The sequence below is a fragment of the Myxocyprinus asiaticus genome, chromosome 28 (assembly GCF_019703515.2).
Source record: "Myxocyprinus asiaticus isolate MX2 ecotype Aquarium Trade chromosome 28, UBuf_Myxa_2, whole genome shotgun sequence".
Taxonomy (NCBI): Eukaryota; Metazoa; Chordata; class Actinopteri; order Cypriniformes; family Catostomidae; genus Myxocyprinus; species Myxocyprinus asiaticus.
The window spans coordinates 23110967-23243966 of NC_059371.1; the positions used below are offsets into that span (position 1 = coordinate 23110967).

The following is a 133000-nucleotide window of genomic DNA, read 5'->3' on the forward strand; positions in this document are numbered from 1 at the left end:
TTTTTAGATGGCATTGATAAAGGGAGAAAGGCGGAAACAAACAATCAAAAATAATCCCTCGCTCAACTAGCTCATTTGCTTTGTCTATATTATTTAGAAATATGACATTGGCATTATTCATTTTTGAAACTGATAAAATGCACTCATGGCCCACAGCTTCTCCAATAGCTAAACAACTATCCTCTACACTCACCGCAGACGCCACCTTCACTGCATGACGCCGCGTGAGTGTACTCAAAACCTTCGAATCCGGGGCCGCCATGCTTCCCCAAATACAGGTAGCACACGGCCCGGATCAACACACCAAAAAACTATTCTTAGCAACTAAAACAGACAAACCAAAAGAAAAAAAGAAGAAAAGACAGGAAAAAAAAGCTGAGGGTGAAAGTACTAGTTCTGGGCACAGCAGCCACGAATTTACACTCACACTCAAACAATGCTCAAAACTCGCTCAGCAGAGAGAGAGAGAGAGAGAGAGAGAGAGAGAGAGAGAGAGAGAGAGAGAGAGAGAGAGAGAGAGAGAGAGAGAGAGAGAGAGAGAGAGAGAGAGAGAGAGAGAGAGAGAGAGAGAGAGAGAGAGAGAGAGAGAGAGAGAGAGAGAGAGAGAGAGAGAGAGAGAGAGAGAGAGAGAGAGAGAGAGAGAGCATTTAATCAGTCAGCAGTATAAACGCTACTAGCACAGTTTGTCCTTGAGCTTGGTGTGAGTTATCTTAAGAAAGTTCACTTGATATCCTCCCAAGTATTCAGCTAGTTAATGGATGTCATTGGGCAGCCCTCAAGGGTGTGTAGCCATAAACAATATGAACATTTAAATTGACTTGTAAAAGCTAAAATCATGTATTCACATTCAAATGTAAACATGCATGACTGTTGAGAAGCTCCAGAGAGAGACACAGCATGTATTATTTTACAGTGTGTTTGTGTTGCTCTCAGCTGCTATTCATTACATAATATAGGATTATCATTGTCTCTCAATATGATTGGCTGGTTTTGCAGGATCTGTGAGACAACAAACAAGAGCAACAAACAATGCAGCTCTATATGCACAAAATAGGGATTCAAATTACAGTACCAAAACAAATCATACAATAATAAATTCTGAGATGCTGAGAAAATATAGTCAGGCTGCATTCATACGCACCCTGTTGGCTTATTTGGGCTTTGGCTGTCATGATTCTCTTAAACCAGATCCAGTGTCCAGACCCGTCTGAGAGAAAAGGATGAATATTGACGGGGAAAACGATCAGAATGCAGAATGACAGAGGGTAGCCACTCATCAGTCATGGAGTGAGGCAAGCAATTATTATTGTGACATTTCACACATATTCACCCTTTGATTCAACTACTCTTCATGGGAACTGCAAATTGAGTCTGCAAGAGGGATCAAATAATTCCAAACTTATCAGGGGGTTTCAGATTTTAAATAAACAGCAATTTCACCTTTTGTCATTGTGGTTGTGCTGGAGGGCTGCACAGCTGAATATGGAGTCAGAAAATAGAATCAAGGGGATTGAAGGATATTTTTTAACCTTACAGTTAAGTTTGGGTAAAATTTCATCTGTTTAAGTGTTGAAAAAGTAAAAAAAAATAATCTTAATCTTGTATTTGGTTAAAATACCTTTGGATTCTCCACAATTGGAGTTCTAAATGTAATTTTGGGAGGAGCAGATTCATCTAATCTCTCAATCATCACTAGAGCATGTAAAGGCTCGCATACCTCTCTCCAGTGTCAATTCATCTGGCATCCCTCCTCCACCCCATCTTCACACCATATTACATTGTCTTTGTGTACATTTCCATTTATTCCATTTACATAATCATTACATTCATTATTTCCATGAAGTCCGGGGAAATCTTGGAGTGCGAGTCAAGTCTCACGCTATGGATCCTCCATTGTGGACAGCAAGCCAAACCAGTTCAACCATTTACCATTACCTCAAGATTATATGAACACGCAAACTCGTTACAATGAATAAATGAATATGTATAAAAATGTAGAACCTTTCTATGATATAGCCAGGGTTGGGAGGGTTACTTTTGAAATGTATTCCACTACAGATTACAGAATACATGCTGTAAAATGTAATTTGTAACATATTCCGTTAGATTATTCAAGGTCAGTAACGTATTCTAAATACTTTGGATTACTTCTTCAGCACTGGTAGATTTTTTCACTTGTTTTGACTATAAAAACTCTGCCAGTACAGTAAGACAAAATACACATGTTAAAAATACATTCTCTGAAAAACCTAAATATCTTATGCAGTATTGTTTCTAAAACAAGATAAATCAAATGATCTTATTTTAAGGATTTTTAAATATTTTTACAGGAAAACAATACAAAAATTATTATCAAGAATATGATTTTTGCCCTAATATCAAAGGTCTTACTAGAAAAAAGAAATTATGATCCAACATGAATTTTCTTGATAAAAAAATATGATCGTACCTGGTAACATGTGCATGTAAAATGGCTAGAAATAACATTTAGCTTAGCTTAAAGCTGACAATTTACACAAGGTTTATTTCTATTTCTTCTGCTCCAAATTTACTTCAAACTTACTTCTCTGTCTGCTCGTATGAATGTAACACATCTTGAGAAAGTGTTCCACCGCTGTTCAAATGCACTTTGGATCGCATCATTTATATGTATAAATGTTTTCCATCTGAAAGGACTAAATATTAAATGAAACAAATGACAATAAAATGCAAAGTAATCTCTTCAGTAATCAAAATACCTTTTGAATGTAACTGTATTCTAAATACCAATGATTTAAATTGTAACTGTAGTGGAATACAGTTACTTATATTTTGTATTTTAAATACGTAATCCCGTTACATGTATTTCGTTACTCCCCAACCCTGTATATAGTATAGGTCAGGGGTCGGCAACCTATGGCACGCGTGCCAGCACTGGCACGCGGAGGGGTAATCACTGGCAAGAGGTGAGTAGACTATTTTATTTATATAAATTCCACACCTGCATTCCAATCTACATCTTGATGTAATACTTCCTCATGATCACGCAGTGTGTTTTCATGAGCTGAATGGGAGGCTAAACAAAAAGTTAAAATGTGAGGAGACTGCAGCATACCCAACAGACTCGTGCAGTGTGTGCAAGCCATTCGCGCGTCACAAGCCGGCAGCGCTTCACTTTCAGTTAATCGCGCAAGGCCCGCTTTGCTCCGGTCAGGCTGCATGGATGACAGCCTACATTACGTTTCATTTGTTTTGGTTTTTGCTTTCAGAGCAACATATGATGTAATAAGGAAAACACCACTATTATTCCTTGAGATTTCCAGCCCAGCATACAGGCACACCCTCCTTAAAACATGGTCACACTCAAAATTACACTAAAGAATTAAAAGAGAAAACATAAACCCACACTGTGGGATTATAAAATCTGAGTCTATTCAAAATATACATGAAACCTGGAAATAAAGTTGTAGGATTTTGCAGGTGCGATTCACCCAAAAGGGATAAATATTTGATCGGCTTGTGATGCGCAAATGACTTTCAACCGCAGCACGAGTCTCTCAAGTCTCGGCACATTGACCAGGAAAATAAAAAATGGCACTACATGTCAAAAAGATTGTAGACCCCTGGTATAGGTGGTGCTCTTCCAGGTGAAATGCTTCTATAAAAGCGTATGTTCAGTGGACAAACAAGCCTATGTCAGTGTTCATGTGTATAATTAAAAGGTAGGTGTACTGTACAGGGTCTTACTGAACAGAACAGTTGTTAGGAATTTTCTCTCAAATCAGAAGGGTTAAAATCAAAGGACATGAAATTGTTTTCAGGTCGATATGACAGGGTTATCCATTACTATGTATTATCAAATTGATTTATTCCTGACAAAGAATAAAGGATTTAAAATGCTATTTCACACCCACGATTGCTTCTGTTTGTGGATATCAAGGGCTTCACTAATATGAATAATGCATCATTTGTTAGAAAAGATTAATTAACATCACAGTTTGTGTAGATCTTCGTGCCACTAATATAAATTTCACAGGGCAGGATGTAACAGGGAAGTTAGATGTTGATTATGAGAAATGCAGGACCCAAATAATGGCTTAATGTTTTAATTATCTGTAATAGTTTAAAGCATTTCCAATGGGCAGACTGGCACATAGTGAAAATTACAGTATTAAGTATTTGCACAGTAGCACCATATGATTTTAAAGACTAACTCATTAAAAATGAATGATTGTGTGCGACAAGTGAGTTAAGTGAATGATTCAGTGTGTGTGTGTGTGTGTGTATATATATGCCTGATTGCTTTCACCTTAATGAAAGGTTAATGCAATATGATTCAGTGCTCATACAGGAAAAAATTCAGGGCAATCACATTCTAAAATGTGCAATGGATAACAAAAGCTGGGTACACTTTTTAAAATCATGTTGCTCTTTTCACCTGTAAGAAAATTTAGCCAGGGCTCATTAAAGCATGTGTTATGCATATAGGGTACATTCTAAATGTCAGCTGGTTTTTATCACTTTCTATGACCTGCTTTAGCAGCAAAGATCCATGACGTTTCACAGCTGGTTTAATTAACAACTTAATTCAAAGTTCAGAAAGGCCACAAAGCTGTGTCTGCATGTCTACATTTGCTAGATCAAAAATAATTTCCAAGAAAACAAAAAGGGAAAATTCAATCTCACATTGTTCCAATTCAGTGCATGCCCAGAGGCAAAGCAGGAGAGGACATGCACCATAAATAAGTTAAAGCTTAATTTTCCATCCATGCTATGTCTGGTAATGCTAGGGTGGTGGCAGATTGGGAATTGATACTGACCTCAGCGGTCTTTTATGTGGAATGAGACAACAGGCTGAAAGGTGAGCTCTCTCTAAATTTTATATTTTAGTTTGGTAAAAGTAGTTTGGTAAAAGAACCTTGAAATTTCTTTGAATTGACAAGAAATAATTAACATACATATTAAGAAATAAATATTCCTGTTAATAGTTTGCTTTGTCATTGTATAGAGGTAAGGAAGACATGTAAAATTGAGCGAGCAAGTTGTACATTTTCAGACAATGGACCAGATTTGTGTAGATGTACAGCATCCTGACAAAAATTAAGATAAAAAAGACCCTGATAGCACAGAGGAAAAGATAATCAGCTCTAATGAGCACCCATGGAAACCATGGAAAGATGCACGGTCACAGATCAGAGGTGATATTTAATTAAATCATTTCAGTTGTAATTCCCCTGCTGTGCAGCAGTCACTCTATCAATTGAATCAACTCAAAACATAATCATTGCAAACAACTGTACATATAATATGTGTATTGCAGAGTGTATGCTGTATGTGAAGAAGGCTATGGTCTATTTGGGTGGCATGAAGTGGTATTGCTAAGCCCTTTTAGGGATTCTCACTGCTCTAATGAGCTTCTTCATAGACATGATGTTGGCCAACCTACTCAATGATGAGCGGCTCCACAATGTCACTCAAGAAAAGTTCAGTCTAAAATTAACATAACGAGAAAGAGCTGCTTTACATAAAGATCCAGGTGGGTCATTTAACTGTTTGAGCACTGAAGCGTGCTAGCAGCTGAGTGGGAACAAGGTCTTTCAAAAACAGACTTTACCTTACGTTCACTAGCATTTATTTCACACATTGTTAATCCAAACCTGTGCCCCTTCTTTCCTATTAGCTCACCATTGGCTGTACGGTTGTCTTAAGCGTCACCACCTGCTGCAGTTCCTCTGCTGGACACTTTATCCAGCCTGTCTTTGTGCCCTGTCCACCAGCTTCTCCCACAGCTTCTGCCCATCTTCTGCAGATCAGATAATCAGTCACCAAAGCAGAATCTACTAAAATGCAAGATTGAAAATTGCTGTCAGTGACCATGTTTTATTTTTTTGATTAAAGGAATATTCTGGGTTCAAATCAAGTTGTCAATCGACAGCATTTATGGCTGTGGCTGTGGCAGAGGACCAGGAGGTGTTCCGGTACCTGATTGCCAAAGAGGGGGCTGGCACTGCGATCCCCCCGGAACCTCTCTGATGAGGATGGGGCCAAATGACGACCCAGAGGCCTTCTTAGATTTATTTGAGAAAATGGCCGAGGTATGGAAGTGGCCTCCAGACCAGTGGGCGGCCCGCTTATTGCCCCTGCTTTCCAGGGAGGCGCAGCTAGCGGCTCAACAACTTCCCACTGCCAGACTCCTTAACTATCAACATCTGAGGAAAGCCATCCAGCAACGGGTTGGTCGTAGCCCCGAACAGAGTCGTCAGCTCTTCAGGTCCCTGAGCTTTTGGAGGCACGGCCACCCTTTCGCTTTTGTCCAACAGCTCCGGGATGCCGGCCAGAAATGGTTGCTGGCAGAGGGAACTCGCGGCACCGTGGATGTCGTCGATCTGGTGGTACTGGAGCAGTTTGTCTCCCAGCTTCCTCGAGGAATGTCTGAGTGGGTCCAGTGCCACTGCCCGGCGTCGCTGGAGGAGGCCGTCCAGCTGGCAGAGGACTACATGGCAGCGTTTCCAGGAGGCAGTGATGCAGTGTTTTTTTCTTCTCCCTCTTCTCTCTCTTCTCTCTCTCTACCCTCTGTGTCTCATTCCCACCCCATCCCTCCCAGTTCCACCCTGTTTCGGCTCCCCAGAAGAGGGGAGGAGCCCTGCCCAAACCCCTCCCCTTGTCCATCCCTCCTACTCCCCCTGTCTCCCTCCGCTCTCCTCCCCCTGTTGGCGAGACCGCCCCCATGAGTGTGGTAGGAAAGCCTGGGCTGGTCTGTTGGAGCTGTGGGGAAGCCGGGCACTGCCAGGATCAATGTCTGGTGATGGAGGTGGGGACACTGATCTGGATACCAAATGCTCTGCAGGCCGCCCCCGATCGGGCGGGGGCATATCGGATTCTGGTAAAGGTAAAAGGGGATACACATCAAGCTTTGGTGGATTCGGGTTGTTCCCAAACCTCTATCCACCAATGACTGGTGCAAGGATTGGATACGAATAAATGGGTGAGTGTGAGGTGTGTGCATGGTGACATTCACAAGTATCCAGTGGTTACCATTGAGATACGATTCACGGGAAAAAGGCATAGAGTCGAGGCCGCGGTTAATTCCCGCCTCACCAATCCACTAATTCTGGGAACCAATTGGCCTGGCTTTAAAAATGTATTGAGGGTAATGTGTGTGGATGGGTCCTTCAATGTGGTGTCACAGTGTGTGACGTGCGATGCTATGGCTGGAGAGGTGGTGCCAGGGCGTTGACATCTGCTCCGTGTCATGATGACACAGATGAGGGAATTCCTGTACTCAGGGGCTTCCCTGAGGGGGATTTCCATCTGGAGCAGTCACATGAGGAGTCTCTCAAGCACGCCTTTGACCAAATGAAAGTAATTGATGGTCAACAGCACCAGCCTAATGTTGCACTCATATACCCTTACATTTCTATTATCAAAGAGCGTTTGTATCGAGTGATGCAGGACACTCAGACCAAAGAGAATACAACTCAGCTATTAGTACCAAAGAGCCGTCAGAAACACTATTCCAGGCGGCTCACTATAACCCAATGGCTGGTCACTTAGGTCATGAAAAGACTTTGAACCGTGTAATGGCCCATTTCTTTTGGCCGGGCATTCACGGCGACATACGCAAATGGTGTGTGGCATGCTGTAAATGTCAGCTGGTGAATCCACCGGCCACCCCAAAAGCGCCATTGCGCCCTCTGCCATTGATCGAGGTTCCCTTCGAGAGAATTGGCATGGACCTCGTCAGGCCATTAGAGCAGACTGCACGCAGCAATCGCTTTGTATTAGTTCTGGTGGACTATGCAACGTGGTATCTGGAAGCAGTGCCCCATGCAACATCTCAGCACATAGTGTTGCAGAGGCACTCTTCAAAATTATCTCCCGAGTGGGGATACCAAAGGAAATCCTCACTGATCAAGGCACAACATTCATATAATGTACACTACATGAACTGTATGAATTATTAGGCATTAAATCGATTCGCACCAGCATTTATCACCCGCAAACCGACGGGTTGGTCGGGTGATTTAATAAGACCTTGAAAAACATGATTCATAAGTTCGTACACGAAGACGCTAAGAATTGGGATAAGTGGCTCGAACCCCTGCTGTTTGCGGTACGAGAGGTCCCGCAAGCCTCCACAGGGTTTTCCGCATTTGAGCTACTGTATGGGCGTCGGCCGCATGGCGTGCTCGACGTCATACGGGAAACTTGGGAGGAAGGAAATTCGAATAGCAAAAATCATATTCAATATGTTCTTGACCTTAGAGCAAAACTCCACACTTTGGGGCAGGTAACACAGGAGAATTTGCTCCAAGCGCAAGAACGTCAATGCCGACAGGGGCACTCGACTACGGGAATTCGCACAGGGAGATAAAGTGCTTGTATTGCTGCCCACTTCGAGTTCCAAATTACTCACCAAGTGGTAAGGACCCTTTGAGGTCACACAGCGAGTTGGAGATCTCAATTATGAGGTTAGGTGAATGGATAGGGGAGGGGCACATCAAATCTACCACCTCAACCTCCTCAAACCATGGAGGGAGTCAGTAGTTCCGGAGAGGGTGGATCTCGGGCCGGAGGTGACTCCCAAACCAAATTCATTCACCCCGGTCCCTTATGGAGACCACCTCTCACTGTCGCAGCTTACTGACATTGCCCAGTTGCAAGTGGAATTTGCAGACGTGTTTTCACCCCTTCCCGGTCACACAAACCTTATAGAGCACCATATCGAGACCACCCGGGTGTGGTGGTTCGTAGCCACCCCTATCGTCTTCCTGAACACAAGAAAAATATTGTTCAGGAAGAATTAGAGGCAATGCTTGAAATGGGCGTAATACAGGAGTCGCACAGCGATTGGGCCAGCCCGGCAGTTCTGGTACCGAAGAGCGACGGCTCGGCCCGGTTCTGTGTTGACTACCGGAAAGTGAACACAGTGTCCAAATTTGATGCTTATCCAATGCCACGAATTGACGAATTGCTCAATTGGTTGGGTGCATCTAAATTTTACTCGATGCTGGACTTATCAAAGGGTTATTGGCAGATCCCTTTAACTCCAAAATCCCCAGAAAAAACTGCTTTTTCCACAACATTTGGATTACACCAATTCGTGATGCTTCTATTCGGTTTGTTCAGGGCCCCAGCCATGTTTCAGCGCCTCATGGCCAAGATCCTCAGACCGTATACGGCATATGCTGCCGCATATCTAGACGATATTATCATTTATAGTAATGACTGGCGGTGGCATATGCAACATCTGAGGGCTGTCCTGAGAGTGCTGCGACAGGCGGGACTCATGGCTAACACGAAGAAGAGTGCAGTTGGGCGGGTGGAAGTTCGGTATCTGGGGTTCCGCTTGGATCATGGGCAGGTGCATCCACAGGTTAATAAAACCGCAGCAATTGCAGTTTCCCGACGCCCAAGACCAAAAAGGAGGTAAGGCAGTTTTTGGGGCTGGCAGGCTACTACCGGAGGTTTGTGCCTAGTTATTCTGATGTCATCAGCCCACTGACTGACCTTACTAAAAAGGGGGCTCCCGATCCGGTCCAGTGGATAGAGTCGTGCCGACAGGCTTTCCTTAAGGTAAAGTCCGCACTTTGTGGGGGGCCGCTGTTACATGCACCTGACTTCTCTCTCCCCTTTATTTTACAGACGGATGCATCTGACAGGGGGCTGGGGGCAGTGATCTCACAGGAGGTGGGAGGGGAAGAACTGCCGGTACTGTTTATTAGTCGCAAGCTCTCCTTCAGGGAGACAAAGTACAGCACCATCGAGAAGGAGTGTCTTGCGATTAAGTGGGCTGTTCTTACCCTCCACTACTACCTGCTGGGATGGGCCTTCACCCTCTTTTCCAATCACGCTCCTCTGCAGTGGCTCCACTACATGAAGGATACTAACGTGCGGATCACCCATTGGTATCTGGCTGTTCAGCCCTTTAATTCGAGGTAATCCAAAGACTAGGGGCACAGATGGTTGTGGCTGACTTTCTCTCCAAAAATATGGGGGAGTAGGCAGGCCGGATGTTGAGTCGGCGATGGGGGTATGTGGCATGTGGGGGGGGGGGTAATTTGTCTGTCTGCGTGAGAGGGAAAGCGGTAAGGCTCGTCACCTGGGTCGTAATTACTCTAACACCTGTCTCTCATTATAGTGATGGCAGAGGGAGACCTGATAAGGCTCACCAGAGCATCAGAGAAGGAGGGAGAGAGTGTCTCAGAGCAGTGGTGTCTGAAGGACCAGCAGAAAAACAGAGACTGTTTATACTGAAAGCCCTATTTGAGTTGGCCACTAAGAGCCGTTTCTTTGTTTTATTTTTGGATCTGAAGTGTGTCAATAAACACTCAACTGTTCGCTGTCTCCTGACTCCTCCATTGCCCACGAACTTGGATCTTTCTCAGTGGCATAATGTTGATTACCACAAAAATTATTTTCGACTCATCCCTCCTTTTCTTAAAAAAAGCAAAAATCGAGGTTACAGTGAGACACTTATAATGAAAGTGAATGGGGCCTTTATTTGGAGGGTTTAAAGGCAGAAATGTAAAGCCTCTTATTTTATGAAAATCACTTACGTTAATTCTTCTGTTAAAATGTATTAATTCTCATTTATGTATTTGACAATGACAACAGCACACAAATATGCAATGATTTACAAAATGTAGTTAGTGCTTTCATTCAGTGCTTTTCACTGTTTCTATTAATGTAAGCAAAAATAATAATAATAATAATAATAATAATAATAATAATAATAATAATAATAATTGTCTCCTTGCTACAAAATGTGTCTTTGATATCTGACTTTTTTCAACAGTCTGTACTACAACTGCACTCATTATTACATTTGTAGGGATTTGTGCAGATATAAATGACACATGACACAGAATTATGATATGAATAATACAGGCATTAAAGCTGTCTTATCTGGATTTCTATTTATTGGCTTAATCTGGTTTTGGCAATGTTTACATGACACATACACGATTGAAATATGGCCAAATTTGGATATTACTCAAAGAGCTGGGTATCAATACAGATTTCCAGATTTCGATTTCAATTGACAAGCTCTTGATTTGATTACGATTTAGACACAATTTGATTCTGATTATTTTGGGTATTTTTCAGTTGTAATGTCCATTTTGATTACATATGAAAAAAATTCATACAGGGAACCTTCTAACTTGTTACATTATGACAATATACATTTTTTAAATATAAAAAAGTGCCCAAACAATGCAAGTCAATTGCTATTTATTTAACACATATAATAATCAAAAACACAACTAAAACTAAAGTTAACTTTAAAGTAAAAGATAAAGATCGATCATGGGATTTTAAGAATCAGGACATATAATCTATATTTTTACCCAGTCCTGATTACTTGTAATTTTCATGTGCATGTAAAAATGGTGACAGAGGAGATTGCATTGCATTTACATTTATGTTATAAAACATGGACAAGTGTAATAAGAAATGTTAACTTTGCTTAAGAAGACCTGTTTCCTTCTACTATGACCCCTGAGGTTCTGGTGTTCCTGAGGTTAGGGCTATTCTCCTCGGGATGAACATGCCAGATTACTTGTCCCTCTCTAATCTGTTTGCTGAATTGGTTGGCCTGATATGCACACTAACTTCAGGTAGCACAGTGTTTCTCGGCAAAGTGGTAAGAATCTTTAATGCAAATAAGAGTGTGGAACTGTATGGGTAAATCTGAACATCTGAATATACTGTCAACTCAACAGGCTCCATTTGTCCATTTATCTATCATGGCGGGTGCATTCATGAATTGTCTGCATGTTTCCTGTCATGGTGGAAAGCAGATAACTAAAATGCACTGCAATACTCAAACAATGCTTCCCACTCTATAATTTTGCAATATGGAAACCAGATGGCCATACTGTAGTACTTATGCAAATGACTCTTGTGGCCCAGTGCATTTTTGTCTTGTAGAGAGCAGCTAAAGGAGAAATGCTCATTGTGGCAGCAACAGTGGGCGTCGCAAGCTGTTTTGGCAGTTAGCAGTGAGTTGACGCCAACATGCTGGTGTCCTTTAGTACTAAGAATTACAAAGTAGGCTATATAATTGAAATGCATCTCATCAGTCAATCAGTCTTTCTCTTGCCACATTCACACTGCAGCTAGATAAATTTTTCACTCCTTTTCTGAGTGCTAAATCCCATTTTGTACTCACTCGCCATGTACGCACTGCAGCTAAAGCAAAATACAGTCGTCAGTCCTCTTCTGATTAATCGTGCTCTGTACACACTGAGTTTGCATTTGCATTTGAAATTATTGTAGTACTTTTTTATACTATCCTTAAGAACAATAACAATATTAATGCTAATAGGTCTAATAATTGAATCTGCAATAAGGGAAAGTGCAGGGAGTAGATCCTGTTTGGAGATGAGCAGGACCAGTTGAAGACATGGAGATCCATATTGTTCATTAAAGTTTTTTTTAATGTATTTTTTTTTCAGCAGGCAAAGTTGTGCAGTTTTGTGTATCTGTATACAAACAAAATGTTCATAATTGTTTGAATAAATAAAACAGGCTATTAATACTGAGAAAAATAACTAATAAAAAAATATGAATATTTATGCATGACTCTTTTAATAATAATAAAAAAAAAAACAACAATAGTAATAATAATAATAATAGCAGCAGGCAGCAGCACAAAAACATTTGTCATTACATTGATGGCCGTGGCCCTTGACTTTGCTGACAGAATTTGGCCCTTGGTGAAAACTAATTGGGGAACCCTGCACCTGAACTGAACATTTAGTTGTTAATGAAATAGCGAGTAGATCTTTCTCTGCCTGACTTGTATCTGTATCACTCTTTTTCCTTCATAGGCATTCTGTTCAGTATAGAGTTTTTGGGGACTCATTATTCAGTCAGAGATTACTGTCCCTGCTTCTTTGCAGCAGCTTGTGGAGCAATCACCTTCAGGCTGCTGTCTGTCTGTAGTAGAGATCAAGGTGAGAGCGTTCACACTACCTACAGGGCCCCCTGATGGATGGTACCAGTTTCCTCATAGTAATCTCATATAACGCCCTGACGACCTTATGAGATTTCAATGAATTGAGGCATAATTGAATTAAGATATGAGCACATCACTTTAATGTATTCTAGTTTCATTCAAGAACCAAAAAAAAAAAATAAAATAAAAAATAAAAATAAAATAAAATAAAAAAAAGAGGGATGTTTAAGAGAGATGATTACATATTTCTTTGATCTATGCCCACAGAAACCATCTAGGGCTAGGCCCTGTTTAAAACCAGCTATACTGCTGAGTTGCCTTACCAGCCCTTTGAAGTATTCTTTTTTTTTTTTTTACTATAATTTCTGACCCTGGTCTGGGACCACATTGAAAATCTGAGATTTAAAATAAAATGTAAAAACCTAATAATAAACAGAAACTTTTAGGATTCTTTAAAACAAAGAAATATTATGAAGTAAAATGAAGAAAAAATATTCCTGATTTTGCCGTATTTCAAGGTCATGAATCAAATAAGCAAATTTGTGACATTGACCATGTTAGGTTAAACTACAAAAAATAAGATTTCATAGGTTTCTTTGAAGCACACAAGATGCTCTTTGGAGCTCATGCTGTACCAAATATTGAAATTCATGTACATTTTTCAGTTCAACTTTTCACTCAAATTGCTATGCAGGTAATATTATGTTATAGGAAAATTGCATTTAGAAGAAGCAAAATGTGCAAATAGAAGCATTTTGTCTTGTGGTCTTACTTTGGACCCCACTATGCATAAATACATTTATATATATCTTAAAATATACACATTTAATTTTCATAAAATTCCATCAAATTGAATTATCTTCAATAATACAAAAATTATAATAATAATTTTAAACTTGAAAATTGAAATGTGTAAATCCCAAATTAGGCTAAAATATTTTTTGAGTGCTTGTACAACTACAATTGTGTTTGCTCTACATTATTAGTTTGTCCCTGATCAATAATGATTATGTTTATACTCATTATTAAGCATTGTTTATAATACTTACTAATATCTGTAACCTTATGATTTGTCTCATAATTACTTTTGTATTACCATACACTATGCAGTAATTATCCTCTTGACGTTTCCTTCTTTCTTCCAATTCAGGCTGATCTGCGGGGTTATCAGCTGTGTTTACTTATTCTGTTATCGCTGGCCTCTGCGATTCGCCAAGAAAAACAAACCCATCAGCAGACTTCTGGCAACAGAGTGAGCATCAGAAAGATTTATTCCCACCTGCAGACTGAAATATCATATCATACGATTTGATGCTTTACTTTGTTGTCTAATAATCCAACATAGGGAAATATGTGCTTTGTGATTAGAAGCCTCATAATATGTGTTGTAATCTAACCTCATGCTGTTTAACATTTTTATTTTTATCTTGAAAAGCACTTTATTCAGCCATTGTGGCATTTCTCCTAGACTGCTTTACGTTTTATCACTCAGCAGGACGTTTCATAGCTTCTGAGGTGAGGATTGGTCCTATTCTTGAATATTAACAGTGTACTGAAAAAAAAGTAACAGGTTTTACTCAAGTCAAAAATATTATTTAATGCCACTGAATCTTCACGGAAGGTTACAGCAACTATACATTTTAAGGGTTGGATTATGTAGAAACCACTCCTTATTGCAGGTGACCTCTTTTTATAGTGTAAATTAAACTTAAATGCTATTAGTCTTTACTTTATTTTACTTTGTTTCCTATTAGCTTACAATGAAGCAGCTGCTTACTTCCCTTTTAGACAGCACTTCGTGGTACACAGTTTCCCTGAATGCCACTGGGCTGCCTGAGCCTCAGAAAACATTTTGGCAGGCATGGAACCCACATGGCAGAAGTTACTTCCAAATACTGGGATTTTTTATTCTTACGAAGGTGACATTAAAGGTGTATTAAATAAACTTCCTTACTGGTTGATGAGCATTTAAATGCAAATTAAAATGCAAGGTTTTCAAAACCTGACTTCATAATTTCAAACTACTCTCTGTAAGGTTGAGCTATTGGTTGTGGCTTGTACCTTGCCTTTACCTGCTGGCTACTTCATGCCAGTATTTGTTTATGGTAGGTAAAATTAGCTCATTATAATGTCCAACATTGAGCTTGTTTACATACGCAGCACTACGCTGAAAACTACGACAGCACAAGAAAAACGTGTTTACGTGAGACTTGAACTCATCGGGTTAAGGGGCAGTCAGTCACACAACTTTCAGCATGCAGAATTTTTTCGGACACAGCTATGGACAGGATATGATGTCACACATGAGGGCTTCTGGTTTTAATAAATCACAAATAACAAATAATATTATGTTTAAAAATGTCAAAATATACCATCTACTTCTACTTTCCTGCAACGATAATACACGCAGCTTTGAAATATGTATTGTAATGAGCTAAGATGTGAGAGTGTGATGTGTCAATCTTCCATTGGTCAAAAGTCTTCTCATCATACGAATTCACAGGTCAGAGTCTGCCATATTTTAACTTTTGTACGCAGCAGAATGCAACATTTCTTTGCATGAGCTTGCGTTTCTGGTCTTCTGCTTTCAGATGAGACTGAACGGGAGTGAATGGAGCACGAAGTGTATTGTGACTGGGGATGACATTGTCGGCATATTAAGCATAATCGGTGTAAGATTGTGTATTTTTATTCATAGATTATGACATATCAACATCTATAATTGGCTAATAAAAATATTAACAAATTTTTTTTCTTCTATCTTGTCTTCAGATATCCACAACCAAATGTAGTTGTACAAATGGCAAAATATAGTTAGATAGTTCACCCAAAAATGAATATTCTCTCATCACATACTCACCCTCATGCCATCTCAGATATGTATGACTTTCTTTCTTCTTCAGAACACAAATGAAGATTTTTAGAAGAATATTTCAGCTCTGTAGGTCCATAAAATGCAAGTGAATGGGTGCCAAATTTTTGAAGCTCCAAAAAAGCACATATAGCCATCATAAAAGTTATCCATTCTACACCAGTGGGTTAATTAATGTCTTCCGAAGCAAAACGCTAGGTGTGTGTGTGTAAGATATGGATCAATTTTCAAAGCTTCAAAATTTTGGTGCCCGTTCACTTACATTTTATGGACCTACAGAGCTGAAATATTCTTCTAAAAATCTTCATTTGTGCTCTTCTAAAGAAAGACAGTCATACACACCTTAGATGGCATGAGGATGAATGATGAGAGAATTTTCATTTTTGGGTGAACTATTCCTTTAATTTAACCATATGCAGTTTTTTTAATTAACCCAATGAACCAAAAGATGTTTGAATGTCTTTCAGCCCCATTGAAAAACCAATTGTCTGTGATTTAGGTGCTACTGTGGGGCGTTTTGTGGGAGAGGGCTCTGCCTATATGTTCTCAGATGGAATCACAGCAAATAGTTTGATAAACACGGGAGGCTACGCTTTAGAAAGTAAACAAACTTATCAACCCGTCAATTTACTGACAGAGGATTATCAATACTGCAGGCTGACTCAGATGAAAAGGCTTCTCTCAATGTATTGATGGGGCTGTATTCTCAAGTGTGTGTTTGTGTGTGTGTGTGTGTGTGTGTGTATAAGAGCAGCAGCCTACTCTGGGGCTGTAACACACACACTATCTCCTGCCCTATTGGCTCTTGAAATGACCAGCCAGTGTACTCATGCAGTCCCCACCCTGGTTGCTACGCTGGTGTCCTACGCAGTTGCTCGTGCAAAGCATCGTCCATCCTTCTACAATGGCATATAGCTTATTAAAAAGCTCCCGCACTTGCCATCATTCATCCGGGCTTGTCCAAAGTGAGTAAACTGTTTGCTTGCTGCCTTCAGGTTATTCTGTGCTATGACTGGAAATTTAAAGGGATAATTCACCCCAAAATGAAAACCAAAACCTGTAATTTACTCACCCTCGTGTTCTAAACCATATTACTTTTTTTTCTTCTTATGAGCACAAAAGGCTAGGCAGAATGTTAGGGACTGACAGCCTCAGTCATCATTCACTTTCATTGCATTTTACTTTTTCAACAATGAAAGTAAATGGTGACTGAGGGTGTTATTCTGCCGAGCATCTCCTTTTGTGTTTCACGGAAGACAGACAGCCATACGGGTTTGAAACAACATCAGGATGAGTTACTGATGACAGAATTTTCATTTTTGGGTGAACTGTCCCTTTAATTGTATTTTTTTATTTTTTGTAGATGACACAGTCTCACTGCTTTTTTGTTCCAAATCAAGAACTTGATGGTTGCTCATGGTCAGTAGGTTAAATTGTTTTCATCATGAACGCTGTCCCACGGGTTGGCCCATGTTCAGATCAAGCAGTTCATGATCCCAGCAGGATTAGTGCTAGAGAGAGCTGAGAGATCAACAAGTGTACAGCAAATCCTAAACACTAGCACAGAGACTGAATTCCCTGTAATGGACTCTCATGGTGAGTCTAATTATGATATTACATGCTACAGTCAAATTAGGGTTTTGGAGAATATCTTTTTGAGGCATTACTGTATGCATATATTTCCTAGGAAACACACAAAATCATATATTTTTTTTTAAATACAAATATTTACAGATAATATACATACATACCCTAAGAACCCTAACTTGCATATATGTAACTTTGGCCTTGTGGAGTCTATTTTTGGTGCAAGCTGTCTTGAGATAAAAATCTGCATTGTAAAAAGTGGTAACCTGCAATTGTTATCTTCAAAAGCTATTTCTTTTCAGCGTTGGGTAAGTTACTTTTTTTTTTAAGTAATCCTATACAAATTACAAATTACTTCTTTAAATTGTAATCTGATTACTCTACCGATAACTTCATTGGAAAAGTAATCACATTACTTATTACTTTACTTCTAAGTTACTTTGTAAAGCACTTTTTGGCTCAGCTAATTCAAAATAATGTCTTCCTTGTTCATTGATTTGTTACCTTCATCTGGAACAGAAATGCAATCAAATGTACATATTTACAGAATTTATATTATAAATGAATTCTACATAAATAATATATGGATGAACATACATGCTGCACAAATAGACAAACATAATAATCCCAATGTAGCAGAACAAGACATGAGGGCTGGGGTGGAGGTGGGTTTCAGAGTACATGTTAATATGGGTAAAATTGATTTGATATTGGTTTTGGTGGACTAGATCTGCTGTGCTGCTGCTGCTGCAGAGCAAGTACAAAGACTTGCTACTGCTAGAAAATACACAGATCTTAATCTTTTTTGAGCGAGTGTGCTAACTAAATGTGTGAATTGGATCAAACAAAAACTGGACTAGAGCATACACATACGAAATTGAATGGACAGACAAATTGCCAATCATTTTATTCTTCTTTGAATCAAAGGCTCCCACTGAATTCCAATTTAACCCCTGCTTACATGTCACCAACTCAATGACACACTCTCTCTAAGCTCAATAGCAATCTCAGCTCTTCACTTTAATAATACACCTCAGAACTTGACAAAGAAAGGTGAAAGCCAGTGAAATATGCGTGACAAGGGCCAAAGGCCAAAGGCCAAATGATTTAGCGATGATGGCTATAGAAATAACAGAGAAAGCACTTTCAAGATAATGTTCCAATGCAGTAGTACAATGAAAGCACTATTGAATGGAATGAGACTAATTCTGAGTCTAATTTCCCGTCTCCCATACTTTCCTGGGCACGGTCAACAAATCACAGCTATGGGACTTTCTCCTGTGTTAGTTGTCCCAAGGTGTGGAGTTTTGCTCTAAGATCAAGAACGTACTGAATTTCATTCTTGCTATCTGAAGGTCCCTCCACCCCACACGGGCGCCGCCCATACAGCAGCTCGAACGGGGAAAACCCAGTGGAGGCTTGCGGGTTCTCTCGTACTGCAAATAACAGGGGGTTGAGCCATTTATCCCAATTCTTAGCATCCTCGTGCACGAACTTACGAATCATGCTCTTAGGGGTTTTATTAAAACGATCCACCAGGCCATCTGTCTGTGGGTGGTAGACACTGGTGCGTATCGCCTTAGTGCCCAATAATTCATAAAGCTCGCGTAGTGCCCGTGACATAAAAGTTGTGCCCTGGTCAGTGAGGATTTCTTTCGGAATCCCCACCCGGGAGATTATCTTGAAGAGTGCCTCCACAACACTGCGTGCTGAGATGTTGCACAGAGGCACTGCTTCCGGATATCACGTTGCATAATCCACTAGGACTAATACAAAGCGATGTCCACATGCTGACCGCTCTAATGGCCTGAAAAGGTCCATGGCAATTCTCTCGAAGGGGACCTCAATCAATGGAAGGGGGCGCAATGGCGCTTTTGGGGTGGCCGGTGGATTCACCAGCTGACATTCACGGCACGCCGCACACCACCTGCGGACATCGCCGCCAATGCCCGGCCAATAAAAACAGCTATTAAGTGGTTCAGTGTCTTCCTTTCCCCTAGGTGTCCCGCCATCGGATTACAGTGAGCCGCCTGGAATAGCATTTCCCGCCGGCTCCGCGGTATTAAGAGCTGGGTATTGTTTTGTTTGAGTGTCCTGCGTCACTCAATACAACCGCTCATTTATAATCATAAAATAGGAATGTGAAAGTGTGACACTCGGCCAGAGTGGTTGACCATCAATTACTCTCACTTGGTCAAAGGCGTGCTTGAGGGTCTCGTCACATCTGCTCCAGAGGGAAATACCCTGAGGATGGGAGGAGCGGCAGCCTCCCCCCCCCCACGTCATCTTGACGTGGAGCTGACGAAGACGGCCCTGGCACTGCCTCCCCCTCCAGAGCATCGCACACTTCACATCTTCACACTTTCGTGCAGGACCCATCCACGCATATTTCCTTTAATACGTTTCTGAATACAGGCTAATTAGTCCCCAAAATCAGCAGATGGGTGAGGCGGGAACTAACCGCGGCCTCCACTCTATGCTTTGTTCCCTGAAATTTAATCACCAGGGTCACCATAGGGTATTTGTGAATATCCCCATGCACATACCTCACCCTCACCGTTTTAGTGGTGCCCAATGCCTCGCGTTGAACCAAGCATTGGTGGACTGTGGTTTGATTACAACCTGTGTCCACCAATGCTTGGTGAGTACCCCCCTTGATTCTTACCAGTATCCGGTACGCTCTGGCTCGGTCGGGGGCAGCCTGCAGGGTGTCGGGGATCCGGACCACCATCCCCAGCTCCATCACCGGGCATTTATCCCGGAAGTGCCCCCAGATCCCCGCAACCCCAGCAGACCGGCCCAGACGCCACACCCGCACCTGCGTCAGTGGGCACTTCCACCTGAGGGGGAGAGCGACAGGGCTCTGTAGAGGTAGGGGGCGGTGTCCACCTCCTCAGGCGAGGAACTGGCCTTGGTAGCGGAGCTCCGCGCCTCCGCGGGGCAGGAACGGGCTCTGGGGAGAGAGCAGAGTGAGAGGGATGGGGGGAACACACAGAGGGAGGGGGAAGAGAAGGAGAGAGGGAGGAGGGCTATTCTGCCCTCGGGTATGCCACCAAGTCGTCCTCCGCAAGCTGGACGGCTTCCTCCAGCGATGCCGGGCGGTGGCACTGGACCCACTCTGCTGTCCCCTGTGGCAGTCGATGAATCAGCTGTTCCAGTACCACCTGGTCGACCACTCCCCCGACATCACGATTCCCCGCCAGCAGCCATTTCCGGCACACATCTCGGAGCCGTTGGGAAAAGGCAAACAGGCAGTCGGTCTTCCAGCTTCAAGGTCTGGATACTGTTCCGGGCTATGACCCACCTGCTGCAGGACAGACTTTTTTAGGTTGTCATAGGCCAAGAGATTAGCCACTGGCAACTGTTGGGCCGCAAGCTGGGCTTCCCCGGACAGTAGTGGGAGGAGCCTGGCTGCCCACTGGTCACGCGGCCAGCCCCAGATCTCCGCGGTCCTCTCAAATAAATCGAGGAAGGCCTCGGCATCATCCTCCACACCCATCTTCAGGAGTGTGGGGGGAGGCAGTTGGCTGCGATGGTCCGGGGTCGCCGCTTGCTCTCTCTCCTGGCCGAGGAGGCTCTGGATCGCAAGCCGGTCCTCTGCTTGAGCTCGCAGGATCTCAAAAAAACGTCGTTCCTGGTCTTGGCGTAGCTCAAGCAGGGATTGCTGGTTAGACTGATGCAGGCTGGCGAGGGACTGGAGGATCCCGGTCACCTGGGAGGACTCCATGGGGCGTACTTCGATTCCCGGGTTTCGGCACCAGTATGAGACAGTTCAAGGGAAGGAGGGCCCGGAACACAGGTCTTCTCCATCAGGTTCGTTTTATTCAAACAAAACACGTGCTCCACGGCCACACCGCACAAACAAACTCAAATAATAATCAGGCCTCATGGCCACACAGTGAGACAGTCGTTCCACTTTTTAGCAGCAGACACACCCAGCTTGTGTTCTGTCTCGCTCTCTCTCACTCTTTTGGTGGTGGTGTGGCTGTTTATATGCCGCTCTCCCCAAGCTCACTGGAATTAGAGACAGGTGTTAGACATAATTCAGGTGTAAGCACCCTTACCGCTTTCTCTCTCTCCGGATGGGCGCTTGACCATGCCCCCACTGCCACAATATGTTAGCTAACTAGTCAGTAGAAAAATTAACTTTAATTGCAGATTATTTGTAATACATGCATTAATATTGTAATGCAGTGTTGATCTCATTGCTAGGCCGATTTTCAACTAGATTTCTATGTTATAATGAACTATTTTTAGCAGAAGCTTTAGGCTAAACTTAAAATAATATTTAATATTGTCTATATTTTTTTGGGGGGGGGGGGGGGGTTAGCCTTGTAATAAGTGGGCTGTTCATTATCGCAACATAAACCCCTTGTTACAAGATCCTGATCACACTGATCGGGTTTATTTGGCGTTATTGACTGGTTGGCTGTACATGGCCTTACTTAGGTTTCCTTCATACAATGTATATGATTTTGTACAGTGCATGTTTGTTAATGTTCTTTTAGGCCCATTGTATCATGAGTGTGACGGGCGAGCACCGATTGTTTGTGACAAAGAGTGGTCACACACTGCACATTCACACTCTACACAGCACACAGACCAGCCAGATCTCAAGGACAAACATATACACACACTCATACATACAATATATACACAAACCATATACTGAGGAATACACTGGTCACAAGGACCAAATACATAAAGCAAAAAGCCTGTCCTGATATAACACTTCATTTTCCTCCAGATGAAGAAAATAATTGAAGAGATGGCAAAGGAAGTCTGATTCACGGAAAACAAGATCAGATGGCAATTGGGAACAGACATAACGTTATACTTTCCACTTAGAATCTCATAATTTTAATAAGCATACTTAATATTTCCTCATGTGGTAATTTTGCTAGGATTATGACTTGGAGATCAAGTAATAATTATTCATAGAAAGTGATGAGGACATGAGGAGAAATCTTATGAAATGAAGCAGCAATTTAGTATGGTACAACGAGGTTAAAGGCTCCTCAGGGTAAAGTCCTGTGCAGTGACAGAAGCTTAATAAAAAAAAAAAATTAAATCATCTTTACCCTAAATTTTACTCCAAGTTTGGGCTAAAAGCCCCAAATCCCATGTCACCTTTGTATTTTATGGATTTTATTCTAAACATTTAATTATTATTTAAATATATTATTATTTTACTTTATATATATATTACAAATTGTGTCAGGGTATATATCCCATATATATATATATATATATATATATATATATATATATATATATATATATATATATATATATATATATATATATATATATATATATATATATATGGGATATATACCCTGACACAATTTGTAATATATATATATATATATATATATATATATACATTCTTACAAATTATGTTGCTTTATAAATATATATAAAAATATATTCTTTAAATTATGTTCCTTAAAAGAATAGTTCACTCATTTACTCACCCTCATGCCATCTCAGATGTGTATGACTTTCTTTCTTCTGCTGAACACAAACTAATATTTTCAGAAGAATATTTCAGCTCTGTTGGTCTTCACAAAGCAAATGAATGGGTACCAAACATTTTTAGCTCCAAAAGCACATAAAGGCAGCACAAAAGTAATCCATAAAAGTGATCCATACGACTTCAGTGGTTAAATCCATATTTTCAGAAGTGATATGATAGGTGTGGGTGAAAAACAGATCAATACTTAAGTCCTTTTTTGCTATCTCCACTTTCACGTTCTACTTTTGTTTTTGGCCATTCACATTTTCCGTATGGGCCACCTACTGGGCAGGGAGGAGAATTTATAGTTAAAATTCTGTCATCATTTCCTCACCCTCATGTATTTCTAAACCCATATGACTTTCTTTCTTTTGAAAAACACAAAAGGAGAAACACAATAGGCAGAATGTTCAGTCTCAGTCACCATTCACTTTCATTGTTTGGAAAAAAAGATGCAATGAAAGTAAATGGTGACTAAGGCTGACAATTCTTTCTATAATCTCCTTTTGTGTTCCACTCAAGAAAAAGAGTACTGGTAATTCAGGCTTGGAACAACATGAGGGTGAGTGAACACAACAGTGACATAATCTAAATTTTTTTGGTAAACAATTCCTTTAAAGGAAGCTTTTAACCCTGTTCTACCCTACTGTTATCTGTCCCTATATACTCTGGGAAAAAGGGCTGTCGCTGGGAGTGGTACCCTCAAGGCGAACTTTTCTGTAAATCTAATATTTATAAATCATTTTGGGTACATAAATGCACACTAAGGGCCTATTGTGTACCTTTCAATGTATATTTATATGTTTAGTTCCTTTTGGGAACAAAATATACCTTTTTGTCTCCATAAGGGTGCAATATGTTCCCCAAAACAAGGGTACCACCCCAATGACAGCATTGTACCTAAAACAGTACTATTTTGTCTGATAGTGCATGAGCAGTAGGGACAGAACCAAAGATGTTGACTGACTATGAAACTGACCCTGCATCATACTGAAGATAATTTACATATATTGTGTTCAAATGAAATTCAATATCGTTTTGTAAATTTTGCAGCTTTTAAGCACTGGGATAAAAGTGCTGAGTGCTGAACAAAGGCTTCAGTAATAAAAGACCTATCTTTGATTTCTCAGCCATCCCAAATCCTTTCTCCATCTCTGTATTTCTGCAATTATTCCTTGTTTGCTTTGAACACCCACTGCTTTTTTTTTCACAGAAAAGTAAAAAATAAAAATAAAATAAGAATGCATTTAAATTCTCACTGTATTCTTCTTTAAATATTTAGCTGACATTGAATTCCAATTACAAACATCATTTCAATTCGACTCACCACCCCGGAGTCTTTATCTACACAAATAAATCCTACTCCAAACCTCCCCTGGACCACAAAAGCAGCCACACACATTATCTGACGCCGCACACAAGGATCACACTGTATAAACTTCTATTAAAAGACCCTGAAGCATGATAACACTTGACCATACCACCTCCCAACACACAGTTTTCCAACCCTCCATCTTCTCTTTCTCTCTCTCCTGCCTCTGCATTTACTATAATCCCCACCATCTCTTATTCCTCCTCTGCCTCTATAACTATCTCGTTCTCTCTCCATAACCTCTTTTTATCAGTGGAGTGTGAATAGAGCTAATTACGGAGACAAGGCAGACGATTGTTATTCCACCTCTTTTGTCTCTAGCAGAACCCTTGCACGGTCACACAAGAATTCTCTTGTTAGCTAGCTTTTTACTTCTTTTTTTTTTCTGCAGCAATGTACTGTGTATTTGAGATCTTTTGAGGATTACATTTGATTTTTTTCACCTTAAAAGGACCTTGCACAAATAGAACAAGTTTAACACAATATGGAGGCAAATTACTTGAAGGTAGCTGAGGTAACACTTTTGAAGAAGTGTAAAAGTCTGTGGCAACTGTAACTCTTTTTTTAAAGCTGTGTTTAAAGTGTGTATTTTTTTCAATGTTAAAATACTTCCTATCACATCTTACAGTTTTTCTCAATCACTTTGGCTCAATTCTCGAATGAGTATAATTTTTTTTTTTCAAAACAATAAGTTCAAATCTCTGAACAATTAGTTTCTTGTTCACACCAGATTTGAATTTCTTATTCATTTAAGCAAACTGCACATGTTTTGGCACATGTGTGCAAAAGAGTAAGTACAATTGTCTACATTTTGCACAATAACTAAATGCACATGGCTTGCTGATCAAAACTGATGAGTTGATACGCTTCATAATTTCTAAACATTCTTTCATCGTGTGAGCCATCACATGCAAAATTATCTATTCATTTATCAAAATCTGTCAGACATACATGTATATTCCATAAATATCTATGACATGGAATGTATGTGATGTCTGCTAAATCTCTGGCCAGACCAACAAGAGCAACAGGATGTCCACCATGAAGATGGGAACTTGTAGTGTTACGTACTGTGAGGAGTTTTACAGAACTACCGCAGGTTTTTTAATTGTTTATTATTATTTTTTAAATTTTTTTTCTGCATGGATGTCATTTTGTGGCAATTTTCTGTTCACTATATATGACTTTACATGTAAGAAATGTGTAAAAATGGACAAGCAAATGTGAATTTTCTGTTTACATGTAACACATTGCTACAAAAATAAATTTACTGTATACAAATGTGCATATCCTTTTTCTGTGTACTACAGATTTGTACAATATTGACTTTTACCTACAGTTGACATCAGTATCTAAAAAGCTCAGTGTGATATACAATAGCATTCAGCAAGACAAAACTGACATTCTTGTATAGTACAGTAAGCAGTCAGTGTCAACAAAAATGTAGAATAAAAATGAAATTTGTCTATAACAAACATTTCCAGAGTTGACTGCCATGGTGAAAAAACATCTAAACATTTTGACCAGTACGGCTCACACGATGACAACATTTTCTTTTTTTTTTCATTTTGGTGGCACTGGCCAATTTATTGACACAATAACTAGGTTTTGAAGCATGAATTAAATGTTTTGGGTGAGTTACTACATTTTGCAGGCATGCAGTAGAGTTGTGATGTCCCATAAAACGGTTGTGACAATAGCACTTACAGTTTAAAGAATTTTAAGACTGTTTAGAAAAATTAGTCAAAGTGATTGAGAAAAACTGTAATATGCAGAAACAACTATAAGTAAGCCATTTGTAAGTTGATTCCCTGCCAAAGTGCAAAATGGCTCTGTGGCACTATCAAAAGTTTGCTCTGATTATTTGAGCATCCTGACCAGCCTGACATAGCAAAATGGCTCAACAAGTGGCGTGAGTTTAAAGCGGCTGGGAGTCCAACCAATGGCAGATAGGGGGAGCGTTCAGCTTAAAAACAATCATTCATTTTACAATTCTGTTTGGTGACGTTAGTGGCGCAAAAACTATAAAACTTCAGGATACATCCAGTCATTTGGTGTGTTAGACATTTTTACACTTAAAATCTCCATGGAAACATTTAGTAACATCAAAAATCTTTAAAAATTTCCATCTCACTGTCCAAATTAATGTTTGCACTTCAAAGGCATAAGTCACTTTCAATCTCTGCTCTAGAGAGTCCTCACACCGTGTAATCTCATTGAACTGTTATTGGGGGAAATGCACCAGGAAAATGTCTGTGCCATATCTGGGAGATGAAAGCACATATTATTTTGTCTCTCTTCTTCAGTATGTAGTGCTAATATGTTTCTTTTTGATGGGAGCAGTCTAAACGTTGCTGTAAAAAGGTATTTACAAGCACTTCGTTCAAGGTGAAAGGGCATTGTGGTCTTGATCACCCTTCTGTCAAGCAGGGTGTAATTTTAGATGCATTCATGAGCCTGTTGGCCCTGGATGGGCAATGAACTTGTTCCTTCTCCTAGATGTACTGTAATTGGTGTGACCCTGTTAAATTATGATCGTCATTACCGAAAACGGAGATGCTTTCATTTGCAAAAAGGCTATGTGATATGGAAATAACATGTCTGCGTGTACATCGATCCCTGCATTCATTGCTTGTTGAAGAGGCTCGGTAGTGCCTATTACGTACTTTAACAGTAAAACGATAACCCCTTCACACGTAACTTCACACTGGCTTTCTCACATCAGCAAACACAATAGACAACAATGCTGCCCATTATTGTCCTCGGTTGTGTCACCAACAGTCAATATTTCAGTTGTAAAAAACCTCATCCTCCGACAACGAAATGCTGTCTGCATGTCGCGCTGACCCTTCCGATGGGGAGATTCTCTGCTCCGGTTGAGGATGCTGTATGTCCAGTGGAGAGTGAGAATGACTGGGGAAATGAGACGGAGGAGGCTGAGATGGCACCAGGGAACTGGTGTCATCTTTAGCTTCCATGTGCATTCTGAGTAGCTGCTGAGGAACACCCAGACTGCCTCCATCCAAGAGGAACTGAGAGAGATAGAGGCCCTCAGGATCTGTGAAGACATCAACATCATCATCATTGCGAGAGCGGAATTTAAAAAGACCAGGAGCACAAAAAGACATTTTTCACTGATAGAATGAGAATTGAACTGCAAGTTAATAAGCCCATTAGTCCAAACTCAATATAGATCTCTGATGTGCTCGAACTAGTGAGTCATCCTATCCCCAACATGTCAACAGAAAGATTTATTTTTTTTTTCCAGTCATTTATTCATGCGCCCAGACCTAAGACTCATCAGTACCAGGTTACAATGTTATGATTGATTTTCACCTGGCTCATCTGCTTAAAGCCATTTGTCATTATTCTCTAGTTATTTCACCACAAGAGCTATCATCCCCTTCATAAAGGAACAACAGTATATTTGTATAAACTGGGACAGATTTTGATGAGCCAGTAAGACATTTTTCAAAAAGACATTATTGTGGCTGTACTCCCCCTCTCTGTCAGGATATTATGATTAAGAGCATTTTGATAGGTACTGAAGGTTAGTCCAGCATCAGTTTCCATTCTGGCTGGTTTATACTGGTTAGTGTTGATGTTGCAAGTGAACCAGGATAGCAATAGCCATAGCTGACTCTTGCTGGTTACAATGGCCAACTAATGTGGTCTTGTTGGTTTAGAAGTTTCAGGATAGTTGCCAATGTTAAACCGGCTGGTCACAGAAAAATAAAATAAAAAACTGTTTAAACCAGTTCAACCAGGTGGTTAGCTGGTATCCTAGACTCTACATTATGGTTAGTCTGGTCTGTTTTGCTTAATTAAAAGGGTTTTCGTCAGCTGATCAGGTTGGGAGACCAGTTGGACTAACTGAAGACCACCTTAACAAGTCTGGTAGGCTGGCTAAACCAACTTTATCAAGCTAAAACCAGCATATCAACGTCCCCAAAATCATAGACTGGTGAACAACAGAGCTAATCATTTAAGCACAGTTAGATCTGTCAGAGACTTGCAATTTCGAGTTGATGCTGTTTTGTGGATATAATGGTAGAGGTATCATTACCTTGTAATGGGATTGTGCTGGCTGTGGCTTGATTTTCAATGTCCTGGGTGGACCAGGCATTCATTGCTGCCTCAGCCAGTGCAAACTGCTCTGCTACTCCTGTGAGAGGCAGCAAGAAATTAATGGTCACAGATGGAGTACCAGAGAAAATCTGTTATTGCCTCTAAGAAATGTGCACTGCATTTCCACCATCTCTATTTTTCTCATTCATATCTTTTTAAAAAGGTGAAACATTTAAATGAACATTGAAGACAATTAAATGATAAAATGTCTGCTCTCCTCACAACAGACATTTATTGTTCACACACTGGCTTCAACGTCAGATAATTCCCAATTATTTACATTGATGCATTTGGCAGGAACATTCTCAATATAAAGTTGGATGGACAGATAGATAGATAGATCAAATCAATAAATAATAAATCAATAGATTATTTTGTCTACTTAACACCTCTCTTTAATGAATGCTTTATGCTTTTTAAGGCAAACAACACTATTTCTATTGCTCATACTGAAGGTTACTCTGGCAAGCACCACGAATTACATACTATTACAGCTAACACTGTATTACATACTGTTGCATGTTTGTTCAGCTGTTGCACTGGATTGAGACCTTGTGCTTTTTTCATGCCAAATTTGTACTAGCATTGTCAGTGACAGTATATGTAAAATAATCAAATGGTGTCTCACCCGCAGCAAACCGTGCTTCTTTGATTTCATCAGTGAGGTGGGAGTAGAACTGCTCATCCTCCTGCAGTGCTGCTCCCACCCCTCCCCAGCCCCCTCCATCTCGAGTCCAGCCACACCAGCCCTGTCCAGATGTCGCCTCCCCTCCCCAACTCTTCCATTCAATCAGGTGGGCGACCCGGCCCTGGGCCATGGCAGTGGGTTTAGTGATGTGGTCTTTAATCGTGGCCAGCAGTCCTGTGGAGATTGGAGGGATTAGAATAAATGCAAATCAAATGAAATTAAAGTAAAGTAAAAGTAAAGAGAGGAAAGGAAATGAAGAGGTGAGGCTAAAGAAGGGAAAAACTGAGAACACTGAAGACTGGATAAATTGTCAGGGAATAAAAGGGACGTGGAGCTTATTCTCTCTTAATTATTAAAAACTGCACAGCCTTTTAAGATTAGCATCAAAGCAAAAAGGACTTCTGGAGAGAAGGATTTCTCCATGGACACATTAAAGGGATAGTTCACCCAAAAACGATTTTGTTCCAAATCTGACATTCTTTCTTTTGTGGAACATAAAAGGAGATGTTAGGTAGAATATTATCCTCAGTCACCATTTACTTTCATCACGTATTTTTTCCAAACAATGAAAGTGAATCGTGATTGACACTAGCATTCTGCCCAATATCTCATTTAGTGCTCCACAGAAGAAAGGAATTAATTCGGGGTCATACATGTTTGGAACAAAACAAGGGTGAGTAAATCATGACCGAATATAAATTTTTTGGGTGAACTATCCCTTTAATTGCATGCTGTCTGCAAGCAAAATTATTGTTAAAAAAGGTTAGTTCATTCAAAAATGAATATTATATTATAGTTTACTCAGTCCCAAACATTCTGCCTAACATCTCCTTTCCTGTTAGACACCAAAAATATTTGGCTTTTAAAGGGATAGTTCACCCAAAATTTAAAATTCTCTCATCATTTACTTACCCTCATGCCATCCCAGATGTGTTAGACTATCTTTCTTAAGCCAAACACAAACCATTTTTTTAGAAAAATATCTCAGCTCTGTAGGTCCATATAATGAAAGTGAATGGTGATCAGATCTTTGTAGCTCCAAAAATCACATAAAGGAAACCTACAAGTATTCCATATGACTCCAGTGTTTAAATCCAAATCTTCAGAAGCGATATGATAGGTGTGGGTGTGAAACAGAACAATATTTATGTCCTTTTTTATTCTAAATCTCCACTTTAACTTACACTTTCAAATGTGAAAGTGAAACTAAACAGGCACCATATGTGACTTTCAGATGTGAAAATGAAAGTGGAGATTTAGAGTAAAAAAGGACTTTCATTTTGATCTGTTTCTCACCCACACCTATTACAACCCCAATTCCGAAAAGGTTGGGACAGTATGAAAAATGCTAATAAAAACAAAAAGGAGTGATTTGTAAATTATATTCACCCTTTGCTATATTGAAAGCTCTACAACTACACATTATATGATGTTTTACCCTGTGAATTTCATTGTTTTTTTAATTTGTTTTTTTTTTTTATGTACAGTCATTTCAAATCAGATGATTGCAACACGCTCCAAAAAAGTTGAGACGGGCAATTTAAGACAAATAACAATTTGATGAGTTGAAATAACAAGGCAATGTGAAACAGGAGATGTTAAACAGGTGAGGAAATCATGTCATAGTATAAAAGGAGCCACCAAAAACAGTCTAGTCCTTCGAGAGCAAGAATCGGTCAAGTCTTGTCAATTTGCCAACAGATGCTTCAGCAAATAATCCAGCACTTTGAGAACAATGTTCCCCAAAGACAAATTGGAAGGATTTTGGGCATTTCACCCTGTACAGTGCACAATATAGTTAAAAGATTCAAGGAATATGGTCAAATCTTGGTTCGTAAAGGGCAAGACGACATTTCTGAATGCGCATGATCTCTGATCCCTCAGACATCACAGTCTTAAAAAACATCATTCATCTGTAATGGATATCATGAACATGGGCTTGGGATTACTTTAGTAAACCTTTGTTAGTCAACACCATTCGCCGCTGCATCCACAGATGCAAGTTAAGACTTTACTATGCAAAGCAGAAGCCATACATCAACACTGTCTCATCTTAGATGGAAAGTAGAACAGTGGAACTGTGTTTTTTGGTCTGAAGAGTCCACATTTCAAAAAGTTTTTGAAAAACAAAGCCGTCATGTTCTCCAGGCCAAAGAGGAAAAGGGCCATCCAAGCTATTATCAGCGTCAGGTCCAAAAGCCAGTGTCTGTATGGGCCAGGGGTGTGTCAGCGCCCATGGCATGGGTAAATTGCACATCTGTGAGAACACTATGAATGCAGACAGATATGTACAAATTTTGGAGCAACATTTACTTCCATCCAGCACCGTCTTTTCCAGGGACGACCTGGAATTTTCAGCAGGACAACTTCAAATCACATACTGCTACTACATAATTGCATGGCCGTGTAAGCAGAGAGTGTGGGGCTAGATTGGCCTGCCTGCAGTCCTGACCTGTCTCCAATTAAGAATGTGTGGTGCATTATGAAGCACACCACATGGCAATTGTGCAGCTAAAGAGCTACATAATGGATGATTGGGGGAAAATTCCACTTTTTAAACTTAACAAACTTGTGTATTCAGTGCCCAAATGCTTAATAAGTGTTATTAGAAGAAATGGTGATGTTTCACAGTGGAAAACATTCGACTGTCCAAACTTTTTTGGAGTGTGTTGCAATCATCTGATTTGAAATTACTGTACATTTAAAAAAAAAAAAAAAAATTCACAAGGTAAAACATCATATAATGTTTAGTTATAGTGCTTTCAATATAGCAAAGGGTGAAAATAATTTACAAATCACTCCTTTTTGTTTTTATTAGCATTTTTCATACTGTCCCAATTTTTTTGGAACTGGGGTTGTATATTGCTTTTGAAGATATGGATTTAAACACTGGAGTCTTATGGATTACTTTTATATTTACTTTTATATTTATATGTGATTTTTGGAGCTACATTACAAATGTTTCACTTGCATTGCATGGACCTACAGAGATGAGAGATTCTTCTAAAAATATTAATTTGTGTTATGCTGAAGAAAGAAAGTCATACACATCTGGAATGTTGTAAATTATGAGAAAATTTTCATTTTTGGGTGAACTATCCCTTTAAGGCCTTACACTAACCTAATACTGGATGTGGCAACGCTTTACTTTCATCATGAAACATGTAAAAATGAATCTCTCTAAAAATAGCACTTTCCCCCCATGCACTTAATTCTTTCAAATATATTTGTCTTATTTTATTAAAAATGAACATTTCGGTCAATCAGAGATTTGTCAGTCCTTTGCAATATACATATTCATTGGCTGGTGACTGCATTTATAATTATACTGAAACGATAAAATAGAATAGAAATAGAATAGAACATTTCTTTGGAAAAAGCTTAGCAAGCCATAACACATTATGAGTCTCTGTAATTAACTTCCTAAAGAGGGTGGGCCTGAATATGTCAAGCAAATAAAAAGAAAAGAAAACAGGTGGCTAAGAGGCACTTGTGGCTAAGAGGCAGAGAGAGAGAGAGAGAGAGAGAGAGAGAGAGAGAGAGAGAGAGAGAGAGAGTGCTGTTCATAAATGAGATATGCAGGCAGAGGGAAATTACATTAGCAGGCTGTAGAGGTCAACTGCTCTTCTGATTCAGATGAATGATTCTGAATGATAACAAAACATAGCAAACATAACACACTGTGTCTGACATGCACTATGTTTTTCCTCACCCAGCAGGGAGGATGTAGCCAGTTCTCCAATGTCATACCCACTGCTGCTCCTTTTATCTGACATGCTCCCATTGTTGGCCTGATGGTTACCCTGAATGACAAGAGAAGCAATTCATGTGACAAACCTTTAAAGTGATCACATTTCCAAGCAAGAGAGTGAATCATAGGTGCTAATTACACCTAACAAGATGCTTTTCATAGATCTTACACATCCAGTTTGGGTGTGAAAGCACTCTCATGTATAATTTGAAATGTATTTATCTTCATAGACTGTCGCAGGGTGAATACTGAATGAAAGGGAGTTTTTTGAATTATTGAAATGATTATAAACTGGCCTATTCATTTGGTGTCATGTTACAAGGTCTGTGTTGTAACTCTCCTACTTTTGACTTTGGCTTTGTGAGGAAAAACATGCACACACCTTAAAAATGGGCTGTCCCTCAGCATAGATCTGAAGCTCTTCCATGGGGTGTTGCTGGCCATTCTGAAGCTCTGTAAGGACACAAATATACTGCTGCTATTTACCTGTAAATCACTGAATTTATAAATTCGGTGGGATTGAAATGTCCATTTGTGAAACTGTTTCTATTTTGAATTTTATTACAGTTTTTCCATTACAAATTAAAGTATCAGCAGAACAATTGTGTTCACAAAAGTTAACATAAATTTGCAAATTTCTTAGTATTTGGTTTGTCCATTGGTTTGTGGCATTTTAGTTTTTATGTGAATAAACATTATTTGTACTTCAGACCTTTGTTTTGTTGGACAGGAATACCTAGCTTTAAAGCACGTGACCCATATTTGGCTTTTGTCCATTGAAAATGTGTAAAATTTAACAATATTCGCATTAAGCCACGTAACCATACAGGGTCATACGTTGCCCCCTTGGGACCCCACCCCCACCCCAGAACAGCCCCTGGTTGGTTGCAAGGCTGCTCTGGATGGTTGCTAGGGCAAGACTAGGAAGTTTCCAAGGGGATATTGGAAGACTGCTTGCTTTCAATTGAGTCAGAAGAGTCCACACCCATATCTCTATGACTTTCTGAACTGGAGATATGATACCACCGATTCCCTGTCAATGTTAAGTCTATGGGATTTTTCGCCTGATGAACAGGTGAACATTATTTGCCCGATTGCTTATAAAATTATTGCACAGTCTTTAACGAGCCGGTTAATTTGACAACTCATTCACGGGTATACCACAAACGGTACAATAATACAATTTATCATTTTTAGACTCACACCACTGACAAATAATACAAGGGGTGCTGAAGTCATGTGATTTTAAAAGTAGATTTACTTATTACTGTGTACAAATAAAATAATGAGGCTAAGATTATTATTTTTTTAGCTTTAGTTTTGCTCCATAATCATAGGCGAAAATTTTTATTTTTACCTCCCTCTACAAAACAAACTTTATTCACTAAATATTGATCCATGGCATTTCATATTTTGGCTTTCATCATAATTTATGTTTACCTTTTTAAAGAAAAAGTATTAACAAAATCAAACATTTCAGCTGGGGACATTTCTGAAATTAGTTTGACATGGAATAACCTATATACTTTCATGTCCATACATGTATGTAGTGTGTGAGCAAGTGTGCGTCTGCATGTTGCAGTGTGCCTCTCTGAGTTTGAACTGAAGTGGATGGACAAGGACTCACTCCTGTTGCTCTAATGTTTCCATGGCAACAAGAGATTGTCTTGACAACACCTCCCTGAGGATCCCTAGTGCGCGAGAGCACATGTTCGTCACCGGCTGCATCTCACTGAGGCGTGACCTCAAAGAGGACAGCTAATCTCGACCTGTGGAGCCTCTGGACCCTGCCAGTGTGTTATTGAATGGATAATTTGTTAATAGGTATCAACTGACAATGTGTGACCTTTACAATGCCACTCGTCGTGCCGGTTTGCCCCACTAAAACCCACCTCCCATTTACCAGTGTGAAACTCCATCCATGTCACAAATGTATTATACATCAGTTTTGACCCTGGCATTTGGCACGCAGTGCTCCGCCTTAGCTACGGTGTCCCTGAACTTTGTACGCTCCCACGGAGCTCAGACAAACAAACACTGTCCCCACTTCCTGGGATTTACAAATCATACATTTCATAGCAACCCTGCTGCTTGCCATTTCCTTGGAGGACATCTTGAACTAATTTGTAAAATCTGTGACTACATCTTTTTTGCACCTAGATTGAACTGACTCTCAGAGCCTTAAAATCCACAATATAACATAATAATCTCCCTAAATCCCTACCTCAGCCATTATTCACTTTCATTCTATCTTTTATCTTTACAATAAAAATGAATTGTGACTGAGGCTATTATTCTGCTTAACATGTCCTTTTGTGTTCCTCTGAAGAAAAGGCCATTAAATGACATGAGGGTGAGTAAATGATGATATAGTCTTAATTTTTGGTGAACTACTCCTTTAAGTATAGGGCCGGGCGCTCTAAGAAACGTAATTTATGTCTGAGCTTTTCAGAATCTGGTCTGCTACTTAAGCACCAACATTCACTGCTCTTAACTGAAATCTAAAGGTGTAATATTTTTGTGCTGAATAAGTGATAAAAGCTAATTAAATCAATCAGTGTAGGAGGACAGTCATTATACAATCAGGTGTGCAGTACACACAAACAAGCAGCAAAATTGTAGCTGTAATTTGCTGTTACTACCCAGAAATAAACACTTTTTCAATCTAATCAGTATCATACAACACAAAGGCTGCACATATGCACTGTACTTTTTTTCAGTCACCTCAACATAAACATACAGTATACAGTATGCTGATTTTGTATATCTAAGCAACATATGTGAATATTTAATTGTGACTAGTGCATGCACTATGGGGGCTATTATGGTAATGCTATCCTTGATGTAAACGGACAAACAGGTGGATAAAGAGATAGAGTGAGGGCTGGATGGACCAACAGGTAGGCTGATGGACACAGGACGGACAGAGAACATCACTCAGACAAGATTGAGAGACAGATAAACTCAGAGACAACCAGGAAGAAACTGACCTTGGTGACCTTTGCAGAGGCAGGAGCCCATGTTCAACAGCTTAGCAGTTATCTGTTCACCATGCTGAGCTGACTGAGAGTGGGGTGGTGGGGAAAAATGAGCAAAACAGAGAGAGAGAGTTAGTGTGTGCTAGAAAAAGGGGATATGGAGCAGGCAGAGGGAGCCAAGTAAATGATAGATGTGGGAAAAGAGAGAAGGAACAAGACTGGTCCAGGAAAAGGAGAAACAAGATCGGGTGTCTATCCGGAACACTGAAGCACTGTTTCACTTGTGGGTATGGAAGTGAGGACAGGGAAAGAGAGAGAGAGAGAGAGAGAGAGAGAGAGAGAGAGAGAGAGAGAGAGAGAGAGAGTAAATGGGGAAAACAGTACAGTGATGCCTGCATAGTGTCCCTCCCCTAAACTCCTCTCTTCTCCTCCCCATTTTCTACCTCAGCTCCACACTTCCACACTCTCTGCATACTGAAATTGCAACCTTTTATTGAAGTTATAAAGCCGAAAATTAGTGTGTAATTGTCAGAGTAGGAATAAGGGAGCGTAAAATAAAGATTGATGGATAGATAATAGATATAGAGCGATAAAGGGAAGATAAATGTGCATGAGTGTGATTAGATTTGTTCAGGTGGCTGAAATTTCCAGAGCATCATTAAACATTTTCCTTAAAGGGAAAGTTCACCCAAAGATGAAAGTTCTGTCATCATTTTGCTCACCTTTATGTCGTTGCAAAGGCATTTGACATAATTTCTTCCGTGGAACACTTAAGGAGTGATTAAACATAATCTTAGCGATTCGGCCACTATTCAGGAAGAAATAGTTGTTATTGTATAGAACAAAGGTGCAATGAAAGCAAATGGTGTCTCCGGCCAACATTCTGCCTGACATCTCCTTTTGGGTTCCACGGAAGAAGAAAAAAAGCTATAAGTTTGGAACAACAAAAGGGTGAGTAAATGATGACAGAGCCTTAATTTTGTGGGTAAACCATATGTGCAACAATAGTTTACTTGTAATGCTTATGCAAATGTGTTTGAACTATTAACTTCAATGTGGCCTATGTTTATTCTTTAATATTGTCTATTTATTGCAAGGTATGTACAGTGTCTATTTTGTAAATGTGTATCTATCTACTACCTCAAAACAAACTAAAACAAAACACATATATGCCAGGCTTGCCAGCACTGTCATGAAAACAAGGATAGTTGTAAAAGAGCTCGTGACTAGTTTGAATGAAGCTTTGTGCTGCCCTCCAGTGCCACAAAGAAAAAGGTGCAAGCAAAAGCACGCTTAATGTAAAAGGAATAGTTCACCCAAAAATTAAAATTCTCTCATCGTTTACTCACCCTCATGCCATCCCAAATGTGTATGACATTCTTTCTTCTGTAGAACACAAACAAAGATTTTTTTTAAAGAATATCTAGGCTCTGAAGGTCCATTCAATGCAAGTGAATGGTGACCAAAACTTTAAAGCTCCTCTCGTGAACATGCATAGGATGGCTGGTGAAAGTGTAGATATAGAGTAAAAAAAGGACTTAAATATTTATCTGTTTCTCACCCACACCTATCATATCACTTCAGAAGACATGGAATTAACCACTGGAGTTGTAAAGTTCTGGTCACCATTCACTTGCATTGTATGGACACAGAGCTGAGATATCCTTGTAGAAATCTTCGTTTGTGTTCTGTAGAAGAAAGAAAGTCATACACATCTGGGATGGCATGTGAGTAAATGATGAGACAATTTTCATTTTTGGGTGAACTATCCCTTTAAAGATAACCTTCTTTATAGCTTTTGCTAGTTGCTTTAAACTCTATATTTACAGCGGAGTATTAAAAAATATTTGTTATAAAATGTGAATTTTGGGGTCATTGATTTGTACAGTGCATCTTGAGCAGATGGAGAGTAAGAGTATTCCTTAAGGGCACAACAGAAGAGGGCTGAGAAAGTGCTGAGAATTATCTGAGCATGGGTCTTCCAGAAATTATGGTGCTGAGCTCCCAAAAGTAATAAATTATAAAATTGCTTATAATCTTATCAAATCTTAAAACTGAAATGTAGTAATATGTGAATATTACTATTATCTTTTACATTTACATCTGAATCATATTATTTTTGTCTCCGTTAAACTCTAACGAGCAAGCGAGCATGCGCATCCACGTCAATCAAACCGACCGCAATGGAGAAAGGGAGCGTAATCACTTACATCATACCACGATTTCAGTTTCAATGTAATCAATTGTGCAGCTTTCATGGATATCAGACTGAAGTCTCAGCAGTCAAGGTGTGCCGGTTTTTAAAGTGTTTTCTCCTGTTCATGTAAACGCATAATACAGTGAGCACCGGGATGAGTCTTTTCAGGACGAGAGTGAAATCAGTGAAAAAACTATTTTAAAAACTATAATATTAAAATACTTAAATGTATATAATCAGTGACAGTGTACAAGCTACTGTATCTAACATAATTATGTATTTTTCAGCTGGGCAGAATTATTAACATTTCTATTCTCGTGTCACTATTGCCCTCTGCTGGGCTGATTTTTTTGTCCCACTCCATCCCCTATGGATCATTTTACTCTTTAATGATGAGCATTTTTCGTTAAGTTTTACAAGTAAAGGAACTGTTTCACATATGTCCTGAAAGTAATAATAATAATAATAATACATTTAAACTTAACTTCTGATGATTCAGGCTTTGTTCAAAGTTTTGTGAGAGTAAAGAATCGTTGTAAAGCAAACCAAATCCTTACGCCCTTTGTCATTTAATTTTTCTGAAAAACATATTTTAATAAAATGCAGGAAATAAGATTACATTGTTATCCGATTAATCGATTAATCGTAGAAATAATCGAAGATTAATCGATTATCAAAATAATCGTTAGTTGTAGCCCTAGTCACAACCTGATTGGACAGCATATATTTTGCAACGGAACTTGCCAAACATCCAAAACAATGCTGGCTGCTGGGCGAAATGCGCTTGTTAGATTTATATATGTGTATATATGGTGGTATTTTTACCAGCTGAGAACAAACGAAGGGCTAATAAAATGTGTAAAGGAGTCAAAACAGTGCCAGGAATTCCTCCGTTGCACACACAAACGAAGATATGCTGTACGGACGGCTGACGGCAGTTCCGACGCCTGTCCCGAACTGTAATGGGCAACATAGCTCCTATGATGAGAAGAACCAGGTATGCTTGAGGTCAGTATTAGGCAAATTACTTCCTGTTTTTGGTCTGTTTAGATGTCTTTGGTCCATGTTGCATTCATATATCAGTCGAACCGAACCAGAGTTCATTTGGAAGCGGACCGAGACCCATTATTCAGGGAGTCTCGGTCCGCTTGTTTGGTGCGCACCAAGGTTCGGATGGCAGCGTTCATACTTGTTCAAATGAACCGCACTAACAGAGCAATCGCACCAGAGTTCATTTTAATCGAACCAAACCTGCCAAGTGTGAACACACCCTTACTGGTTACTTTGTTCACGCCAGTTTTGCCATTAAGAACTGAACTGGACCAGGGAACAAGCGCAATTGAAAAGAATCATCATCGTTATCAGCTTCGAGGTGAGGCACATACTAGCTATGTTATAAAGAAGTTATATTGTTATGTAACTATAAAATTAATGCATTTAAAATAAGAATACAATATTAATAACATGGAAAAATAAATTAAATGTATAATAAAGTATCTGCAAAAAACAACAACAAATGTAAGCCAGCACATTCCCAGCCTTGCTGGGAAACTAGTGACTAAAAAGAAGCATCATACTGCATAAGTGTTGATCAAAATAAAAGGTATAATTAAGAAAACCAGATCTATAGGAGATACCATATGAGATAACTGATAGAAACAGTTAGGTGAAATAGTGTAATAATAAATAATTATTATTCTTACACAATATTCAATATATTTGTGTCATGACTACAAAGTGGAAAAAAATCCCCAACAATATGAGGATCTAAGGGGAAATCCCCCCTTCAGAAATTAATTGCAGGCCCTTATATAATACATAGTGCATTTCATATGATTTCAGTTGTAATGCTGAGGGAAATGGTAGTCAAGTGAGATCAATTCCTCTGCCGGTTTGCCAGCAAGCAAGTTAGTACCCCACCATCTTACTTTTAGGAGAGTGCCAGGCAAAAGTGAAAGAAAAGAGTAGAAGAGAAGAATTTTAGAAGAGAGTAAGAAGAGTGATGTAAAGAGTATGACTAAGGGCAGGTAGCAATAGTTCCAATATTCAGTCATTGTTTGTATATGTTTTAGTTCACTTTTATGCCACAATGTCATCTACTGTATACAGTGTAGAAAAGAATAAACTCATATGCAACAGAAGACAATTAAATATGATCAACTTTACTTGTGTATCAGAATTTTATTGAGACATATTCAACAGAGTATGATATACCATGATAGTTCACAACATTCACCATGGTCAAAATACATAACATCTAGATTGTCCCTGTTTTCTAATTCATAGTTAAGTAATATGTGAAATTTCAATGACATTTTTACCACTGTCCCCGTTTTTCATTTCAGAAATCTGGTCACCTTACCCTATTAGAGCTTAAAAGCATATTTACTTAAGTGGTAACATTTCTTGGGCAATGGATGGTACTGTTTCAGTGTAACTGAGGGGTCAAAATACAAGTTTTATTGTAACAAAGATTTTGTTTATTGTAGCAAAAAATAATAATTCAAAGCATTCACAGATTTAGCTGTACAGTACATTGCCTCAGTTATTAAGTATCATAAAAGAAAATGTCTCAGACAACAAATACTTTTTTTAAGCACTCACTTTGTTTCACATGTCTCAGAGCATATAGAACAGACATGGACACATGTCTGAACTTGTGGCCTCAAAAAGAAAATCTTTTCACTCTCTTTGTCTCTTGTTAACCTGTAATTCAGTAAGCAAATTGTTTTTTACTGACATCACCTCAGTCATGTTCTTGCACATGGGAAAACTCTGTTATAATGACCCAGCAAGAAGAGTGTCCTGATGCTTGTCCATTTGAACGTTACTTTTGTCTAAACTTCTCTTACTTCAGATAAAAAGCAAATACACGTAAATAATATAGCTTTTAACATTAGCAAAGGCAATGGAGGTAATGATACTTTAGCTTGGGGAAAGCCTGAGACCCTGTGGTGATATAATGCACCTACACTGTGTGCTCATTTGACTTCATCTGTTTTGACCACGAGGTTCCTCAAACACTAAATGTGGGACTTGATTTACGTGGATTTTGGTCACAACTGTTCTATGTGAAGAAGTTACAATTTACACAAACTATACCATGTCAAAAAAAAAAAAAAAAAAAAAAGTGGATTTTTCTGTTCCTTTTTGAGGGTGTACTTGTGTGTCTGACTTTTGTAGGAACATACATTTCCATTTTGCATTGAACAAGCCATTCATTTTTCCACTTACACCTTCACAATGGCTGTGTCTATTTCTCAACTTTCTCACAGCATTGACATCACAACATATTACTTCCATCTAAGAGAAAAAATTTAGAACTGAAGTATTATGTGCACTTAACAATACAGGAAGATGACTGGCAGAACATGAAAGGAAATTAAAGAAACAGTTCACCCGAACAATGTAAATTCTGTCATAAATTACTTGCATTAATGTTGTTCCAAACCTGTAAAAAATTCTGTCTTCCCCTCCAGTGAGTTGTTACAATAACTTGATTATCACTGTGACTGGATCATTCAGTCACTGATTATTTGTGGTTTGTGAATAAACCTGTGGCACGCAGAGCCTGTTTTTTTCCAATCGTACCCAAACCTGTTTTCACTCTTTACACTTTAAAGAGTTGTAAACACATATCCTCAGCTGCTAGTGGTTCTGACGCTGCCTTTCTCTGTAGCCAACATGAAATTCATCATCAGTGCAGCCTTAAAGGAACAGAAACATGAACATTTGCTGATAATTTACTCACCCACAGGCCATCCAAGATGTATCTGAGTTTCTTTCTTCATCAAAACATAATTTAAGATTTTTAGGATTTCATTTCAGGCCTCCTCCTCTAAACAATTCAAGTGAATGTACTCCATTTTTTGACGGTCCAAAATGCATATTTAGGGTGCATCAAAGTAATCCACACGACTCCAGTCGACAAATAAAGTTCTTCTGAACTCAAACGATTGATTATTTTTAGAAACAAAATAATACTTATATAATTTTTAACTACAAATGTTTGCTTCCGTACATCTCTGTGACGTGCGCTCATGAGAGGGATGATGTAAGCTCGTTGGTAAGGTCACGTGTCACGTGGAGGAGGAGGCAGGAAGCGTGTGAAATTGTCGTAGGCTAATGATTCAAAGGCACAGTTTCAGTCTTCCTCTTTTACAGTTTATGAGTGTGGAAGACATTCCAGCCATTGTTGTTGTTCCTTTAAAAGCTAGTCAAAAAACCAAGAACTACCTGGTGTTTTGAGGTTCAGCGAGTATCTCATGTAAACACACAAACACCCGTTATTATATTTATTCCATGGATAATGTCGACCGTACAATTAATTGTTTTCTACAAAGAAGGTTAGATGGATGGATAATTGGCAGGAAAATGTCTCTGTCTCTCTGTCCGTTTGTCCGTCTGTCCATCTCTCTCTGTCTGTTTGTCCATCTGTCCATCCATCCTTCTATCCATCTATCCATCTATCTCTCTGTCTGTCTGTCCATCCGTCTATCTGTCTGTCTGTCTGTCTGTCTGTCTGTCCATCTCTCTGTCTGTCTGTCTGCCCGTCCACCTATCAATCAATCTATCTATCTATCTATCTATCTACTGTCTACCTGTCTGTCCGTCCATCCTTCTATCCATCTATCTGTCTGTCTGTCCATCTATCCGTCTATCTATCTACTGTCTGTTCACTTTGGTTCTCAAAAAAAAAAAAAAAAAAAAAAAACTTGCATTTGGATCCCCAGTCACTCACTTCTTCAACATTTCCACAAGCTGAAGCTCCATAGAGAAAAACATAACTCTACTGTGATTTTATTTTTGGTTGCTGACTTTGGAGGTCTTTGGCTTAGTGTTCTCCTCTTTGTCTCTATTCAGTTTACATATTTCTGTCACCATAAATAACATAACTAAAGCAATTATCCATTTTATGAGTGTGTCAGTGGTAATTACCTTGGAGAGGCTGGATTGAACACATTACTATGTGAAAAACAAAAGGTTTACTCCTTTAAGAAAAATTAATAATAACTTTTTTTAAATGAAAAGGTTTTAAAAATAAGAAAAATATTAATTTAGAGTAGTAAAAAAACGTTAAAAAAACGTAAAACAAAAAACAAAAAAAAACTTGCACCCCTGTAAGACATGTAACAGATGACATGGATGGAATTGGTATGAAAAATTATTTGAAATGAGAATAGCCACGATAAAAGTCTTCTGGACTTTTGAGGCAACTGCAGATAATAATATAGAGGTAACACTTTACAATAATGTTCCATTTGTTTACATTATAAATGTACCCGGACATACGGGTATGAAAGGAGCTGGTATGCAACCACTCATTCAGATTTTCTCTTAGGAGCCGAACGGTCATGCTCACTGAGCTGAATTCCCACGACTGTTCATTCACCTCTGCTGGATCTGACGGCGCATTTCAGCGGCATCTCCCTCCTCTGCACTGGTGCACTGCAGAGAATGCCCCTGGGTGCTACGGCAGAAATAAAAAGAGTATATTTCTTTAAAAGAGTATATTTCTCTAAAAGAGTATATATCTCTAAAAGAGCTGCACACACGGAACGTCTTTTTAAAGACACGTCTTTTTAAAGATGCCTTTCCTTTGTGTGTTATTCCTGGTTGCGCTCGTTATCTCTCGCCTTCTGACGGTCACAATCACTGTCTTTTGTGTCTGGGCACTGCTCACGCGGAGACAGCGTTCGTGGATGGGTCATATACTCATTGCGAGAACATGTCCATGGCAACGATGCGGTCGCGGCTTACCTTCGTAAGAAAGTAAGCCACCCCAGAGGCTCTCCGCCTCGGTCCTTCTACCCACGGGTATGAGGCCAGCGCAGCTAGCACTGGGGGCGATTTGGGGACCCCAATGGGACCGCCTCCGCCGGGTATCCCCCCACGGACCTCCCATTCCCCAGCACGCTCGTCTGCCCCGATCGGGCTTCTGGATGAGTCCGCTGGCTCATCTCACGGCGAGTTCGACCTCTTATTCAGAGCCCGTGAAAGTGATGAGCTCCCGAGCGCAGCATCGGAAGCGGGCTCGTCCAGTCGGACGCGGAAGCCTCAGCTGGGCTCCTCCCTTCAGGTGCGGTCGCCCAGTCACAGGCTGATGCGGAGATGACGACATGCTTTCCCGGGCAGCCACGAGTGTCGGGCTAGAGTGGAACCCTCCGCCCTCCCCTGAACCCTCGCAGCTCTATGATTGGTTCCTGGGCTTGCGGCACTGCTCAAAGCCACACCCTGCCCCCATTCCTTTCTTCCCGGAAGTGCATGAAGAGCTGACAATGTCGTGGGAGGCACTTTTTACTGCCCGGTCCCGATCTTTCAGCTTCCCCGCCCTCACTACCCTCGATGGTGGGGCGGCCAAGGGCTATTCGGCAATCCCCCAGTGGATAAAGGCGTGGCGCCCAAAGCTCCCGTCCAAGGCCTGTAGGTTTATGTCATCTCTGACGGCCAAGGCCTACGGTGCCGCTGGACAAGCCGCCTCCGCCCTGCACACCATGGCTCTCCTGCAAGTCTGCCAAGGCGCTAAAGGAACTGCACGAGGGTAGTTCCACCCTGGGATTGATGCAGGAGCTGCGCTCAGCGACCGACCTCGCTCTCCGGGCGACGAAGGTCACGGTGCAGTCTCTCGGGCAGGCGATGTCCACCTTGGTGGTCCAGGAGCGCCACCTTTGGCTCAACCTGGTTGAGATGGGAGAGGCCGACAAGGCACGGTTCCTTGCTGCCCCCATTTCCCAAGTTGGCCAGTCCAGCAACACTGAGGACTTTGCCCAGCAGTTCTCAGTGGTGAAGCAGCAGACCGAGGTTATCTGGCACATCCTGCCCCAGCGCGGCTCAAGATGCCGCACCCCGTCTGCTCATCGCTAAGGGCGTCCCCCTGTGGTGACTGCACCGGCTCCGCCGCAGCCCGCCCCTGCGGCCCGGCCCCAGCGTGGAGCCCACTGCAGGAAGCAGACCCACCTGTCTCGCGGCCACCAAGAACCCGCGAAAGGCTTCAAAGCGCCCCTGAGACGGGCGACCCAGGGACGACGAAACCCGCTGCTCTGGAGCTGGTAAGCAGACCACTCCATCCCCCGGTCAAGGGCCGGGAGGAGAATCTTTTGTTACCTTTGCATTTAATTGCGTTGCATGCCCAAGTGGCTGCAGTACCCAAGAGTTCAGCAAGAGTGGTTTCCTTGTTCCCTGGATCACATATCCGGTGTGCACGGCCGTCATCACGACCACCATCCACCTCTCTATTTGGCAGGTTTGGCACTCCAGCGGCGGTCTCCCCACCCCTGAGCGCCCAGCTGTGGCACAAATCCGTCCCCGATGTGACAGTCTCCATGGGTCACGAGGACAGCCTCTTCCTCCCCCGTCCCAGGCTGTTCTGGGGGTGGTCACAAGGAGCCAGGTAAGTACTTGGATGTCCCTGAACTCAGCACGGCCATGACACGGTGTGGCACCTCAGGCTCCGCCCCGCTGCGAGGCCCCACCTGCCGGTACGTCTGACAAGTTTGTCCCTCCGGCCGAGATGAAGAAGGGGTTTTACAGCCCCTACTTCATTGTACCGAAAAAAGGCAGTGGGTTGCGGCCAATCTTGGACCTGCAAGTACTGAACCGGGCTTTACACAGACTCCCATCCTAGATGCTGATGCAAAGACGCACTCTAGCGAGCGTCCGGCATCAAGATTGGTTCGCGGCGGTAGACCTGAAGGACGTGTACTTCCACGTCTCGATTCTACCTCGATACACACCCTTCCTGCAGTTTGCATTCGAGGGTCTGGCTTATCAGTATAAGGTCCTCCCTTCCGGTCTGTCCTTGTCCCCTCGCGTCTTCATGAAGGTCGCAGAGGCAGCCCTTGCCCCGCTAAGGGAATTGGGCATTCGCATCCTCAACTATCCCGATGGCTGGCTAATCCTAGCTCGCTCTCTGGATGTGTGGTGTGCACACAGGGACTTGGTACTCTCACACCTCAGCCGACTAGGGCTTCGGGTCAACTGGGAAAAGAGCAAGCTCCTCCCAGTTCAGAGCATCTCTTTTCTCAGTTTGGTGTTGGACTCAGTCTAGTTGACGGCGTGCCTCACGAACGAGTGCGCACAGTCAGTGGTTCCACTGAAACTCTTTCAGAGGTTCCTGGGGCATATGGCATCCTCAGCGGTGGCCACCCCGCTCGGGTTGATGCATATGAGACCGCTCCAGCACTGGCTTCAGACTCGAGTCCTGAGATGGGCATGGTGCCGCGGGACACATCGCGTGGTCATCATGCCGGTCTGTCACCGTCTCCTCAGCCCTTGGACCGACCTCACATTTCTACGGGCAGGTGTTCCCCTAGAGCAGGTCTCCAGACATGTTGTGGTCATGACAGACGCCTTCAAAACGGGCTGGGGCACTGTTTGCAACGAGCATGCAGCCGCCGGCTTATGGACGGGCCCGCGGCTGCGTTGGCACATCAACTGCCTCGAGTTGCTGGCAATTCTGCTCGCCCTGCGGAGGTTCCAGCCGTTGATCCAGGGCAAGCACATGTTAGTTCAGACAGACAACACGGCAACGGTAGCATATGTCAACCGCCAAGGTTGTCTGCGCTCTCGTTGTATGTCACAACTCGCCCGCCATCTCCTCCTCTGGAGTCAGCAGCACCTCAAGTCGCTGCGAGCCACTCACATCCCGGGCGACCTCAACACTGCAGTGGATGTGCTGTCATGGCAGGTTACCCTCAGGGGAGAGTGGAGACTCCACCCTCAGGTGTTCCAGCTGATCTGGAGTCGATTCGGCACAGGTAGACCTGTTCGCCTCCCAAGAATCCTCCCACTGCTTGCTCTGGTACGCCCTGACCGTACGCTCGGCATAGACACGCTGGCACACAGCTGGCCCCCTGGCCTGTGCAAATATGCGTTTCCCCCAGTGAGCCTACTTGCACAGACTCTGTGCAAGGTCAGGGAGGACGAGGAGCAGGTCATACTGGTAGCACCCTACTGGCCCACCCAGACATGGTTCTCGAACCTCACGCTCCTCGTGACAGCCCCCCCCCCCCCCAGCGAATTCTCCTGAGGAAGGACCTTCTTTCTCAGGGAAGGGGCACCATCTGGCACCCGCGACCAGACCTCTGGAATCTCCATGTCTGGCCCCTGGACGGGACGTGGAAGACCTAAGTGGTCACGATCACTCAGGCTAGGGCCCCCTCTACGAGGCGCCTGTATGCCTTTAAGTGGCGTCTGTTCGCTAAGTGGTGTTCTTCCTGGCAGGAAGACCCCCAGAGATGAGCAGTCGGATCGGTGCTTTCCTTCCTGCAGGAGAGGTTGGAATTGTGGCTGTCCCCTTCCACCTTGAAGGTGTACGTTGCTGCTATAGCAGCACACCACGACACAGTGGACGGTAAGTCCTTAGGGAAGCACGATCTGATCATCAGGTTCCTGAGAGGTGCCAGGAGGCTGAACCCCTCCAGAACGTGCCTTGTTCCCTCATGGGACCTCTCTGTAGTTCTTCAGGGTCTACAGAGAGCACCCTTTGAGCCTTTGCAGCCAGCTGAGCTTTAGGCACTCTCCTTGAAGACTGCTTTCCTGACTGCGCTCACTTCCATCAAGTGGGTAGGAGACCTGCAAGCGTTCTCTGTCAGCGAAACGTGCCTGGAGTTCATTCCGGGCAACTCTCACATGATCTTGAGACTCCGACCGGGCTATGTGCCCAAGGTTCCCACGACCCCTTTTAGGGACCAGGTGGTGAACCTGTGAGCGCTGCCCCAGGAGGAGGCAAACCCAGCCCTGTCATTGCTGTGTCCGGTGCGTGCTTTACGCATCTATTTGGTTCGCACACAAAGCTTTAGGATCTCTGAGCAGCTCTTTGTCTGCTTTGGTGCACAGCGGAATGGAAGTGCTGTCTCCAAGCAGAGGATCACCCACTGGCTCATTGACACCATAGCTATGGCATATCACGCCCAGTATATGCTGCCCCCGGTAGGGCTACGAGCCCATTCTACCAGGGGTGTAGTGGCCACCTGGGCCCTGGCCAGGGGTGCCTCTCTAACAGACATTTGCAGAGCAGCGGGCTGGGCAACACCCAACACCTTGCAAGGTTCTACAACCTCCGGGTGGAACCTGTTTCGTCCCGGGTAGTGGCACGCAATACAAGCGGATAAGCCCGGGATAGCCGGCTGGGTGTATCGCTTGCACATAGCACCTTTCACCTCCACTGAGTTGAAGACGTGCACCATTAATTCCCAGTAGTGTTCAAAAACTATGTTCCCTGGTTGACTGACTTCCTCCGAGCCCTGTGGCAGTCGAGTTTTCGGAGAGACTCGCTGCCGGCCCAGTTCACGTGCTAACTAAGAGCCCTGTTCTGGGGTATGTGCTCCACATGTGGCGGTTCCCTGTAAGGTAACCCCATGCGATGTATATCTTCCACTAATTCGTTTCCCTGTTGGCAAACTGCGTCTTCCTTGGGCAGGGCCCCCCTCCATGTTTGTAGTAACTCCTCCCCCGTTGGGTAGGATCTACCATGAGACTTCTCCACATGATCGGCAAGACCATGTGACATATTTTCCACTTAAATATCCTCCCCTCTCTCTGGGCAAGGTGTGGTCTCCGCGGTGTCCTCCCCTTGGGAGGGACACCCCCCGACTAGACCTGGTCGGCCCAGTCGGATAATCCCCCTTTTTTTTAGGGAGTGAAAAAAAAGAAGGGGAAAAGAGGCCATGACTGGGCTAGCATGTCTCTATCTTTTGGGTAGTCGACTTGTCCCCAAAGGGCCGTTCGACACTCATAACTATGTTGGGGGAGGTTACGAGTCGGCCTTGTGCACTGGCTACGAGGCACACAGTTGTCTGCCCATCACACACCGCCATTTCACATAACACAGTTCAGCCAGTTGCGGCGTTTTGTATAGGGACCCCTAGTGTCACTACATCGACACAACGTCGAGTGAGTGACAGATAGGGAATGTCATGGTTACTTGCGTAACCTCCGTTCCCTGATGGAGGGAATGAGACGTCGTGTCCCTCCTGCCACAACGCTGAACTACCCGCTGAAATGGCTGGACCTTGTCTCTGCTCCTCAGCATAAAACCTGAATGAGTGGTTGCATACCAGCTCCTTTTATACCCGTATGTCCGGGGGAGTGGCATGCAAATACCACTTGCCAATTTTCATTGGCCTTTAATCAAAGACCAGAGGTGTCTTGGGCTCCCAAGAGTGACCCCTAGTGTCACTACATCGACACAACGTCTCGTTCCCTCCATCAGGGAACAGAGGTTACGCAAGTAACCATGATGTTTATTGTTAGTTCATGTTAACTAATGTAGCCCTAAAAAGGTTTTTGTATCCTGGGGGATACAAACATTTACAGTAAGAGGCTGGGGAGAGGAGCAAAAAATGTCAAAGTCATTCAAATTATTGTTAAAAATATTGAAAAGGGGGGTCCCTGCAAATACTGAGGACATGCAACTTTGTATATAAGTCTAGCATCCACTCACAATCTTTATCTTAAAATTAAAAAAGGCAGCATTTTTTTGAGAAGGCAGCTGACAGCAAGGCAAAAGCTTATATCTTTTCAATGTTATTTTCATGACTTCTACAAGCTATAAAAGCTCAAATAAAAGCATTATTTTAGAAAAAAAAAACATGGAAATGTATTTTTTTTTGGGCCCCTAATGTGTTGAAAAATATATATTAATTAATTTTCAGAGGTACCTTTACTTGCTTGCCATTTTTAGGGGAGGTTATAATGTTAAAAAATTTAACCTTATTGTAAAGTGTTACTGAAATGGAGACTGAACCAGTGGTCTACCAAATAATGCTTAGGGTGACTAGACAAGAGGCCTTTAGACAAGCTCTCTTTTTTATTGTTTTGTGGGGCATGTTAAAACAGGAATAATACATGTCACTCAAATTCATCATTCAGCCTTGTAGAATGACAGGTGGGGATTTTCCTTTTTGTCCCACATTCTTAAAACATTACCAAAAACCCATAAATTCCATTTCCTTTATTCACAGTTTTATAATTCACATGCCAAAAGTCATTATTGATAAAGACCTAATTTTATTTACAGTTTTAAAACACCACTGCCCTAAGAAACCTGATCTGCTTTTCCTGTCCACTGTTTTCCTGCAGCAAAGACCCATCCCTGCTCCATAACACCAGCTCAGCAGGTTCCCAATTCTGTTTACTCCCTCCCACTGTCTGCTGTTCTCACACCTCTACAGACCAAGCTAATCTCACATCTCACCTGCTGCGAGCAAATCCTCCACGACCCCCCACTTGTTGCTGTCAAAAAGAGATCTTTTCACATTCTTTCACTGCTCCAAAGAAAATGCTGAAAGACAGATCCGTATGATCTGCATGAGCCATTGCTTATCATTTCTAGTGATGTTGAATACCTTTTGCTAGAGGTTTGGTCCAGTGCTTGCAAATGCCTGCCAGGAAGAGAAGAAGACGAGGAGGAGGTTAGGATCTAGTTTTCTGTCCATTCCTGTTTCTGGTTAGCACTGTTAAACTGTTTATATCTTTTTACCACAGTAAATCTTTTACCGTAGGCTAACACAAGAAAACTTAAACTTGACAAATCTCACTGGCTTGGATGAATGCTTCAGGACAAATGTGTTAAAGCACTGTGGCAATTTCACTCACAAGGCCTAAACATGCAAGACTCACCTTAGAAATCAGGACATGCACAAGATCATCTGAAAAGTCTCATTGTGTTGATAAGTGTTATTACACTGTACATTATTCAAGCAGAAACATAAAGGGAAGATGGGGGCACCAGTTGTGTTTTATGAATTACTGAGCTCCAAAGCTCTTAGTGTGCAATTAGTGTACTTACAAACTTACCAAGCATTTAACCTACAGTACATGAAATTCAGAGCACATTATTAAAAGCCTTTTGTTAGGGCAGAACAATATCCATTTATTACAACACCTTCAGCTTATTTAATGTTAAATATTTAAGTTAAGAACATAAGAATAAACATGTATCTGAATATGGACTATAAACAAAATATCTTGATAGAAAAAAATATAATGACAGTACAGCCTTACAATAAGGTTCTATGTTAACAATAATTAAAGGAATATTCCGGGTTCAATACAAATGAATCTCAATCGACAACATTAGTGGCATAATGTTGATCACAACAACAACAAAAAATAGAATCGTCCCTCCTTTTCTTTAAAAAGAAATATATATATATATATATATATATATATATATATATATATATATATATATATATATATATATATATATGTTACAGTGAGAGACTAACAAATACAATGGAAGTGAATGTGGCCCATTTTTTAGTGGGTTTATTAAAGGCTAAAATGTGAATTTATAATTTATAAAATAACTTACATTACTTCTCTTAAAACTTGTGTATTATTTGAGCTGTAAAGTTGTTTAAATTGTCAGTTACCAGGACAACACTGTTTGTGGCATTATGTCATGGCAAAAATTTTTTTTTTTTTAAATTTGACAACTTTACACGTTGTTAGTGTAAAGAATATGTTAGTAAGCGATTTTATCACACTAAAATCACGTTTTCACGCATATTGTTTAAGTCTTGTGGCTATACTTTTGAAACAGTGAGTATTTTAATGTTTACGGATTGGCACCATTCACTTAATTTTACGTGCCTCACAGATTTTTTCTTTTTTCTTTTTTTTTTTTTTAAAGGGGGAACAAGTTGAAATAGTTTTGTGGCATCAAATTTATGTCACGAATGCTGATGATTGAGCTTAACTTGTACTGAACCCGAAATATTCATTTAACGCATTGGGCAGTATGAGCTAACAATGAAAATGTACTTTTACGGCATTTATTCATCTTAATTTTAATTTATTAAAATAAATATATTTTTATTATTTTATTCATTTATTAATCAATTTATAAATATACAGAACTTTGTTCATGTTAGTTCATAATACATAAAGAAATGTAAAATTTTACATTTAATTTAAATCTTTTACAGCTAAACATGAATTAGTAGATGTACAGTACTGTATATTTAACTGTAAAAGTAGGTTACTGTTCATTGTTAATTCATGTAAACTATCGCATTAACTAATGGTAATATGTACGACCATATTTATTGTACAGTTTACAATAAACACAAGGCATTACAAATAAAATATAATTCCAGTTTACGATAACAGATTTAAGGTGCCATTCCACTCTGTATCAAAATCACTTCTTTTCAATCATATTTACATTTTCCACTTTTGTTTAAAGTCTTACAGCAGGGTGAGCACCCAGAGGCCAGCAGCACACATGTAAATGACCCGCTGCCTGCAAAATGGCATTCTAGGCTCAGCTTAAAGGAAATTGCTTTAATCCAAAATTGGGTTGAAGGAATTTCTCTGGCTCCTTCCTTAAACAGTGCCAGATAGGGATACCACCTCAGCAACCGCTAATGTGGGGGATGAATAGCAGACCTCAGTGTCCTCGGGGCATGCAAACTCTCTTTCCATATGCTGCCTAATTGGTTTAATTACGTTGATTATCTGCTGGGGTTCACATAGTGCAGGCAGGAACGATTAATAGCTTCGAGAACACATGCAGACAGGAGTAAAAGGAGAGAAATGCTGAAGACTGCCAGTAGAAAGGAAGTCGATAAAGTTTGAAAGGCCTGTCCTGGCCACTCAACGACAAGGAAAAACAGAGCTAATTGAAAGAATACAACAGAGAATAGAAAACAGAGCTTGTGTTGTTGAACAAGTTATTATTTTACCTAAATAACCTACAACAACACTGTGAAACTTCAGGCAAAGCAGTCAAGTTTTGGTAACATTTGAAGGCTGTCTTCTTTAAAGGGGACATATTATGCTAAATCCCCTTTTTCAATTTTTTTGAACATAATTATGTGTCCTTAGTGTGTGTAGACAACCACAAAATATGGTAAAAGAACATCCCCTCGTTTCTTTCCTTTCCCCATCAATAAAACACAGTGTCTCCGAATGAGCCGTTCAGGTTTGCAGCCCTTTATGACGTCAAAAGGGGAAAGGTACCACCCACGGCTGGGGAAGAGATCCGCCCATGTAGCTTACATCCGCCCTCATTAAAACCTGAGCGAGCAGCGCACAGTCCGCCATATGTATCTCCTTGCTAGAGCCGCTTGTGCTAACTCGGACTGCTTCATCAACGATGGTCAACAGAACGCTGGATTTGCTTCAAAGCTAAGGATCAAGGATGGCTCGATACCAACTCTCTGTGACCCAACTTCAGATCTGCAAGTCGTAAGTTTCGCACTTTATACTTTTTTAATGTTTGCAATTTGGCTTTCTGAATTTACTTGTTTGCACGTTGTGCGAAAAACGCTTGTTGTGAAAACATTGTGCTATGTGTAACGTAGCAACTAGTCCCTAACTACCTTATTCCATAACAATGAAGCTGAAGCTCTGTTTCGGTTATAATATAAACTGATTGGCATCCTCCACAGTCCCACTTGAGTGGTCATGCAATGAAGATTTTCCATGTAATAAAACCGGTTATTATTTTTTAAAATGATTATGAAATGATAGTGGTATTTTCGACAACTATAGCTGTTTTTCATATTTCATAACTCGACCTTTGTTATGCACAATACAGTAAGATGACTGACTTAGTGTGTTCTCCATGTTATTTATAATTTTTTAAATGTTTAAGTTCTGTTTAAGCCCACTTCCAGAAAGGGGTGTGGAGAGCAGCAGCTCTTTGCATTTAAACCTACAGACACTAAAACAGCCCGTTTGGAACAGGGCTACAAAACGGGTATAAAGGCATGGTATAATAAACGATCTGTAAGGTATTTTGAGCTGAAACTTGACAGACACATTCTGGGGACACCTGAGACTTACATTACATCGTGTAAAAAGGGGCATAATATGTCCCCTTTAAGGCACATATTACTTTTTCTCCAGAATATGCAGAAATGGAGTGCATTTTCAAGATGATCCATTTTAGGAGGAAAACATCGTTGCAGTGTGGATGTGAGCTATAAACGTTGCAAAATCAATGTATTTTGCAAACGAAAAGGTAACAATTTACAATAAGGTTCCATTTGTTAACATTAGTTAATGCATTAGGTATCATGAACTAACAATTAACAATATATTTGTTACACAATTTATGAATCTTTGTTAATGTTAGTTAATAAAAATACAATTGTTCATTGTTAGTTCATGTTAGTTCATGGTGCATTAAGTAATGTTAACAAATACAACTTTTGATTTTAAAAATGTATTAGTAAATGTTGAAATTAACATTAAGTAAGATTAATAAATGCTTAAGTATTGTTTATTGTTAGATCATGTTAACTAATGTTGTTAAATAATGTTAACAAATGGAACCTTATTGTAAAGTGTTACCAACAAAAATGTGTTAGTGTCGATGTGGCATCGAATTTTAAGGCAGCATTTAAACTTAGTTTTCAATATTAGTAAGATACATTTTAATGAGGAATAGCCTAATTTATTCTGATTGGCCAGATGTGTCATTCTGTGGTCAAATATTTTTGAATAATGATGAATCTCTATAATTGAATGTTGTGCAAGACAAACCCTTTCCTACTGTGCTGGTCTATCTCTAGCACATCACTCCGTGGTCTCTTTCATTTCACATTATAAAACAGTTTTAAATTAAATCAATATGTCATGTCCATGTATTTATTTATTTGGTAAGTAGCCATGTAATAAACAGGATAATGAACTGTGAGACGATCATTATCATAAAATAAACCCCTTCAGCATGATACCAAACCCCGGATCACCATGAAGGGGTTTATTTTTCACTAATAACCGGCTGACTGTATATTATCATTTACAATATATATTATACACATTCTTAAGTGTCTGTATTTGTGTTGAGCTCAAACATGGTGGCCTTTGCTCACAGCTACATTTGAAAGACATGCCAACCTTTTTGCAGTCCACATTCACATGTTAAGACTGTGCTGAAAATAACCTACATAAACACTGGATTGTAACAAGCAAAAAGAAGCACATAAGTTAAAAAAGTAGCTGAAAACACTAGTAATGAAGTGACAAAAAGCTGGTGAGTGTGAAAAAGTCCCATGAGGACAAACAGAACAGCCTGTACAGAAGGAGAAAGAGAGCTAGAAGTATAAGTGAGGAGAGAGTGAGAAACAGAGAGAGAAAACTGAGGGTGGAAGACCAATATATAGCCCCAAATTGGAGGATGTGTTTTTTTGGTCAGAAACCCATCTCTAAAATTAGCCAGGGATGTAAATTCCACAACATTTCTGGTTTTGTGTGTGCAGATGAAAAAGAGGGTGATGGAAAAGACAAGAAATACATATAAAGAGAAAGTCGTGCTTGAACAGTATAATGATGATTTTAAAATGGGAGTTCTTTAAAGAGTGGGTGCATTTTCAAAGCCACTCAAAAGGAGGAAACCTAAATATGAAAGTCACAGGCCCATTCAGACCATTCAACCACTGGGTTAAACTATGTGTACAATGCATAAAGCACAACAGCCTATGCCTTCAACACAGACCTCACCTACACTATTGTAGCCTGTAATTTAACTTGGAAAAGACAAACACATACATACATTATTATATGCACTGGCGGCCAAAAGTTTGGAATAATGTACAGATTTTGCTCTTATGGAAAGAAATTGGTACTTTTATTCACCAAAGTGGCATTCAGCTGATCACAATGTATAGTCAGGACATTAATAATGTGAAAAATTACTATTACAATTTGGAAACAAAAATTCAGAACTTCTTAAACTACTTCAAAGAGATCTCATCAAAAAATCCTCCACGTGCAGCAATGGATTTTTGCAGATCTTTGGCATTTTAGCTGCCAGTTTGTCCAGATACTCAGGTGACATTTCACCCCACGCTTCCTGTAGCACTTGCCATAGATGTGGCTGTCTTGTCGGGCACTTCTCACGCACCTTACAGTCTAGCTGATCCTACAAAAGCTTAATAAGTTTAAGATCCATAACACTCTTTTCCAAGTATACGTTGTCCAATGTCTGTGTTTCTTTGCCAACTCTAACCTTTTCTTTTTGTTTTTCTGTTTCAAAAGTGGCTTTTCTTTGCAATTCTTTCCATAAGGCCTGCAGCCTGAGTCTCTTGTTTAGTTGTACATCTGGCCTTCCACATCTCTTTCTGTCCTTGTTAGAGCCAGTTGTCATTTGTCTTTGAAGACTGTAGTGTACACCTTTGTATGAAATCTTCAGTTTTTTGGCAATTTCAAGCATTGTATAGCCTTTATTCCTCAAATCCATGATTGACTGATGAGTTTCTAGAGGAAGCGGTTTCTTTTTTGCCATTTTTGACCTAATATCGATCTTAACACATGCCAGTCTATTGCATACTGTGGCAACACAAAAACAAACACAAAGACAATGTTAAGCTTCATTTAACGAACCAAATAGCTTTCAGCTGTGTTTGATATAATGGTATGTGATTTCTACTACCAAATTACCAATTTAGCATGATTACTCAAGGATAAGGTGTTGGAGTGATGGCTACTGGAAATGGGACCTGTCTAAATTTGATAAAAAATGACTTTTTTTCAAATAGTGATGGTGCTGTTTTTTACATCAGTAATGTCCTGACTATACTTTATGATCAGCTGAATGCCACTTTGTTGAATTAAAGTACCAATTTCTTTCCGAAACAGCAAAATCTGTACATTATTCCAAACTTTTGGCTTCCAGTTTATATATGCTTTGAAATTTACTGATAACCTCCATGACCACCAATTATGTATATGTAAAACTTTTAACAAAAATGGAGAAATGGGGGCCTGGGTAGCTTAGCGAGTATTGACGCTGACTACCACCCCTGGAGTCGTGAGTTCAGGTCTCCTAAGCAACCAAATTAGCCCTGTTGCTAGGGAGGGTAGAGTCACATGGGGTAATCTCATGGTCATGATTAGGGGATCTCGCTCTCAATGGGGCGCGTGTTAAGTTGTGCGTGGATCGCGGAGAGTAGTGTGAGCCTCCCCTGCTGTGAGTCTCTGCGGTGTCATGCACAGTAAGCCACGTGATAAGATGCGCGGATTGACTGTCTCAGAAGTGGAGGCAACTGAGACTTGTCCTCCGCCACCTGGATTGAGGTGAGTAACCACGCCACCATGAGGACCTACTAAGTAGTGGGAATTGGGCATACCAAATTGGGAGAAAAGGGGATAATTGTTTTATTTTTTAAAATGAAGAAATGGAAGCGTAAACGGTAGTAGTTCTGTCAGGGAGACTAGCGCGGTACAAGTCATCGTTTCATTCATAATTTCCTTTAATCAGTCATTGTTCACCTCTCGCTTTAAAGGTCTGCCAGCAGCCAACCACTCTGCTGCCTCCAGGTGCCAACGTGGCAATTCTTTCTACAACTTACTATGTCCGACATCGAGTTAGCTTCGCTCCCTGACAAGCTAATATGGATTTAATCACTGCTCCTTACCTTATATCCAGGATCAGCAGCTTCTCGCCGCAATTCCGGAGTCTCAGTGGGATCGCGGCCCTCTTGGAATAATAATAGATTTGTGTAGGGAGGAAACGACAAGCAGCTTTCCTGGTTCAGGTAAGGATTTATTTTTCTCTTGCAATATACACTTTAATCACACACCGCTTCACCAACATAAAACTCTCATCATAAAACTCTTGCTTCTGTTCGGTTCTGTGGTGCCCAGGCTCTCTCTCCTTCTACTTGCGGTGTGGCTCTATTTATCCGCTCTCCCCATGCTTACTGAAATTAGAGACAGGTGTTAGACATAATTTGGCTCAGGTGTAAGCGCCCTTACCGCTTTCTCTCTCTCCGGAGAGATGCTTGACCACGCCCCCGCTGCCACATATCCCCACCGCCCGACTCAGGCCGGGGCGGTATCCGGCCTGCCTACCACTCCCCCCCCATTCCTGGAAAGGAAGTCGGCGACAGCCATCTGCGCCCCCGGTCTGTGGACCACCTTGAACTTAAACGGCTGAAGAGCCAGATACCAACGGGTGATCCGGGCATTAGTATCTTTCATGCGATGGAGCCACTGGAGTGGGGCGTGATCCGAGCAGAGGGTGAAGGCCTGCCCCAGCAGGTAGTATCGGAGAGTGAGGACCGCCCACTTGATGGCGAGACACTCCTTTTCCACGGTGCTGTACTTAGTTTCCCTTAACGAGAGCTTACGGCTAATGTACAGCACCGGGCGTTCCTCCCCCTCCACCACCTGCGAGAGTACGGCCCCCAGCCCTCTGTCTGAAGCATCTGTCTGTAAAACAAAAGGGAGAGAGAAGTCAGGTGAATGTAAAAGCGGCCCCCCGCAAAGTGCAGCTTTAACTTGCGTGAACGCCTGTTGACACTGCTCCGTCCACTGGACCGGATCTGGAGCTCCCTTTTGAGTGAGATCAGTCAGGGGGCTGGTGACGTCCGAATAATTAGGTACGAACCTTCTATAATAGCCAGCTAGCCCCAGGAACTGTCTCACCCCCTTTTTGGTCTTGGGTCTCGGGCAGGTCGCAATCGCCGCTTGTCAATTTGGGGACGCACCTGCCCGTGGTCCAAGTGGAACCCCAGATACTGTACCTCGACCCGTCCAATCGCGCACTTTTTCGGATTCGCTGTGAGTCCCGCTCGGCGCAGCGATCTCAGAACCGCCCTCAGATGTTGCATATGCCGCTGCCAATCATTGCTATAAATAATGATGTCATCTAAATAGGCAGCAGTGTAAGCTGAATGCGGTCTGAGGATTCGGTCCATGAGACGCTGAAACGTAGCCGGGGCTCCAAACAAACCGAACGGAAGTGTCACAAATTGGTGTAATCCAAACGGTGTGGAGAAGGCGGTTTTCTCACGGGAAATTGGTGTCAAGGGGATCTGCCAATAACCCTTCGTCAAATCCAATGTCAAATAAAAACGAGCAGTGCCCAACCGATCGAGCAACTCATCAACGCGAGGCATTGGATATGCATCAAATTTAGACACCGCGTTAACTTTTCTATAATCCACACAGAATTGCACAGACCCGTCGCTCTTAGGCACTAGAACAACAGGGCTGGACCACTCACTGTGGGATTCTTCTATTACCCCCATATCAAGCATCGCATCCAATTCTTCCCGAACAATTTTCTTCTTGTGTTCGGGTAGTCGATAGGGGCGGCTACGTACCACGACCCCCGGCTCAGTCTCGATGTGGTGATGGATGAGGTTTGTACGTCCCAGTAGAGGGGAGAACACATCTGCAAACTCCTGTTGCAACCTAGCAACCTCCGCGAGTTGGCTCGGTGACTGGGGTGAACTGATTATGTTTTGAACTCACCTCCGGTCCGAGCTCCGCCTTCTCGGGAACTACCGTAGCCAACATCACGGGAACCGCCTCTCTCCATAATTTCAGGAGATTGAGGTGGTTATTTGACGTGCGCCCCTCTATCGGTTCGTTTAACCTCATAATCAAGATCTCCCACTCGTCGTGTGACCTCAAAGGGTCCTTGCCACTTGGCGAGTAATTTAGAGCTCGATGTGGGCAGCAATACAAGCACTTTATCTCCCGGTGCAAATTCCCTTAGCTGAGTTCCCCTGTCATACAGTCGGCGATGTCGTTCTTGAGCTTGGAGCAAATTCTGCTGTGTTAGTTGCCCCAAGATGTGGAGTTTTGCTCTAAGATCAAGAACGTACTGAATTTCATTTTAACTGTTTGAAGGTCCCTCCTCCCAGGCCTCTCGCAATATATCAAGCACGCCGCGTGGGCGTCACCCATACAGCAGCTCGAATGGGGAGAAGCCAGTGGAGGCTTGCGGGACCTCTCGTACTGCGAATAACAGGGGGTCGAGCCATTTATCCCAATTTCTAGCATCATCGTGCACGAACTTACGAATCATGTTTTTGAGGGTTTTATTAAATCGTTCCACTAGGCCATCCGTTTTAGGATGGTATACACTGGTGCGAATCGATTTAATATTTAACAACTCGTACAGTTCGCGTAGTGTCCGTGACATAAATGTTGAACCCTGATCGGTGAGGATTTCTTTTGGAATCCCCACTCGGGAGATTATTTTGAAGAGTGCCTCCGCAACACTGCGTGCTGAGATGTTGCGAAGAGGCACGGCTTCCGGATATCGCGTTGCATAGTCCACTAGGACCAATACAAAGCGATGTCCGCGTGCTGACCGTTCTAATGGCCCGACGAGGTCCATTCCAATTCTCTCAAAGGGGACCTTGATCAGAGGGAGAGGGCGCAATGGCGCTTTTGGGGTGGCCGGTGGGTTAACCAGCTGGCATTCGCAGCATGCCGCACACCACCTGCGGACATCGCCGCCAATGCCCGGCCAGTAGAAACAGGCTATTAGACGGTTCAGTGTTTTCCTTTCTCCTAGGTGACCCGTCACTCTATACAACCGCTCATTTATAATTGCAAAATAAGGGTATGAGAGGGCGATGTCCGGCTGGAGTCGTTGACCATCGATAACTCTCACTTGGTCAAAGGCGTGTTTGAGGGTTTCGTCTCGCGACTGCTCCAAAGGGAAATCCCCGCCAGGGAATTCCCTGAGAAGGGGAGGGGCTGCAGCCTCTCCCCCTCTCTCGTCATTATGACGTGGAGCTGTCGAGGACGGCCCCGGCTCCGCCTCCCCTGCCAGAGCATCACACATCACACATCTCCCTATTTTCGTACAGGACCCATCCACACAAATTCCCTTTAATAAAACTCTAAAATCAGGCCAATCAGTCCCCAAAATCAGCGGATGGGTGAGGCGGGAACTAACTGCGGCCTCCACTCTATGCTTTTTCCCCCGAAATTTAATCGTCAGGGTCACCACCGGATACTTGTGAATATCCCCGTATACACATTTCACCTTCACCGTTTTAGTGGTGACCAGTGCCTCGGGTTGAACCAAGCGTTGGTGGATAGTGGTTTGATTACACCCTGTGTCCACCAACGCTTGGTGAGTACCCCCTTTGACACTTACCGGTATCCGGTACACTCTGGCCCGGTCGGGGGCAGCCTGTGGGGGGTCAGAGACCTGCACCACCGTCCCCAGCTCCATCAGAGGGCACTGATCTCGGAAGTGGCTCGGGTCTCCGCACCTCCAGCAGGCCGGCCCAGGCGCTATGCCCGCACTTGCGTCAGCGGGCGCCCCCCCCCTGAGGGGGAGAGCGGCGGGGCATAGGGATAGGGGTAGGTGTCGCCTCCCACACCCGGGGAACTGGTCTCAGGGGCTGAAGTCCTCCTCATCTGCGTGGGGCAGGAACAGGACCTGGAGAGAGAGCAGAATGAGAGGAGAGAGGGGAGGGGGAAGAAACAGAGGGGGGAGAAAAAATGTAGGAGGGGTCTTCCACCCTCAGGATTGCCGCCATGTGGTCCTCCGCAAGCCGGACAGCTTCCTCCAACGATGCCGGGCGGTGGCACTGGACCCACTCCGTCGTCCCTTTTGGCAGTCGATGTGTGAATTGCTCCAGTACCACCTGGTCGATAACTCCATCGACGTCGCGGTCCCCTGCTAGCAGCCATCATCGGCAGGCGTCACGGAGGGCGAAGGCAAACGGGCGGTCGGAGCTCTCCAACTTCAAGCTCCGGAAGAGTTGACGACTTTCCTCCGGAGTGCGACCAACCCGTTGCAAGATGGCTCTCTTCAAATCTCCGTAGGCCAGGAGGCTCGTTGCTGGCAGTTGTTGAGCCGCGAGCTGGGCTTCCCTGGACAATAGTGGGATCAGTCGGGCCACCCATTGGCCGAGCGGCAAACCCCAGATCTCGGCGGTCCGCTCAAACAAATCCAGGAAGGCCTCGGGGTCGTCCGCCGCCCCCATTTTCTGTAAAGCTGGCGGGGGTAACGGCGTGGGAGCGTCCGGGGTCGCGGCTGAGGACGCCTCCTGGCTGAGGAGGCTCTGGATCGCCTGCCGGTCCTCGGCTTGAGCGTGCAGGAGTTCGACAAACCGGAGATCTTGGTCTTGTCGGAGCTCCAGCAGTGTCTGTTGGTGGCTCTGATGTAAGCTAGCGAGGGCTTGGAGGATCTCTGCCAACTGGGAGGACTCTACGGGACGACTTCCATCCATTTTCAACCCAAACTTCATTCCCGGGTTTCAGCACCAGTGTAGGGAGGAAACGACAAGCAGCTCTCCTGGTTCAGGTAAGGATTTATTTTTCTCTTGCAATATACACTTTAATCACACACCGCTTCACCAACATAAAACTCTCATCATAAAACTCTTGCTTCTGTTCGGTTCTGTGGTGCCCAGGCTCTCTCTCCTTCTACTTGCGGTGTGGCTCTATTTATCCGCTCTCCCCATGCTTACTGAAATTAGAGACAGGTGTTAGACATAATTTGGCTCAGGTGTAAGCGCCCTTACCGCTTTCTCTCTCTCCGGAGAGATGCTTGACCACGCCCCCACTGCCACAATTTGTTAACGAGGCATCTCCGTTAGCCCTGATTTCTCCAGACTACAGGTGAACCAGCTCACATAACATCTTGGGAAGCCGCCTTCCATCCCCGACGATGCCGCCACTTCATCTCAACTTTTATCAAACCTACGGGGCGTAAACGATCAGCAAATCTGGATCTTCATCCAGATTTCAGTCATGTAGGAGACCTCCCTCAGTCGAGCCAGTGCATTTACCGCAACCGTAATGCACGACCCAGAGCTGGAAGGCAGTCAAAAGCATCGCATCAAGGCAGCAGCTGATCCCCATCAGAAATACGCTAAGTTCTCTATCATATTCATCAGTTTGCATTTAGAGAATGGTTTAAGGGTCTTAGGCTTTCTGCTGCCAATGTTGTCTGTTCATCACAACCCTCATCTGCAACAATATCACATTCAATCGGCAATATTTCATTTCTATAGAGTATTCGGCTCTCATAGTTCATGGATGGCGAATATGCATTTCACAGTGTGATGGCTGTGCTATGGCGGGTAACTTGGTTAAGGTTCACAATGCATGATTCAGTCACCATGTTGCATGCCTGAGTGTACCCCTATCAAGAAATCAAGATCTATTATTCATGCATGTCGTGATGCACAAGTACATATCGTACGGGGTCTATTACTCCATTCAGTTAAGATGATGCATTGTTTTGTTGGTCGCTCCTATCGCACATAAATCATGAAGTGTTTCTTACTTCATATGTCTACTTCCGCGTTCTCCAAATAAGAAAGCACCACTTGTTGCTCTGCTCATTACATTTCCATTTTTCAACAGCTCATTTCATTACCAGCGCAATGCATTTTGCTGCCTTATATGATCAAGTCAAACAGGGGTATGATTCTTATTCTACAGTCATGTTTATGTTTCATTACTCATTCAGGCATCATTACAGTGCAGAAATTTATATTATATGGCTCTCCATAAATCATTTATTCTTTTATCTCTATTCGGACCATGTTTCAATCAATGGGGACTTTCTAAGCATTGGGGCTTTATCAATGTTCCAAATTTCAAAGCTCATTACGAGTTTAACAACTATGTTAGCCTAACTACATTACATTCTATTTTAAGTATCAATGCATTTAATTCTTTGCTCCGTTCACTTTTAATGTACTCGTGGTTGGGGCAGCTACATTTAGTAGCAGGTAAGGTTTTGTTTACTCATTGGTTAAACCTGTGCCAGATTAGTTTATTTACAGTTTTCGAAATTTCAAAAGCTCATTATTTAAATTCAATTACAGTTAATTTTCTTTATTTGCTGGCAAGAAAAGCTTCCTCATAATGCTTTCTACGTTATTTCTACAATTATGTTTGCCAAAACACATTATTTATTTTTTAAAGTTACAATGCATATTGCTCACCGCTCTTTTCACTGTTAATATATTTGCGGTCAGGGCAGCATACACTTAGCAGCAGGTAAGTACGATTTGTTCACTCTTGATAAAACCATGCCGGATTGGCATTTATTGCAAAGCAGATACTGAATATTCAGTTGACTTAAGCTTTACATGTCATGGACCATGCGTCGTGTTGCTGGTTTACGGGCTTTATCAGGAGCTTCAACTTCAAACATCACATCTTTCACTCCACATATTTTAACCCCACCCAAGGCTGGACATGGCACCCTCCTCACCAAAGCAAACCTCAAGACGCTTCCAAAACATATACCCTCTCACCCTGCTGACTGGCCCATTTCGGCATCATGTTGCAAATTTTATTCACTGTCCGGCTTGCAACTGAGTGTAGAAGCAGTCCCCACATTTAATTCCCTGTTGGCAGGCTTATCTGGATCCTTCCAATATTTTAAGCTCCCATCCATACGCACCCACTCCGATTCTCTGCTCCTCTATTCTTGTGCCACTCAGTGCTCCACTCTGGATGTTTAAACCCTTTTGCCCCTGCTAGATTCCACTAAAGATTTGATACGGCATGGTATTGCACCCTCTACGCTCAAAGCTTGATTTCAATATTCTTTATTTTTGTAAATCTCACAAGACCCCTTTATTCCCAGTGTTAGTGTCAACTGTCTGTGCTTTCATTGCTTTCTGTTTTAAAGTCAGATTATTGAAACCTTCCTCCATTAATGGAATGGTGGCGGGCTTTCATTTTCACGCTAGATGTTATTCACCTGGCTAAATCTAAGAGGTATCAGAAAAATCTCCCCTACCATTCCAGATAATGGCCTCCTATCACTCTAGACCTTCTACACCTCCTTATTTCCACTCTCAGAGCAGGTTGTTTTTTTTTAAATTCGATGATATTCTTTAGAAGCAGTTTTTCTTATGGCATTTTACAGCTTTTTGAGGTGTGGGGAATTCACGTCATATTCTCTAGTTTTCTTGCCTCCCCACATTTAACTTTTTCTGTTATTTATTTTTTTCCATAAAATTATTTTTTATTTCTTAAACATTCTAAAACAGATAGTTTAGATAGTGCCCCCCTTCCCTTCATGTGCCATAAGCTTTGGTTATCCTTTTCAAGGATATTGTACAATCAAATGTTTTTCTCAGGGCTAAATACAGCATTGGTTACTCTTTTAAAGGGTATTGCACAACCAATTCCCCTTCCCTTTCATGTGTTATACACATTGGTTACTCTTTTCAAGGGTATTGCACAACCAAAATGTTCACCCAATTCAGGGTTCAAAAGCATTGCAAGCATTGGTTACTCTTTTCAAGGGTATTGCACAACCAGTGCCTCCCTTCCCTTCATGTGTTATAAGCTTTGGTTATCCTTTTCAAGGCTATTGCACAACCAATGCCCCCTCCCTTTCATGTGTTATAAACATTGGTTACTCTTGTCAAGAGTATTGCACAACCAAATGCTCACCCAGGTCAGGGCTCTAATGCATCAAACATCACCCAGCATGGCAAAAAAATTCTAATTGCTCTGTAATCTTTTACAGATTGTTTCCTGCCAACATGAAGACCCAGTCAGTATTCCTTATTTTTTCTCTCTTTTGGGGGTCCTAGGCTCCTTGCCCCTGCCATCTTCCCTGGCAGGATTTTATGGTTCACTAAAAATTTCACCAGACCGTCAGATGGGGCTACTGCCAAAAGAATTTACTTTATTATTTTATTGTTCATCAATAATTTGTCATTTCCTTTATGCTATGCTGTTCCGAGTCTTTCTGATAGAAACATAACTATTTAAATGAAACAATCAAATATGATGTGTCACATATGGATGTCTGGGAACATCCTTGAACTGTTTTTCTCTGTAAATTGTAAGGCTACACAAACTTTTTACTTACAAAAAAAAACAAACAAAAAAAAAAAAACAACAATTTTAACAATATTTTACATTATATATTTATTTACAAAATTTTCACAAATATTTTTCATACTCTAATCTTCCAACAACACCTTTTACAGTCCTTTACAGTATAATTACAGGCATGGTCTTGTCAAACCAATATAATGCTTCACCCTATATGGTAACTTGTATGTTTTTTCCTGTAGAGTTTAACATTCTTTTCCCTTCAAAATATATTTACAGTGAGTGTACGTAGTGAGACGTACATGAGGCATATATTCCGTAAAATTACAAAAGATGTGGAAAAAATCTCATGGTCGTTCATGTTTTTTATCTGTCTGCACAAAACTCTTTCAGGCCACTGATGCAGGTACAGCTTAACAAAAGATGATGTTACTGCATAGACAAAGATAGGCATGTAGACATAATGGTCAATGAAACGCACGCAGGACACTGTTACCGGGCCCAACCTGCTTGATTTCTATGATGGTATTGCATTCTGCCAGCTTCCCCTGTCTGATTATTTTAGTGTATAAATATTTTCATTCCAGCCCTGACATTTACACCTTATCAAAAGGGTACATTAGTGGCATTGTTACCTGCATCACTCAACAGCAGCTGATAAATTCAATACTCTGGGCGCCAAACAAATCCTCTCTTTAATTTGCGTTCAGTGAGGCTGTGGTTATGGACAGCACTGAGAACAAAGTAAATCATCCTCCAAGGGTTATAAGGTTCATTGATTTCTGTCATAGTTTACAGATGGACTGCAAACCAGCAACTAATTAAATGGCGGCTTCTTCGACCAATTAGATAATGCAGTCATGCAAAGCTTTTGGCTTCCTTGAGTACATTATAACTGTCTTGCCTAGATCAGTACAGCACAGCTTAATGCCCTACAATGAAGCAGCGATTTGGAGCACCAGTGTGATTATGCCTTTTTATTTCTTTTGGCTCTAGTTACTGAAGAAACAAATGGGGGATTCAAAAGAGACATTCAATTTAAAGGTTACAAAGATTTTATTGTGACTGAAAGACAAACTTCAATTACAAATAAATCCCAGTTCAGTGTTGTTAAGTCAATAAATAGAAGTAAAAAATAAATAAAATATTAAATAAGGTACAAAACAATTGGCCCAATCAAACTTGTTTGTGTGGAAATATGTCCATGAGTGGAGTCTGTATGCTGTGCTGAGCTTTTCAAATCTCATAAATGTTTGAAAAAAAAAACAACATTTAGCAGCGTAAAACATACATCAACAGTCAAAACTAAACAGGGCATCATATTTTTAAGATTTCACTTTTAAAGTGTGGGTGCCCAGCATCAGTTATCTGATTGTATCCTTTGTAAATACAACTACTCCTTATCTTTTTTAACATTAAATCATTAACAGATCTTTCCATACAAGAGGGGCTCATATCTCCACTTCCATTTTAAACCATATTGAGGTTGATCCTGTAAATCACAGGAAATAATCAAGGAAGGTCAATATATAGCATGGCATTTCATCCCATATCTTGTATCAGTTAAGACATTCTACAAAATTTGCAGCTCCAGGCAACTATGCTTTAATTTGCTGATACGGAATGAATAACAGATCATGGTGTGTCAACCACACATCACGGTTAACATAACAGTGTGTAGATTTCTTCTGATCATTTCCTTATTTTGGAAGGATTGTAGCTCGGTGCAAATATCTCAAAGTCAGAACCGTGCATTTGTTTGCAGAATGCTGCCAAATCATATATTCCCATTTGCCTGCCAAAATCTGTCCCAGAACTTTTATTTTTTTACAAAATTCCACTTTGTCATTTTGCGTGCTCCGTGTTCCCTTCCATCCTGAATGACATCATCGCTGTAATCTTCCTTAATGATAAGAGATGAGACAGCCCACATTTAAACTGTGTCAATGCAGCTGATGAGATTTCGGATTTAAGTGCTATTTCATGGTGGTGCCTCCTCTCCTCATGTTTGTAGAGACATTTTTGAATTTAAGGAATGACTGGCTGCTCCATTACATTTAAACCAGAGACTTTAGACTTGATGGTTCGAAGCATATAGCACTGAGAGTGTAATTGCAAAGAAAGCATCATCAATCATGGCCAGCTCAAGCCTTGATAGAAACCAGAGAGCATTACACTCACCTTGATCTAAGTGGAGCATCTCTAAGTCTAAGTTCAACCCATAACCACCAGCTTTGATTCTACATTTCAAATGGTATTGAAAGGCCTGTTTGTGTATGTTTTCCACAGCACCAAACTAATGCTAAAGAGTTCAGTCAAGTACAAGGCACCTCTGAAAGGGACCATGCAATGCCAATTCCCCTACAACACCACTGGATGTAAAACTATAAGACCATTGTCTGGGAAAATTAAGCATGCACATGAAACTAAACAAAAATTAAAAAACAAAACTAAAGAAACTGCAATACTTTTTTTTCTAAAAAATAAACATATGCACATGGTAAAAATATATCAAATGTACATGGTTTGATTTATCCATCAATAGCTTCTTGATTGTTTTACACATTCTCAATTCTCCCCCTCCATTTTTGATAAGTACATCATATCTGCTACAAGTTTCCATGGCTCTGAGAGTCCATCTTGAAAGGCTAGAGGGTTATGATCAGGACAAGGGCTGTCCCTGCAGTACAATCCCAAGGCGGTTTAGAGTTCATTCAGTCCACAGCCAGAGGGTTTGGTCCCTTTGGTGTATTTCAAAGACAGTTCACACTGCAAACACACTCAGGGTGCTGGTTTGGTCCTTAAGCCCCAAGATGCTGTAGGCAATCCTCTTTAAATGCCCAGGCAAATGTACTCCAATGTTGCGGATATCCCTGAGAAGTAAAGAGTGAAAAGGCGTGTGAGAATGGGTGGGAGCTAGAAAATTACACATAATCTCATCTCTCAAAAGATAATTTAGAGGGAGGCCAAGCATGCAAGCAACACTCGGCAGATAGCATGTTATCCAGATCCTAATTGCATTTTTAATAAGTGCCTTGATGATTTAACGAGGATTCCCAACACCCACCATGAATCAGATCTGGCAGCCACAGCCAGTGGAGGACTTGTAAATAGTTTCTGGTTTGAAAGAGAGCTACCAGATGACACCAGATGGAACACTCAGCCATAAAATAAAACAAAAACGAAAAAAGTACAAACACATCAAAGGCATTTCTGGTGCTCCACACAAAGTTCACCAAAGCCTCCATCCAAGCTAAAAACACCCACAGGAGCTGAGCCAGAGGTCTCAGGGCTTGAAGCTACTCTGTTTCCACGGAGTCACCCACTCTATTCATCTATCCAAACCCCTTCATCAGTCAAACTGCCTCCTCCGTGAGGTCCGGAGAATGTGAAGAATGTCTTTACCTCCACATTCCCTGCTGGAAAATCCAGCTTAAGCTGGTTTTAGAACATGGTTGCTGGTTTCTAGCTGGTCAAAACTGGTCATTGGTTGGTTGCTTAGTGGGCAGACCATCTTGGCCCAACAATAAACCAGCTTAAAGGGATAGTTAACCCCCCCCCCCCAAAAAAAATTTCTGTCATTATTTACTCACCCTCATGTTGTTCCAGTGTATGTTATTCTCAGTCACCATTCACTTTCATAGCATCTTTTTTCCATACAATGAAAGTGAATGGTGACTGAGACCCCTATTTGTGTTCCAGGGAATAAAGTAATATGAGTTTGGAACAACATGAGGGAGAGTCAGTGATGACAGAATTTTCATTTTGGAATGAACTATCCCTTTAAAGTGGTCAGGCTGGTTTTTAAAACAAGAAAACTGGTTTCTAGTTGGTCTAAACTGGCATAGCTGGACCAAGCTGGTCAAAACTGGTCATTGGCTGGATCAAGTAGTGTGTAGACCATCTTGGAACAGCAATAAACCAGCTACCAGTTGGTCTTACCAGCTTTTTGTCATTATTTACTCAACCTCATGTTGTTTCAATGTATGTTAGTCTCAGTCACTATTAACTTTCATTGCATCTTTTTTCATAAAATGAACATGAATGATTACTAAGACCATCTTTCTGCCAAACATTTCCTTTTTGTGTTACACATAAGAAAGAAAGTCATATAGGTTTGGAACAACATGAGGGTGAATTTTCATTTTTGGGATGAACTATCCCTTTATGGTGGTCAAGTTTTTGGAACATGGTAGCTGGTCAACTAACAATTGTGCAGCTTGGACTTGCTAGAAACCAGTTAAAATTTTCCAAAACAGCTACCAGCTTAATTTAGATTTTTCAGGAGGGTCTGCTACATTAACTGTCTGTGCCCTCTCGTCTACCATTCCTTCTCTCTTTCATCTCTCAAGTCCTGTCTTTTAAGTCCAATCCAGTTGATTTAAGAGGGAGTAGCCACATAGTCTTATGAGCCCAGCAGGCAGAAACAGTGGTTACTGGCGGCAGTGGAAGCACAGGCCTCAACTAGTTCTGTTGGAAAAGGAAGGGATGAGAGAGTCTGCCATTGGAGGAAGGGAGGGATAGCAGAACAGAGGAGGGGAAGAGCTTGCCATTATCCACCACATCCAGGCCACTAAAAAATAAGCCTATTCTTTCTTTCTAGCCACAGTATTTTCCATTCAAGCTTGCCTCAGCTAACAGAATTTTAAGGTGTTAAAAGTTGTAGTATATGAAAATGTCATTAGAGTCTTAAATAGTTCACTTAAAAAAATTATTGTAAGATGGTTAAATAGTTACTACTATTTTTACGTGGTTTCCACATTGGCCAGATGCAGTAAATCATAAATGGTCTGTGGCCGTACAAGCTTATCCTTGTAACCAGAGCATAAATTTAAGCCTCATTCAATTACTGGATTCCTAAAGCAAGACATGGAAAATATTTGTATGTTCTTTAAGAATTATTAAAAGTTATAGATACAATCTTATTTAAATATGATCTTGTCCTGGCCAATAAGTCTCAGCATTGGCTGTTTCTGATTGCATGCCAGGGGGAAAAAAGTTCTCCAAATGCACAAAATTCTTTCACAAACACCCATAACTCTCAGTTACAAATTATGTTCATCTGGGAGCATTTTGTTCAAAGGACAATTTGAATCCTCAGAATCCTCACAAGTTGTGTACTATACACTATATGTGCTGAAAAAGACAGCAAAATATAATTTTGCAAATTAAACATTGATACATGAAATGCACCAAAGCGAAATGTTCCTTTTTGTTTTTAACAGGGCTGCCAAACTTAGTGTTAACTTATAATATTAAATATATGTATAGCTCTTTACTATATTAATTTGTTTACTTTCTCACAGCTTGTCTCTTGTTTATCAGTAAAGGATGAAAAAAAGCCTTCTTAATGGCTGATTTATTTATGAATTCAAGTCCATGAAATCAAATAAGATGTTTAACAAAAGTAAAGTCATCTGCAATCTATGTGTAAATGTACTTATCACTGAAGCCCAATAAATGTGAATCTTTATTTACAGGTGAAACGCACTGCTGATGGCACTATCTCTACGGCATCAATAAAAAATATTTGTCACATCTTTTGTTTTCTTTCCTTAAAAGAGCAACTGAATGCTTTGAAATGGAAAATAGCTATATATTTAGCAAATTTTTAGCATATTTAAATTTTAATAAAAAAACTGTTTATACTGGCCTAAGATAGTTTTCTGGTCTTAGCTGGTTTAAGCTGGTCTCCTAGGCTGGCTAAGCTAAGTCTAGGTGATCTCAGCTGATTTGTGCCCAAAACCCCTCTAAAACCAATCAACTGCAAACCTGACCAGGCTTGGAGACCAGCTAAGACCAACCAACCAACTGGTTTTAGCTGTTTTAGTTTCAGTAAGTTAACTAAAAAATAAAAAAATAAATAAAATAAGTTTTAATATATTAACAACCATAGTTTCAAATGGATTCCAGTAAAGTCCAATAAAGTCAAACATAACATTCCATATCTGGAACACCATGACATGTCATGCCAATGAAAAAAGAAAGCAAATGTGTAAAATGCACTTTGGACTGTCTTTGATCTAATCTGATTGTTCACGGGAACTCTTCCCATTTATTAGATGCCAAAGTCCCGGAATGATGTGAATTCTGTTACTCACTCGCTCTTCATCTGCAGCACCTGCTCCATGCTGACGATGCCAGCTATGCTGAAGTTCTCATTGTACTGGCTCATCTTGATGGAGTCCAGCCACTCCACCACAGACCTGAAGGGAGAACCATCTGAACCACTGGTGCTGGGAAGCCGAATGGAAACTCTGACAAGGACAGAACACAAATACATTCAGCAAACCACACACTGAGACTTTTTATAGGCTTTCCCTTGTTGTAATTGTTGGGTGGGAGAAGTACACTTCAAGAGAAAACCTGTCTGTTCAGTTTCAGAATCTGATAAAGATATGAAACTGTCCGATTGGGAAAAATCCGGCACTTGCACGCATACAGTGTGATAAACATCAGAAGATACCAAATCATTCTGAGGTCCCATTGGTACATGGTGCATGTCTTAACTTTACCAAGGAATGACACTGTTTGAAGTACCATTTGACTTTCTTTAACTAATCCAAAATTGTGTAATAGATGGTGCATGCCTCGACTTCTCTCTGTTCATGTGTCGTAAAGCTTCATACAAGCCATTTTAAGAATTCAGAGTGGCTCCAAAATGTATCTGGACACCTAAGGCATGCTTAAAAATGTAGGAATGTCATTGCATTCGAAAAACAAAACATCAAAGCAACTGACATGTACAGTTCTGTGTAAAAGTTTTAGGCAGTCGCGAAAAATGTTGCATTGTGAGGCTGTTTTAAAAAATAAAGCCATAAAAAATTTTATTCATCAATTAACTTTATACAAAGTGCAGTAAAAAAAAAATAAATAAATAAATAAATAAATAAAAAAACGAAATCAATATTTGTTTTGGTGTGGACCACCCTATGCCTTTAAAACAGCACTAATTCTCCAAAATACACTTGCGCAGAGTTTTTCAAAGTTCTTGGCAGATAGGCTGTTCCAAACATCATGAGAACTTGCCACAGTTCTATGTATTTAGGGTGTCTCAATCACTTCCATCACTTTATGTAGTCCCACACTGACTCAATGACCACGATTACATGAACTTTATTCTAGGGTTTTAGCAGAAAGCGACGTTCTGAAACGTCATGTAAACAGGAACACTGATTTCCTTACGCCATTTAAGGGATTAAGAGAAAGAGTTTTAACACACCTAGGTTTCTCTCGGAGAACAAGGCTTAATGTGGTCATGTAAACATATAAGCGCCGTTCTGATAGGTGTTTGAAGAGTGCGCATGCGTGGAACAGACTGGATAACAAACGTCAAAGGATGGAGCCCAACAACAACTCAAAACAGCGGAAAGAATTGAACATAATATGGAAAATATTTTAAACAATTTTATATGGTGGAACAGGCATCCAAGGCTTCGTTTAACCCTGTTGTATCTTCCATATGACAGAGGAGGTCTTCGACTACCAAACCTGTTATGGTGTTATTGGTCGACCCAATTGACAGCTGCCTCCTTCTGGTTCTCCTTACAGCCACGTGAGTTAAAATAGAATCTGAAGCTACAAGTGGGCTAAGCTTGGACATTTATATGTATTCTGACTCCTGTAGGAATCTGAGTAAGATTACTAAGAATCCTTTTGTTAAAAATACACTTTTAATATGGAATGAAGCACAACATGCGTTAGGAGAAGTTCCAGCCCTCTCTTGCTATGCAAATTTTAAATCATGAAAAATTACATGGGGTTTAAACAATGGTCTCAAAAAGGCATTTGCATGATCTCAGATCTATATGATGACTACACGCTTCTATCTTTTAGTGATCTCAAAAGGAAAAATGACATTCCTGTCTCAGTTTTTCAAATATTTACAGGGTCGTAGCTTTATTAGCGCTAAACAGAATTGTTCATTAAATCGACCTCCGTTAACAGAATTGGAATTTATCACGTCTCAGTCGCCATGCAACATAAGCATGATATCTGTTATATACAGTAAATTCCTAACTTGCTCCAAAGAGTCATCTGAATCAAAGAGAGAAGCATGGAGTGTAGGTCTGCAGCATGAACTTTCAGATCTGGAATTGAATCAAATATGCAGCAGGGCCCAGTGTATATCAATCAACACTAGATTTAAAATGATTCAGTATAATTGGATAATGAGAATGTATATCACTCCAGTAAAGATTAATACATTTAACTCTAATATTCCAGATCTTTGTAATAAATGTCAAATCCATAGGGGAACTCTCTTCCACTGTATCTGGGAATATGAAGAGATCAAAATATTCTGGAAAGAAGTACCAGGATTTATCTCCGAAATCACCTCCAAACTTATTCCACTTACTCCCGAGCTCTGTGTCTTGGGCTTACTGCCTGAATGCATATCTTTGTCCAGTTATGAAACTAAAACTACTGATATTTGCTTAGTCCATGCAAGACGGTTAATCGCAATCTACTGGAAGAATAGTACATGCCCTTCCAATAGCCAATGAATGAAAGATCTTTCACACTGCCTTGCATTAGAAAAAAGAACATATAGTATCAAGCATAAGCTCAAAGACTTTTATAAAATTTGTGGTCTTTTCCAAAATATTCTGGAAAATACTAATCTACAAATACAGAAGACATAGGACCCCTCTCACACCACTTGCTAATTACTTTATGCAACAATTTTGTATTCGAGTTACACTGGTGGCCAAAAGTTTGGAATAATATACAGATTTTGCTCTTATGGAAAGAAATTGGCACTTTTATTCACCAAAGTGGCATTCAACTGATCACAATGTATAGTCAGGACATTAATGAAATGAAAAATTACTATTTGGAAAAATTTCTACTACTTAAACTACTTCAAAGAATTCTCATCAAAAAAATCCTCCACGTGCAGCAATGACAGCTTTGCAGATCCTTGGCATTCTAGCTGTCAGTTTGTCCAGATACTCAGGTGACATTTCACCCCACGCTTCCTGTAGCACTTGCCATAGATGTGGCTGTCTTGTCGGACACTTCTCACGCACCTTACAGTCTAACTGATCCCACAAAAGCTCAATGGGGTTAAGATCCATAACACTCTTTTCCAATTATCTGTTGTCCAATATCTGTGTTTCTTTGCCCACTCTAACCTTTTCTTTTTGTTTTTCTGTTTCAAAAGTGGCTTTTTCTTTGCAATTCTTCCCATAAGGCCTGCACCCCTGAGTCTTCTCTTTACTGTTGTACATGAAACTGGAGTTGAGCGGGTAGAATTCAATGAAGCTGTCAGCTGAGGACATGTGAGGCGTCTATTTCTCAAACTAGAGACTCTGATGTACTTATCCTCTTGTTTAGTTGTACATCTGGCCTTCCACATCTCTTTCTGTCCTTGTTAGAGCCAGTTGTCCTTTGTCTTTGAAGAGTGTAGTGTACACATTTGTATGAAATCTTCAGTTTTTTGGCAATTTCAAGCATTGTATAGCCTTCATTCCTCAAAACAATGACTGACTGATGAGTTTCTAGAGAAAGCTGTTTCTTTTTTGCCATTTTTGACCTAATATTGACCTTAAGACATGCCAGTCTATTGCATACTGTGGCAACTCAACAACAAACACAAAGACAATGTTAAGCTTCATTTAATGAACAAATAGCTTTCAACTGTGTTTGATATAATGGCAAGTGATTTTTTAGTACCAAATTAGCAATATAGCATGATTACTCAAGGATAAGGTGTTGGAGTGATGGCTGCTGGAAATGGGGCCTGTCTAGATTTGATCAAAAATGAATTTTTTCAAATAGTGATGGTGTTGTTTTTTACATCAGTAATGTCCTGACTATACTTTATGATCAGCTGAATGCCACTTTGGTGAACTAAAGTAACAATTTCCTTCCGAAACAGCAAAATGTGTACATTATTCCAATCTTCTTGCCGCCAGTGTAGATCATTCCTATGTGTGTATTGACGAACTTTAGAGTTGTCATTCACCTCTACATACCTTCAATTGTATGCCCAATGCTCTGAATGTAATATATTTCTATTATTATACTTGTGGATTGTAAAATGAGATGCTAGGGGAGGGAGGAGGGATATACACTAATACGTCTTGATGTTAATGTTGTTTGCATGGATGTCTTGTCTATAAAATTACAATAAAGACATAAAAAAAAAGAATTCAACATTTCACAGTGGGAAAATCACATATACTATAAACTATACCCATTTATACACACACCAATGTAAAATATCTACTGTCCCTCACATTCGCATATATGCGCTCGTTCATTGGGGAAATCCAAGCTCATGTAAACGCATACACCGATTTTGAGCCTTAAACAGCTTTCTCGCAATAAACGGCTTTCTGGTGTCCATGTAAACGTAGTCACTGAGTTGGGTAAAAGTGAGTTTTGGGTATGTGCTGGGCTCTTACCGAGGGTCAAAGTCTGCAATGGCCTTGAGGGAATCTGGGCTCTTGAGGAGTTTGTCCAGTAGACTGACAATGTCAACGAAGCGAGGCCGCTTGGAGCGATCTTGGTGCCAGCACTGTAACATCAGCTGATACACAGCAGAGGGGCAGTCCATCGGAGCAGGGAGACGGAAAGCCTCATTAATGGCCTTCATCACCTAGCACAGGACAGAACAAATGCTCAGATTTAAGAAATTTTTCTCAAATGATGAAGATCTGTCAGCAGATACACTAAGTTATTGTTCAAAGTTGGTGTGGTGTGGCCTGGATGTACCTCATGGTTATTCATGTCCCAGTAGGGCCTCTCTCCAAAGGCCATGACTTCCCACATGACAATGCCAAAACTCCACACATCACTGGCTGATGTGAATTTCCTGTAAGCAATGGCCTCAGGAGCAGTCCAGCGAATAGGAATTTTACCTCCCTATTGGAAATCCATACAAAAAATTCAGGACAACTCTTGTAATTTCTGAAAATCCAGAAATAATAAACAGGTTTTAACCAAATAAAGACATCTGGAGGTAAGCACAGCTTCAGAGAACATTCTAACCACAAATTTATTGAACTTGTACATGAACATACACTGGTGGTGTAGGTTCCTTCAGGGTCATCCTCCAAAACACGTGACAAACCGAAGTCAGACACCTTGCACTCCAGGTTGCAGTTGACCAAGATGTTGCGGGCAGCCAGATCCCTGTGTACATAGCTCATGTCTGAGAGATATTTCATTCCGGCTGCAATACCATGAAGCATGCCGACCAACTGAAAGGACGACATCTCGCCATCATGGTCCTTAAAAAAAAGTTTCATTTATTCTATTTTTCATGTGGAACTGACACAAGGAAATTCTGACTAACATATCTGATTTATTAAATCACTTGAGATGACATGCTATTATCATCTGTCATAATTTTGCTGTCTCCAGCAATGAATATGACAAACGTACCCTCAGGTATTTGTCAAGAGCACCATTTTCCATGTACTCAGTCACAATCATGGCATGCTTGACTGCAAAAAAGAAACAGAAAAAGATACATATTTGTTTTACAACATAAAAAGGAAAACTAGTTCCCCTGAAAAACATTTAGAAGTAACAACCAAAAACTAATATTTTTTGTAATATACCTATTATCATTAAACATATTTTTAAATAATTAAATTATCTTAGTAAATTATTTATTTTTTTGTAATAATTAAAATGTATTTATTAAAATATTTAAATAGTTACTATACAAATATTATAATACTGTAATTGTTTAATTATTTAAAATTCTAAAAATACGAATTCTTTAAAATAACATATAAAATGATAAAAAAAATCTGATAATTATTATTAATTAAAATAATACATTTATAAAATGTATGTATACATTTATTAATACAAAATATACATATAATTTATTTATAAAGTTTATAATTATACATTATATAATGTTAATAATATATAATTAATACAATTATATTTATTTACATTAATTAAGAGTATTTATTTTGGTTAAAATATTATTATATAATTATAATAAAATATTGTAATTGTTTTAATTATTTTTAATTATAAAATTACAAATTATTTTTAAATAATTTAGATTTTTTTTTAATAATTAAAATTATATAGTTATACGATTAATTATTGTAGTAATTAAAAATGTATATTCAATATTTATAATAAATATTTATATATTTTATTTACATAATTTATAATTATCTATATTACAGTGTTTAATTATAATAATTCAAATAAAATATTAAAGAACATTTTTTTAAATAATTGTAATACAATTTTAATAAAATATAATTGTTTTAATTATTTTCAAATACAATTAATTAATTAATTAAAATACAATTTATTTATCAAAAACTTTTATTATAAAATTAGGTGTAGACTACACTTTTAAAGGGCACTTACATTTGGTGACCACCCCCTCCAGTCGGATGATGTTTTGATGTGAGAACTGTCCCATGATGCTGGCCTCACTAAGGAAGTCTTGCCTTTGTTTCTCTGTGTAGCCTGGCTTTAGCGTCTTTATTGCTACTGGCACTTCCTTGCGACCTGGAGCTTTCATAATTCCCCGATAGACCTCTCCAAACTCACCTACAGTACAGCAACACAAACCACCAAAGGGAAAGGCATACAGGCATCAGATAAGCAACATACCAAACTACAACTCCTTAATCTTGTCTGATGAAATACAGGGGTGATTTCAAAACACAGAGGAGACTCTTTGAAATGATATTCAGCAACAGAAAGGGTGAGAAAAAAACAAAGGCATGTGGATGACCCATGTGCACCTGGGGTTAAGGCCATGGAAAGGCCTATGAATGGACAGTGATTGGATACATGGGGATTCATGGGAGGGAGGGTCATTAAGGGCATGAGAATCTGTGTACAACAAGCAGACACAAAGTGGACAAGGTCCATGTCCTGTAGGTGGCTTAACAGGGGAAACATGACCACGCTGCACTGATCTTCTCATTTCAAGGCTAGGGAGGGATGATGTTTGAGGACCTGATTTATCAGTTGTTTGTTTTATTTTTTAAGTCATGATTAATTAACTTAGTGTTTTTTTAATAGCACTAATCTACTCCATGTGGGATATGAAAAAGCTCCAGAGCGGGTTAAGAAAACTACACTGATTCAATTTGAGTGACATTGGGAGGGGAAAAACGGTCTCCGGAGGGGAAGAATTGCTACAGTAAAAATATTCCAGCTCTAACATGTAGAACTCGAATCAGATAATTTCTGGTTTGATCCTTGTTAAAGCTGTCACTCCAATGAACTGTAAAAAATCTGTCACTTTCAATGAACTGTAACATAACTTCAAATAAATATGAGTGAAGTGCAACAAGGGGGGAAAAAACCCTCTCTTCCCCAAAAATGCATTCAAGTTGGTTGTCAAACTGCCACAAATGTTCTAACCTGCTCCGATGACTTTCTGCTTGGTGATGTGACTGGGATGGATCTCGCTGGCAAATTTGAGCACTGCTGTGTTGGGGTCTTCATATGTGTGAGGATCCACATAAGTCTTCAACGGCTTCAGTTGGTCTGGATTTGACAGTGAGATCAGAGAACATTTAACAAGACCAAGGAAAAGCAAGCATGCTGGTTATTTTCAACAGGGAGAAAGGGGATTCTAAAAGAGGAAAGCCACCAAATGAAATTCAATGCCACTAACCTGGGCTGGAGAAGTAGGTGTCCTCTGGCCCTTGCCTGGTGTGAGAGTTTCTTCGGCTGTTGAAGAAAAACAACTCAATGAGAGCTCTATTTTTCAGCAAAACGATTTCTTTTCAGACTTGAGTTTGAAGAGTGGCTAGTGCTGGACCGGCTTCATTCAGCTGAGGAGTGCTTACATAAAAGGCCGGCTGTGTTTGTCAAGTGGTGACAGAGGTCCGGGTTATCATAGGCACCTTCACAGAACTGCTACACCCTCAAACCCATAAAGAACCAACCGCCTCTTATCTCACACAATATCTCTCTCTGATTCATCTCCTTTGAAACAAGCCTCTTATTAAGGTACACTTATTGAGCAGTCAACGGACAAGTTGTATTCAACGCTGATTCTTCCCTCAAAGTGGCGAGGAGCAATTCCCGTAAAAAGGAACATTGAGTGGACATTTAAGAAGGAAAAAAAGAAACGCCTGGAAAGAGTGAGAGGAAGACAAAGCTCTGGTGTGTGCGCTGAGTTCTTGTTTCTTACCGTTTTCGCAAAAGCAGTACCACTACCACGATGAAAAGCATGACGCTTCCCCCAACTGCTGCCCCGAGGATCACTGCTGTGTTTCCCGCTTTTTGAAGAGCTGAGAAAACAACAACAAAGTGGTCTGGGAAATAAGTCACTAAAGAATGGAAACACACACTGTGACATATCAAAGGGCTCATCCATTTTTTATTTTAAATATCCAACAGGCTTTAGTTATATCACAGCCATGAACCAAGATTTGCTACTTGTTAGTCATTTACAGGTGGTATTAGGGAGAGGGACATTCTCATTCTAAAGAGAATCTGACTGGATGAAAATCTGTGGTGCAAGATGAATCATCAATGTTTTTGGTTTGTTTTCACGGAAGAGAAAGACTGTGAATTTGAAATGCATATATCCACTCAATATTGTCAATATTTAGAAGTAAGTACCATATACTGTATGTTCCAAAATTAAAACACATTGACTAACTAGCCATAAAACTTTCATTTTGATTTCATGGGGTATTTAAATACCCACACACAATTCATACAAAATCGAAGAAAGAACGAAGGTGTTTTTGAGTTTGTTTTGGTGGTTCGTAACAGCTTGCCAGAACAAACTTTGAAGAAAACTTCATATCGGCTGCTAAACATCTTCTTACTGCCATTGGTCCATGTCACTGGTAAGTGTGACTTGAAGCTCCACCTACTTTGTGACTGACAGCTAATTCCCGTTCAGTCAGTTAAGATCAGTCAACATGAACACACCGGCGTGCAAAGTTATTAGCGAGCTGGTGCAAATTTACCTACATCTGTACGATCGTTCACGTAGAGTCATTTTCCAAGAACATGTCATGATTTGTTTTTTTTCATTAGTCTACAAAAGGAATAAAATCTTCTCAAATGATCTTCAGTGCCAGTTCACTGGTTTTTTATTTTTATGCTGCTTCACTCATGTGCCATTCTGCAGTGAAAGCCATACACACATCTGACCAAAGTAAGATATGCCTCTATCATCATACTTTTGTCTGTATTCTACCCATTAACACTCTTTTATACACCCATCAGTTGTATCAGTGTCATCATAAATTACAATAACAGAGTGTAATCGTGCATATTATGGCCGTGTACAGCTTTAGCATATAAGCTCCGTGAATGCAAAAGGTAAACATCACAAATGACACATTATCTACAGTATATATTACTTTAAATCATTATCGAGTAGTTAAAACAGCTTCTTTTACTGATCTTGTGTGAATTCTACTCATAGAATGAGGCATGAAGTCATTGATGACATATTTCAATGTCATATTAATTGATGTTTTGCATGTAGTCTTGAGCGTCATCATAATTAAATGTACCTCTAAACCCCTCCCACAGCGGCTTGGCCAGTGTCTGAATGTCTGCAAACAGTATGCCGTTGCTCAGCTATTTTGAACTTCTTTTTGGCTCTGAGCAAATAACAAAGATGCGATTAACTGTGAGTGTGCAGGGGCCTTAATTATACCGTATGCATTTTTACTTGGTTTACCTTGTGGAAGTGTTGAAAACTCCTGTTCCATGCTGTAGATGCCCGGATTGCCCTCTGGGCTAAGAGCTTGTACTTTAAACAAGTAGACAGTTGAAGGAGCCAAATCATTGATCTGGACTGAGTTCTTTTCCAGTACCAGCACAGTGTAGGTAGTCACCTTTCCACTGGCCTTCTCCTCATCATTCTCCTTTGGAAATGACAATGAAAGGAGCATAAGCAAATTAAGATTAACAATGCCAATATCAAACATCAGAAGATGAGAATTTGCAATGAAGTACTTGAGCTTAAGACGAACATTGTGCCTGACCTTCTTGCGATACATCAGTTCGTAACGGGTTGCGACTGGCTTGGCGCGGTGAGAAACAGACCACTGCAGTGACAGGCTGGTGGGTCCACTTTCCACTAGGTGCACTGCGGTCACTTTTGGGGGATCTGGGGTAAAACAACCAAGTCAAAGATTCAATGAAGTTCAAGTGAAAGTCCTTTAGGATAGTTTAGCCCTCACCCTCATGTAGTTCCAAACATGTATGACTTTCTTTCTTCTGTACTACTTAAAGGATTGTTCCAGGTTCAATACAAGTTAAGCTCAATCGACAGCATTTGGGGCATAATGTTGAGTACCACAAACAATTAATTTTGACTCGTCCCTTCTTTTCTTTAAAAAAGCTAAATTCTTGGTTCAGTGAGGCACTTACATTGGAAGTGAATGGGGGCCAATTTTTGAACATTAAAATACACACTTTTTCAAAAGTATAGCCACAAGAGATAAACAATATGTGTGTAAACATGATTTTAGTGTGATAAAATCCCTTACTAACCTTTTCTGTGCAAAGTTATTTTACTAATTTTAGAATTTTACAACTTTGTTACCATGACGATGTAATTTTAACAAACCCTAAAACCTTAAAATGATTGTAAAAATGACAATTTAAACAACTTTACAGCTCAAATAATACACAAGTTTTAACAGAAGAATTAATGAAAGTGCTTTTATAAAATTATAAGCTTCACATTTCTGCCTTTTAACCCTCCAAAAATTGTCCCCATTCACTTCCATTGTAAGTGCATCACTGTAACCTCAATTTTTGCTTTTTTTTTTTTAAAGAAAAGGAGTCGAAATTCATTTTTGTGGTAATCAACATTCTGCCACAAATGCTGTCGAGTGAGCTTAACTTGTATTGAACCCGGAATATTCCTTTAATGAGAGATGTTAGGCAGAATGTAAGCCTCTGTCACCATTCATTTTCATTGCATCGTTTTGCCATAAAATGAAAGTGAATGGTGACTGAGGCTAACATTTGGCCTAACATCTCTCTTTGTGTAACACAGAAGAAAGAAAGTCATACATGTTTGGAAGAGAGTGAGTAAATTATGACAGAATTTCCATTAATTTAGAGTTTCCATACCTTTTGACCAATGAATTTCAAAGATTGTACTCATAAAGAGCAATTACTAGCTGATGAAATGTTACATGATGCATAACACAAATTTACATAGCAGACACACTTATAACTATTAACAGATATAACACTATTATGAAATATAACTAGAAAATCTTACAGTCACAATAGAAATGTTCATGACTTTTGAAAGCTTTTACAAATTTCTATGACTGTCCCAGGCCTAGAAATCACAATTTTTAAATTATCTGATATTTCCAGGCTTTCCATGACCGTGCTGGAAATCCTGTTAATTAATAAAAGCACTGACCTGTATAATGTAATGCCGTGTTAATACTGTTGATGGCTCTCTTCTTGCTGAACTGTGACACTCTGCTCCTAGCCTCCACGGAGAAAGTATAGTTCAGATGGGGCTCCAGTTCACTCACAGTGACTCTGGTCTCCTTCAGGTCCGTACTGCTTGGGTCAAAACGCACTTTCTCACCACAAGACTGACACGCTCTCCCGGTGCACTGTTCACACACCACAGTGTATGTGATATCACTGCGCCCACCAGTATTTACAGGGGGCCTCCATGACAATTGAAGTTTGCCTATTGACATCTGAGCTGTGGTGGCCACCAGACTTTGAGGAGCGGAGGGTAAACCTGAGTAGACAAAGAGCAGAAGCCTTTTATTTACCTGTTCCCCTGTTCAAAGGGGCTCTTGAGGGTTTAGTTAACCCCTAAAGAAAAGAGTGACATGGGTAAAGATCTGTAAAGGTAGACAAGGAAGGATACTGATGTATGATATTGTAAGTGATGGGGGCTAACAAGGTTACGTCACCAATGGATGGATGTGCAAATCAGAATGACGGTTTGACCGTGGAAATTTCTTACCAGAGCAAGCGTCTGTCTCAGCATCCTCAGGTGCCCGATAAAAGCCCTCCGTACAGGAGCAGCTGGTGGCCCCAGGACCCGAGGGCTGGGTGTTTTCTGGACAAGGTTTACAGGCTTCACTGGACACCGAAGATTTGAAGAAACCTGGCTGACATTCTATAAAAAACCACATGTATGACAACTTGGATGAGGATGAGAGGACATTGCAATGAAACAGCTCTCGGCATATAATAAGTGATTATCTATGAACACAATAAATGAACCTCCTTTGAAGTGATGTTTTTTTTTTCTCTACTTTTTTTTTAAAGCTCTGTGCAAGAGTGTGCAAAATTGACAGAGCAAGACTAAGCACACTCCTACTCATCCTGTGTGAACCATCCCCCCATTCTCTGCAAACAGGACCAGTCATCCCACATTCCAGCCCGGTACCTTCGCTCTCAAAAATCCACCATGAGAAAAAATAGAACAAAACACATAAAACCAACAGACAGTTAGAATGCTGCACCTAAGGAGACTAAACACTTTTTAAAAAGGCAAACATTGTTTTTCAACTAAGTTCATTGCCTGGATATGTTTTGTATAACATATTGTATAACATAGCCTACTGTATATGGGCATACACAGAGGTTTTCAAGTTTTCAATGAAAAGCATGTTGGTTTCAGGTTATAAACCACAGTCTATAATACATCTACTATAAAAACCAAATAATATATGGCAGACTAAGGCCAGATATGGGGAAGTTGTCTCAAGGGCTATATGTTAATAACTTAAGGATTTAATCAAATGTCAAATGATTTCACTACCAGTGGTTTTGTATATTGGTTTCAAACACCTTGTTTAAAACCCTCTTAAATCAGAATTATTTATTTGAATTCTATCCTCCGAATTAAATTTCCACCATATATCATTAAATATCATATTTTTACTACAGTTCTTAGGTACTAAGTACATTGGTACTATTTTGTAAGGACAAAAGTATTTTTCATTATCATAATCTTGCCCCGACACGTCAGGTCAGCCCAAGTTATCACATTTTTATTGGGGCAAGTTGTCAGATGTGTTTAAATGTTACATATTTATAGCATGTATTAATTAAATTTTATTAATAAAGTTTCTGGAGATATTAAATAATAAACTAAATATATATATATATATATATATATATATATATATATATATATATATATATATATATACACACACACACAGTAAGTATATACAGTACTGTGCAAAAGTTTTAGGTACTTGTGAAAAATGTTGCATAGTGAGGATGTCTTCAAAAATAATGACATAAATAGTTTTCATTTATCACTTAATGTCATTCAAAGTCCAGTAAACATAAAATCAATATTCGGTGTGACCACCTTTGCCTTTAACACAGCACCAATTCTCCTAGATACACCTGGACACAGTTTTTCTTGGTTGTTGGCAGATAGGATGTTCCAAGCTTCTTGAAGAATTCGCCACAGTTCTTCTATCTATTTAGGCTGTCTCAGTTGCTTCTGTCTCTTTATGTAATCTCAGACTGACACGATGTTCAGTGGGGGGCTCTGTGGGGGACATGACATCTGTTGCAGGGCTCCCTGTTCTTCTGTTCAAATTTTTTTCTATTTGCAAAAGTAATGTTTGGGAGTCTAACATTTATATTTCCTATTGACACACTAAAGCTGGAGATATAAATAACCATCTTAAGACAAATGCTTTTGTGAAACATCTTATGTGCCTAAAACTTTTGCACAGTACTGTATATATATATATATAACTATGATACACAATATGTGTATATGTATATTATATATATATATACACACACACACATACATATGTGTGTGTGTGTGTGTTTATATGTATGTTTTATACAGTATTTTTATTAAAGTATATACATATTTTTATTAATATAAATGGAAGGCAAAGAGCAGGATTTGCAAACATTCATGCATTTAGTCAATCGGACGTTGATATATACAAACAGTACAAAAAGAAAGAATCTCGGAATCTTTCTAGAAACATTCCAACATGCCCAGCTCATGTCCTTCCGCTGTCTACTTCTATATCCCCACCACCCCACAGTCTGCTTCCTTTCTAAATCTGCTATGCTATATTCGTTTCAAGGATTAGCCACATACAATATTATTTACATTTACACTAAACCCCCGATATCTGGTTTTCAGTTTCATGTAGGGGTTTTATTAGCCAAGGGACAAGCTGGGACACAACACAGCATAGATTACTGGTTGCATTATTACACAATAATGTACACTAACACCATGTGTCAGATCAGGTGAGATATGTGTATTTGTATGTGTTGAAATATCGCCAGAGGCACAGTCAGTGTAAGACTAAATAGATAAGTAAATATTTGGGCAATAGTTTCAGGGTAAAGATGCTTCAAGGACATGATAGAGTGCAAAGTTACACCTACGGTGAGGAACACTTCTATCCAAAGTATACAACAGCATGTACTGTAGTATTGCATTAGATACAAAATACCAAACCAAGTGCATTCTGCACATAAATCTTTTCTCAAAACAATGGTTTGATATTTTTGTTAACTTGACATTTTTGCTGTTTCAATAATCGTTTTGTAGACTGCAAAATATTATTTTCAAGACAAGTAATTTTGTCTTGTTTTCCTGTAAAATTATCTAAACATTCTTAAAACATGATTTATTTACTTGTCAAGCAAAATGGCATAAGATATTAATTCTTGTTTTAAGAGAAAATCTGACAAAATTTAGTGAACTTGTTAAAACAAGAAAAAAAAATCTGCCAATGAAAAATAAACTTGTTTTCCCTTCGAATTAAGTTTATTTCCTTACCCCATTGGCAAACAGTTTTTTTTTTTAAAGCATAAATCTCACTAAATTCTGTTAGAACAAGAATTCATATCTTATGCCAGTTTTCTTGTCAAGTAAATCAATCACGTTTTAAGAATGTTTAGATATTTTACTGGAAAACGAGACAAAATAATTTTTTGCAGTGTATTTACATTTTACTGAAACTTTAAAATAACAAAAAAAAAAATCTTTTAAATATTCTATATGAAGGAAAGTATTATGTAGAATATATAATCATTATAATAAAATATAATACAACATTTTTTATATAAATGAAAGCATAAGATTTGCAAACATGCATAATACATAAATTTTTTCTCAGAAATAACTTGACTACTTTTTACCAATTACCAACATGTCCTAAAACAACTTTGAGCAGTTGTATAAAGTTAATTACTCGAAAGTGCACACAAGTATTCTAGCAGTGTAATTCTTCACATAAACTATGAACATTTTCCACTACGTTTGACAACCAGAAAATATTTAATTTTACAATAAAATTATTTTAAATTATATATTTTATTTTATTATTTAAACAAAACCTAACAAAAATCTTTCTGAGAAATGTTTTTATGAAAAGTGGGTTTGTGCAGTCTTTCTTTAAAATAAATTGTTTGAATTTTGTTATCATGCATTTTCAAGTTTGGCTAGAAAATGTCCAAATACTTTGTGTTTCTGCGGCCACTGTGTTTCTGTAACACAATAGCCACAAGCCAAATCATTGTTTCCATTTTCTAATGCTTTGTTACCTAAAGATTTGCCAAACAGTTATAATTAAAGAGTCGGGTGCTTCCTCCTTCCTGAATGCTTTGTATCAATTGAGGCCTTGTTTTGGGTTGAGCCACTTGCTCTCTCTCACAGGAAGGGGGTTAACGGCGGTATACATTACCTCTAATATTTGAGAGCACGCATTCTCTTATTTCAAAAGAAAACTCTCAGCATGAAAAGAATTCAATGTGGCAGCAAAGATCGAGTCAATGTGTTATTTATTCCTCCTTTCAAGTCAGCTCCTCATCCCGTTTCGGTGCCAGCTGTTGTGGAGACTTTACTGCAACTCATTAACTCGCCTCTCTGCGGAGGTGGGGATGTTGTGGGAGACAGGGGGACTGAGGGACAGACAGAGTGAGGGATAACGAGTCCTGCAGGGATTTGAAAGGAAAGGGGGGAGCAGGAGAAGAAAAAGAATTGTCCTATTCACCGAGTACGGGGGCTAAACAGCTGCGGCTGCGTACCCCGTTTCATATGCCTACTGCCCCCCACTCCGGCAATCCACTCGTAATCTCCAAATTGTTAAGTCTACTTGCTTGCCTCATGGACACATGTGAGGGTCTAGCAAAACATTCAGCAGCCCATTCACTCTGGACAACAGGCACAGAATGCCACTCAGTGCAGAGAGAGGGAAAACACTTGTTTCGAATAGTGTAGATACCACATGACGCGATAATACACTGGCTGGCTTCTTAACAGCCGAGGACAAAAAGCTGCTGGCATTTTGGAGGGCTGTGTATGCTGGACTTGAAGTTTTTATTTAATCCGCTTATACATTGGCATTCAAAAAGTTTACAAAAGAATTTATCAAGTATCCACACAATGCCCCTGAGACAAATTTTTTTTTTATTACTTTTTTCGAAACACTTTTTGTGTATCAAAAAAGTGGATTTGTGCAGTATTTTGATTTCGATAGAGTTTCGATTTAATCATATTAAAGGGATAGTTCACCCAAAAATGAAAATTCTGTCATTATTTACTCACCCTCATGTTGTTCCAAACTAATATTATGTAAGTACATGTTAGGCAGAATGACACCCTAAGATAAATAAAGGCATACATTTTATTTTTAAGTGAATCATTACTTAATATTTAAATTTTTATATACATAATATTTTTGGACAACTTTAAGTTACCGGACAAAATTTTTTTTACAGTTTGTCGAATCAGTTCACTTACTCTTCAAGGTATAGTCTGTTGCATTTGAAAACTAATGTGGAATTTTAAGTGAACTTTTCACTTTTCAAGTGAAACAGCAGTAATGTGGTTTCAGCACGAGGGGCTTTATATGGGTGTACATGAAGGTTTTTATGTTTTCAATGTAAGAATGTTGCTTTCTAATTACATACTGCATACTTTAATAATAAGAATAAGAATAAGAATATACAAGCTATAACAGTGGCGATTTCTCAGGGCCAGCACAGCCTTCTCTGCTGGCGTAACATGCCTAATAAATAAATATTTTTTCATCCTTTCATTCTCATTGATCTTTTTGCCTATGAATTTTCAGACACGTTCCACTCCTAATTCATCTACAAACAAATAGCAAAGAACAAATAGTTTATCCAATCAGAATTTATTCCTCAATGCTTACAAGCAAAGTGACAACTGTTTCACAAATCGCATGCACCTTAGCTGAAGCAGCGCATGAATCTGAGCTCCATCCCGTCAGGCCTTAAGAATTTCCACAGAATCCCTCAACAGTGCAAATGAATGGGCATCTAAAGTCAGATTATCAGATTCATCAGCCAATCAGATTGATTTATTTGTTCTTGGTGGGTGTGGTCTTTAGGATATGTCCCAGTCCAGGCCTTCTAGCTGGCCTTGAGTGATGCAATCACACTTTAAGTGATGTACATAATTTGAAAGCGAAGAGCTGTCATCACTGCTGTTATTGCCGTTGAGAAAGAGATCCTTATGGATTTAAAAACCTGAGATGTTCTGCATGATCGTGCGATTTAATAATTAAACAGGAAAGGAGGACTGATTTTCACTTCAAGTAAATTGGTAAGTGCTTTTTGCATTGTTAAAGCAACATCAGGAGTTTTCTAAGTGTAAATTAGGCTGATTAAGCATTCAGTGTCGGATCAAGTTTTGAAAAGTAACTGCGTACCCTGACGAAACTAAATTTATTGCAAGCAAAATTTAAATCGCAAATATAATTAGAGAGCTTTTTCTTGGTATTAGACCTCCTTGGTTCTGGCTTTCATGTGTGGACGTGTTTTTAAAATGTCAATTGGTATTATTAGTTGACTGCCACGTAATGTATGATAGACATACATTGTCTTATTCATTATGAAACTGTGTTTTCTTAATGGCATGAATCACACTGAAGGCCTAGACTTAAAATGCACAGGCAGTGGCTGAGCTATATTACAGATACACTACCGGTCAAAAGTTTTAAAACACTTACTCATTCTTTATTATTATTATTTTTCACATTTTAGAATAAGAGTAAAGTCAGCACAGCTATGGAATACCATAAATGAAACTATGGGAATTGTGTTGTGACTAATCAAAATCCAAAATAAATCAAAACTGTGTTATATTTTAGCATCTTCAAAGTAGTCACCCTTTGCCTAGAATTTGCAGACATGTACTCTTGACATTTTCTCAACCAACTTCTTGAGGTATCACCCTGGGATGCTTTTTAAACAGTATTGAAGGAGTTCCCATCTATGTTGGGCACTTATTGGCTGCTTTTCTTTATTATTTGGTCCAAGTCATCAATTTCAAAAACTTTTTTTTTGTATATTACATTTTAGTTTTATAATGAAATAAATTAATATGGTGGCACAATTATATTTTTGTCCACAAAACTAATTTCAAACATTTAAGCATACGCCTTCAGATCAAAAGATTTTTAAGATCATGAGAAACATTTCAGTCAAGTGTTTCAAAACTTTTGACCGGTAGTGTATATGAATAGTGAAATAGTGCAGTTAAGTTCTCACAAGGGCTAACAGTAAGGTTTTGAGTCAAATTACACAAATGTGCAGTTTTTCTTGCACTGCTTTTATACATTAGATTCAAACACCTACTTTAAAACCCCCTTAAACTACAATAACTTTTGTAAATTCTATCCTTCAAAACTATATTCCTATATCATCATATTTTAACTGTAGATATAAGTGAACACGATAAATCCATGGTCTGTTGCATTATATAACTAATGTGGCATTTTAAGTTAACTTTTCACTTTCCAAAATACAGTAGGACTGCAGTTTAGGGCAACAGGCTTTGTCTTAGCATTTCGGACACAACAGGAAGCAGGAAGCATGCGTTGCTTCCTTCCTAAGGCAGCCAATGAAACCATAGTGACAGAGAAGGCAAATGTTGGTCGGACTCTGGAAGGAAGAAAGGAAAACTGGCCCATTCGCAAAAATGGTAAAGCAAGGTCATAGGTTGGAATGGACTTATAGCTTTTGAGGAACGTTGATTACATTAATGTAATACAAACTTACCAGCAGAGAGATGGGAGCATGTCTGTTTCGCTCGAATCTCATGGGCTCCGTCTCGCTATTTGGCACCACAGGCTTAGACCTTAAGAGGCTCTGAGTGACTGTTTGTTTATTGTGAGAGTAGCTGGATCCTGCTCGCCGGTGACCTACTGGGGTCTGTGAGCTGTGTGGGTTGGGAGGAATGGTCAAGACGGATGAGAGGCTGACATTAATGGACGGATGTATGGATGGATGGGGAACGAGGGTTGAATGAATTAGTGTTTACATGGTGGCGGGACAGCTCGAAGCCCTCCAGGACAAGAGTTTGACGAATAAGAAAAAGGAAAGAAAAACAAAAGGTCTAGTCATTTAAAGCTAGGCGCAGAGGGGCTTATATGTAGCCTCAGGCAGAGTTGAGTTAAAGTGCGCTGCTCCACCAGGTGTTGATGGCCAAGTAAAACAAACTGTGCAGCGGAGTGAGTGCGGACAGCGGCCAGGGGCTCGTTTCACAGGGAAGGAGGTTAAATTTAGAAGGGGAGCCATTGTAAAAATAAAACATGTGCACTGAAGAATATGAAGATTAAGACAACATAGAGCAATCATAAGAAACCATTTTCTGTGGCTTGTCATGAGGTGAAGACAAGTTCACAACGCAGCTATATATGCTCTCAGCTAACTAGTCTCTCATTTCCCCTAATTTTTCTCCTAATCCCCCCTCCCAAAAAATGCACATTCTGTCATCATTTATTCCCCCACATGTTGTTCCAAAACTGTATGACTTTCTTTCTTCTGTGGAACACAAACTGTGAATTTTGAAGAATTTTACTGGTAATTTTTTACCAAAAGTGGGGGACTAAAACTTTCAAGCTTTAAAAAGGATGCAAAACCACCATTAAAGTATCCTAAAAGTTAAATTCCGTCTTCTGAAGTCAGTCAATATGAGCGTGTTTACATGCAAAGCAATACGCTGATAACTATAAAAAAAAATTAGTGTATTCAAAACAACAAAGTAAGAAACGTGCGTTTACGTGAGATTTGAAATCATTCGATTATTCTCTGCTTTTGACATCAAAATATAAACAGGCAAACACACAACACCAGTAAGAATGCTGGTAAAGGTTTTAACATGTATAGCAAAATCAGGGTAATCAGCTAAAATCTATCGAATCGTGTGCTGATTGGTTTATGCTGAAACCATCCACGACCTAACCCCGAGAAAGGAAAACAATAATGCATTTACATGACCTTACACGTTGTCGGCTTATCAAGCATAATCTGTGTAAAGTCGTGCATGTAAATGCTCTCCTTGTGTAAGGAAAAGACAGAAATGCAAGTTTTTTTAAGAGTAACTAAATGACATAATTTTTGGGTGTCCTATTACTTTAAAGAGTGTCACTTTTTGTCTGAGAAAAAAAGTTAAATTACAATTTTTAATTTGACCGTAAATAAATAGTGTGTATAAGAGTTTGAGTTTAGAAGAAAGATAAAAATGTTAAAAAGTACATTTTACCAAAATTATAGGTTAACACTGACTATTCACAGACATTGTTTTTACCGTTACTGAATGGTCAGTGGAGTGGTTCTTAAGGCCAGACTGAACAAAGCCAGAGCTGTGAGTGTGTGTGTTTGTATGTGTAGGGGGGGATGCAGTAGTAACAAGAAGCCAGCAGGGATGGAATGGTCTCTAGGTGTGGTGGGAGCATTAGTGCAAAGGATTATCAGCCCATTGGAACTGTTGTAAGAGAATTACATCTACGCTTTACAATTCCACGAGCTCTTTCATCTAGTCGTTAACAGACACAATAACTGCTCTAATCCCTCTCTTTTCACACTTTTCACTTATTCTAAAGGAAAGAGGGCAAGAGGAAGAGATGATGACAGAGCACAAAAGGAGACAAACACTGAGACCCATCCAGAAGATTTGTTAATTAAGAAAGGAGTTAACTAAGAAACCAGAGGCACAACTGAAAACACTACAAAAAAGCTGTGAGATCCTCAACACCTGAATGAGCATAACACTAGTTCATTATATGGGTGGGAATCAGCTGGGACCTGACACTTTGTTATTATTTCCATATTTGGGTTGTGATTTGATTCAATTATTTATGTTTAGTGTATTGCAATTGTAATATTTTACTCACTTGTTTCACATTCATCTTCATTGGACTTTGGTGCTTTGTACAACACATCCTGAGCTTTCTCCTATACTTGAGAGCATACGCATTTCAGTGTTAGTAAACAAATCAATGTGAGGGAATATTGCACTTTTGTTCCAGTGTGTTTATCATTACACAAAAACCTTGTAGTCTAGCTGTACGTACCATCAGTACAGACCTCGTTACAAACGAAACAAGTTATAGGCGTCATTCTTAGCCTGTTCGGAGTTTGCATTTTGTTCGAACAGAAATAATGGAGAGTTCATGACATAATAATGTCACAGTATGTTTTGTCTTTTCACACTATGAGTGGTTAAAGGGATAGTTCACCCAAAAATGAAAATTCTCTCATAATTTACTCACCCTCATACCATCCCAGATGTGTATGACTTTCTGTCTTCTGCAGAAAGCAAATCAAGATTTTTAGAAGAATATCTTTGCTTTGTGTCTGTAAAATGCAAGTGAATCCATGTCTTCTGAAACAATCCAATCGTTTTTGGGTGAGAATAGACCAAAATGCAACTTCTTCTTTCCCTGTACATTTTGCTACTGCAGTCTCTAGGCACGATCATGATTTCAAGCTCGATTACACTTCCTAGTGCTTGACGCATGCAAAGAGAGCAAGATGGCGCTAGGAAGTGTAATCAATCTTGAAATCATAATCGCCAAGGATATTGCTGATGTCAAGATTTACAGTGAAAAAATAGTTACGTTTTGGTCTGTTCTCCCACAAAATCAATTGGATCCCTTCTGAGGATATGGATTTAACCACTGGAGTCTTATGGATAAATGTTATGCTGCTTTTATGTGCTTTTTAGAGCTTCAAATATTTGGTCAACATTCACTTGCATTGTATGGACCAACAGAGCTTAAATATTCTTCTAAAAATCTTTGTTTGAGTCCTGCACAAAAAAGATGCAGTGATGCAGTTTTGTAAGGCAAAATATTGCAATACTCGGAAATATTAATTTTTACCCCCTCCTCTGTTTATTATTGCACTGATAATAAAAAATAAAAAAAAAATTTCCCTTTAGTTCTTTATCTGATTTTGTTTCCTAACAGCATTGTTTTCCAAAGTATGCAGTACTGGAGAACGTTTTTGAAATGCTCATTTTCGATTGAGGGAAATGCTGTTTCAGTGAGGATTAGATGAGATGACAACAAAGATGGGAAGAGTCAGGTTTAAGCCAAAAAAGAGAAGCAAAGTAATAAACAAAATTCCTTAATAAGTGGGAAAAGAATAAGTGAATGAAGCTAGTGACTGAGGGTGACAATAGAAATCCCTGAGCTGACGAGTTGGAGGGTCACAGAGGATTAGTAGGCCTCCGGTTTCCACTATAGCTTGTCCTGTTTCAGGGCACACAGAGCTAACACGGGCCAGGAAACTTGGTCTCACACACTAGCAGCACACTACACTCAGCACATGCACACAATCCTGAAATCAACTCCTCTCATGTGAGACCTTCAATATACTGTATACAGAACATCTAGTTGTGGGAAAAAGCGTGTGAGCCCTAGAATTTACCGTCGATATCTACATATATTGGTCATAAATTAGTCTTATCTTCTACTAAGTCACAACAATAGACAAACACAGTCTTGAATAACACATACAATGATGCGTTATATATACTGATGAGATTGTCTTTCTTAAACGCATTGTGTAAACATTCACAGTGGAAAAATTATGTGAACTCTTGGAATTAATAAATGGTTGACCCTTCTTTTGGCAGCAATAACTTCAACCAAATGTTTTCAGTAACTGCGGATCAGACCTGCTCAATGATCAGGAGGAATTCTGCCCCATTCCTCTTTACAAAAGTGATTAAATCCAGCAATATTCTTAGGATGTGTGGTGTGAATCACTCTCTTGAGGTCATGTCAAAGCATCTTGATCGGGATGAGGTCAAACTGAGCCTCTCCAGAAGGCATATTTTCCATGGTAAGAAATCCATTGTAAATTATTTCTCACATTACTAAGGTGGAAAAATCCACACAATTCCCTCCTTCTGATGAGTCACTTCATGATAGGCGAGCTCTCCAACACCCCTCTGACATTTCAAAGAAAACTGTGAGTAACTGACTTCCAGTAAGTCTACAGTAGTTTCATTTAATTTGTTAATTTGTATAAAAAAAAGCCATTATATTAAAATTAACAAACATTTATAATATCTACTCTTACTGTAATTTGATATTAGATATTGGTATTAGGAACAAAGATGACAAACAAACCCATTTCCATGAAAGAATTCTTCATTATCTAAACTACTCCAAGCAGATGGCACTGCCAAGAATTAGGCCAAAATTGTGTAAATAAATTAAGATTAATGTCAATGCCAAACTGTTTCTGTGGGTAAGTAAATGTGATCGATGGAAAAAAAAGTTAAGAGAAGAAATAATTCGAATCAAACAAAGCAGAGGATAATTACACCACAGGTGAAATAACCTAGAATTAGCTGGATTACAGATCATGACGATGTTAAACATATTCACACAGCTTTCATCAACACACCATTTACTGTGAATGCTGGCATTACACACTAGAGTGGTATGTTAGATGACTACAATACAATTTTTTACTGTAATCTTGCACAAAAGCTCAGACAGCACTTTAGCTGAATAACTTGCTTATTTTCCTTTATGTTTATCTCAGCTTTAACCTACAGTTAGACTTTCTGCGGTAAGCTGATTTATTTATCCTCATTTTTTGCTGTTGATCTACCTGTCACCACATGGTTCAACATATTTGAGGACTCTACTGTTTCTCAAGCAAGGAATTCCAAAATTCCACAACCTTTTACCATACACAGTATGTATATTGCACATAAGAGTCGAAGTTTATCTTAAATGTGGTGCATGTAAACTAAAGTTAGTCTAAAAGCATACATTTGTCTGTGTGAGACAGGTAGGGGATAAGCAAAGCTGTTTATTCACAGGACACCATCAAAAATCTCCCAGAAGAAACTAAACAGTGTTTGCAGGGCCGTGTGAAACTGGATGTTTAAACTTTCAATACATGTCACTTCCAAGACCTGGTCAAGGCCAAAAATTACACATTGTCATCAGAGCAGCCAATAACAATAATGCATGCTGCCTATTTGGTTTAATTTAGGAAAACTAAAAAGGGATCTGTATCACAGCCACTCAAGTTTAGAAGAGGGTATAAATGTGGTCCAAACTAAAAGAAAGAAAGAAACGAAGAGCAACTGGATAGGAAGAAGATATATCCAAAACCAGTACTTATGGCTCCTGAGAACACACACCCAAGTCAATTACTACCCAGCCAGTCACTCACCACACATAATACATACACATCTCTAACTTGGTCACCCACTCTCGGCTTAAGCATGTTCCAGTGAGGGAAAATCTTCTTTACAGTACAGCACAGGCCTTCTTTAGACAGAAATAAGTTACTATAAAAGATTCAATGCCTAATCAGTCTCTATTTTTCCTATAGACCAACAATAAGGAGGCCAATAGCCTTTGAAATATTCCAGACACTAGCTATTTTTTCAGCTCTGGAAACCTTGGAAGGGTTTACTGCTAATGACAGGGTGTGGGCATGAATTTCTTCAGCAATCTAACATAAGTCAGCAGAGGTGGGTAGTAACGCACTACATTTACCCTACTTTTAGAGTACGTTTAAAAGTGGGTACTTTTTACTCTCACTCAAGTAAATTTCTAATGAAATAAATTTACTTTTACTTCATTAAAATGGGCAGTGTTCCTGTAATTACATTACTGGGTTTAATATTAGTTAACGTGTAAATTATTGAGAGATTATTTAATGGGACTTTTACGACAGCGTAAGTTAACAGCTGCACACACTGTCACAAACTATCACTCAAGCAGAGTCCATCACTGCTGCAGCATCAAGCTCTTCAAAGTGAAACACTTTCTTCGCTCCGCACAGTGAAAAAAAGAATAGTTTCGTCATGCACTGCCTTCATTTAACACCAAGTCAAGCAGATATTTCAAGATTAAAATTGCAGCTCCAGGCTTTATATACAGGCTTTGTCCCGCATGTCATGAGCAGTATTTACACATTTACCCTGCGCCATCGCAACTATCGCAACTACTTCGGGCTGATTAACTGTATAAATCTATGTAAACATACAAGTTAAATGTAAATGCCTTTTGCTCTGCCGTTCACGTGATTGATAACTGAAGCACGAACAGACAGCATTTCTGTACATGCACAGCGAGGGGCGCGAGGCGCGCGCGAGAGATGTGCGGGCGTGAGGCGATCATATGGCGAATAATATACATGTTAATATAAAGAGTAAACACATTTTATCTAATGTACATTATTGTATTTATTTGTTATATTTTAGTATTTTTAAACTCCAATACAAGTTAGGTAGCGTTTCTGGGTGCATAGCGCCCTCATCCGACCAAATTATCATAACCTACATGTTATAACAGAATATTTAAATCATTCACAGAACTATCATTTCTACTGTGTGCAGAGTTAAAATAATATCAAATAATATTTATTTAGTAAATAAAGAATTCTTCAGCCTAATTGCAAAATTCTGTATAAATATAAATAAAGAGTACATTTTAAAATGCATCTGTATGTTTTGCCTCTCTATATGTTATTATGTTATTTTAATCAAGTAATGATTTGTCAATACATTCAGCATGAAATAAAACATTGCAGGAGTGAAGGAAGCAGTAAACTCCCAGCTCGTACATCTTCCCTGTAGTGAATTATGGGCAATTAACCGTCATAGAGTGCACATCAAATGTACACTCGAAATTAGAGTACAATGTGGGTAAGAATGAGTGAACAAAAGTAGGGAACGAGTGGCTCACTCAGACACTCCTACAAAATGGTGAACACCCAAAATAGTGCACTATATAGTGTATAGGGGGCGGTTTCAGACACAGGGAGTGTTCCGCGACCGGGGTTGGTGCCCTATGCAGGCTGTGTACTCTGTGTTTAGAGAGCAGCGTTACTGCTGTACAGAGCTAATGATCTAAATTCTTTCAACACTGAAAAATGTAACTACACTGAAATAAGAATCCACGCAGGACTTTAAAAGCTATGAAATAGCGAAAGTAGGCATTAATAAAGCATGATCTTGCTTTGGTTTATATTTCAGCATATATATATAATGTCCCTGTGGGACATTTTCAAGTTTTCACTGTAATAATTACAAGAAATGTTTCCAAACCTCTCTTCTTATTGAAAAATTCATCCAGATCTGACAAGAGCCCTTAAAGGAATATTTCACCCAAAAATGAAAAATCTATCATCATTTACTCACCCTCATGCCATCACAGATGTGTATGACTTTCTTTCATCTGCTGAACACAAATTAAGATTTTTAGAAGAATTTCTCAGCTCTTTTGGTCCATACAATGCAAGTGAATGGGTGCCAACATTTTAAAACTAAAAAAAAATCACATAAATCAGCATAAAAGTAATCCATAAGACTCCAGTTAAATCAATAGCTGTGTCTCGTTTGGAAGGATGCGTCCTCCGGAGGTTGCATTTCTTGGCCGCATACGTCATCGAGGCTGTCTCGTTTCATAAAAGTGAGTAGGACACTTCGAATGCAGCCTTCGAATGAGACCTTCTTTCATGGGAATTTGGAGGATGCATGAGGTGTATCCTTCGTGGGCACTCATAACCCACAATTCTTTGCTTCAACAGAAATGTCTAAAAAAAATAACGCCAATTCGTCCATAAATATGATGTTCAAACGCAAGTAATGTTAATTCCCAAGTTGAAGTACCTCAGTAGATGGGTGCAGAGTATATAATATGTATAATTATATTAATATATAATTAAAATAAAGTATTAGACTAAAACTACACCTGTAAAATCTATTTACTTTTCTGTCTACATCATTATAACTCTCCTAAACTGTACCTCATACATTCCCAGGGACTTTGTTCCCTTCTCACTCAAAGCGCTCGAGCTTGTTAAAGAGTGGCGTGCTGTCATAGCAACCATGTCACGTTACGTTTCCATTTGTCCTACGAAGGCCGTCTCGTTTAAACGAGATTTGTTTAAAGGAGGACGCTCGGTATACTGCAGCCTTCAAAGGACGCGTCCTACCTAGCATGCAGCCTTCCAAACAAGACACAGCCAATATCTTCAGAAGCGATGTGATAGCTGTGGATGAGAAACAGATCACTTTCACATTCTTCTTCTTGTGTTTTTGGTGATTCACATTCTTCTCTACATATCGCCTCCTGCTGGGCAGGGAGAAGAATGTCTAGCAAATAATTACAAATATTGATCTGTTTCTCACCCACACCTATCATATCACTTCTGAACATATGGATTTAACTACTGGAGTCTTATGGATTACTTTAATGCTCCCTTTATGTGCTTTTTGGAGCATAAAAATGTTGGCACCCATTCATTGTACTGACCTACAGAGCTGAGATATTCTTCTAAAAATCTTCATTTGTGTTCTGCAGAAGAAAGGAAGTCATACATATCTGGGATGGCATGAGGGTGAGTAAATGATGAGAGAATTTTCATTTTTGGGTGAACTATCCCTTTAAAGTGATAGCTCAGCCATAATTTAATATGCTGTCATAATTTCCCAACCCTCATGTTGTTCCAAACCTGTGTGACCTTCTGTATTCTGTGGAACACAAAAGATGTTATATAGAATGTCACAGACTGACTCTGGTCTCGGTCACCATTCACTTTCAAAATATATGAGAAAGTCATAAGGGTTTGGAACAACATGATGGTGAATGATGACAGAATTTCCATTAATAATAATAATTCTGTAATACATGTTAAATGTGTATTATGTAATGGAATATAGAGGAGTTAACTTCTATTATGCCATTTGTGAAAGTAACGAGTCACTACTTCAGTACTCTTTTAATTGGATACTTTCTTACTCTTACTCAAGTAATTATGTTAGTACTTTTACTTCTACATGAGTAATAATTTTTTTTAAAGTAATTGTACTTTTACTTGAGTACAGTTTTTGGCTACTCTTCACACCTCTGCAGGTCAGGCATCGTGTCTTTGTGCGGTCAGCTAAGATAAGCAAACGTTATGATTGTGAAAGGGTGTGTTTTATTAGTGGCAAACTTGAATGCAATATTGTGTGTATTTTTAAGTAATCTCACCACAGACAGTTTGCCATCCTCTTTGAGAACAAAGTTAGCCTCACCCCACCCTTGCATTTACCCTGTTCTGTTTTGGAGTTCCCTGATCCAACAATGATTGCCTTTAATCAACAGTTCATCCATCAATGTAATAGTCAGCTCTGGCCTGGAGCTCTCCCCAGGGAATTCTTCAGGCCTGCAGTAGTTGAGAAGGCTCCTTAATAAACCTAGCAGGAATGTATCAGTGGAGTGTGTGTGTGTGTGGGGGGGGGGGGTGCAGGTTATGTCTCTAGCTGAACACAGCACTACATTGTTCTGCTACCTTTACATTCCATTCTCCACCTTTCCAATACAATTCCCCCCCCCCCCCAGAGTCTAAGGTTTTATCTCTATTCCAATTCTAAAGCACGCACACACCTGTTCCCACAATCTTTAGTCTATAAATCAAGGAATGTATGCAAACGAAAAAATGATGCATATGTGCTCATCAATGAAACGAATCTGTAACCGCTCAAATCAAGAAACTGTAATGCAGACGCCCCGTTTTAAAGGAATTATTGCTCATTGTGTAAATTTGGCTGCATTTTACCTGTTACTGCAAACTGTAGAATTGTGGGGAATATGTTAAAGTTTTGAGGTTAGAGGACGTTTAAAATGGAATAATTCTAACATGTTTCTGCATGCTAGTATTCTCGTGCACATTTCTGTCATCACAAAACACTTTAGGACTGTCACATGGCTGATGTCTCTCTGGTGTGGTGAGGAAAAGAAAAGACAGGAGGGGAAAAACAGGTGGCCAATAGAATGACATTGTCACACCCTCAAAAAGCGTGTTTCAAACCTCTCTTTGAAATGTTCTACCTAAAGCTAATAGTCTGCCACAGTCACTGACTTTTATTGTATTTTAAAGAATGCTGGGGGTCATGGGAGTCAAGTCCACTGCCAGGACGAGCAAACACATTTCAAAGCACATGAGTAACAGCATGCACAAAATGGGTGATGAGTGCAACATTTTAAAATGTGAAAATATAGTATGTGAAAATGTGTCTGCTTGAAACATGCAGGGCCGTTTCTGAGCATATAGGGGCCCTAAGCGAAATCCTACTTGGAGGACCCCTGCGATCCAACAACAATATTATACATATTATACTGTATATATAAAAGCAGTTTAACACAAAACATAAAAATAAAAGGCATTCTCTTGTGGCATCATCTTAGCCCTACATATGAAACAAAACATTGACCAAAAAACTATTTAAACTAATTTCCCCACAGTATAAAGAAAAAAAAAATACTTCTAAAATAATACATATCATGATATACTACAAATGAGATGCTAATTATAATCTCAATCCATGTAGAAGTCTAGTCAATATTCAAATTCTTGACCAAAGCCAGGCCTAACATGAAATTAGATTTCAGAATGGACTCTGAGTTTCCAAGAGATGACGGAAACTATGGAAGCCAGACAAAGGAATTAATATCTTACCTTGGCATGCATCTTTCATGGCTTCAAACCCGGGTCGGCATTGGCACTGGCTCACTGGTACCACCCACTCCCCATCCATGGTGCAATAAATGCGAGGTTGGTCCTCACTCAAAGCATTCTCCACGCAACTTCCAGCCACCTCCCGCAGTGCCTGGTTCTCTGTCCCTGCCACTGTCTCAGGAAATGTTGCCAAGCTCTTCACAGTTGCTGGACATGTTTTATAGTAAACCCTGACAGAGTAGATGGCTACACAGGCCCCAATGTCCTGGAAGGCCAGGTAAAAGCCCTTATGAGAAAGATTATCCACTACTTTTGTCTCAACGTTCATCTTCATTGCCCCAAGGTTGGATATTTCATCTGGAGCGATGGTGGCCACCTTGCGGAACTGGCCTTTGCGGAAAGCAGTGCCGATGTCAGCATCAGCCTCGGAGGCGTACAAGTTAAAGGTCTCCTTGCAGATAAGCGAGTCTGCTTTGAAAGAGTTGCAGTCACGAACGACAAATCGCAGCTCCACAAAGACCCGAGAGGTGGTGGGGTGGCGCTGGATGAATGTCGTACGAAGCCAGTTGTCTTGCTCTCGTTCCTCCACGTTACATATATAATAGTTATACAGCAGAGAGCCGTTCACAGCTCGCTGGCCTATCTCCCACTGCAACAGGAATTAAAAATGGGATGTTAGCAGTAAAGTCAAAACCAAGGTTGTGGAAAATAAATTTTGAAGATGCCAGTGAATGGTGAGGACAAAAATAACACAAAATGTCCTAACCGTGGAATTTTAAATAGTAGTGAGGATGATGGGCAATTACCCACCAACTTCTGGCAAGAACCAATAGAGCAGTCTTTCTACTGCATCTAACTGATGTAACATGCTGTAACACATATCGTTTCAAATGCAGTGTGTACGTGTATGTTTTTAATGTAATTTCATGTTGCCACTGTGCTATTAATTCCAGGAGTTTTTTATAGTGTGTGGCATGCCTATAAAACTGCAACAAATGCTTCCATATAAAAGAAACTTGTGGTTTAAAGCATTTAATAAGTTTTAAAGTAGCTGAAGTATTTAAATAAACAGCCACTCGTTAAAAGTGCAATTAACTTACTATATAAATTATAACATGCTGGCACCATATTCACATTCTTGAATTGTCAGCTTTTTCCATAACACCCTTAAGAAAAACAACTACTATACAGATTTATTTGTTGATAACACACTTTTTCCCACCGCTTCTAAGTAGATAAAAACAGACTGGTTATTGATTGGACAAACATGTAACAAGTCAGTATTTGCAATCTCTGACCATTATCATATGAAGAAGGACTGAAAGAATGGTTTTAAAACCAATTATGCTTTAACATTCTAGTTAACATTATAACTGCCGCTCTCGTCACAAAAAGCACCATATGTGCCAACCTTAAAATGTTAATTACACCCTTAGTTTTACAATCCTTAGCACAAGGCTTTAAACTCATGTGAGGCTACAAGTGTTCCGCAGGCAACAAAGTATCTGCAGTTTTCTGAACTTTCCCAGGAGTGTTTTCCCAAAGTATGTAATAAAGACCCCTTTTCAGTAATGAACAACTTATACTAATATATAAGAAAAAAACAACAACTTTTAGACCCGTTGTAATGAGCTTGGTACATAGTAATGCAGCAAAATGGAGAATTTAATCATTGTACGGTAGTAGTAATATACTCACCCCATGCTCAACAGGCGATGTCAACCAACCCAACTCTGCTCCCGATGCCACCATATCCAACAGCACCTCTGCAATAATTTTGCAAAAATATTAGCTAGGCCTATATATAATAAAATATTTTTGGCAGGATAGATTTATCATTTAAAAGGTCACATTAAAGAAAATATAAGAGCTTATATTTTTGTTTGTTTTTCAATGGCAAAAACTGGAAAATTACACACACACGGTGTTACCAAATGGTCAGGATAATTATTTTTCGTCGCTAATAGCATGCAATTTACGCATTTCGTTCATGGTCAGATTTCCATTAAAACCAGACAGTTCGTTTTATATTTGTTTGAAAAACCTTTATAATCCTTAGCAACTTGTCAGACATAAATTAACCTACTTTTATACACTAACGTTTTAAAAATCTCCTTTTAAATATCAAACATTAAAATGTTTTCAAATTCGCACCGAATTTTATGCACAGATTTGCAATGGATTACCAAAACCAATGTAAGAAGTCCCATGTTTGTTCGCGCACAGAATTTGATTTAACTATATGCCAGTCATTGGCAAATCATTTTCCAAAACGCAAGTAATTGCCACAGAAACATGGCATAGAACAGAGAGCTTTTAAATAGTTTAATCCATGTGAGTGAACCTGACTGAGAAGTTTTAGAAAACGTCTCAAAGAGTTGCGTACCTTCCTTTTTTTGAAGAGAAATAAACACTAAATTCATAAATACATTCACAAATAAAATCCGCTTAATCCGTCGGTAATCCATGTTCTCTGTGGAGTGTACAGTGATCTAGGCTGCTCCACGCTGAAGTCAGTGGCTGTTCCAGTTGCGCTCTCGGAAGACTCATTGAGAAATGCCGAGCGTCATGAACTCCGCCCTCTGGAATGTAATCGACGAAAGGAAGAGTGCTCAGCTGCATATTTTCACATGTATCAGTTCCGTCTTGTGACCCCGCCCCTCACTTCTCAATTTACCTGTAAAATTTACAGTGGACCGTCCTTATTCCTTAAAGGAACAGTTCACCCAAAAATGAAATTTCTCTCATTATTTACTCACCCTCAGGCCTTCCCAGATGTGTATGACTTTCTTACGTCTGTAGAACACAAATTACGATTTTTCAGAAGAATATCTCAGCTCTGTAGGTCCACACAGTGCAAGTGAATTGTGAACAGAACTTTGAAGGTCCATAAAGCACATAAAGGCAGCATAAAAGTAATCCATATGACTCCTGTGGTTTAATCCATGTCTTCAGAAGTGATATGATAAGTGTGAGTGAGAAACAGATCAATATGTAAGTCCTTTTTGCTATAAATCTCCACTTTCACTTCAATATTCTTCTTCTTTTGTTTTTTTGGCAATTCATATTATTTGTGCATATCGCCACCTACTGGTCAGGGCTGGTCAAAGGTGGAGATTTATAGTAAAAAAAAAATAATAAAAAAAAGGACCTAAATATTTAACAATGTAGTCTTTTTTTATTTTATTTTATTGTTAAACAAGCGTAAATGTTTTCTTTTTCATAATGTTTAATACGCTGTTACAGTAAATGTATATAGACAATTTATCTCCAGAATTATTCAAAAGAGGAAACAACAAAGGCACTGTGTAAATAAGGCAACAGCAAATTTCAGGGAGGAGCAGGTACAACTGGAGTTTCTGTGACTACACAGATCCTCACACAGACCCATCATCTACTATTATTTTGACTAATTTTATTCAAAACTTTCAGAAGCACAAGTGTGTAGTGGACAGGACCATCTCATATCAGCAGGAGAAGCTCAAGGAGAACAGAAGCATCCATAGAACAGAACGCTCTTGGTGGGATTGTGATGTATGAAGAAGAGGAAGGGGTGATCTGCATTAAAGCGCTCTGGACGCATCGCGCAACGCATCATCATTATGGCTCCGGTCGCTGCTGCAGCCTCCGTCTCCTCTTCATTCACTTCAACAAAGGATTTATGGATCACCTTAGACAGCACCAGATCGTTGTTGGGTGACATGCCTGAGAAGTTAGCCTTCTGCAGGTCAAATGCGTCCACCATTCCCAGGCTGACCTGTAAACCTCATAGGTTTCCTCCATCTTGAATCTGGACAGAGATACTTGAACTTCCAGAACATCCATCATGTCTGAAGGCCAGTGTTGTCATTCTCCATCTCATTTGGAAGCATGATCAACATACAGAGATCTTTCCGAACATACGGCAGCTCCAGAATCTGACAGTTCACGTCCGGGATGAAGGCCAGAGGAAATTTTGCCTTCTGATGCATCATCTGAACTGGCTTCATTTTATTCTTGTTCAACTTGAACTGCTCCTCCTTGGTGCTTTCTACTCTGAATTTTCTCTCCCAGTTTCCCTTGAAGTAGATAGCGTTCACCAGCACGAGTCTTGTCAATGAATCAACGTCTCCTTCAGCCAGCAGATTCTTGATTTTTTCTTGTGTTTGTTTCTCCACCCAGCTGTTGATGTCCACATGTGCTGCTTCTGCATTCTGGATAAAGTCAACGGTCTCCAGTCCGGCCTCATACAGGCTTTTTGTATCACTAAGGAATTTCTCAACAAACTGGTAGGACTGATCTCCATAGAGGCGACTAGCGAGACTCAAAGCGTATGGAGCTTCTGCTTTGTTCAGCTCGCTGAGAAACTTGTTGAAACCAACGTGGATTTCACCCTCTGCATCTGCAAAATGCAAAGTCTGACACATCTGAACCGTTGTATTTCCTGATGCTCCGAGTGACAGCATCGTCAGAGCAGCAGAAATACTGACAGGAGAATAAAATACATTTTCTGCGGCGTTTCCTGCGCTGATCTGCTGGAACAGACTGAGACAGAACTGAGTGTTTGCTGTAGAGAGAGACTCCATTATGTTGTTGCGTCACCTCTGCTGGACAAGATCAGACAGAATGAATGAATGAGTCGCTTCTCTGATCCAGAAGTGTCTCCGTATCTCACACAGAAATGGACCAAAAAGCTTCAGTTGGAAACATTCGTGTCTCTGTGGTCTTACAGCAGATTTCCCACTCCTGGTTTTCAAGTCTCATCATCATCATACACTTTCATTGCATCTTTTTCCCCCAAACATCTCGATATGTGTTCCACATATTTATAATTTAAATTAACTAGATGCTGCTAATGAGTCTTTACTGGATTTCAAGAGTTTTGTGTTATTTCAACCAGTAACCGTGATGAGTCGAACATCTTTACATTTCTACTTTATTATTATTTTTTCCAGTGTAGTCTTAAGGATTACTTTTATGCTGCCTTTTTGTGCTTTTTGGAGCTTCAAATATCTGCCCACCATTCACTTGCATTGTATGGACAGACAGAGCTGATATATTCTTTTGAAAATCTACATTTGTGTTCAGCAGAAGAAAGCAAGTCATACACATCTAGGATAGCATGAGTAAATGATGAGAGAATTTTCAGTTTTGATTAAATTAATTTTCCTTCTGTTGCACTGAAACTTGATTCATCATCATGAATGATTATCTAAAATTATTGTACTAATTAGGTTCACAGATGCTGTATGGTTAAAAAATGCATCCAAACATGAATGCTTAAAGAGCTGGTGAGAGCTTAGATACAAGACTTAAATTATGGCAAAAGTGTCCCCTCTTAGGAATTTTGGAGTCAAGCTCCCTGTGTTTTGAGACTCCTACTTAGCTGTCTCGGTGGAGTCACAGACAAAAAGTGCATAAGTAAAAGAATATTATCACACTCAAATCTCTCTAAGTACCAGTCAGACTGTTAAATAGATGTTTTACAAAAAAGATAAAGATCTTTATTTATTTGTTTTATTTTCAAAAATGTAAATCAATTCTATATTTATGGGGGTCATTAAATATGGTGAGGTTTATTTTGGTCCCTTTTTGTTTGTGTTACACCTGTGGAACTGATCTGAGATCATTGCATGCTGTCATTGCACTACACTTCTCAAAATGTATATTTTCCACACCTCTGATGCTACTGTATCCAAAAATTCCTTCACACCAAGGGCTGTTCCCAGTGTTCCGGATTCTTTTGGTTAACAATGCCATGTTTCCCACCCCACTATTCTCACCTCACACCCTTTTTTTCACACATGTATATGAACTCAAGTGATTGATTTGAGAGAAAACAAAGCACATAAAAATAGAGAACTAGTTGCTCTTGGACAGAAAATTATGATAGATTTTGAAATTTAAAGTATATAGTTATTTTGACAAAACTCTACATCTACAAAATACATTTAAAGGACAGTTCACCCCAAAAGCCTTAGTCACCATTCACTTTCATTATATGGACAAACGTGCAATAAATGTGAATGGTGACTGAGGCTAACAAATTGCCTAACATCTCTTTTGGTGTTCCACAGAAGAAAGTCATACAAGTTAAGAACATGAGGGTGAGTGAATGATGACAGAATTTTCATTTTTGAGCGAAATATCCCTTTAATGTCATTTATGGAGATGTGAAGCAATTTCCTATTTCTCCCAGTAACCCTAGAAGCAATACATTTCATATTCTTATACAACAGCAATCTGAGATTATACAATGTAAAGCAGTTGCAAGAACATGCATTACCAAGGTGCCAGCTACATATGGTAATAATCACATACCATAAATCTTGAAACTTAAGAATCATGAATAGATGGAGAAAAGGGTGACTTAAAACTGTGTGGAGGGGGGGGGGGGGGGTTGTGAAGGCAGTGCTGTCAGAGGACAGGTGGTGGTGCACTCATCAGCAGAGTAGCAAACAGCAGGTCCATTGTTACTAGCCTATCAACATACAGCAGCAAGTGTTGCTTAAAGACGCATGTGTGAGCTAATATATATCTCAATGAATCACCTAGTAACACAGGGACTTCCTGCTCTTAAAGCCTGGCATGTTGTTATACTGTATAGGCTGTATAAAAGAAAACAATGTTTTGCTATTCACCTTCTTAGAATAAAAATCTGACATTTGTTGTTTCAAATGTGTGGCTATTTACTTGTACATGTTTTACTGTGTAATACCATTGTTTGTATATTATGTAGATATGTGTTTTACTGTATACTAATATACTGTGCATAACGAGGGGAAAACCTTAGGGAAATCCTTTAAAGAATTTTCCGGGTTCAATACAAGTTAAGCTCAATCGACAGCGTTTGTGGCATAACATTTATTTCCACAAAAAATTATTTGACTCATCCCTCCTTTTCTTTTAAAAAAGCAAAAATCTTGGTTCCAGTGAGGCACTTAAAATGGAAGTGAATGATGCCAATTTTTGAATGTTAAAATACTCACTGTTTCAAAAGTGTAGCCACAAGATATTACGGATATGCATATAAACATGATTTTAGTGTGATAAAATCTCTTACTAACCTTTTCTGTGTAATGTTATAGCCAGTTTTACAACTTTTAACCCTAAAACCCTAAAATGACTGTAAAAATGACAAATTAAACAACTGTTTAAACCCCTCCAAAATTGCCCACATTAACTTTCATTGTCTCCATTCACTTTCACTGTAAGTGCCTCACTGTAACCTCGATTTTTGCTTGTTTTAAAGAAAAGGAGGGACGAGTCTAAATACATTTTTGTGGTAATCAACATTATGCCACAAATGCTGTCGAATGAGCTTAACTTGTATTGAACTTGGAATACTCCTTTAATGAATATTCCTTTAATGAATATTCCTTTTTGTATTGAAACTGAGAGTGAATAAGGATTTCATTTTATATGTTTTTCAGTTTGTTATGATAACAGTCGAATCAGTATCAACTCACATTATCAGAGCCATTATCAGGTTAATTCACATACCAGGTCAAATGTTCAAGAAGGTGATTTGTTATTGTGACATGAAGTGCTGGTAGAATATTTACTTTGAATGTGTTCAGAGTTCATTTTATTGTAAGATGACAGACTATGGCCACAATTCTGAAACACACTCAGAGCATCAGGCCACACACACTTGGGGAGGTTGAGCCATATAAAGGGGCTAAAAGAGAGGTTTCAGTTGAGAGCCATCACCACAGTTTGTAAATCAACTGATGACTTACAGTAGGGTTCAAAAGTCAGAGTACACAGTAAAAATCTGTGATTCTAGGAAATAAATCTGTGAAATAAACACAATTTTGGGATTTAAAAAAAAAAGCAAATAAACATTATAATGGCAAATGAATAAGAAATATTTAAGACTAAGTAAGCAAATTTGTGACATTGTTAAGTTCTTTGTACAAAAAGAAGATTTCCTTTCTTCCATTGAGGCACAAGATGGAAACATTTTCACAAGAGTTCTCGGACATTTAAACTCCACAGTACGTAAAATGACAGTAAATTTAAACTACAGTATAAGGGCACCAAACATTAGGTGTGGTAAATACTACCCTTAACGACAGTGTTTAAGATTTTTGCTGATGTTTGTTTGGTTGAATTGGAGTGAAAGCCATCAATAGTATCTACAATATGAGCACATACAGCCAACTCTTTGCTTACGATGGTTGCGGGTTAAAAGTAGTTTCAGCATCTGGGTTGAGCTGCAGTTCAGACTCTATGCGGTTGCAGATGAAGATAATGATGGGAATGGGGGAGATGCCACTGTGGTCCTAATCCTAAAATGACTGCAAGACCGTGTGGTCGGTAGAAAGAGACATAAAGAGAAATTCCATTCCACTAGCCGATTTTCCAACTCCTCAGCATCCCTAAAAAATGCAGTCCATGTCCAACTGTTGATTTGGATGAAGAGATCTGGAGATGGGTTCCTCACTCTCCTTCATAACACAAATTTGTTGTGAGGTTTTCTTTATTATTATAAATACTTAATGGATCAAGCTTATTTTCATTATCAAATCATTTACTCACCCTTATGCTGTCTTAAACATTCTTTCTTCCACAGAACACAAACAAAAATATTTTGATGGAGATATGAGGTGGATATATCCATACAATGCATCATGATTTGAAACTCAATTACACTTTTTTTGAACTTCAAATCATGATCGGGCCTAAGAGACTGCAATGGCAAGATGTCTGTTTCTCACACTGAGTTGTATAAATTTATTTTTTGCTGCATTTATGCATTTATTTCCTTTGTAGAGCTTGAAAATTTGGACCCTATTGACTTGCGTTGTCTGAATATTTACACATCTCCATAATCTTCATTTGTGTACCGCGGAAGAAAAAGTAATACGAGTTTGAGATGAAATAAGGATGAGTAAATGATGAGAAAATAACATTTTTTGGGTGAACTATTCCTTTAATTATGTGTATGGTGAGTCACAGTTGAGTAATCATGAAAATGAAATCTAAAAATCTATGTGCAGAAAGTGGCACATTTAACAAATGATGTTGCAATTCAGATTCTAAAATGGATAGCTCCTGTTCTGGAACCCGATTAGTCAATACAATGTTTCAGTCATGTAATTCACAAGAGAGCGCAATAGGGCCCGCCCACATTTCAGCCATCTTGGTCCTGGAAGTGAAGAGATTTCATAAAAGTATTCATAAAACCATGAACCAATCCAACCAGCTCCAAGTTGAATAACAGGTTTACAAGCTTTGATTTATTTGAAAATTGGACAACAAGACAAAGGGACAAGACCATATACGTAAAGGTGCACTCAGTAATTTTTTTAACTCATTAAAAAAGTTGTACTCCTTAAGAAATTAATAGTCATTTTGAAACTTATGTTTAAAATCATGAGCACTTGCATAAGATGAAGACTCCCGTCATATCAGTAACTTTAAAAAAGTTGTTTTATTCTACATGGAGAGGGTCTCCTCATGGGGCGGCCATGTTGGAATCACATGACCAGGTAAATACTTCTCACTTAATCTCAGTAACCGCCCTGTAATTGGACACTTTCACTAATGGATTAAATTATTCCTGCCTAACAGTCAATAGTGACTTCATATAATTGCATCTTTAACTGGAAACTATTGTGTTTAAATGATGCTGCACCCACGCCACTCAGTGTAAGTACAACACAGCATGCATTAAAAATTACTGAGTGCACCTTTAAGACTTTAATGAATAAACTGCCATATGGGGTTTGCTGGAGAAAAATTGGAACATTGTTAGCTGACCACTAACATATCTTTTGGGCCTGTCCTGTGGTACAGTTATTCTGGGGAGAAATCCATGTAACTAAATGATCCTTGGAATAGAGGTTGATTATCCAGGTTATATTTTATATTTTGGACAAATACCTGAATTAGTTAGAAGCAGTGGCAGATATCTATTAAGGATATTATTGGTTGCTGCTAAAAAGCAATTACTCGTCATTGGCTTCAACAGGATGCTCCCAACTAGAACTCATTGGGAAGAAGCTGTTACAGAAATGTATAACATGTAAAAAAAGACTTACATTCAAATTGAGATTGCAAGCAGGGACTTTTGAAAAACACTGGGAGAAATGGATTAGGTATGTATCTAATTACATTGTGAGGAGGAAAATGGCCTATATGACTAGCGACCCAGGCTTTTTATTTGTTTTATTTTTTAATTTTTTAAAGAGTGTACTTGATGTTACCGATGTGCGATGTGTTCTAATGTTACACCCATACCTAATGTCTTGCTAATGCAAATCCATGGAAGATCTGTACCCAACTGGCCCTGGCTATGTTTGTTTCTGTGTTTTTGTATATTTGTTTGTTTTTCTTTATATGCTACAATTATTGAATAAAAATAAAGTAAAACAAATCTAAATAAATTGTCATACAATCCCATTCAGCATTGCGAATGCCGGAACTGGATTAAAAGTGATAATGGAAATACTAATAGTTTTAACTTGATGATTGTAAGTATAGAAACAACTTATTTTAAGTTTATTGCAAAATATTCAGATATATACAAATAGATAAGTCATTCGCAGTGCGTTATTATGGTTAAAAATGAATTCTATATAGTAACAGCTGTGATGTGGAACACTTTTTTTTTTTACCATATCACTGAACAGCACCCATAGCGGATCATTAGTTTTAGAAATCTGTTATATCATAACTATTAGATAAAAAATTTCACTAATTAATAAAAAATATGTAATAACTGTTTAATAAATGCAATTAGAGCATAGCGAAGTCCTTCATTTGGAATGGTAAACGTCCCAGGTTACATTTCAGTAAGTTACGTAGGTCGACTGACCAAGATGGGCTAGGCCTAGCCAAGATTTTATTTAATTATTATGCATTTGGTCTCAGACATTTGGCTCATTGGTAACTTCTACCTGAGAGAGCCCCTCCCTGGTTTTGTATTGAACAGGAAGTTCTTGCCCCTATTTTGCCATTGCAAAGCCTTTCTATCAAACTAACCGGAGAAGTTAAGTTCCACCCCGTTATCTTGCATTTGCACTCGGTATGGACAAAAGTGTCCAGAGTGTTTAATTTATTTAAATGTTGCCTTGAGCATATGTCTGAACCCAAAATTATGAATTGTAATAATTAAAAATTTAAAAAAAATGTATTAATAAGTCACCTTTCTGCTGGTCAGAGTGGATTATGAGGGAGGTTAATACACTCGGTGACCTTTATGAGAGTGGAGTGTTGAGATCCTTTGAAAATTTGGTTCAACATTTTGGGATTCCCAGATCTCATAGTGGGGGTTAAATGTTGATTCTATGAATATACTGTATGTTTTGCTTTTCTTTGTTGTATGAATCAATAAAACTGTTAATCAGAAATAAAAGCAATTAGGCCATTAAGGCCGTGGTGTGACTGCTAATAGTCATGGCTGAAAGGGTTGCAGGAACTCTATGTGTCATGCCTAAAAATCACCCTTTAGCCAAGACTATAACCACAACATAGCACAGCCTCTTGACCCTTATTGCTTAAATACAGTATAGTTACACTGATAAACTGATAATCTAATGCAATGTTCCTGCAGATTTCAGCTATTTTAATTCTTGTTTTTGCTGGCACAGATTGAATCTCATTTTTCATTTCACTGGCACATCCCAACACAAAAAGAGTCCACAAAGAGTCTTGCCGAGACTGGCAGAAAAATGAGCAGCAATTGATAGCTGGGCATTCATGTGATTGCACTACATAAAGCAGTGCACATATTCACTTGAATGAATAAATGCTCTGTGGGTAGTGAGGGCCTTTATAACAACATTCCAATGCTCTGACTTGGAATGCACCAATATACCTCCTGTTCAATTAGATATGCTCAAGGCTCAGTTAACACATGACCAGCAAAGGGGATGCTCTCGATGTTCATTGGAGGTGAATGACCTTGTCACTGGGGAATTCATCCACTGACAAAACTATCTTTAAGGGGAAACATTAAAACTTGTGTGTAGGAGAGAGAGATCAAGAGAGATCAGATACAAACATTCAACGCTCTGAAATTACTTTATTCTAATGAAGTTGGCATAGATCACATCAAGACTTACTTGTACAGTATAAATGAGAATTTTGTTGAATGGCCACCTGTTGATTCAGTGCTCACGACCCACCCAATATTGAATGTGTGCAGTCATGCATCATATCAGATGAGTCTGACAGTAGGAAGGGAAGGGATAAAGTAGCAAATAATATGCACAGGTTTGTGTGTGGTGTGCTAACATATGACTGCATGACTGAAGTTTCTTGCCATGTTTGTGTGGACTTAAAGGGACAGTTCACACAAAAATGAAAATTCTTTCATCATTTACTCACCCTCATGTTGTTCCAAGCCTGTATGACTTTTTTTTTCTGTGGAACACAAAAGGAAATCTTAAGCAGAATGACAGCCTCAAGTCGCTTTCACACATACAGCCCTTTCCAGAAAATTAACTGCAATTTTCAGTTTAGAGATCATGTGTGAGAATGACCAGTTCGAAAATATTGGTAAATAATTTTGCACTGGCCTGAATTAGAAGTTGTAACATTACCTGAAAAGTTCAGTTTTGATGCTATGTGTGAACAGAGTCATCAGATTACCAGTTTGAGCACTTACAAGGTCAGGGGAAGCTGACATAAGATGGAGATGATTCAGTTACTCTGGAGTCCAAAACATTTCTTAAAATTGGACAGATAGTTAAATTATTCCATTTTGTGGGAGGATATAAAAATATTTGATATTTTAGAGCCGACAATGGAAGAAATCTCATTGGGATGCTCCACGACTCTGAAGACATATGGTGAGTAGCCAATAAAAATCGATCGCGCATGGCCACGACAATGGACCATGAAGAAATGGAAATGGCTAACAAGTGAGCATAGTAAAGAAAACTTTCAACTCCACTCACCTCCAACTCGCATCACATTCTCCGTCTTTCCACCCAAATGCGCCTCTACTGAGACCCGAAACAGAGTAGCAGCAACATTAATGGCAGCCCTCCCGTACATCCATGTTTGTTTACATCTGTCATGTGTCTCATAGAATGGGTGTGTGTGTTTTCACATGAGTTTGTGATGGATTGACTTGACAACCAAAGTGATCTTCAGTCGTTTAGTGTGTGATGCCCAGTTTTTGTCTGTACCCATTTACATAGTCGGTAAATTTGTGATACCCAGTTTTTTTTTAATTTTGTTCATATTTTAAAAGTGGTGTAGTGTAATCCAGCCTAAAAGTGCTTCTCTTCATTCGAGCAGATAAAGAAATTTGTCGACTGATAAAATTACTATCCGCATCTCAGAGTTTAATGGCATTTTGGTGCTGATGTGTGAATGGTCGCAAAATGGGAAAAAAGACAGAAACTGTTGCATGTGTGAATAGCAGATGTGGAACATTTACCAGTTAAGGCAATTCAGCAATTTAACTGCAATTTACCAGGTTGCATGTGTGAAAGGAGCTTCAGTCACCATTCACTGAGAATAAAATACTGCTTAACATCTCATTTTATTGTTTTAATCAGCAGTATCTGCTGTTTTATATTCTCTTTCATAAGTTTCATAAATTTACAAGTGAAAACGTGACAAAAAGACACATCTGTTTACAACATATGAAGTCTTTAATTTTTTTTCTCTGGGTTTTACTCAAAATCTATTTGGTATGTCAGTGACACAATATTTCTTGTATTCTACACCAGAACTTTCTGATCTGTAAGATATTTGACCATATGTTTGACAGTGTGGTGTACAGTAAATAATCATAATTCATGAGTTAATAAAAAGGAACACTTCTAATTCGTCAGTCAGTTAAAAAGCACCTGTTAAGAGCTGGTTATGCCTATATGCATTGTAAAGTCCAGCTTTTAAGCTTTAAAATGACACCCATTTTTTGTTGGTAAAGCTAGTAGTTATTAATTTGATGATTTTTATTTTCAGCACAGCGCACCAAAAGTATGCCAAAAATATTTATTTATTATTGGGTAAGTAATGATGAGTAAATGATGACAGACTTTTCATTTTTGTGTGAACGATCCCTTAAAATGTATAGTTAAGTGTTGGAACACTTTACAGTTTCATTCAGCTGTACTGAGCAAGCAGACAGCAATAAAGCACCTGTTCCAGCACTCTCAGCCCCAGGAGGTTGACACTGGTTTATTGATGTATGCATTAGGAACGTCAGGCATGTCAGCCCCACAACCAGCTGACTGGCCCTTCCTTCCTCCCTCACTCACTGTTTAAAGGGTGGTTTGGGGGCAATGTCAAGAGAAAGTGGAAGACAGCTGTGTAAATTATTGCAAGAGGGGGAAACTCATAATGTAGTGGAACCACATGAGGAAAAGGAGGAAAGGGAGAGGATGATCAAAGCGGAGATTAGTCAAAAACGAGATAAAAAGGATAACAACAGATGGAAATACGTTAAGAACAAGGGATCCTAAGTTTTCAAAGAAACAGCTAAGAGGTGAGGTGTTGTACAGTTATGTAGGTCACTGAATCTTCATAAACACTGTGTAAATAACAATAAAAACCAATGGCAGATAATTTGCACGCATCATAATGTAGTAAGTTTTTCATGAGGGAATAAACTACAACAGGAAAAATTGTCAAGTAGGTGTGAACATCCAAAATCCAAGTTGGGCTCAGGTGCAGGACAAAAATGTTAACGAGCATCAAAAAAGGAGTAAATGTCCGCACACTGAAATTAAAGCTCCAAACTTTATTATAAAAAGGCAATGTACCTGATGAAGACCTAACTGGTCAGAACGTTGCCTTTTTGTAATGAAGTTTGGAGCTTTAATTTCAGTGTGTGGACATCTACCCCTTTTTTGATGCTAATAAACTACAATCCCATGGAGCAATGCAATTGTATAATAAAATTAATAATAATAATAATAATAATAATTTTATTGCAAATTATACAAATATACAAGAAGTTTTAGAGTGGGAGGTTGATTCAATTGCGTCATTTACAGCATCATGAGTGGGAGGTCGACTCGATTGCATCATTTACAGCATCATGGCAGTGGGTGGTCGCTGCAGAGTTTGTTTGGTGCTACTCTCTGATTGGTGGAGCTTCTCTTCAGGGTTCTTGGGTAGTGTAGATTTTCACCATGAATTCCGATATTTAACACACATTTTTTTTAAATGAAGTTAAAATAAACCAAACTGATGGCTTCAACAGAGGCATATACTGTACTATCGATTAACAACCTTAGAGATCATGGTAGATCTGTCTTTAAAGGTTGATAAGTTATTGTTAAAAATCAATTAGTCTACGGAGAAAATGAATAGGATTTTTAATTCCAAAACCTGACTGTTGCACTCTATAGAGCTCAGCTGTTCAGTTAAGACAACAATTTGTAGGCCAACCCAGAGGGCTAATTCACCATGGGTTCCCTCTGGAATTTTGAATGAGTTTTTAGTATAGCAATTTTCAATTAATGCGTAAAATAAGGTCTGTGGTTAATATTACTTGAAGAGACTTTCCTGTTTTGTTCTACATATACAATGATATCTGTTCACATGCTTGACGAATGATGTGCAATTAAGCAGACAACGGTCATAGTCCTTGTGTAGCAACTTACATTTTTAAAGCAAATAGTTTCAAAATTCACATTTAAAGTATGATTGTGTGTAATTTCTGTTTAGAACAAATGAAACCTAGTCTCATAGAATGAACTTTACAAGAACTTCATTTTTGCAAACTGACTTTTACGTGCCGAATTCTGCAACAAAACAGGAAAGTCTATTCAAGAGATGTTAATTACAGACTTAATTTCACTCCCAAATCAAAGTCCGCTATACCCATCAGAAATTCCTTAGGGAACTCATAGCTTGAAAATGCCCAATTCTCTTTCGGGTTTCAGGACAACAATCTGAATAGCTCTATTCAGTAATACTGGACTTTCTGACATATTTTCCAAAATCAGTTTAAACTAAAAAAGAACACAAAATATCTCCCTGTCAATAATGAATATAGACCTATTTAATTTGTACATTTACAAAAATTTAATGACACATGAAGTCAGATTACACAGACTCTGCTGATAATGTTGACAGCTGAGCAGAATTGTCAATGAAAGATCCTGCACTTTGACAGGTAAGTAGTGGTTTGAAATTGAAGGTTGCAAATCATAACCTCATTTGCTGACAGATGTCACATCTTACACACTGCTGTGAATGTGTGGCCAAACATCTTCTCATGGAAGGCTTTAAGTGTGGTGCGAGAACATGGCTATCCTTGTTGGCCCCACACTAAACACCACCCTCAGAATGATTCACCAGATGACTGCAGCCCTCTTCAATTTAAACACTTTGGCACATGGCAACCACTTAAGATGCAGATGCTGTCTTTCCCTTTCCACACCCCCTCCCAGTTACAGACAAGCACACTCAAAAATCCACAGGTGAACCAAAAACATTGAACACTACTCATGAACACTTCAGCACTATTTGAATAATTATTCTATTGAATAATACAATGACTATGAAGTGTCCACCAAGGTCTCAGACAAAAGGCTCAGATGTGAATGCCATTTTACAATGACTATAAATCTAGTCAATTTTAAAAATGTATTGAAATATCGAACATGGAAATGTTTTACTGAATGCAACCCAACAAAGGCCAAACACAATAACTATGCCAACTCTGAAACTGAGATGAAAAAAAACAAAAAAGGTAACACTTTATTTTGATGGCCCCAAACAGATATTTAACTGACTGTAAGTCACTTATCAACTGGCTTGCTATAGCTAGTAAACAGTGTTTCAACAAACATTCAGTAGCCTATATAAAGATCTCTATTAATAACCTACTTTATTTTTGAGAACATCAGTTCATTAAAAGGTCATTAATAAAGATCTATATACAGGCTACTGAAAGTTTGTTGAAACACTGTTTACTACCTATAGCAAGTCAGTCAATAAGTCACTTATAGTCAATTAAATATCTATTTGGGACCATCAAAATAAAGTTATCAAAAAAAAAACAATTTTTAAGTACGGTCACGGTTTGTGCAGGGAAGAGATGAGTGAGGATCCAAATGCAGAACTTTAATAAATCAACAACAGAAGAGGAAACAATGATGAAGATAAACTAAACAGCAGTATGCTGGTAAATAACACACTACATACAATCAAGAACTGACACATGAGCGAAGAACAAGAGGGTATATATACACACTTGAGATAAGGAGACGAGGAACACCTGGGATACAATTAGGGTAAAGAACAGGAAGACAAAACTTCAAAATAAGAGTCTCTTCAAACTAAAGTCCTTGGGGAAAACATAACAATAGCGTGACAAGTACAAAGTAGCTGTAGTAGATTAAATTAGCTGTAATTACTATCTGCTGTATACTGTAATTTGTGTCAGAGTAAGGCAATGACAGCAATACAGGAGCCCCCTTCTTACAGATGGAGCCATAGGAGGAGTGGGTGGAGCCACAGGAGGAAGAGCGGGCGGAGCCGCAGGAGTCTAAGGAGGAGGAACGGATGGAGCCGCAGGAGGAAGAGTCTCAGAAGAAGGAGCGGGCGAAGCAGTGGAAGGCTCAGAGGGCGGAGCCGCTGGAGGAAAAGCAGGAAGCGGAAGGGCCTCCATCAAGGGGGTCTCCGGAACCACCGGACCTAGGAGCAGAGGGGCCTCCATCGAGGGGGTCTCCAGAACCACCAGACCTAGGAGCAGAGGGGCCTCCGCCGAAGGGGTCTCCAGATCCACCACAGCTAGGAGCAGAGGGGCCTCCATCGAGGGGGTCTCCAGAACTACCAGAGCTAAAAGCAGAGAGGGTCTCCAGAACCACCAGAGCTAGAAGAGGGGCCTCCATTATTGAGGGGGTCTCCAGGACAAAATCTTGCAGACAGATGATCGCAATCCAAAGGGACCAGCTTCCTCACAGGGTCCCCAAGTCCCAACCAGAACATGGCTCTGAGGGATCTCTCATGCCAGTTCACTTGAGAGGCTAGGTTCCAAAAAAAAATGCAGCAGTTCTCTGCTGCAGGAGTGGACCCTTGAGAAAGTCTCTCAATCTGTTCTGCTGGATCCATAATGTTGGTTGGTTCTTCTGTTACGGTTTGTGCAGGGAAGAGACGAGAGAGTGAGGACCCAAATGTAGAACTTTAATAATCAACAACAGAAGAGGAAACAACAATGTAGATAACACAAACTAAACAGCAGTATGCTGTAAATAACACACTACATACAATCAAGAACCAACATGGGAGCAAAGAACAAGATGGTATATGTATACTTCAGATAACAAGGAGACTATGAACACCTGGGATACAATTAGGGTAACGAACAGGATGACAGACATAAGAGGAAGAGGAACAAAACTTAAAAATAAAAGTCTCTTCAAATTAAGAGTCCTTGGGGAAAACATAACAATAGTGTAACAGATACAAAGTAGCTGTAGTGGATTAAACTAGCTGTAATTACTATCTGCTGTATAATGTAATTTTTTGTGTCATAGTAAGACAATGACTGCAATACAGGAGCCCCTCTCTTATGAGTGTTTAAGTAGGGTTGCCACCCGTCCCATAAAATACGGGATCGTCCCGTATTTAAAGGCAAATTGCGTCCCGTATTGATTCGATATGGGATGCAATTTGTCCCGTATTTAACCTGGTCAGATGGCATCATGATGAAATTGTTTAGCTAATTTAACATTGGCATGAGTTGGTAATCTTGCCTATGGTGGGTAAGAGACCGTCTGAAGGAAATTTGAGTGTCCACATCTCATGTGAGTGGTCATGATTTTATACATACACTATATTGCCAAAAGTATTCGCTCACCCATCCAAATAATTGAATTCAGGTGTTCCAATCACTTCCATGGCCACAGGTGTATAAAATGAAGCACCTAGGCATGCAGACTGCTTCTACAAACATTTGTGAAAGAATGGGCTGCTCTCAGGAGCTCAATGAATTCCAGCATGGTACTGTGATAGGATGCCACCTGTGCAACAAGTCCAGTCGTGAAATTTCCTCACTACTAAATATTCCACAGTCAACTGTCAGTGGTATTATAACAAAGTGGAAGCGATTGGGAATGACAGCAACTCAGCCACGAAGTGGTAGGCCACGTAAAATGACAGAGCGGGGTCAGCGGATGCTGAGGCGCATAGTGTGCAGAGGTCGCCGACTTTCTGCAGAGTCAATCGCTACAGACCTCCAAAGTTCATGTGGCCTTCAGATTAGCTCAAGAACAGTGCGTAGAGAGCTTCATGGAATGGGTTTCCATGGCCGAGCAGCTGAATCCAAGCCATACGTCATCAAGTGCAATGCAAAGCGTCGGATGCAGTGGTGTAAAGCACGCCGCCACTGGACTCTAGAGCAGTGGAGACGCGTTCTCTGGAGTGACGAATCACGCTTCTCCATCTGGCAATCTGATGGACAAGTCTGGGTTTGGCGGTTGCCAGGAGAACGGTACTTGTCTGACTGCATTGTGCCAACTGTGAAGTTTGGTGGAGGGGGGATTATGGTGTGGGGTTGTTTTTCAGGAGCTGGGCTTGGCCCCTTAGTTCCAGTGAAAGGAACTCTGAATGCTTCAGCATACCAAGAGATTTTGGACAATTCCATGCTCCCAACTTTGTGGGAATAGTTTGGGGATGGCCCCTTCCTGTTCCAACATGACTGCGCACCAGTGCACAAAGCAAGGTCCATAAAGACATGGATGAGCGAGTTTGGTGTGGAAGAACTTGACTGGCCTGCACAGAGTCCTGACTTCAACCCGACAGAGCACCTTTGGGATGAATTAGAGCGAAAACTGCGAGCCAGGCCTTCTCGTCCAACATCAGTGTCTGACCTCACAAATGCGCTTCTGGAAGAATGGTCAAAAATTCCCATAAACACACTCCTAAACCTTGTGGAAAGCCTTCCCAGAAGAGTTGAAGCTGTTATAGCTGCAAAGGGTGGGCCAACGTCATATTAAACCCTATGGATTAAGAATGGGATGTCACTTAAGTTCATAAGTGTCTAAAGGCAGATGAGCGAATACTTTTGGCAATATAGTGTATGTTTCAAAATTACAATTCATTTCTTTAGGAGTAAATATTTTTTAATTGGGAAAAAATTACTGAGAGCACCTCAATGTGACAGCTATATTGGTGACAGTCCTGTAGCACTGCTATTTTGAGTCTGTTAATCTCTCGCTCTCTCTTTCTCCGTTTTTTTGCTCTCAGTTCCTTCTGCTTGCTCTTACATGTCCCTCTCAAGTTCCACCTTAACCACAAATAAATCAGGTATGTTGGTAGGGTGTGTGAGAGACTTTGAACAGGCAAGAATGACTTATGCATACAAAATGTTCCTTTGTTGTCCTGCATAAATGATCTTTTCAAGACCACACATGCCCACTGTACCCGAATAGCAATTGGGATTTTAAAGAAGATCTCTATATCTTATGGCAAGCTTTTTTATATATATATTCTATTTGAGAATGTGACTTATTTGAAAATTATCAACCCAAATCAATACCATAAGTCAAACAAAAAACAAAATGCATAGAGGACACATCCATGTTTACAAATTACAGTGGCCTCAAAAATCACTTTTGGACACAATTCTTTAAAGACACACTTAAAAGTGTATGAATGTCATTGCATTAGATAGTAACATATCAAACCAAGTGGCATCTGCAAACACATGATGCTAGAGCTTTTCTCAGAACTAACTTTACTTTTCTGAGCCATTTTTGTGATTGCTTTTAACCAATGGGTTCAAAGTTGATTTTTAGTGGATGTCAGTTCCCCTCAAGTTCACACAGATGTCCTATAGACTATTTCAAGGACTATTCGCCGGTTTAAGAAAATTACATCTTTGTCCCTTGAACATTTCCTGCTAGAGTTCAAACTAATTTAAAACAACAGCGGGAGGCACTTCATTCATAGTGACTAACACGATTAACGTTACTAACTTTAACACGATTGTCATAAAATTACATTATTAAAATGTGGACTATGTTGTTCAGTGGCTGGATACTCCCTGGACGCCTGGAACTAACAGAAATTAAAGTGTTTAGATCGCCGAAAAAGCAACCACAAATGGATGCATGAACCGCTGCAGTGAAGCAAGAGCTTGATACGTGCAATACTACTAACAACTGTAGCACACAATTTATCTCTGGTAAGTGAACAAAATTTATGCCAACTAATAGTAATTTTGATAGGTAGAGCTCTAAAAATGACTATAGATCACTCCCATTATAATGAATGATGCTGCGCAAGTCATTTACTTTTACGTTTAGTCATTTAGCAGATGCTTTTATCCAAAACAACTTACAAATTAGGAACATACCAAGCAATTTGTCACATAAATCAACAATATTTGAGGTATTGAACTCCTAAGTTCTCAGAGGAGCTGGAGTAGCAGAAAAAGACAAGAAAAGTATTTTTTAAATAAATAAATAAATCCTTACATTGTCCGCAGGTCACACAGACAGCTTCATTGAACAGCTTCATTGATTATAACAGGAGCAATCCTCAATCCAAAAATATTCCAGATCTTTCCATTGAGGAAATAATTGTGAGCATTTAAACTACGACACAATTGTATCGCCTCTCTCACGTAGACACTCAGTATCAACAACATGTAAGTCACTTCAGGTAAACATTTGATGTTCTTTGAGAAAATTTGTTCAGTCTGGTTATGATACCTAAATGCTATCTAAATTCTTTGTTATTGTTTACATCCTTGAAATGGGCTATAGCAGATTAATCATAGGTGTTGTTCATCACATTAACTTTGTTCACAAAGTTTGACAAACATAAAATTTCCAAATACATTTAATGGTAACACTTTTGCAATAAGGTTATATTCATTAACATTAGTTAACAAAATTAGTCAACATGAAAATGAACAATACTTTTAAAACAATTACTATTCTTGGTTAATGTTCATTTCTACATATACTAAGAATTTTTTTTAACTAACGGTTGTATACATTAACATTAGATAATGCATTATGAACAAACATTTGTGAACAACATAAATTAACATTAACAAATATTATTAAATGCTGAAAAATATATTGTTTTTTGTAAGTTCATGATCCCTAATGCATTAACCAATGTTAACAAACAGAACCATATTGGTAAGTGTTACCCTAATTTTGAACCTTTGAACGTGAAATGTTTTGCTTGAAAATGATTTGTGCTATATATATTATTTTAAAATAAATGCCACATGATTTGAAATGTTGTTTCCTGTAATAATGCAAAGAAATTAATACATTCTAGATTGAAGTTTATTTCAAATAAGAGATTTTTTTTAGTTAAACAATCCTACAATGTGAGTTTTCTTTTTTTACATAATGGAGAACAGAGTAAAAAGAAACCTTTGTAACCAACTCAATTATAACGTGTATTTAAGGACGTCACTATTCTAGCGACAATTATTTTGATGTTTTGTTGCTTTCCAAAAAGCATGTTCACCAAGTGTGACTTAAGGGTCCAAATAATTTTGGGGCCACTGTATACCATCTGGGCATCTTCCTAGATCTATGGCATTATAAATCACAAAAATATTCTATGAATAGACTGTAATAGAATAACAGAATTGCAGAACTGTACTTTGAACAATTTTTTTATTTATTTACTGTTATTTAATTTATCCTTTCATGTGAAAGAACCTTTTTATAGCTTTAAAAGTGGAGAATAATGCTGACAAAAGTAAAAATAAATGCCAGGCATTGCATGTAATGAGATTCACTCAATTTTGTGGTAACAGATGAAGCAGAATAGCCAGTGAAGTAAAGACACCTTCACTACTCTTACTCAGCAGCGCTACAAATAATACAGCCTTGTTAGGACAACATTAATGTCATGTCTCATGTTTTTTTCTTCTTATTTTTTTATTGCCACACACAAGAAAACACAGTACATAAAAGGGGATACATTCAACAGACAGAAAGGCTCACATACCAGGAGATACATAAGCAGGGGTATAACATACCACCCCTGGAGTTCGCTAGTTTGCTAGTTCGAATCCCAGGGCGTGCTGAGTGACTCCAGCCAGGTCTCCTAAGCAACCAAACTGGCCCAGTTGCTAGGGAGGGTAACCTCCTCGTGGTCGCTATAATGTGGTTCGTTCACGGTGGGGCGCATGGTGAGTTGAGCGTGGATGCCGCGGTGGATGGCATGAAGCCTCCACATGCGCTATGTCTCCGTGGCAACGTGCTCAACAAGCCACGTGATAAGATGCTCAGGTTGACGATGTTAGACGCAGAGGCCACTGGGATTCGTCCTCCGCCATCCGGATTGAGGCGAATCACTACGCGACCACGAGGACTTAAAAGCGCATTGGGAATTGGGCATTCCAAATTGGGAGAAAAAGGGTAAAAAATCCACACAAAAAAACCCCACAAAAAACAAAAACAAAAGAAAGGGGGTTGGGGATCATCCATATGCATAGACAATGCAACACAATGTCAAGCAACATACAAAAGAGATTATGCAGGGCATCTGCATACTCTGAGATTCATAACATGGCTTCTGCTTTATATATAACGAAGAATATGTGGAGTAAAGCATACAAATGACAGACAAGTAAGTGGTTTTATTTCGTATTTGAAGAGTGTTTAAGGGCGCATTGTAAATAACTCAAAGATTTGTGATATACGGGATGACATTTTTCAATGGAATTATAGTTTTGTTAAAAAAAAAAAAAAAATAATAATAATAATAATAATAATAATAATTTATTATTGTGATAAAAAAATCATACTAATAGTAATGTAATAATGATACATAAATAATAATAATATATAAATAATAATAATAATAATAATAATCTTTATTATTGGTTGCCTTTCTTAATAATGGCATCTGATAAGGGGGCCTGGGTAGCTCAGCGAGTACTGATGCTGACTTCCAACCCTGGAGTCATGAGTTTGAATCCAGGGCGTGCTGAGTGACTTCTAAGCAACCAAATTGGCCCGGTTGCTAGGGAGGGTAGAGTCACATGGGGTAACCTCCTTGTGTTCACGATTAGTGGTTCTCGCTCTCAATGGGGCGTGTGGTAAGTTCTGCGTGGATCGCGGAGAGTAGCATGAGCCTCCCGTACTGTGAGTCTCCGCAGTGCCATGCACAACGAGCCATGTGATAAGATATGCGGATTGACAGTCTCAGAAGTGGAGGCAACTGAGACTTGTCCTCCACCACCCAGATTGAGGTGAGTAACTGTGCCACCACGAGGATCTACTAAGTAGTGGGAATTGGGCATTCCAAATTGGGGGAAAAGGGGATAAAAAAAAAAAATGGCATCTGATAGGCAGATGTCTACGCGGACCCCATGGGGCAAAGCAGCAGAATACACCCAGCCAGTCTGGCCCGAGGCACCCAGATCCCAGGCCCCCAATGCAGTACACAGATAATTAGGACCCGCCTCCATATTAGTCATACTCAGGTCCCCGGCCTGAGCTGAGGGACCCTGCCCTCAGCTCCAAGGAGCATGGTAGTATCTCTGGTTACTGGCTACTTGGTGTTGAGATTAAGCTTTAAAATTGAGTGCATATAAGGGACTATTTGATTATTTCCTACTGCCAAGACCCGGCTCCAGTATTCAGGGCAACTGAGGCGCCCATACACAACCACATGGAGGGCCACCAATATTAATCGATCCTGATTGAGCAACACACCACGTCGAGGGCCAGGGGCCCGCAGACCCAGAACTCCACCCCTCCGCCCCGCAGCACACACACAAACACCCGCTCAGCAGATTTGGATGGGCAGCGCTTAAGATGGATATCCAATACTTTTGTATTGTATATTTTATATAGCAAAAAAAAAAAAAAAAAAGTATGAATAATATAGATTTGTTCATATTTTTAAATACAACCCCAATTCCGAAAAAGTTGGGACAGTATTAAAAATGCTAATAAAAACAAAAAGGAGTGATTTGTAAATTATATTCACCCTTTGCTATATTGAAAGCACAACAACTAAACATTATATGATGTTTTATGTAATGTAATTTAAAATCAGATGATTGCATGCTCCAAAAAAGTTGAGACAGGGGCAATTTAAGACTAATAACAATTTGATGAGTTAAAATATCAAGGCAATGTGAAACAGGAGATGTTAAACAGGTGAGGCAATCGTGTCATAGTATAAGGAGCCTCCAAAAACAGCCTAATCCTTCAAGAGCAAGGATCATTCGAGACTAGTCAATTTGCCAACAGATGATCCAGCACTTTGAGAACAATGTTCCCCAAAGACAAATTGGAAGGATTTTGGGCATTTCACCCTCTACAATGCAAAATATAGTTAAAAGATTCAAGGAATCTGGTCAAATCTCAGTGCATAAAAGGCAAGACGAAAACAACTTCTGAATATGCGTGATCTCTGATCCCTCAAACATCACTGTCTTAAAAAACATCATTCATCTGTAATGGGATATCATGAACATGGGCTTGGGATTACTTTAATAAACCTTTGTTAGTCAACACCGCTCACCGCTGCATCCACAGATGCAAAACTTTACTATGCAAAGCAGAAGCCCTACATCAACATTGTTCAGAAGTGCTGTCGACTTCTCAGGGCTCGGTCTCATCTTAGATAGAAAGTAGAACAGTGGAACCGTGTTTTTTGGTCTGATGAGTCTTCCCCTCTTCCTTTTTCTACATGTGTTTGGAGGGCATCACTTCACCAATCAAGTTACCTCTAGGTCTATGGCCACAAGGAGTAGAGTAAAGATTAAAATAAACTCATTTAATTGTTTATCAGTCACAGCTCCTTGTTTTTCCTTTATGACATGGTCCTTTAGTAAGTGTATCAATATTTTGTCTCTGTTTTTCCAACCAAGCAAAATTATTTTCTTGACAATGGCTAGAGACAGCAGAATGGGAATTGTGTATTCAAATGGGGGGGTTTATTTGTGAAAGGTCATCTAGTAGACATTTGGATGGGATGGCTGAAATATTGTTGTAGCGATGCTGACAGCAATGACAGGCAGACAAAGATGAGATGATGTGAAGGACCCAAGTGCAGTTTAATACAAATGTGAAATCCAAGAAACAGTAAATCCAAAAGTGAACAAAACATAAACATGACTAGGCTTGATAAAACTTGACTTGTCCATAGAACCAACAACGATACATTCAGAAACACAATACCTGACAAAGGACAATGGTAAACATGAGGGCTTAAATACATGGACAAAGGGTAAAACAAAGATGAGGGAACCAATGAACAGACAGAACTGATAATAAGATAATCAAACAATAAACCAATGAAAACAAGACACATGAACCTGGAGGAAAACATGAAATCACATGACAAGGGAACCACATGACATGAAACAGGAACTAAACTTTTCAAAATAAAAGACATGAAAAACATGAATCAACAAAATACACATGACAATTGTGTTTTAATAGTGCTGATATCTTAGCTGAGACTTCATTCAAAAAAGTGGAGATTAAAGGAAAAGACCAAAGTGTGTGAAAGTAATTGTCTGGGGTGTTGAGACTACAGTGAGTGCACATTTCTGAAGTTGTTAGACCCTTTCTGAACATCTTGTATTGTGTAATATGGGTTCTGTGCAAGATTTTATATTGGATCCGTTGTATGATATATGTATTTTTGCTTAAGCTGAGTGTATTTTTAAGAATAGTTTTCCAGAAGTTGAGATTTCTATTCCATTGCCTAACTGGTACTGATATTGTAGTGTCTATAGATGATATAAGTGTATATAATTTAGTAAGTAGTCTTGTTGAATTACTGATCTTGTTGATACTTTCTAAGAATGTCATTGATTCTATATTGTTCTCTCCCATTTTGGCTTTAATGGCACTTTTGATCTGTAGATAGTAGAAATGTTGATCTGTACCTAAATTATACTTTTGTGCCAGTTCTGAAAATGTAATAAATTTATGATCGATGTAGAGGTGATGTGTGTAATTCGTGTTGCTCTCCATCTTGTGTTAACAGGAGGTAATATATTTATGTTGAAATCTGGGTAATGCCATAAAGGAGAATTTTTGTGTGGTGTTGAAACATTCTTGTTTGCTAATTTGTTAACCTGCCACCAGGACTCAAGAGTTATTGTCACGGTCCGGTCACCTTGTCAGGTTGAGGTTCTACCTGACGGGACCGTGGCAGCATCGGCCTGCCTTTTCGATTTGTGTGAGTGCACAGGTCCAGTTGTTTGGGGCCGCCTTGCATGTGTTACCGCCATGCGCTCTCCGGTGATGTCATGGTCCTGTCAACCAGTCAGGTTGGGTTTTATCTGACAAGGACCATGACATCATCATCCCCTGCCTGTCTTGTGTTTCGTGTTCATGTTTTGTGTGGGCGCTGATGATGTCATGGTCATGGCACCTTGCCAGGTTGTGTGTTCTCCTGTGGAGGACCATGGCATCATCGTCCCTTTTCTGTTTTGTCAAAGCGTGTTTACGTTTTGCCCTTATGTGTTTCAGGTGCCGCTGGCATGCTGAATCAGCGTTTCTATGGGAACCCTGATTGTTTCCATGGGAACGCTGATCATTACAACCTTCAGCTGTGAGCGACACCTGCCCCTTGTTTGTTCCTGTTATTTAAACATTGTATTGTGACTGTTTCTGTGACTGTTTGCTGTGTTCTAACGGTTATCTCTTGTTTAGTTAGAAAGTGCTTGTGTATCAGTTGGTTGCCAGTCTGGAGAGTTGCGGTTACCTGCCTGCTTGCAGTTGCTCTCACCAGTTGATGCACAGTACTGTGGAGGAGGATTCCTCAATATCTGCCCACGTCTCTGGAGATTCGTCTGGGCTTTACTTGCATTGAGTTTTGAAAGGAACTGTATGAGTTGTAAAACCGTTCCAATTGAACTTTCCCTCTCTTTTGGGTCCTCTTGTCTTCCCCGCACCATGACAATTACTCTGATCATAGTGTTTTTAAATAGGTTGTGGCGTTTAATTGTGTTACTTAGAGATGGGAGATCTGAGATTGCAATATCTTTGCATTCGGCTTGTTCTAATTCTATCCATGGGTTTTGAGAGTGGTTACATTTAATCCATTTACAAAGATATTGTAATTGAGATGCAAGATAGTAATGTTGGAAGTTAGGAGCTGCTAAGCCACCTTGGTCCTTATTTATTTTAAGCATGTTATGATGAAAAGGTGGGAGTGGCTGGGCCGTGACAGATCACGCCTGGCGCTGAATCAGCTGATCAGTGGGAGAGTGAGATAAGGGGCTGCCGGAGATGCCGGTTCGAGAGAGAGACGCACATAGCCGTCTTGCATGTGTGTCTGTTTATGTTCGTTTTAAGTTCATTTTATATTATTAAAGTTTATGTTTATTGTTCAGCCGGTTCCCGTCTCCTCCTTGCCCGACCTTTTAACTGTTACAGTGGTGCCGAAACCCGGGAGGGAGGAGGGATGCTCTGTCAAGGAGTCCTCGCCGCTGCCATCCGCCAGGGGAGCAGCCACGGCCATCTGCCTGGGGATGGAGGGGTTGCTGCCGGCCGGAGAGAGCTGGAGGAACCATGGCCGTCTGCCGAGAAGGGGAGGAGCGGTTCCATCCGCCAGGGGCCGTAGGGCTCACTGCCGTCTGACGGGGGAGGAGCAAGCTGGTGTCCGCCAGAGGGTGGCGGAGCGGTTGAGGACCAGACAATAGCACGTCCGGGAGCCGGTGAGAAAGTTCTCTCTCTCCTCTCTCTCTGTGTGTCTCCGCTCACCCTTTCCCTCTCCCCACGCCTCCCCTCGTCTCTCCCCCAGGTTCACAGGAGGCGGGGTGGGCCACCGGCTGACAGAACGGCCGGAAGGGCAGCGTCTCCCCTCCAGTGGTTACAGCAGAAAAAGGTGAAGGTTCTGGAATGGCCATCACAGTCTCCTGACCTTAATATCATCAAGCCACTCTGGGGAGATCTCAAACATGCGGTTCATGCAAGACGACCAAAGACTTTGCATGACCTGGAGGCATTTTGCCAAGATGAATGGGCAGCTATACCACCTGCAAGAATTTGGGGCCTCAAAGACAACTATTACAAAAAACTGCATGCTGTCATTGATGCTAAAGGGGGCAATACACAATATTAAGAACTAAGGGTATGCAGACTTTTGAACAGGGGTCATTTCATTTTTTTCTTTGTTGCCATATTTTGTTTTATGATTGGGCCATTCTATTATAACCTAGAGTTGAATATGAATCCCATAAGAAATAAAAGAAATGTGTTTTGCCTGCTCACTCATGTTTTCTTTAAAAATAGTACATATATTACCAATTCTCCAAGGGTATGCAAACTTTTGAGCACAACTGTATATAGGCGGTTCCCGCCTCCTCCTTGCCCGACCTTTTAACTGTTACATATGTATAAACTTATTCTGGGTTTCTTATTTTTCCAATAAAATTCACTTAAGTCTCATGTTTTTTCAACACTTTCAACAAAGTAAGAAAAGCTTACAGTCTGGCTCTCGATTTTCAAAACTTTTTGTAATCCATTGATTTTAATTAATTTCACATTAACTATGAAGAGCAGAAATAGTGCCTCACCCAAAACTGAGGCATTGTGGGGTTTTGGGGTTTGTCAAATCCTTACTCTAAACCAAACCCTCATTAAAGCACTAAACACAAACTGTACAAACAATCACTATTAACTTTCGTTGCATCTTTTTTCAATAGAATGAATGTGAATGGTGACTGAGGCTGACATTCATGCCAAACATCTCCCTTCCTTTGTGTTCTATGGAAGAATGTCATTGCATGAAGATGCGGTCACACTAGGCATTGAGCATGCAACATTTTTTCGTACAACGCAATGGACCAGGATATGATGTCATGCGGGAGGACTTCTGGTGTAAGTAAATAATAGATCACAAAAAACAAATAAAATTATATTAAAAATGTCTACTCACTTTCCTGCAACAATAAATCTCACAGCTTTGAAATAAGTATCATTTGAATTGAGTCAAGAGGTCAGCATGTGACGTTTCAGTCTCCTATTGGTCGTGGGTCGTCTTGTTGTACAAATTCACGGTTCAGAGTTCACCAAGCTTGAACTTTGGTACGCAGCGTAGTACGAAATTTCTTCGCATGAGCTTGCCTTTCCACTCTGCTGCATTTAGATGCGTTTGAATGGGAGTGAATGGAGCATGAAGTGTAGTGTGACTGCCCCTTGAGGGTAAATGATAACAAAATTTTCATTTTTGGGTGAATTACCCCTTTAATGTTGGATCACAACAAGACAACCTAGTCACCATTCTTTTAATTTCAACAGAAAGTCAACCAAATCCCAGCCTGCTCTATACCCACTAGGTCTGAATCCAGCTCAGGCCTGCTCTGCCCAAACTGACCCAAAGAGAAACATCTTTGCAGTGAGATATAATTACGTGCTTGGGATTCTATTTCAGCCTGAGAGCAGAGCAGATGATGTCAGGGAAAGGTAGGGTGTTTGCATGGTGTAAGTCACCAGGTGAATCCTGTCACAGCACTGACCTTTTCCATTTTTTTACTCCGCAAAGAGCAAGCTGACCCTGGTGCCACCTGATCCAGCACTGAACACATCCTGGCCATTGTGTTGGGTATGAAAAGAAGAGCAACATCAAATCCTGTGGCTTTCTTCAGACTATTCTGTTAGCAACTGAGACACAACAGTGGGATTTCTAGACCTACGTCATTTGCCAGACTTTATATAGAAAATGTTTGCATGATCCTCTGTGAGGTATATCAATATCATTTTTCCTATGACTCAATGCTGAGATAAAAAATGGAACATTGCCCATACAAAGATCTTAATTTCAGCCAGCACAAAATGTAAAGATCAGAAGGTTCTTGTTTAAACCTTATTGTTGTTCTGATTGCTAGTTAAAGGAGTAGTTCCCCCGAAAATGAAAATTCTTCAGCAGAGGGGGACATTTACAGTGAATAATGATTTCAATTTTGGTTTTCCACACAATCATACTTTTATGATGCTTTTTTTTTTTTTTTTTTTTTTTTTTGTCATTTTGACAGCCCCAGTTCCATTTACTCTCATTATATGACAAATATTCTTCTCAGAATTTCTCCTTTTGTGTCCCACGGAAGAAAGCAATTCATATGGGTTTGTAACAACATGACAGGGTGTGTAAATGATGAAGTAAATTACTATTCCTATAATAGATTTATCCACAGTAAACAGTGTTAAACAGTGTTGAAGTTGTATGACTGAAAGTCTTTTAGTGGTCCATGAAAAAGAAAAATCATGGTTTGATTTGAGTTTGCCATCCTGCAAGAGGTGGCAATATCAGGTAAGCACAGTATGTCATAGGCAAGTGAAGTGATTATCGAATTGCAGCCTATATTTATGTTATCAAATGTCTGCTTAAGAATGATGTGAAGAGAGTGACACTGTGAGATGAATACTGTGCTTAGCTTAGAGAGCCAGATCAGAAATTAGTGGCTGGTATAATAGTTTTAAAATGCCTTCAACTTTTTTTTATGTCTATAAAGTATGATTTTAAAGGAAATGAGATGAGATCAAGACAACCACAGCTGACTAAATAATGGAAATAAAGCGATCAGAGAAGCTGTTTTCTGTACAATAATTCTAGGTAATACACTATTTGGACTTTCTATGTGATTAAACTGATATTATCTATACTTTAGAAAAAAATATACATTATATATGTGTTTCAGCCAATTTCTCTGACTCCCATCTTATTCCAACCTTATCTTATTTATGCACAATTACATTCCACCAAAATCCATGCATCAACTCCCACTCTGTTATTAATTTTATCAATCAAAATGTGCATAGTCATGTAGTGACTAATATCTTATCTATTTCTGATAAGGAAT

The 133000-nt window shown here is 39.7% G+C and overlaps 2 protein-coding genes, 1 long non-coding RNA gene and 2 pseudogenes across 3 annotated transcripts; 2 read left to right on the plus strand and 3 right to left on the minus strand.

Annotated features, from left to right (window-relative positions):
* Positions 1-4752: 4752 nt before the first annotated feature.
* On the plus strand, positions 4753-22433 carry LOC127419397 (chloride channel protein ClC-Kb-like; annotated as a pseudogene).
* A 508-nt stretch (positions 22434-22941) lies between these two features.
* LOC127419011 (protein FAM131C-like) lies at positions 22942-36048 on the minus strand. The gene is made up of 6 exons (XM_051660028.1): positions 35850-36048; positions 33242-33312; positions 32821-32911; positions 29049-29282; positions 28359-28457; positions 22942-27350 (listed from the first exon to the last, which is right to left on the minus strand). The coding sequence occupies exons 1-6, from the start codon at positions 35878-35880 to the stop codon at positions 27082-27084; spliced, it is 795 nt and encodes a 264-aa protein (XP_051515988.1). The 5' UTR covers positions 35881-36048; the 3' UTR covers positions 22942-27081.
* A 30557-nt stretch (positions 36049-66605) lies between these two features.
* LOC127418989 (ephrin type-A receptor 2-like) lies at positions 66606-103809 on the minus strand. Its single transcript, XM_051659984.1, has 17 exons — positions 103670-103809; positions 102982-103049; positions 101284-101932; positions 83504-83659; positions 82937-83272; positions 81534-81658; positions 81227-81413; positions 79712-79811; positions 79190-79245; positions 78934-79059; positions 77923-78108; positions 76963-77024; positions 76599-76808; positions 76291-76440; positions 75981-76174; positions 71670-71825; positions 66606-68441 (listed from the first exon to the last, which is right to left on the minus strand). The coding sequence occupies exons 1-17, from the start codon at positions 103749-103751 to the stop codon at positions 68333-68335; spliced, it is 2952 nt and encodes a 983-aa protein (XP_051515944.1). The 5' UTR covers positions 103752-103809; the 3' UTR covers positions 66606-68332.
* Positions 90417-94213, plus strand: LOC127419019 (uncharacterized). The gene is made up of 3 exons (XR_007893589.1): positions 90417-90496; positions 92188-92286; positions 92400-94213. It is a non-coding gene; the product is annotated as an uncharacterized LOC127419019 (long non-coding RNA).
* Positions 103810-104764: 955 nt separating the features above from the next.
* LOC127419007 (leukocyte elastase inhibitor-like) lies at positions 104765-105850 on the minus strand (annotated as a pseudogene).
* Positions 105851-133000: the final 27150 nt, after the last annotated feature.

Coding starts and splice junctions, on each gene's coding strand:
- LOC127419011 (XM_051660028.1), bottom strand. CDS start 35,880: ATGGGCTCCTGCCTCTGCAAAGGTCACCAAG. Junction 29,283..32,820: donor GGCTACATCCTCCCTGCTGG/GTGAGGAAAAAC, acceptor CAATCTCCACAG/GACTGCTGGCCACGATTAAA. Junction 27,351..28,358: donor CAGCACAATCCCATTACAAG/GTAATGATACCT, acceptor ATGTCTTCACAG/ATCCTGAGGGCCTCTATCTC.
- LOC127418989 (XM_051659984.1), bottom strand. CDS start 103,751: ATGGATTACCGACGGATTAAGCGGATTTTATTTGTGAATGTATTTATG. Junction 103,050..103,669: donor TTCTCTTCAAAAAAAGGAAG/GTACGCAACTCT, acceptor AAATTATTGCAG/AGGTGCTGTTGGATATGGTG. Junction 79,246..79,711: donor GTACTGCTTTTGCGAAAACG/GTAAGAAACAAG, acceptor TTTCTTCAACAG/CCGAAGAAACTCTCACACCA.